This window comes from Balaenoptera acutorostrata, chromosome 7, assembly GCF_949987535.1.
Source record: "Balaenoptera acutorostrata chromosome 7, mBalAcu1.1, whole genome shotgun sequence".
NCBI classification, from domain to species: Eukaryota; Metazoa; Chordata; class Mammalia; order Artiodactyla; family Balaenopteridae; genus Balaenoptera; species Balaenoptera acutorostrata.
Genome location: NC_080070.1, coordinates 65579291 through 65723469, shown reverse-complemented (window position 1 = coordinate 65723469; position 144179 = coordinate 65579291).

The following is a 144179-nucleotide window of genomic DNA, read 5'->3' as shown; positions in this document are numbered from 1 at the left end:
ACACAGAAAAAAAAGAAATAGTGGCATTTCTATAACTCATATCTAAGATACCATGATCTAATAGAAAAACATGTCATAGAGTGTTGAAAGACTTAAGTTTTACTTTCATGTCTGTCACTGGGCTCCTTGTGTTCTCTTGGCTAAAATTTTGTACCTTGTTTTCTGTCTCTTTCTTCTTCATCTTCAACTGTCGCTTACAAACCGTCGCTGCTTCTTCTTTAACCGTCGCTTTCTGACTCAAATTACCAATTCTAAATAGACATCTACATTGATCACTAGACAGTTGCCCAATAGACAATTCCATGTGTGATTCACTTTATTAAAATATATAACTTCTATGGTAATACTAAGAATCAATCCCTTCTATCCCTAATTAGGATACTGTGAATAAATGAGATTAATGCATTAGCACATAAAGATGCAACCACAGATACAATCACAACCACAGATACAATCCAGTATATGGAGGATAAAGATTCTACTCTAGAATGATCAGGACACAATCCTGCTTGTATTGGGATTTCTGACCTGTGTGTGTATAGGTGGGTGTATTTATAGACATGTGTAATTTTTGATGGGAAACAATCATTTCCATCTATGATGGTAAAGGAATACAACACATTATAAAGAGAAGGTTCAGTCAGATATATGATACAGGAGATTTTGATAAAGTAGTTTATATAATTTCAGAGAAAATATGATAATGTTACTGTTATGGGCTGAATTGTGTCTCCCCAAAATTCATATGTTGAAGCCTTTATCTGTAATACCACAGAATGTGACTATTTGGAAATAGAGCCTTTAAAAGATGTAATTAAATTAAAATGGGGTCATTAGTTTGGGCCCTAATCCAATATGATTGATGTCTTTATAAGAAGAGAGAATTATGACACAAACACGGGGATGACCACGTGAGGGTACAGTGAGAAGGCTGCCATCTTGCAAGCCAAGGAGTGAGGCCACAGAAGAAACCAGTCATCCTGACACCTTGATCTGGGATATCTAGCCTCCAGAACTGTGAGAAAGTAAGTTTCTGTTGTTTAATCCACCAATCTGTGGTATTTTGTTATGGTAGCCCTAGATATTTAATACAGTTACCAAGATGAGAGATTCTTTAAGGGAATTCAGCTCAAAAAGAATGGAGACTCCAACAAGTACGACTGTCACAAATCTCAGGAAAGGAAACTCTAAATCTAACAAACAGATAGAAAAATAATGCAATTAAAAGAGGCATAATTATAAGAAATTGTGTTAGAATCTAAGAATGAACAGTAACTTACAAGAAAAAAATCAACTTGACACCCCTCTAAAAATCTTCCTCCACCCAAGCATTGTCCCTTACTTGGCTGCCAGCTTGGACTTCCTAGACTCTTGACATCTAGGGAGGATTATCTTGAAGGCTAATGCCACATTCTTAAACCTCTTCAAGATTTCTCTGAACTTCCCAGGGCCTTATCATCTCAACAGTCCTTCATTCCTGAATCTTCACTTGCTTTTGCCATGTTGCCCTATGTTAATGTGTATGTGAAAATCTGATGCCTCACCAGTTTCTGAAAATATTCATGCACATTAAATATCTCTTGAGTGTAGAAGTCTTATTAAATATTTGTGAGATTGGTGGAGAGTCTCTATCAGGCCCACATAATTTTTCACTACCTTTCTGACTTTATTCTCTCCTCCTCTCTTACATTCTCATCTCTCCCTGTTTTCCTTTTCTCTGCCTTTCTTTCTGTGGAGCATACAAACTCTCTTCAATACTCTAGCACATTGGTTTTGATCCTTCTGAGGAGTGTTTAGCAGCACACTCAAATTTTACCCATATATGTTTATGTTCTGAACAAAAACATAGCATCTAAGTTCTAGAAGTGTAAACTTAGCAGTTTTTTAAGAATGCAGTTTTTTTCTGTCTCATAATCAACAAATGCAGATAAACTTAGAAGAAAATTATGAATTGGTAAAAATGAAATGGGGCATTATGTAGGTCAGCACTTTATAAAAATCACAAATGGTAAGCTTGAAACTTTAGTGAGAGAATAAAAGTACTGATTACTTATATGATGTGTTGATTTCAGTTGAATCATAGTATTTGATTTTAACTGGAGCTGGATGGCAATGTAAACGTAAGTAAAAAATCATGGACTTTGTTTTCTGCTCCCTCAAAAATTCAACTTTATTCTGGGAAAAATATTCCTAAAGGAAAACATGTATAATTTTCTTTGTTTTCCCCTGGTCAGGAAATACAGTTTCTAATAGGGAGTCTTCATGTTTCAGTGTGAATTTTTTATTGGCTTTTTGTGGTTGAATGGATAGAGCTACAAATATCACTATAGTGATTTCTGGGGGTGTACTAAATGCTGCTAGAAAAAGAGAAAACATGAATGAGATACTAAATATTGAGACTAATGTTATATATTACCCTAGGCAAGGAAAAAGCAAAGGAGGAATTTGCTTTTTGTTTCTGGTACAGAACTTGAATTGAATTTAAATCATGTTGTGGTGAAGAATATATGATGAATACCTTAATGACAATGCCTGTAATGTTATTTTGTTTGTGTTTATTTGTTGAGTTGATAAGCCTGTGAGAGCACTTTATTGGTATTTAGAATTCATTAGAAATACATTTTGCAATTTCTGGGTTGTAAATTATTAAAAATAATTTGACATAGTAAATGGGATTTATGTAGAGAGATTTAGGAATCCAATCTAATACCTGTTGAATAAATAGTTCTGTGGTTTAAAAATTATTTTAGACTATTGCTACTTTTGGTTTCATACAATTAATTTGATAAACATTGAACCAAATTAGCTGTATAATTGAATTTCATTATATTTTTCTGAACTATGCCATGCTGTATAAATCACATAGAAAGTTAATAGATTGGATATGTTTCCTATTTCATGGTTCTTATTTCCATTTCTTGACAGTCAAAACTTCTATTGTAAAAGTAACTGAAATAATAGTAGCATTTTAATAAAGATGGTTATGATTTATAGCTATTACTTTCACTTGGAAATTTTTTAAGTAATGTTTACAAATATAAAATTGATTCCTGTGACAATGACTCTTTTTGTTATTTCCTGGTATGTCTGAGTTTTGTCGAGTTATTTCCTAGTATGTCTTGACTCTTTTTGTCAGGTTATTTCCTGGTATGTCTGAGTTTTCAAATCCTTAGTAAATATGGGCTACTTTCATCATTCAAGACTATTGGTTTGTTTAGGGTAAATATTAAGATTATATTCTTTAGGAAAGATTATTTCTCTCAACTCATTAGAGAGCAGTTTGGAAAGTGTTCCATAACTTCCTGTCTCCTATACCTACACTCCTAGTTCATTTTTTTTTTCTCTTGGATATAGATATCTCAGTCATGTGCTATCATCCCAGTGTATGAGAAATTAGCTTCTAATTCAATTTGTTGGTCTGTCTTCTTCAGAAGTTTCATATTGATGAACTATCAATTCTGAGCAATGAGAACAGGGCAAATTTACTCTGCATATCTTTAGCTTATGTTTGAGTTCATCTCCACATTCAAATTGTATAATTTAAGGAGATATTTTTCAAGTTTGGTGATGTTAATTTGCATCTTGGTTTTAGGCATTCAGATTGATTTTCCTCCTTCTTACTTTATCTTCTGAATGCTCCGTTGCCTGTTGTATTCAATCTTCTTGATTTTTTTCTCATTTACATTTTCCTGTAACAAGTAACTTGATTTCTTTCTACTGTTCTTCTAATTGCCAGAGTAGAAAAGGAAAAGGGCGTGGCATTGTATTGGAGGTACATTGAGGGCCTACTATTGATCATACTTGGCTTCTGAACTCCCAGATATAGGTTCCTTTTGTAGAATTGGTTGATTATACATATCTGATTATGCTTCTCAACTCACCTGTATTTTACTTTAACTTTTAAGTTACTTGAATTTCTGCAAATAACATTGGGATTAATGGTTTTCCAATAGGTAGTTTCCATGTCTGTTTCTTGCCTGTGAAAATGACCCTTTGAATGGGAAAAAAAAAAATTCACTTATTAAATATCAGAAACACCTCAACCAAAAATTTATAAACTAGACTTCACCACTTGAATTTATATTTTGTCCCAGACTTGCTATCTTTATGGTAAATGTAGTACCCTCTGTTTTGTGTTCTGTTTATATATGTGACATCCCCATACACCATGAAAATCTTTTCTAAAAATGTTGTATCAAAGCAAAAATTGTACCAAACAAACTTATACAGGCAAGAAAGACTTTATTCAGTGCTCTAGCTATTTGCAATCTCTCTGGGGAGAGATGCCAGGGTAAGTCTGAACTCCACTGCAACATAGGGAGTAGAGTTTTTTATGGGCTGGAATGAGCTAGTGGAAAAGTACTAGAGGACATTAGGGGTAAGTCATAGACTGTGTTTTCTAATTGGCTTTATCCAAGGGAAAAGTTAACTTCTCATATCTTTATGATAAGAGGTAATTTTGTAACTTGGAGCAAGGTGCCCTCTAAAGTTAGGCTTCTGCCTTTTTGCAGAAACTGGGAAAAAGGGGTGCTATCTCTTTTGATGATTACATTTAAAAGAGATGGTTCCCAGGTCTTTGAGAAAGACATTCCTGGGTTGTAAAGCTGTCAAGAGGCTTTTAAAAAGATTTACATCTCAAAGGGACAGAGAAAGAATTTACAATTACAAGTTTTCTAAAGGAAATGTTCTAAGAAAAGGGAGATCTGGAGCCTAGAGTCAGGAAGAAGCCAAAGCCTGTCTAAAGCTTAGTCAAACTGAGGGAAGCATTAGTGTGTCTTGGCATTATTAATTGAATGTATAACCTTCAAATTTCCTTATGAGTTTATAAACTTTTATAGAAAGAATTTATTTACTACAGGAATTCAGCCATTCTCCCAAACTTTAAGATTTGTATACACTTAAATATTAGGTATTATTTGGAAGATAATTCATTTAAATAACATCTAATGTTAAAAGTGGCAGAATAAGCCAGCATGGTAGAAGTCCAGGGTAACATCTTGCAGGGTTTGTTTGAAAAATGAATGATCGCTGTAAGTAGAGAAAGCTGCTGCCGCTATTTCCTGCTGAGTGCCTTTTAGGTCAACACATTAGCTTTTGAGTTTACAGAGCTCTTTTACTCCATTATTTTATTTTATCTTTTCAACAAAACTGCAAGCTAACTTCTATACTAAGTGTGTAACCTTGGGCAAGTCTCTCAGCATCTTTGTCTTCATTTTAGAATTAGATTTGCTGTTTTGAAGTAATATTTGATAAAACATTTATCTAACAAGGCTGTCTTGATGCTTAAGTGAGATAATTTATTTATTCAAGAAACATGTACTAAACACCAAAGATGTGGGAGCTACTGCACCAGACCTGAAAAGAAGGCATTGTTATAATTTGGGTGGATTGTACTCCAATATTTATTAAAATAAATGTATAGCTTCTGCTGGATGCTAATGAGTATGCACTAGAATAGAAACTATAGAAGCAGGAACTTTATCATCTGGTTCACATGTGAATTCTCAACAGTAAACTATAGATAATTATTTAAAATTTTGTGGAAAATTCTGTGCAGGGCAGTGCAGGACAGTGGGGAATACAGCTCTAGTCTGTGTGAAACTTTGACTTGATCCTTGTCTTAGTCCATTAGGGCTGCTATAACAAAAATATAATAAACTGGATGGCTAATAAACAACAGGAATTGTTTTTTTTCACTGTTCTGGAATCTGGAAGTCTGAGGTCAGGGTGCCAGCATGGTTGGGTAAGGATCCTCTTCAGGGTCTCAGACTTCATTTTATTCTCATATGACATTCAGGGCCTAGGGATCTCTCTGGAGCCTCTTTTATAAAGACACTAATTCCATTCTTGAGGGCTCCACCCATATAATCTAATCACCCCAAGGCCCTCACTTCTAAATACTATCACTATTGGGCTTTAGGATTTAACATAGGAATTTTGGGAGGACACAAATATTCAGACCACAGCAATCCTATGCTTAATAGAACCTTAACTAGTTCTATGCTCCATGATTCATGGTGCTCCATACCCCTGCTGCCCAGGTTTACTGCATTTGTAAATTGTTTATGTTTTTGTCTCTCATCAGAATGGAAATAACTTGAAGACTCCACATATCTTATCTACTTGTCTAGGGATAAAAGAATAAATATTTCCCTAATCATTAGTGTTTGAATATCTTCAAGTGTTTTAAATAATGTATAATATTTTCCAGGGATATCAAATATTTTGAAAGCATCATTTACATATAACAGATCGGTTAACCGTTAGATAGTTAACAACTATATTTTTTATAGTAGTATCCTTAAGTGCCTCTCACAATACCCAAAATATAGTAGCCACTGAACACATTTTTATTGGGCAAATGAATACAATTAATGTTGATTACATTTTTTTGTAGTAAGGTATCTACAAGGTAAGATTGAGTTGACCTAATTTCAGATATTGAACATGCAGAAAAGTAGTGAAACTCCATTTTAGTAACAATTCATAATTTAAACTTTTCACCCGTATCTTGGAATGGCCCCAGGCTTAGTCTAATCACTGATGAAAACTTACAGTTTTCAGTAGGATTTTTAACATAGCCTACATGGGGTTGATTGAATTGAGACTTGGTGATATTCAGACTTTTGAAACTGAATTGCATCAATATGGGCTTAGTGATTGGAATGGTAAACAGCGTTGTCATTTCTTTTTCTCCTCTTAGTACTAAGGACAGGATGCTTTAGGCTGGAGAATGCTGATGCAAAAAGGTTAAAACTTCTATTCAGCTTGACCATCACGGCTTGACCGTAAGGTCCCAAGGGTGTGTGAGAATAGAAGAAGCATATACGAGGGGCTGGGGAAAGCTGAAATCATTGAGGACACTGAAGAACGTGAATAGGCTTCAGTAGGAGCCCTGCCAACCATACTGGTCTTCGTTGTGTTAGCCCTTGCTGCTAGAACAAGTGTTTTTCATATTCTGCTGCTTGCTTCTGGAAGTCAGAGGTGGGGAACAATTTTAGATAAATCATTCTTCATTCAGGTCTATGCATCAGAGAGGACAGTCCCTCAACTTTTTACCTCTGGTATATCTTTGTTCTGCTTCAATATTATTTTTAAAAAATTAAACATTTCTTCCATACAAACATCTTTAACCTTCAGCATATCAGGTCAATAGAGGACTTTAGAACACATTTCCTTGACTTTTCCAGGCTATGGCATGTATAGTATTTAACTTTACATTACCACCAACTAATTCATGCTTAGAGCCAAAACTTTTTGCCCCAAAGTAATAGATAACTGCAGAGCATATTAATAGAACAAATAATAAGGCAAATCTGGATGATAACTATCGTAAAGGCAGTCCATTCATAATAAACTCACTGCTATTTAGATGAAAAGGGAGTTTTACTCTGCTTTAAAATCTAAAAATCAAATCAAGATCTCAACATAATTCTGCAGGGTGTATGATAACATCAGTACAATTTAGTTTTTCTGTAATATTACTGGTAGAATGGTAATAATATTGTTTGTGTCTTTCTGAAAGGAGGCCATTGCTTAATTACAAGAAAAGTAAAACAGAACTATGTTAAATTTATAAATAACTAAAACTGCTATTTCCTGTTAGAATGTGGTATGTGTAGGTATGTGTGTGTGTGTGTGTGTGTGTGTGTGTGTGTGTATGTGAGAGAGAGCAAGAGTGAGAGAGAGCGAGAGTGAGAGAGAGAGGAAGAGAGAGAAAGAGAGAGGGAGAAGGAAAGAAAGAAAGAGAAAATCTGAGGAAAAATTTGAGAAAGCAGGATAGTAGCTGAACTTACTTGTTTATTTAAATTTTTATTGTCTCTTTCCTCTGCTGGATGATTAGCTTGGATTGGCCCATGACTTTTTTTTTTGGCCACTGAATGTCCAGTAATTCCAACAGTGCTTAGTATAAAATATATGCTCAATAAATACTTGATACATTTGTGAATAAGCTTGCTTAATTCTTTCATCTTCCATATCCGGGATCTCAGGCTCAGAGAGAACCTTTCTCCTCATTTGGACCAATGTTTGAGAAAACCCATCTCTTTCTTTGGTAGGGTTGCCAGATAAAATCCAGGACACCTATGTAAATTTCCATTTCAGATACAATGAATGATTTTTTTCACAAGTATTTCTCAAATATTGCAAATACGTTCCATGCAAATGTGGGATCTATTTATTTTTTAAAAAATTATTATTTATCTGAAATTTAAAGTTAACTAGGAGTCTTGTATTTTTATTTGCCAAATCTGTCAACCATCCCCTTTGGGTAAGAGAGAGAAAGAAAACTGAGCTGATCCTTACCATGGAACTTCCTACTCAAGGCAGAGTTACAAGTCATCATAACTTGATGCATCCTAATCAACGTGGTATGGAAGGAAAAGAGCCAATGGGATAAGAGTAATTCAAGAATATTTAAGGATAGTCTAAGTGTAAGCCAACAGATCATTGGTTCTGAAAAGCGAGAGGCATTTAGGGGTTTGGAGTGGATGGAAACAAGGTCAGAGCCAAAGACAATGAGAAGGAGTTGAGTTGGCCATAGAATGAAACTTTTGTGCTTCCGTAGCTCAACTTTTTTTTTTGTCCAGTGGAAATACTAGATCTGACTTAAAGGTACAGAGATGAGGCAGGGGTTCTAGGATAATAGCCCCCTCCTCTACAAAAAAAAAAAAAAAAAAAAACTCCCAGTAAAAGGATTCGATGAAGTAATCCATATGTTTCATGTTTTCCTGGTTGATTCCTACCAAAAAAGGGAATCTATAGTAGTGGTTAAGATTTTATGTAATAGTAAGATTTTTAAGAGTACATGACTCTTAAATTACTACACTTGTCCTATATCCATTCATTCATTCTTTAACACGTGAGTTAGATACTTATTATTTGCCATACTCTATTCTGAGTTTCAGAAATAAAGCAAATGAACTTTTATATTTTAGTTAGAGCAAACAGACAGTAAACAAAATAATTTCAGATTGTGGTAAATATCTTGATATGAAAGAGTATAACTGAGCTGAGGGGTTGGGGAGGACTACTTTAGGTAGGGTGCTCATGGATAGCCTCTCTGAGGCGGTGCTGTTTGAAATGAGACTTAAAAGATGAGATGGAACTAGCCATGCAAAAGCCAAGGGGAGAACAAGTTCATGCGAAAAGAACAAAGGCATAAGCTCTTCACTTGGAAAAAGCTCAGGGTTTTCAAGGAAAGAAAGGAAGCATGAGTAGTTGAAGAGTAGAAGATGAAATTGGAGAGGCAGTCCAGGGCCAGAACATGCTTGGACCTTATGAATCTTGGTAAGGAGTTTGAATTCTTTTCACAATGCTTTGGGGAAGAGGGTTTTAAGTGAGGAAACAATGCGATTTGATTTGTCTTTTAAAAAGATCATGACGGCTGAGTGGAAAATAAATTGAGTGTGTGAGGAGCAGCAGTTGAAGGAGGGAGACTACTGCAGTTTGGAGGCCATTGTAGAAAAGAATTCCAGTAACAGGGTTGACTTGAACTAGGCGGATAGCAATGAGGATGAGGTAAAGTGACTAGATTTGAGTTCACTTTGGAGGTAGAACTGACAGTTTGTTTATGGATCTTACAGGGATTTATCAGGGAAAGGGAAGAGTGAAGATTAAATCCTGTAGTTTTTGGCTTGAGCAATTTGGTGGTATCATTTACTAAGAAAAGACAAGTTACGAAACCAAGTTGAGGGTATCACGAGGTTCCTTTGAACATGTTAAGTCATCCAATTAAAAGAAGTCATGGAACCCATTGGCTATATGAGTAAGGAGCTCAGAAAAATATCAGGGTCATCAATATGTGATGATAAATGTTTGCAAGTCATTAGTATGTGGATAATAATAAAAAGGAGATAAAAATTAGAAAGTCAGTATGTGGATAATATTTTAAGACTTGGAAATGAACTAGATTATTGAGACAAAGAATATTGATAGAGAAGAGGGCTGAGGACTGAATTCTGAAAAACAAATGTGAATAAAAAAGGAGGGAATATTTAGCTGTGTAAAAATCAGGTGAGAATTTTGAGTAAATACAAAAAGAGAAGCATCCATTGGATTTTCAACATGGAAGCCATTAAAGACCTGATCAAGAATGTCTTTGCAATGGTAAGGTAGGGAGTCAGAATGGAGCAGATGGAAGAATAAATGGGAGGTGACAAAGTGATGACAGGGACTAGAAATTGGAGGGAACAAGAGAGAGAAATAGCTGGAGTGGTATGTGGGGTAAAGGGAGGTTTTGGAGAAGTTTGAGACACAGGAACTTAATCCAATAGGGAGGAAGAAATTGGTAACAAAAAAGAGAAGAATGTTAATATAGAAGTGGAAGTCCTTGAGAAAATCTGAGGTGTTTCACAGCACAAAACACTTCCACTTTGTTCATTCAGAAAATATTTCTTTAACATCTACAATATGTCAGATACTGGGATAGACACTGAAAATACAAAGTCAAAACCTATAACTTAGAAATGGTTACAATCAAAGAAGAGACATACAATTAAATAAAAAATATGTGCAGAAATGAATTTTAGAAGTTACATGGAACTCTAGGAAGAAAACTCATGATAACTTTCTGAGTGATAAGAGAACCATCTTGACTTTCTTATAGATCTTTAGAATATGGCTGTTCACAACCTTACTTTTCCCAGTATTTTATTGAAGAATAACTAATCAATGACTGACTTGGCTTAGCACATTGAAATATTACATATTAAAATTTTAATTTCAAAATATGCTCATGAAAGCCACGAAACTGAAATCTCATCCATGGAAGATTTTTGAAGGGAGATAACATGTATCTTAGATTAGATTGTCTTTGTAGTTCTGCCAAAACAACTCCTTTCAACTTGAAAACTGCAAGATTCCTTCAGTAAAATGCCTTTGAAATGTCAGTTTATTGCCTTTCTTATGTTTCAATGTTATAAATGTCTGTTTATTGCAAATTGTTTTAGTAATTACCCAATTGTTTAACCACAGGGAACAGCTATCTATTATGATTATCCAAGAGGAAAGAGGATGAGCTGAAGGGGCACCTAAGCTCATTTTTCAGTCGTGAATGTCATTAGCATTAACCTTTTTAGACTGTCTGCCTTTGTTATCAGGAAAAGCTGGAAAAGAGTTTATCCAGGCAGAATGGCAGTTTTGCTCTTTTGCCCTTATCACCCTTGACTCCTGCCTATATTATGGTCGGAACATAGACTGACCATCTTTCAGACTGTCTTTCAGTCAGCAATTGCAGTTGCTCCTGTTTCTCTGTTCCCTGAGTTTAAAGATCAGAAAGTCATTGGACTAGTTGATGGGATGTGTTATTTCTTACTTGTTCTTATTTAGCCTCAAAGGAAAGACCATTCATATACACATTTTGAAATTTACCTTCATTCCCTAATTTAAAAAAATACAGTTCTAGAGGCCCTTCCTCAGGACTCTCCAAGAGACACTTTATGGCCACATCAGATATGTGGACTTTTACTCCATGCTGGAGTCTGTAAACTCACCGTGATTAACAGCTGATGGTCAACACATTAGAATACTCTGCCAAGAACAGGTTCCAGAACTGTGGTGGTCAAGGCCCTGGTGTTTCTCTGTCAATATATTCAGAGCACCGTCTCCAGTGATTTCTTTTATCTCTGCCCTGCCAGACAGTGACCCTGGATAATAAGAAAGCTGATAAACTATGTACCATTTTGAGAGAGTATGTTAGATTATAGTGGCCTTGGCTCTAAGATAGCCACACTTTTCAGTCGGGAGATGAGGAAGAGATGGTTTATAGTCCTGCTTTCCACAGAAGCCCTGAGAATTAGCACAAAGTGGGTGATTTGAACTGGAGGGGATTAATTACAGGTTAAGTGTAATATAAGGACTAGGAGACTCATTATGGATTATTTGCTTGCCCCAGAGTATTGAATGATTGGTTTTCTTTTCATCAGACTTTGAAAATCATGTGGACTAGTTTTGATACCATAGTATCAAAAGAACAAGGTGTGGTCTACAGTGCCTTATATTATTCCCATCCATGTAATAATTGTTAGCAATCTTCATTGCCTTACACAGGGCAATATCTAATGGGACAGATAGTTGAGGTCTTGTTAAATATAGAAAGGCTTAACCCTCCCAGCTGTAGCAGAGCTTCTTTCCAGATAATGTTGAGATTTGCACATAATATTGTAGATTTATTTATTTACATTATTGCTTTCTAGATCTTTTACCTTCTCCTTTTCTAATATCTATATCAATTTTCTAGATCTTTGCCATTTAAAATTAATCTAATTTTGATATTTAATTTTTAAGTACCTACAATTCTTTTCTAATGACCTTATTATTCTTTCTTAATATTTGTACATTTGAATAATCAGCTTGTTATTAATTTTAGATCTTTAATGAAGATATTAAAAAAGGACCCAATTTTAATCTCTGTAGACATCTTTCTAGTGTTCTACCATTTCTTTGATTATAATCCCATATTTCTATTGTTAATGAAATTTTCAGTGGATATAAAAGTGCTCATTTCCAAACTAATTTGAATTAATTTTTCAAAGTATATGGCATGATATTATAACCCTAAAATTTCACAGCAGTTCCAAGAGTCTTAAACATCACTGTTAGTGATTATATAAATAACCTTTACTTTTGCATATCTGTTCTCCTAGTTAAGCTGTTTTCTTAACTCGGAGAATCAAATGTTCATAAAACAAATGTCAATATGAAATTAATATGTTTAGAAATAAGCAGCATGATGGAGAAGTGCAGTCATCAGTAGCTAAATTCCACCCAGGAAACAGTTGTTGCATCATGAGTATTTAAAGGCAACTGTGAAATGCTGAGTTCCAATCTTGTTAACTTGTTAACCTTTACCAGTTCAATGGGTAGGATTCTGCCTCACTGGGCCCAGAACAACCCTTTATTTTCTCTAAATTATAAACACAATGAAATACAAGATGTTCAATCTAAAACATGACACATAGAAGCTTGATAAATTATAAGCTTATACTTCTTAGCTCAGTGTTTGATGTGCGGAGCTAGTGAGCTCAGGGAGGTCTATCACTTCTACTGGAGATGCCTAATAAACCCATATTCTTTTGTATGAAATTCCAAGAATAATACAGGAGTAACGTGATAATAATATTGCAGATTTTAACGCTCTTTCTTTGGCTTTTGACTCCATAGGTAGAAATTTGTTATATTTGACTGTTAATATAGATCTCAGACTGCATCTAAGCCAAAACAATGTCAGTAAGAATGGTGTCTTTATACTTCAGACAATAATTTCCAAAGTGATTGAGAAGGAGATGCATTTTAGTTCCCCTTCCTGTCTCTTTAGTCTTTTCCCGTATACTTTAATTCCATGTTCAGATGATCTAGAAGCATTTCCATCTTCAAGAGTAAAGAGTTATCTAGGCATCTCATCATAAAGATGGCATGATTTTAGCATCATGACTTAGGAGTGGCTTTAATAAAGAAGTGACTCTGCTATCTCATCCTGGAAGAGATAAAGCATCTAGATCAACTGCTTTAAAACCAAAGTCATTAACAGTGATAGGTGTTTTAACTAATTTATAAATAATAACTTCACATATAGCTGTCTAGAAGTATGTTTTGGAATAATTTTATATTAGTATTTAATAGGTAGCTTTTTTACTTGAAACTATGGGTGTTTTACTGAAAATAAAACAAGACAAAACAAAATTGGTGGTTGAGAAGTATACTTTGTTGTAGCTACTTAAATCTCTCTCTAGGTTAAAATTAGACTTGATTTAGGAAAAGAATTCTTTATATCTATCTACCTACATACCTACCTACCTACCTATCATCTATCATCCACTTCTTGGTCAGGGACTATCTATGATCATTTTTTAGAAAATGATGGATATGGGCATTTACTTGGCTTATCTCTTCTATTCAGACAAACATCTTTGTTAGGTTCCTTATTTGTCCTAAGAGGACATAAGTCCTCCCTTCACATTAACTAATTGTTAAAACTAAAATGAACATTAAAATCAACATTGGGAGTAGATGTACTGTAGATGCTTGTCATAATGTAATCTTGAACTATCTGTTGTTCATTACCTTTCAAAAAGTCAACTGAGAGAAATAATTATAGAAGGGAGTGCTTGGATGCTATAAACTTCACTAAATCAGTGATTATCAAGAAAGAATGATATTTTCCCTGACTAATGATATTATTAGAATAAGCTTGGCTATGTCACAGTAACAAAGGGACCCCTTTCTCAGTGCTTAAAGTCACAAATTTCTCACTCATGCAAGGAACATGTCTATTAGAGGGCATTTGTGAGTTTGCTTCACGTTTTCTTTGCCCCAAACCTGATATGACAGAGCAATGTCTATTTTGAACATTTCAAGTTTGGTGGTATAAGTAAATGAGACATGGAGAACCACAAACTGTTAAAGTTCATGTCTGCCCCAGAGAGAAACCCACGCACATATGGTCACCTTATTTTTGATAAAGGAGGCAAGAATATACAATGGAGAAAAGACAGCCTCTTCAATAAGTGGTGCTGGGAAAACTGGACAGCTACATGTAAAAGAATGAAATTAGAACACTCCCTAACACCATACACAAAAATAAACTCAAAATGGATTAAAGACCTAAATGTAAGGCCAGACACTATAAAACTCTTAGAGGAAAACATAGGGAGAACACTCTATGACATAAATCACAGCAAAATCCTTTTTGACCCACCTCCTAGAGAAATGGAAATAAAAACAAAAATAAACCAATGGGACCTAATGAAACTTAAAAGCTTTTGCACAGCAAAGGAAACCGTAAACAAGACGAAAAGACAACCCTCAGAATGGAAGAAAATATTTGCAAACGAAGCAACTGACAAACGATTAATCTCCAAAATTTACAAGCAGCTCATGCAGCTCAATATCAAAAAAACAAACAACCCAATCCAAAAATGGGCAGAAGACCCAAATAGACATTTTTCCAAAGAAAATATGCAGATTGCCAACAAACACATGAAAGGATGCTCAACATCACTAATCTTTAGAGAAATGCAAATTAAAACTACAATGAGGTATCACCTCACACCAGTCAGAATGGCCATCATCAAAAAATCTACAAACAGTAAATGCTGGAGAGGGTGTGGAGAAAAGGGAACCCTCTTGCACTGTTGATGGGAATGTAAATTGATAAAGCCACTATGGAGAACAGTATAGAGGTTCCTTAAAAAACTAAAAATAGAACTACCATGTGACCCAGCATTCCCACTACTGGGCATATACCCTGAGAAAACCATAATTCAAAAAGAGTCATGTAACATGGTGTTCATTGCAGCTCTATTTACAATAGCCAGGACATGGAAGCAACCTAAGTGTCCATCGACAGACGAATGGATAAAGAAGTTGTGGCACATATATACAATGGAATATTACTCAGCCATAAAAAGAAACGAAATGGAGTTATTTGTAGTAAGGTGGATGGATCTAGAGTCTGTCATACAGAGTGAAGTAAGTCAGAAACAGAGAGAAATATCGTATATTAACGCATATATGTGGAACGTAGAAAAATGATACAGATGAACCGGTTTGCAGGGCAGAAATAGAGAGACAGATATAGAGAACAAACGTATGGACAGCAAGGGGGGAAAGTGGTGGGGGGTTGTTGGTGGGGGTGTGATGAATTGGGAGATTGGGATTGACATGTATACACTGATGTGTATAAAATGGTTAACTAATAAGAACCTGCCGTATAAAAAGTAAATAAAATAAAATTCAAAAATTTAAAAAAAAAAACAACCTTGCAATAATTTGGAAGTGTCACACTTCCTTCTTCCTACTACCCAAAATTGATTTATAGAAAATTTAAATCTCCATTAAATTCTTTCTGATATCCCAGAAGATAATTTTTTTTTTATAAATTTATTTATTTATTTTTGACTGTGTTGGGTCTTCATTTCAGTGCGAGGGCTTTCTCTAGTTGCGGTGAGCGGGGTCCACTCTTCATCACGGTGCGTGGGCCTCTCACTGTTGCGGCCTCTGTTGTTGCGGAGCACAGGCTCCAGACGCGCAGGCTCAGTAGTTGTGGCTCACGGGCCCAGTTGCTCCGCAGCATGTGGGATCTTCCCAGACCAGGGCTCGAACCCGTGTCCCCTGCATTGGCAGGCAGATTCTCAACCACTGCGCCACCAGGGAAGCCCCAGAAGATAATTTTTTTAAAAAAGACTTTATCTTTTGGCTGCATTGGGTCTTAATTGCAGTACGTGGGATTTTTCGTTGCAGTGCACAGGCTTTTCTCTAGTTGTGGCACTGGGCTTAGTTGCCCTGTGGCATGTGGGATCTTAGTTCCCCAACCAGGGATTGAACTGGCATCCCCTGCATTGCAAGACCGATTCTTAACCACTGGACCACCAGGGAAGACCCCCTTGGAGATAAATTAATTCAGTAGAAAACTGTGAGTCTTTCTACAACTTAAAGTGGCAGAGATAAGTGGATGAAGAGATGAAGAATCTTTTGCATTGTGGATCTGTAAAAAAGATGGCAGTAGATAATATCGAAGGTAACTTTCAATGTCATGATTTCATAGAAAAAAATCTGTTTTTTTACAAAGTCCTCATGAATTTTGCAATGAATATAAAGTCATATCATATTAAGCAGAAGCCATTGTCTCTGATACCTTTGATGTGATGATAGCTGTTTCATTTAATCCTGTGGCTGTCAAATACAGAATACTCATCGCCCAGAATTGTCATCTTTGTCTTCTGATGCTATCATTTTTTTGCCACATTAGACGATGATTTAGTGATATCCACATTATTTTGTTATCTGAGGTATATCCTTGAGGAAGAGATAAGTTCTACTATAATTCTGAGTTCCATCCCTCTATTTCACAATGTCAGGCCTTATTGAACTTTAAAGAAACTCTACTTTCTGTTTCCCCACCAAACTATAGAAATATAGCACATCTACCTCTGAGGCAAGAAATATGAAACAAGGACATTTCCTGAATAAAGAGTGATGTCCTTGTGTGTACTACAGATTTAAATATAATATTCAAGGTAGCAGTTAGTGTTTGTAAGAAGATACTCAAGTGTTTTCTTTGGAAAACTGCCTGTGTTCTCTTAGCTTCATGATCAAGAGAGCAGATATGGCAGGAATATGATAAATATGGGAAACCTGACTTAATTCCATTGATAGTTTTTGCTTGGGTGAATCTTTTGGCATAATAAAGATTTCTTGACTCTGCCTGTGAAGCTAAAAAAATAAGAGAGCATCATTTTTCTTATACATCTCCAGCGGGCAGACTTAAGAAATTCTGTAACTTCTCAGTGATTTATAGGAACAGCGCAGCTTATTTAGACCAGGGGAGAGAGAGAAAGGATGAAGGAGAATAGATCTATGTCCTATATTTCTGAAAAGTTGGGACCATTTATTTGTTCACTTTTTAGTAGAGATTCACTTACTAGTTACTGAGATCTTCTCATGAGCTACCTCTTGAGATGTCAAGACAACTAGACAAAAATCGACCAAGAAATGAAAGGAGAAAACATACGGCTTTCCACCGCTACAAAGGAGATCAGAACTGCTGCATATAACCCAATCCACGAGGCCAAAGTCCAGATAGCAGGCCCTCCTTCTCCCCAAATCAAAGCCTAGGGCAGCAGCTACTGAAATCACTTATTCTGACTGTTAGTTTTTTACTTTGCAAAAGGTCCAGTGGAAAGATGAGCAGAACTGAGGAGGCTGAAAAGGAACTGTGCTGTCCATGACACCTTTAAATATAAAGAATCCCTGAAGGAGATAAAGTTTATAAAATTCTTAAAGTTTAGAAATTTTGGCCTGTAGGATTCTGCCTTTGATGTAAGACCTCTTTTGCACTCTTTTCTGCCTCTTTTCATTATAAATTCTTCCCCTTTCTCAGACTTTCATTTTCTTACTGAACTCCCCAGCTCTGAGGTCCCACTACTAACCCTCAAGACTCTAAATCTTAGAATTGATGTTTCTTCCTGAGAAAGTCCAAAATGAAATAATTTTCTTCAAGAGAGTTTGGAGAGCCAAGACAGAAGACGAATGGCACTTGTATTTCTCTGCTTTGCTTTGAGAGAATCCTCCAGATTTTATGTTTTCGGAACGGAATGTGTTTGTAACAATTGTCATTCCAGAAAGCAGAGTTCTGTTTTCAGCCCCATGGAAAATGTGTAGTGGATGCAGTACTCAGGCAATGTGGCATAGAGGAAAAAGGTATCCAATAACAGGGCTGTGAAGCATTACCCTTCAGGGAGCCCATTGTGCACTGTACACCTGAGATAATCCTGTCTAGACGTTTGTCAGGAGAGGAACAGCTGGCAACTCTCCTCCCCTTCTACACCTTTAAAGCCTAGTTCTAATCTCCACTCTCCCGGAAACTTTCCCTTTGTGATGCCGTTTCATTATGATAGGAAATTCATCTCACATTTCTGTTATGTGGTTTTGTTCTCTTTACAATGCGATCATTTGTATCCATTTATGCATTGGTTTGAAAACATTTCTAGTCATTTTCTTCCTGTCTATGTGCTATGGGTAACCAATTATTTTGTGTCTTTTTGCTGGTAAGAATCATGTCTTTTATTTGTTTTTTTCTTTCTCCTGGTGTCTAGCTGAGCATTGCAAAGTTGATGATTGAGTGGTAAGAAGAAACACTCAATATCTTATGAAAAATGACAAGGAATCCTTTGGTTTGCATGATCTCATCATAAGTTTATTTGTTGATTAGATTGTCTGAATGTTAGAGTCTGTTTCAAGAGATGTTGACTGCTGTTTCAACGTTAGATAAGACGTTTCAATGAGAAAGCAAGGGAGTAGGGAGAGTGTGGTGAGAGGGAGGAGGGAGGAAAAGAATCTAAGTGTTCCTAACCAATCTCTTTCCGTGTTTGCACCACCATTTACAATGCCATGGCACACAACTCTGAAACTTTTTTTCTTTTTCTTTTTATCCTGATATAAAAAGGTACATGAAGGATTGGCCTCTTTATTTTAATCCAGGCTCCATCACTAACTATAACATTGTACAAGTTACTTAAACTTTCAGTGCCTCAGTTTCCCCATTTCAAAACTTAGAATGAAAATAGCAGCTACTTCTTAGTGATATCATGAGGAGTAAAATAAGAATATACGTAAAACTCTTAGAGCAGTACTTGACATGTAGAAAGTGCTCAATCGTCATCAGTATCATTATTTGAGTTGGTTAAGAAGCAGGAAATAAGTGCTGATCAAAGTGGCAATCATAGGTTACTGATCAAAGTGGCAATCATAGGTTATCCCAACAGAAGGGGAAAATAGGAATCTTCCCCTTCTGTGGGACAAGAATAATATAATCACTCAACATATTCCTGACTTGTCAGTGAGATGGGAAGTTTAGTCTTAAAATTATGAGTATCTGGTCATCTTTTAACATAGTAATAACAACGATAATGAAAATTACTTCTCAACATAACATCTACCAAAGGAAGCTCTTGACAATTATTGTCCTGCCTTAGTGATCCATTTTCTCACCATCAACTAGTATTTACTAAAACAGGATTGCTATGAAATCTTATCTCTAGCTTATTATGTAACTGAAGGAGATAAAGTTTACACCTGGGAAGAATAAAAAAGAATTTAAGAAGGCACACCATTACTCACAGACATTACCAAAGGGACAAGATGTGTTGAGTTGTTTGCTTGAGGTGAAACACTGTCAGCATAGAGAGAAGGTGTACTGCTGTGGTAAAAAATGAATCTTTACTCTGGAATATACTGCAGATTAATAGAGGATATCGTAAAGCATATTGATTGTAGTATTTATTGATTTACTCATATTTCTTGAAGATAATATGTAAAAATATTAAGAGAATAACATCATTACATTTTTATCTTGTGTATGAATTGGCAAGGATTTACTAGGTAAGTTTTGGTGTCATGTATTAGAATATCATTGTAGTTTTTTTTTTTTTTAAAAAAGCCTTACAGATTCTGGGAAAAACCTGAAGCATCAGACAATAACTGTGCAATGAGAAGAAAAATGAGAAGGAAGTGGTAAAACATAAAAAATAATGTCACTTAAGTAAACACTCTCCAGGCAGCAGTATTCCATATGACCACAGAATTTTACAAGGGAGAACCTAACTGGGATTGAACTTTGTTTTTATTTATTTATTTGTTTATTTATTTATAACATCTTGGCTCTGTGGTTAATTTGGTCCAACTGGCCCAGTTAACCCTCTTTGGTAACATAAAACAAATATTTAATTCAGGACTTTATGATGCTAATAAAAGAATTAATTGAAGATGATTAACTCTGAATTGTGGAATAAGAATTGTATGGGTTGATTGAGCCTGAATACCTAAATGTTTGTGAGGTTTTGAGCTAAGTGTAGGATGTCTTTGGGTTTATTCTAAGGTTTCTTAGTTAATTTTTTTTTAAAATTTATTTATTTATTTATTTATGGCTGTGTTGGGTCTTCGTTTCTGTGCGAGGGTTTTCTCTAGTTGTGGCAAGCGGGGGCCACTCTTCATCGCGGTGCGCGAGCCTCTCACTATCGCGGTCTCTCCTGTTGCGGAGCACAGGCTCCAGACGCGCAAGCTCAGCAATTGTGGCTCACCGGCCCAGCTGCTCCGCAGCATGTGGGATCTTCCCAGACCAGGGCTCGAACCCGTGTCCCCTGCATTGGCAGGCAGATTCTCGACCACTGCGCCACCAGGGAAGCCCTCTTAGTTAATTCTTAAATTATACACTTAACTAATTTTTTTCAACCTTTTTATTTTTTCTTCTTTTCTATTACAAATACTTGAAGCTGTACATTTTTCTCTATCACTTTTGCTTTATCCCACAGTATTTCATATGTAGAACTTTAAATAATTCACGTTAGTAATTATTATTAAAATTTCTACCTTGATACTATTTCCTTTTCTTCATAACTTATTTAGTTTTAATTTTCTAAACATAAGGGCATTGTTAAATTTATCTTCCTGTTACCGACTGCAACCTTAATTGCATTGGGATCAGAGAATGTGGTCTGTATAAATTTTGCTCTTCAAAATTTAAGACTACTGTTTCAATTACCTACTGAATTTTGTGGGTCAGACTTTTAGACAGGGTTGTATGAGTGAATATTTTGTTCCATGTGGCATCACTGGATGGACTGGCCTAGAGAGTCCAAGATGGTTTCATTGCATGTCTGGGGTGTTGGCAAGGATGATTGGAAGATTGGGCTCAGCTGGGATGGTTGACTAGAGGGCTAACATGTGATCTCCCCAACTTGGTGGCCTCAGGGTAGCTGGACTTCTCATCTTGAGGCTCAGGACTCCAAGAGCAAATAAGGAGAAATTGGTGTGTCATTTTATAACTTAGCCTTTAAAGTCACATAGTATTATTTCCATCAAACTCCATTGGCCAAAGCAGTTAGTTATAACTACTTCCAGATCAAGAAAATATGACATAGAACTCATATGTCAGTGGGAAATGTGTCAAAACATTTGTAGGCATGTTTTGAAACCAGTATACATTCTTCATGGTGTATTACATGGTCATTTTTTACAAATGTGTTTACACCTGACACATATTTACATCCTTTAATTGCTGGGTGAGCAAATTAATAAATGTTCATTAAGTCATACTTAATTAGAATTAAAATATTTTTGTTTTTTCTTGGTCTTTTTTAACCTACTAGTCTTTGAGAATAGAACACATTTGACAACTGAGTTTTATCAATTTTTGCTTAATGTAGTTTGAGATCATTTTAGTAGGTACATACAAGTTAATTATTATGTCATCCTGGTGAATTGGACCTTTTATCACAATGATGTGATCTTCTTAATCTAAGTATTGCTTTAGTTTTAAAGTCTATAGTTTTTCTGATATTATTATAGATACTGAGCTTTGTTTTTATTAGAGTTTGTCAGGTAACTCTTATTCCATCTCTTTCAAAATTTCCATGGCTTTATATATAAGTTGTTCCCATTCCTTTATTTTATTTTTTTTAGCATTTTAAAAAATTGAGGTATAGTTGATTTACAATATTATGTTAGTTTCAGGTGTGCAGCAAAGTGATTCAGTTAGAACTGAAATATATGTATTTATTTATTTATTTTTTCTTTTTCACATTCTTTTCCATTATAGGTTATTACAAGATTTTGAATATAGTTCCCTGGGGAATATAGTAAATCCTTGTTGTTTATCTACCCATTCCTTTACTTAAAAAATTTTTTATTTATTTATCTATTTTAATTTTTATTTTATAGTGGAGTATAGCTGATTAACAATGTTGTGTTAGTTTCGGATGTACAGTGCAGTGATTCAGTTATACATATTCAAGTATCTCTTCTTTTTCAAATTCTTTTCTCATTTAGGTTATTACAGAATATTGAGCAGAGTTCCCTGTGCTATACAATAGGTCCTTGTTGGTTATATATTTTAAATATAGCAGTGTATACATGTCAATCATTTTTATGTCCTTATGGTTTGCTTGCCTCTTATAAGAAGTAGATTTGTAAGCTAGATATATTTATTGTGGTTATTGATATATTTTGATTTACTTTCATCTTCTTATTTTTGTCTTTTTTGTCTCATTTTTTCTATATTCCTTTTTCTCCTTTCTTGAATTGTAAAAACTTGATTGCATTTTTGTTTTTCTAAGTTTACTTTTCTTTAGTGTTTAAAAGTTTTAGCCTCTATTTCTGCTCTTTTAATCATTGACATTTTGAAATTTTACCATGCATAGCATACTAAAGAAAGTCTGAAGTTCATAAATATCTTAACCATTCTTCCTGAACAGTACAAGTTTATTAATTATCTTATCAGTTATGCCTATTTTGTATTTTACCATCCATTAAGTTTTTTTAATTTCAAAAATTAGATTTTTCATTCTAAATGTTCTATTTTGTTCTCTCTAACCTGAGCATTTAAAAATTCACCATTGCTTGCTCATTCTTATGATTCCACCTTTTATTTCTTTAAACCTTTCCTACATAATTAACTTAATACATTCTATACTGACAAGTGCAACATTTGAGAACCTTGGGTTTTCTAAATTTAAAGCTTGTTATTTCCGCAGATTACCTCTCATTCAGGTTTGTTATCTTGCATATTTGACAGAACTCTTTTGATTATGATCTCATTTGTGTTTGACCTTATTCTGCAAGAATCCTGAAGGTCTAAATAGGAAATTTCTTCCCAAGAGAGGATTTGCATTTACTTCTATCAGAAGCTAAAGGTAGTACTAACCTTTAACTACTTGAGCTTCCTTTAAGAGTTCAGAATTTAAGGCATAAGTCTTTGGTTTAGCAGCCCCTCTGGCTGCTGGGCCAACACTCAGTCTTCAGATAGCAGGCCTGGCATGAGTATTGCCTTCAGAGAATCTTTCTCTTTTGCTTAATATTCACCACTCCACATCAGAATTCACATTTCAGATTTTATTGTTAGCTTATTTTTACTGCTGGAGCTGTAGGAAAGGATTGGAGGTTTCCATTACCTTTCTTAAGCCCAGCAAAATATTAAAAAGTATTTCCTTTCCAAGCCACCCTAGGATCTAGTTGGTATGTAGGGAGGGCCTTTAAGTATTTGGTCCAAATTAAGAAGAATTGCCCAGTTTTTCAGAAACAATAACTCTATGTTATTAAACTTTGTCTTGGATAAACAGCTTGCGGCTCCACTCCTTTATACCACTTATTTCAGAGAAGTTATGTGTACTGCCTTCCGCTGTTTATGGCAGGGCTTGAAAACGGAGAGAGCCCATTGCTTGAGACCATTAGTTTGAGAGACTTTGGCTTCTCTAGGGAAGTACATTGGCCAGTCTTTCAAAGAGTATCTGAAAAAGTCGACCAGGAGTGTGCTAAACGAGCTGGGCATTTTTCCTGCCTGTAAGTCTCCAGTTTAGAGTTTAATTAAGGACAACAGAGTCTGAGAAAAGCCTGTTTCCAGGTGTGCAGATGGTGTGCCACCAAAGACAATCAAGAGAATTATGAGAATGATGAGCAGCCTCAGACAGGATCTGAGTTTGTGTGCTCTGATGGACACGGAGTTGTTAAAAGCACCTGCACAAGAAATAGTCTTCTTTGACAGTACAGGTAGGGGCTTCAGAAGATGGAGGTTAAGATTTCCAGTAGGTAGATAAAAATACCAATTCGTTAAGAACCAATAGGGTTTATATTTGTTAAATTTTTCTCTTTTGGCTCTAACAGAATTAGGCCTATACCTGCTTTATTTGCAGCCTGAATTTGAAAGTTTTTTTTTCTTTTGTTTTTTTTTTAATGGAATGATGATTATACGACCTGGACTTGATGCGAACACTATGTGCAGAAAATAATGCAGTTATCCCAGATATAAGCAAATGGTCAATTTCCAGGTGTGTTGAAAGATTAATGTGAATGATTATTCTACAGCACGTCACATTCCATTAAAACAAAAGCATTAACAATAAAAACCTGTATAATGAAATATATTAGAAAGTTCCAGCTGATATGAGACTTATTTCAAGAAATAATTTATATAATTAGGTTCTAATACAGAAAAGCCTTAGCTGTCCCTTGAAAACTTTATTCCTTTATTTGTCAAATATGTATTGAATGCTTATGTGCCGGGCACTGTTATAGGAATTGGGACTATAGCTTTGTGCATATCAGGCAAAATTTCCTCTTTCAGAGCTTACATTGTAATGGCAGGAGACAGACAATAAACATGTATGTATGTATGTATATATATATATATATATATTATATCCAGTACTAAGGAGAGCTATAGAGGAAAATAAAGCAGAATAACGAGAATGAGGACTGTTTGGAAGTGTGTGTTTGTGTGCGTGTGTGTGTACATGTATGTGTGTGAGCGTGTTCATGTTTACTTTTTAGGTAAGTTTGTCTGGCAAAGCCTCTCTTGATAAGGTGACCTTGGATCAGAGATCTAATTCTGAGGGAAGAGAGCCTTGTAGATATCTGGAGTAAGAATATTACAGGCTGGAGAATCAGCAAGTATGTATTACCTAAAGTAGGGGTATGCTGGATTCATTCAAAGAACAGCTGGAGTACAGACTAAGAGTGTGAGGTAGTCGGGGCCATTTTTTCCACGATATTAACGTGATTTTTCTAGAAATTCTAAGCAATAACCAAATTACCTCCATTTAGAATAGATATCCCTTCAGACCTCTATCTCTGGTGCTTCTGAATCCAAAGTTAAACAAATTCTTATAGTATTTCTTCTCTGTATATGCTACTGCAAGAGAAGAATAAAGATGACTACGAAGAGCTGCTTGAGGGCAGAGTATCTACACTGATTATATGGAATTCTTCCTAATAATATTTATCTTGTTTGTATGTATGTATGTATGTATTTATGTCAGTATTGACTTATAGATATTTATTTTATACTTTGAGTAATAATGTAATACTAATGAATTTATTTTGTTGATTAAATTGAGCACTTTCTTACTCTCTGGAACTATAAGATGCACAAAGTTCATCTTGTATATTTCCTGCTCCACTTCTAGAATCAACATTTTCTCCAAGGATCCTTGTTCCTTTATAGGAGAATGGTATTAGAAACCAGAATCTGGGTGCTAGGTGTGCCCATTGCTATTGGGGTGTTGTTTCTTTTAGGCCCTCTCAGATGATAGAGTAAAAAATGTATGTGTTTATATTAATACATGTATGTACACATATCTATAAATATTTCTGTATGTAAACACCTGTATCTATATTAAGCAAAATCCGAGTCCTACTGATGTCTTCAACTCTATTTTATGACCACATGGGTCATTCTCGCCTCTTAGTCTTGCTTGTTTATAAAATCACATTCCAACAGTGAGAAACCTTACTTAATTGTTCCATTCCAGTTTACATGTATAATAGTATCAGAATTGTTAACCCATAATCCCATCAGAAAGAACATTATGAACTGACTATGGTGTTTATATGTAGTTCCTTTTGTTTTAGTCTTACAGACTCTACTCCTTTCCAAAGTTATTTAGATCAGCACCCTTTCCCTATCCTCTTCAGTGAGATTGTTTTATACATTTTTAATACAGGTAGATTCGCTTATCACAGTGTACATTCCTTCCTGAGGTACCCTGATTTCCTAAATGATTGTTTAAAAATATTTGCATACATTAAGGTTCACTCTTTGTGCTGTAAAGTTCTACGGGATTTGATAAATGCATAATGTCTTGCATCCGTCATTGCAGTATCATACAGAATAATTCTACTGCCCTAAACCCCTCTGTGCTTTACCTATTCCTTTCAGGAACTGGTCATTATGTCCATAGTTACTTTATTTTTCCTGCCTTTACTCCCCATTCCCATGTACTTTTTAACGGCATGTATCTTTAAATCCTTTCTAGAGATTCCCCTCTTCTCCTCTGTACTCTCTGCCCTAAATTGCTCTATGGATAACTCATCTGCCTGGTGATGAGCAGGATGTAGAGATCTAACCCTGTTTCACTGTGGTTTCAAAATGGACTAGAAAAGGAGAACACATCATACTTGTCTAGCACTTTTTATTTAGCACCTCAGAACCCTTTACCAATTAAACAAACCTCCAAAGATGAGTCAATGAAATTTGTATAGATAGTTATGTTGAGAAAGAAAACCTTTCCCAAGGTCACAGCAAACTGTCCAAATCATAACCACAGGAAGAGTATTTCATTTCCTTGTGCCATCTACTCAGACAAGGTTACCTCCTCAATAATGAACGAAGAAAAAAAAATCATATTTCCCATCTTCCCCCTTCCTTACTCCTGGGAATCAGGTACATTTGGGAAGCAAGAATCTTGGATAGCAACTAGCTACATTTGGGAGTCTTTCAATGGCAAAGTTTTAATACAATCTTGCTTCTGGTATTTAGGAAACCAGACACATAATCCCTGTCTCTGTAGGGGATCCAAGCATTCACATGCTTTTCTCGCCAATGCTGTCTGCCTGTTTTTGCCCAAAGACATAATAACTATTTTAGGTAACTTCATACTGTGACAGGACTTGTGTTATGTAAATGAAATGAAGTTGTTTTAGGCTAAATTAACAGATGATTTTTATGGCAAGACAATTTAGGGGAGAATGTCTCAGCAATTTTGCAGAATTTAAAACTTCCTTTACAGTATTGACTTTAGCACCCACTTGAGAAGCTATTTTTTCCCTCTTTCTTAATCAGTCTAATACTTAGTTATTTACACAGTGCTAATTGTCTGAGCAAAGTGTGGTTCTGCTGATTTGAAACTTCCTTTCAAGGAGAATTAGTTTGGATAAATTATGACAAGTATTTGCTTTGACACATTTTTTATTTTTTATTTATTTATTTATTTTTTTAATAGCTACTTTATTTATTTATTTATTTATTTTTGGCTGTGTTGGGTCTTCGGTTCGTGCGAGGGCTTTCTCCGGCTACGGCAAGTGGGGGCCACTCTTCATCGCGGTGCGGGGACCGCTCTTCATCGCGGTGCAGGGACCGCTCTTCATCGCGGTGCGCGGGCCTTTCACTATCGCGGCCCCTCCCGTTGCGGGGCACAGGCTCCAGACGCGCAGGCTCAGTAGTTGTGGCTCACGGGCCCAGCTGCTCCGTGGCATGTGGGATCTTCCCAGACCAGGGCTCGAACCCGTGTCCCCTGCATTAGCAGGCAGACTCTCAACCACTGCGCCACCAGGGAAGCCCTGCTTTGACACATTTTAAAGGTACTTTCTAATACATAGAAGGTAAAACTATGAGATATATCCTGCATAATGGGAAATATAATGAATATTTTATTAACTTATAAAACATGTTTTAATAGCATTAGATTTCTCATAGAAAGTTAAAAATCATGAAACTTTTATATTCTGGAAACATAAAATTTCTTGGAAGTATTGTCCTTACACAGATCATGTACATATAGTGTTCTTTTTAAAAGAAGTGGAATGTGAAATTCACTATGTCAAAACAACTGCTTTAATCCACTTTTAAACATCTACCTCCAAATATTTTTCTGATTTCCTGACTGTTACTAACATCAGGATTCTCCCAGGGATCAGGCTTAAGAGCTCAGTATCAGCTTTGACTTATAATCTACCTCTTTCATCCTATCATATGCCATTTTCTGTAGATTTTACCTCATTGTTTCTTGAATCTCATTTTTATCATTACTGCCACTCCTGTAACTATTTCTCTCTATGATTTTTATTTAGGGTACTGTGGAACTATGAAACCTGCTCTTCTGATTCCTTTTTCTCCCGGTCCTCGTGTATCTTACATAATGCTGACAAATGGGTCCATGTCAAGCATTGTTTAATTATAATATCTGCTTCCTCTGTTGATTGTTTTCCCCATTGCTACTGAATTAAATATATATATATATATATATATATATATATATATATATATATATACACACATACATACATACATACACACACACACACATACTTTTTAACTCCAGGAAAACAGAGCTATTTGCAGTTCCATGACCTTGCCCCTCCCCGACTCTACTCCAACTTTTCTTACCTCTCTCCACTCCAATGTTAACTAGAATGTTTTTGGTGGCAGCAAGTCCAGTGAGATACTCTAAATTATGGGAGGGCATTGTCCCACATTACATAAGTTCAGGAAGGGTGCATACTCTGTGTCCTTCTTGGAAGACGACATATTCACAAATGAAAGGCTGCAGTGGCCTGCAATAAAGAAAATTGTTTAGTTTTGACTAGCTTTCCCAAACTTATTGGACCATAGAATGCTTTTCAGTGCAAACAGTTCCTTAAAAGGTCAAATGCTTTTATTCAGGCTGTTCCTTCTGTCTGACATGAATTCATCCTCACTGCTTCTATGTGCAACTGACAAAATCGGCTCACTTCTTCAAAGTTACAAACCAATACAAATGCCACCTCTTCCACAGATCTTTTCTTGAATCACTGTCAAACACAGGTCTCCTTATTGAAAATTTCGTAGCACTTATTTGGGTACCTTTCTTATGGCACATACCTTACTCTGACTTTTGTTCAGTTATTTGTATTATTGGTTTTAACAACCTGACCAAACTGTAAACTCCTGCAAATAATGATGATGTCTTATTTTTCTCAATATCATTTCCAGGGACTAATACTATTTCTTGTACATAATGAGTTCAATAAATAGTTATTGTATTGTGTTTTGTAATATTAGCAACATGCCTTTCTATAACTTTTGAAACACATTATCTGATTTGATTATCACTCTGCAAACTGGGCGGGGATTATCGCCCTCATATTTGGCGACTGAAACCAATACAATTTCTTGTCCTTGTGTTAAAAAATACTGGATACAGGCATACTTTTTTTTTGTTGTTGTTAGTTTCTGCTTTATAACAAAGTGAATCAGCTACACATATACACACGTTCCCATATCTCCTCCCTCCTGCATCTCCCTCCCTCCCACCCTCCCCATCCCACCTACCCAGGCGGTCACAAAGCACTGAGCTGATCTCCCTGTGCTATGCGGCTGCTTCCCACTAGCTATCTCTTTTACATTTGGTAGTGTATATATGTCCATGACACTCTCTCACTCTGGATACAGGCATACTTTACTTTCCCAATATTGAGAACAAGTGAAACATAACTTAGCTGTTTATTCCAGGGTATGCTTAATGTAAGAAGATAAAACTGTGAACCAACTAAAACAGTATATTTTTATCAAGACTATCAGTTTGCTCATCAAGAATCCCTTCAAGACTTTCACCTCAGTGGACCAACCAATCCAAAAGTATTCTGTCTTAAATTCTGCCCCATCTCAATTCTTGAAAGACTTGCTCTAAAACTGCCCAGACCTTAAAAACCCTATAAATGTTCTCTCTTCTCCGACTTCTCAGATCTGGGACATTTTGTTGTGGTCTCTTCTACTGCAGTTAAATCTAATAAAGTTAACTTTGCTTTACCAATAGGTTTTACTGCTGGTCTTCTGGAGGAATGAGTAGTTGACACTTATAAATGAAAAACTTGATGCATAGAGGATTAAGAATTTACCCAAGTTGCAGAGCTAGGAAATGGCAGAGCTAGGATGAATAGCCAAGCCTTTGAAATTTTTATCTGCAAACTTTCCTCCTATCTCTCCTCTGTATTATGTTATTTCTCTGGAACAGTTATAAACTTCAGGTAGCTGTAAAAAGTGGTGTGAAATTAATTTGTCCATAGCCTCTCCTTCAAATAAGTATGCTTCATTCATTCATACAAACAAACAAACAGTATTTTGAGTCCCTACAATATACCAGGCATTGGGAATATATCCACCACAAAACAAAACAAAGTTTTTGCTTTCAAAAAATGTCACATTCTAGTTGGGGTGAGGTGGGGAGCAAAGACAGTAAGTAAATAAATAAGTAATAGTTAAAGTAGAAAAAGTGATAGAGGGATTGCAATTTTATACAGGGTTGTCAGAGAAAGCCCACCTGAGAGGTGACATGAGATAATATCTCAAGGAAGTGAGTAAGGGAGCTAGTCAGATATCTGTGGGAAAACTCTTCTAGGTGCTTATTGGATAATGCCTAAACTTAAGAGACCATGACATTTATGTTTAAAGAAAACTACAGTGATTGAGCAATCATTTTGTTGAATAAAATATTTGTGGATTTGATCAATGCTTAAGTGGTTTAAGGCTATGTCAGTGGTATTTGCCACTTTATATTCTGGTGCTGATTTGATTATAAACAATGTCCCCTGTTTGCTCTTGCGTATCTAAGTCATCTTAATTCCTGATGGGTGATCGGTGACACTCTCCTCTGATTAATTTTCTTCAATAGTCCTATGTAAATTTCTTGTGTTATACAAAGTGCTTAAAAATCCTCTTTCCTTCTGAAAGACTGAGGAATCATAGTACTTATTCCCAAAGCCATCAAGGCCAACTGGAAGGAGAAAAACCAAATAGGATGTATTTAGCCATTCATTTGGTATATTTTGAAATGACTCCTTTTAGATGATTGACTACAGAGAAATTGCAGTCACTGTGGAAAGACTAAGTCCTGATAGTAAACTCTTTAAACTCTGTATAATCCAACCAAAACATATCCTTTGCTTTAAGAGTAATTTCTCCCAATGTTTCTGAAGGATTTTAATGAGACGACACATAGAAGTTCTTTGCCAAAAATATTTTTATTGCACAAAGATGAAAAATGCTGAAAGCCAAGGTAGTAGTCTTCACTTTTTAATCATTAAAAATACTGCTTCTTTGAAGCCTGGCCCTAATCCATTTAGCCCAAACTATGGTTTTTGTTTTTGTTTTTTGTTTTTTTATCTTAGAGCCTTCAGGGCTCCCACTCTACACTCTAGTCTCCCTAGCAAGTTGCACAAAACCTCCTGGTCCTGGCCCTCTCCAGCATTGCCTCTGTCACTCCGCCTAACAACAATTCCTTCCCAGCAAACTTGAAACAAGTGTTTAGAGTTGCCTGTTCACTCTGTGTGGCCCCTCACCTCTCTTCCTTTACTCCTCTCTCCCCTTGCTGTGGAATTCTCCCTTCTGGGCTCCACTTTTATGTTGTGATTCTTCAGGCTTCCACTAGATGCTCCTCTCTGTTCTCACTGTGTACTCTCTCCCTTAGGGATCTCATCTATCTTGTGTGATTTCAATGATCATCTCTCTGTAGATGACAGTCAGAGTTACGTCTACATCTCAGTTTATCTTCTTGGCTCTAGACATATGTATCTAGTGCTTATCTGGGTGTCCCAAAGGCACTTTAACATTCAAACTCAACTATCTAGCACCAAATCAATTATTTTTAATCCAAACATATTCTTTCTGGAGTCTTCCTGAGTTCCTTTAATGTCAATATTATTCAACTGGTTGTATAAGATATAAAATCATTGCTTGATTGTGGATCGATTCATTTATTCATTCAGTGATTATCATGTGCCAGACACAGTTTTTAGACATTTGAAATACAACATTATATACAACAAACTCTGTCTTCATGAAGTTGAAGTTTATTTGGAAGAGGTGAGAACTAATAAATAAATATGTAGTATGCTAAATAGTGGTAAGTGCTAAGGAGAAAAAATAAAACAGGGTAAAGGAAATACGGAGCCTCATGAATAAGAGGCTTTTTGGTCAGTACAAAGGCTCTTAGGTGGGACTGAAGAACGTCATGCAGACCAGTGTGGTCACAGTGGAGTAACTGATGGAGTAAGTAGTTAAGTACTGAGATGGAGCATGGGGCAGGATCATACGCAGCTTTTGAGGCCATTGTAAGGGCCTTGGCTTGTGCTCTGAGTGGAGTTCTCTGAAAATCAAACCATTGGAGGGTTTTGGACAGATAAGGTGATTTAACTTACAACTTAATGTAGTCATTCTGGCTGCTGTATTGAAAAGTAACTTTAAAGAGGGTGAGTAGAATCAGTGAGCCCAGTAGTTAGACTAATGAGATACATAGGATGAGCGAGAACCACCTTAGACTAAGACTTAGACTGAGACTAAGTTATTAATGGAAATGGTGAGAAGCTGTAAGATTCTAGATGTAATTTGAAGGTAGAACTGAAAATTTGCTGATAGAGTTGGCTGTAGGTATAAGGGAAAGAAATGAGTAAAACTTCCAGTTATTTTTCCTAAGCATCTGGAAGGATGGAATTGTTATTTGCTGAAATAGGAAAGACTATGGGAAGATAAGTTTGCTGGGGAAAAATCAGAATTTTAGACTTGAAAAAGTCAAGTGGATGCCTAATAATACTACATAGTATTTACTGAACGTTACAGTATGCTGGGCACTGTTTTAAGCACTTTACATATTTATTCACTCATTGAGTCTTCACAGTATCCCTGTGAGCTAAAAAAATTTAGCTTCATTTTACAGATGAAGAGATTGAGGCACAGAGTATTAACTTGCTCAATGCCACATTATTAGTAAGTGGCAGAGTGGGGTCTTGAATCCAAGAAACTTGCCTCTGGAGCATGTGATTTTTACCCACTACACTATAGCACATCTAAAATGACACAGATTTTAGTTGAAGTATAGTGATACCTGAAAGCATACATTATAGTGGTATTAAAACCATGAGCAAGATAAGGTCACTTGAACGGTGAGATTAGATATAGGAGAAGGTACCTATGAACTGGGCCCTAGAATCCTCCACTGTTTGAGCTTAGAAAGGTGAGGATGGCCCAGCAATGAAAACTGAGAGTCATAGCCATAAGGTAGGAGGAGATGCCTAAGAGAGAACGGTATCCTGGGAGCCGAGTAAAGAAAGTGATCAAGAAGGAAGGAAGTGATCAACTACCCCACATTTTGCTGATAGGTTAATTACGGAGAAGGTTCTGCTGACATCTTGATTTTAGCTAGTGTGACCCATTTTACATTGAATTGTGAAGATATTTTAAGATAATAAACATGTATTGTTTTAAACCACCATGTTTGTGGTAATCTGTTACAGCAGCAACAGGAAACTAATATTAGTAGAAGAAATGAGTTGGAAATGTTAGGAGGTGATGACCAGAGAGTGAGATGCTTAAAACTGAGATTATGAAGGGAGGGCAGTGGTAGTTGAGGTAGCGTAGATGAGAAGATCACTGGAGAAGAGAGTCAAGGAAATGAATGGCCAGGGTATTGGAAGTGTCATCTATGTGGATAGTGAAATCAAAGGGATAGTGTTAAAGACAGATGTTGAGCCAAGCACACCGTGCTTGCCCCTCTCCAAACCATTCTCCATGCCCTTTGAAATCCAAGTCCTATCACCTCTTTCTCTTACTTAAAATTCTTTAATATCTTGTCTTTGATCTTAGAATAAAACTCAAAATCTATAATATGGTCATTATAAGTATCTTCATCTTTATGTATCCTCTTCATTATAATATCTTATTTTTTTATTTTATGTAGGTTCAAATACTCTGACTTCAGTGAAGCCTTCCCTAACCTCTTAGACTAGATTAGATTTTTGCTATGTTTTTCAGAGCAACTTACTTTTTCTTTCAAAGGATTTCATACATTTTAAAATTCATGTATCTTTCACATTTTGTGCATATGTGTGTGTGCACGTACATGTGTATGATTGTTTGATTAACTTTCCCAGTAAATTATAAACTCATTAAGGGCAGGCACATTGTCAGTCTGTTTGATATTGAAGTCTTTCTCTTGAAGCTACAGTGAGAAACATTCTTTAGTTGAAGCTTCATCTATTCAAGAGTAATAAGAACAAGAGGTAAATTTTAAATTGTCTCTGTAGTAATTTTGCTATAAAGAAATCAAACATTTGATTGTGTAGCCCTCACATTTCATTTAAGTCTAAAATGGTGTTTTTATGACTAATAATTTATTTTCTGCTATATTTATGCCAGACCAGTTTGAGTTACAACTCTAGGGAAGTGTACTTGCTCAGGATACCTGAACTTTCCTCCCAGAGAGCTGTTTTTAGGTCTAGATAGGAGTAGCAGGAAACACTGGCAAGCCCATTGTCTTCACACCATGTCAGGGTCTTCAATATCAGCTTTATCAATAACAAAAGTGGAAAATAGCAAAGAAAAAAATTGAGGGAAAAGGAATCTAGTGATAAGAAGACTTAAATCTTCTTATCAGAATGGCCATCATCAAAAAATCTACAAACAATAAATGCTGGAGAGGGTGTGGAGAAAAGGGAACCCTCTTGCCTTGTTGGTGGGAATGTAAATTGATAAAGCCACTACGGAAAACAGTATGGAGGTTCCTTAAAAAAACTAAAAATAGAATTACCATATGACCCAGCAATCCCACTACTGGGCATATACCCTGAGAAAAGCATAATTCAAAAAGGGTCATGTACCACAATGTTTTTTGCAGCTCTATTTACAATAGCCAGGACATGGAAGCAACCTAAGTGTCCATCGACAGATGAATGGATAAAGAAGATGTGGCACATATATACAATGGAATATTACTCAGCCATAAAAAGAAACAAAATTGAGTTATTTGTAGTTAGGTGGATGGACCTAGAGACTGTCATGCAGAGTGAAGTAAGTCAGAAAGAGAAAAGCAAATACCGTATGCTAACACATATATATGGAATCTAGAAAAAAAAAAAAGGTTCTGAAGAAAAAACAAAAGAAGACTTAAATCACATATAACTGAATGTGATGTGAAGATCTTGTTTGGGTCCTGATTCAAATAAACTGTCTATAAAAATCATACATAAGACAATGAGAGAATTTGAACACTGATTGAATATTTAATGATATTATATTAGTTATCTATGGCCATGTAAAAAATTACCCCAGGATTTAGTGGCTTAAAATAACAAACATTTATTATCTCATGATTTCTGTGGGTCAGGAATCTGAACATGGCTTATCTAGGTGCCTCCACCTCAAGGTGTTCTCTGGGGCTTCAGTTGTTTCAAGGCTTGACTAGGAAGAATCTGCTTCCAAGTTCTCTCATGTTGCTGTTGGCAGGCCTTAGGTCCAATCTGGCTGATGGCCAGAGTCATCAGTTCCTTGCTACACAGTTCTGTCCACAGGACTACTCACAACAAGGGAACTTACTTTCTACAGATTAGGGCTGAGAAAGAGATAGACAAAGTGAGAGAGAGAGAGTTGAGAGATGGTAAGAGAGAGAGAAAAAAAATTTGCAAGATGAAATCTCCAGTGTCTTTGTATCTCAGAGTGAGGTTCCATCAGTTTTGCCATATTCTCTTCATCAGTACATTCAACTCACACCAACAAAGGCTTGCATACCAGGAGATGAGCACCACTGGGGTCATTTTAGAAGACTCCCTACCACAGATATTAAGGAATTATTATTAATTTTTCTTTATGTATGGTAAAGATACTATGGTTTGTTGTAAATATTTCTTATATTTTATTGATATATACTTAAATATTTATGGATGAAATGATATTAAGTCTGTGACTTGCTTCAAAATAATCCAGTCAGGGGTAGGAAAGTGGATGGAGGTATATAAATGAAACAAATGAGTCCAAGAATTGAAGAATGTTGAAGCTGGATGATCGGGTATGGAGGTTTATTATATTATTACCTTTAATTTTGTGCTTGTTTATAGTTTAGGAAATTTTTTTTAAATAAAAATATTTTGGTATGCATCTACCTGATTCCTGTGTTTATCACATAATAGGTCTTATATGGGTCAAAGAAAAATAAATTTATTTAATGTGTCCTTTAAACCCCAATAGTAATAAAGTAAACATGGCGTCCTTTTGTAATTGATATTCACGTGAAATTGCTTTGTAGCTCTTCAGTCAATGCTAAGTCCAGAAATTTCTGATATTCCAACCAATTCACATTGGAGTATAATCTGTTTTAATAAAATTTCTACAGCTAACTGTCATAGCAACTTGAGATGACTACCCTCTATTATAAAAGCCCCCTGAGGTTGAATACTCAGGGTGATGTCATCTGAGAAGAAAATGCACCAAATGGTGGTATAATTATTCCCCAGGCCCACTCCATAGTAATTATAAAGCTCTGGTCTATTAAATTTAAATACTAGCACTAAAATGTGTCTGTATCCTTTAGTCTAAAGAAGTTGAGTGATAACGTGTAAAGAATGCTTATTTTAAAAGCATTTATATGGTCAGGGTGGAAACAGAACCATATATTTTTATTCTTCAATTCACTTTAGTTAGTAGATAGTGAGGATGCAGTGTTTTTTTTTTTTTATTCCTTTGTTTTCCACCAGAATATATAAAGTGACCTTTTTCATAACCCAGAGGCACTAATACCAGAAATATTAGATTAATAAATGAAAATAAATATAAGGCATAAAAAATATGAAACATGGTATCTGCTCTCAAGATATATTAAAATTTGGCTAAGAATATAATATTCATAAAAAGAGAAAGGGCAAAATAAGTTCAAACAGAATTGCCAAATAGGAGGTAGAGATAGCAAATGACACCGATTTTGGGAGGAAGGAAGGAATTATGAGTTGGACTGTCAAGGGAAGGTTTCCTTGAGATTGCAGGACCTGTGACAGTAAGATTCAGAAATCTGAAGAGAGTTAGAAAAAAGTCTAAATGTCTCTTCTACTTTGTGTTCTGCCATTTCATTCTGGGGTACGTGTGCATGTGTGTAGAAAAAGGATTTTTCTTAAGATACTAAACATTCGCCATTTTAATGGAAAAGAGCAAGTGGTGATATACAAGACTGTCTTATTTTTTACTTAAACCCTCCACAAAGTACCTAAACCTTTCCTCTGAATAATTCTTTTACATGAAATTTCCACTTAACTAGACACATGAGCTCACTGCATACTTGCTTCTATCTCTTTGAACAGACATTGTTTGTCAAGGAGTACCTGTCATGTGACAGACATTGTTTGTCAAGGAATACCTGTCATGTTTTGCATCACAATTTTGGAGTTTACTTGCCTTTATGATATTCCTCAAATTCTCTGTGAAGATTTCCCTTATTTCTCAACCAATGGGAATAACTTTTCTACAGTCTTTCATTGAACTCCTTGCCTCTGTCAAACATTTATTTGGCAGCATATTCAATATTTTGAGTTTGTGTCCTTTTGCTATGAGTATTTTTGAAAGCTCCTTGGGTCAAGTGTAAGCTCATTGGAAGCCTGGGCCATGTCTCTTACCTTTTGTATCCCCAAAAGACCTTGCAAATAATTGATTCTTAGTACACACATGTTGAGGGAATCATGCAATAAAATGATTTGCAGAGGTTTGAGATTTATTGACTGAGTTTTATTCTGCTGCTGAGTGTGCTCACGTGTAACCTGCTCAGTGATGTGTATTGAACTTCTTGTATGGGCTCTGTTCAGTTTCTCAGGGAGGATGCATTCATCGTTAGCTCATTTACTTGAAGAGCTATTTCCTAAGAAGCCTCACAGGCTTTTAGGAACAACACACAATTGAAACATTTTTAGGCTTCTCTTTTCCCTCATTACTTTACAGGTACTTATTGCTGTGTCTCAGTCTAATCGTGGTGATGCTGTCTTTTGAGATGACATGAGAATGAATAATCTGAGGTGTATGAGTGAAAATGGTGCAATCCAGTGGGACAGAGGTGATGCTAGAAGCATGTTATCAAATTGACCTTTAAGTGTTCTTACAGAATCTTGTGAAGCGCAGTCAATTGAGATAATTTAGTAATAAGTTAAGTCCATATGAATAGTTTGTTAATTCTTTTTTAAAAGATTACTATTTGGAGAGCATATGCTGATACAGCATTTCTACATTGACTTTATAATATACTTGACATTATTTCTGATCATTTTTCTTATAAGAAGACATTAAAGCATGCTCAGTGGACAAGAAGAAAGTTGCCAGGCAGTTACTGAGATTCTGAATAGAAAAAAAAAAGCAAAACAACAACAACAAAAGACAAAACTAAACAAAACGATAACAACAATGAAGCAAAAACCAACCGGAATATAGAAAGATGTATAAAATGAAAATAATATAGATTATTAAGATTAATTGTAAAAAATTACTATATCCTAGAAGGAATTTTTGTTAACAAAGCTCAGAGAGACCACTGCAAGGTAATACAGGAAGAGGGTAGCTTTCTATCTATTCCTACTACAAACTGTTGCTTCTAAGATGCTGAATCAATTTATTAACTAGAAATAAAGCCATCCTCTGACTATAAACAAGTTACTTTCTTAGGAATGTAGAGCAATTTTATTGCTTTCTGGCTATTCGTTCATACCTCTCCTTGTAATGCAGTTTGTCCATAGGTGAGAGGTGATATAGTCCTACCATGTTGAAAAATCAGTTGTAAGAAAAAGTAGGAACTGGAAGTGCCAAAGCAAGCATACTGAGAGTTGTGGTTTTTATACTTATGCTGGCAAGATAGGTAACATTTATCCAGAATTTGTAATGAACCAGGCAATCTGCTAAACACTTCACATATACTGTTCTATTTAATTCTCATAACACTGTAAGAAAGATATTATCATATCTATCTTACAAATGATGGGAATGAGTTTCAGAGATTAAATCATATGCTCATGATTGCACAGCCTGAAAATGGTAGAATTTGTAGACCCCACTTCTGCCCAATTTCAATGTCGCTATTCCTAATTACTTTTAGAATAGTTCAAATGTTTAAGGCATAAATTCATCTCTATAGAGCCAGATAATTATGTACTAGAAGCAAGAGGTAAAAGACTGTTAAAGATACTGGAAATTTGTCCAGAGACTCTGAGATGAACTGTCCTAGAATATTCTAATAGCAATCAGGTTTGCGATGAGGGGCACCTAGGAAAATCTACCCACATATTTATGGTCAAAAGTCAATGTCTGAATACACAGCTATTTCTTCAGAAATAAGTAAAGAAAAAACAAAATAAAATAAATTAGAGGAAAACATTGAGCTTAAGCTGTTTGGAGAAATAGAGAAGCTTTACTCTTACCACTTGGCTCATGGTTATAAGAGTCTTGGAGAATGGCCAGAAGCTTCCATATGGTTGGAAGAACTTCGAGGAGAAGGCTTTTTAGGCTAAGGCACTGAAGCAACCCTGCTGAGAAGACCTGAACTGGTTGTCCATTGCCATTCTTGACAATGAGCCTCTCACTGAGTAATCACTCAAGGAAGCTGTGCAGCCTGGTCAGGTGGTCACCCATCTTCTTGAAAATGTCCACATCCTCACATATCTCGGAAGTGACTCTCCAGGAATTCACACAGACGAGTTTATACAAGCACAGCAAAACTTGATTCAGATTCTTCTCAAAGACCATGGCGGCTTCTGTGGCATCCACGTTATCCCTGTCACCATGGGATGGCATATGAATCTCTTGGAAGGTGACGCAGCATCCATGCATATTTTGGAGATCCAGGAAACACTGTAACTTCACTTTTTCCTGCTCACAAGTGTCCCCAGCACTCCAGGCATGAGGTTGAACTATAATAGAAGCTTAGGGAGAAAAAGATATAGGAGGCCCTCAGGCTTTCAGGCAAGCATGTTGCCTGAGAGTTTCACTCCCAGGTGAATCTAACAGTATTCTGAAGGCGTGCTCAGTCAATTTTTTGGTCTGGATTTAGAATCAGAGTCCTTCATGAAGTAAGGATGCACAGGCCTAAATGGAGCTACTAACCTAAAGTGCTATTTCAAATAGGGTACTGGGATAACAGGGATTCAGGATTCTTATATATTTATTGAAGCAAGGGAGTGTTGTTAAAATCTTTCTGGCTAATCACATATCTTGAACACATTTATTTTATCAATGAAAATTATTACTAACTTACCTTATGCTAATTAGTGGATGTTCTGAAGGTAGATTTTGATGAATTTGGAGCATTTGCATAGCTACCCCTGAGAGCAGATTCTGAGTGAGGATACTTCCAAAGATAAGTAACCCTCCTTTCCTTTCCCAGTGTAATTTATATACCATATTTAAACATTTTAAAATAAAGTAACAGGCTGACAATAATACATTGGGTATATGATACACAGAGGACATTCAGCCAAATAAAGTTTATTCTGAGCTAGGTCTTTGATCCTAAACTTCTCTCCAGTTGCCTGATCTGGATTAAATGTCTTTTTCCTCATTAACTTAAGTACTTAAGTACAGATGCTATCCAATTTGCAGTGGTTCAACTTATGATTTTCTGACTTTATGATGGTGTGAAAGCGATATTCATTCAGTAGAAATGTACCTTGAATTTTGATCTTTTCTTGGGCTAGTGATATGTGATACGGTACCCTCTTGTGATACTTGGGCAGCTGCAGTGAGCCTCAGCTTCCAATCAGCCATGCGATCATGAGGGCAAGCAACCAATACACTTAAAACCATTCTGTTTTTTACTTTCAGTATAGTATTCAAAACATTTACATGGGCTTTGTGTTAGATGATTTTGCCCTATAGGCTAATGTAAGTGTTCTGAATGTGTTTAAGGTAGGCTAGGTTAAGGTGTGATATCTGGTAGGCTAGGTGTATTAAATGCATTTCAACTTATGATATTTTCAACTTAATGATGGGTTTATCAGGAGATAACCTCATTGAACGTGGAGGAAGATCTGTAGTTACAGATCTAGAGACCTCTTTGACTCTTTTCCCTTAGGTTCATGCTCTGATTCCTATCAGCCCCCTGAAATTGGTCTTAACAAGGTTAAAAAAGATCACTGCATTGCTAAATCCGTCAACTAATTCTTGACTCTCATTTTACCTAACCTATTAGCACAGTGAGACATTTATTCAAATGACACTTTCTTTTTGAGGCTTTCCCTGACCACTCGACCTAGAATTTTAAGTCCTACCCTCATTACTCTCCTTCCCACTTCTTTGCTTCTTCTCCATAGCTGTTGTGTACATCTATATATTTTACTTATCTATCCTGTTTATTCTCTCTGTCCTCCCAACTAGATCATGAGCTCCATGAGGGCTGCAATTTCTGACTGCTTTGTTCATTGTTGTATCTCTAGTGCCTAGACAATGCCTGGCACAGAGTAAGTGATCAGTATGTGTTTGCTGAATGAATGAATGAAAAATATCATTTGTGGGAAACTAAATCAACATGATCGTGGTGGAAAGCAATTTGAGAATGTACATAAAGTTTGTTTTTACTGTTCATAAATTTTTGCCCCAATACATTCACTTCTAATAATCTCTCCTAAGTAAGTAATCAGTGACAAAAAGATGCATATCCTCGGTCTCTTAAGTAGTATCACCACAGGATACTGGAAAGTGTCTGTTAGCCACGTAAAAGTGTTTATTACCAACCTGAGATCTGACTACAAACTGATGTGTATTCATCATCTCTATAGATGCTACTCTGCACTGTTTTGTGTTGCGCAATGTGTGTGTGCAGGTGTGTGTGTGAGCATGTGATAGGACGTTTAATTCTGGTGGTGACATAAGATAGGGAGCTTCATTCATAGCTTGTGGCGTGTAAATTAACACCGTTTATGAAAGCCATTTTTCAATCTGTAACAAAAGCTTTAAAAATATTCAAAATGTTTAACCTGGAAATTGCACTTCTAGGAACCAATCATAAAACAATACTGAAAAACTAGTCAACAATTTACACATAAAGATGGTTATCATATAATTATTGATGGTGGTATAAATTTGAAAGAAACCTCAGTTTGTTCAAAAATTAAATGTTACATTACCCATGAAATAGTGGGTTTTTATGTAAAGATTTCATGTTTCCACAGAAAATCTGCATAAACTTCTTGATAAGTGAAAAAATAAACCTCAAAAAATGAGTCTAATTTTATATTAACAATATACATTTATTTATAAATGTGTGCAAAGAAATGGCTTGGAAATGAATAAATTAAAATGTTATCTGTGGAATTTGTCATGGGTAATTTTCCCCACTATTTTATATATTATTCCAAAAATTTCTTCAAGAGCATGTATAGCTTGTAAAATCAAAAACAAAACAATCTAAATAAACCAAAAACTCACAACGCTTTATTTGAGAAAAATAAAAACCTTGCTGGAAAGCTTAATAAATTTTTAAGACAATTCTTGCAAAAATTCTCATTTTCCTACATTATAGCGTGTTAAATTAAATTTAAAAAATTGGATAGAAAAGTAAAAATCAGCTACTTGATTGAAAATCTCCAGGTTTCCTTGCCTGCCCCTTATATTTACATAACATTTTGCATCCACCTTTTGTCAAATGATTCTCTCCTAATTGCCCTGTGAGGTTGGCAGGTCAAGTATTACTATCTCCAGATTTTACATATGATATAATTGAGGCCCAGAGAGGTTAAGTGACTTGTCCAAGGTAACCCAGTTAGAAAGAAATAAAACCAAGATAAAAACTCACATCTTCTCTTCTAGTCACACACTTCCCCCCCACCCACTGCTCTAAACTATTGTACTGAAAAATTAGAAAAGAGAAGACAGTGATTGTGTTCTTCTGAAAGCTATTTGAGTGCACTTCTATTAGTGCCAGACAGCTTTGAAGTCATTGATTGCCCCTGAGAGATGATGAGATTGTGTTACACAGAACTTGGCCATCGTTACCATATGATTTTCAATTAAGAAGAAAATCAAAAGTATCCCAGTGTCATGGTCATAACCTGAAGGGTTCCGACAAGCTACCAGCTGCATACAAATCACGGAACACTAATCACTTATCTGTGTATGCAGACTGCAGACTTTAGAAAGAAATAGTCTTTTACACTTGTAGCCTAGCTATTTTGTTTTTCATCCATGGATGCTGTCATTTGTGAATTAGGTCTTTAATTTGTTTTTGAATCTTGGGAAAACATTCCAGTATCTTCACTGAACAATCACTACAGTGACACAGAATGTGAAAGTGCATTGTGAAAACTGGACAACTCTGAGAAGTTCAATAGGAAGGCAACTGTGGAAAAAAAAAAAAGCTCCATCCTCAAAGATCTGGGATCAGTACAGCCAAGCTGATGGAGCAGCTCTCTAACCTTCAGCAAGTCATGACTCCTCAACTTCATAATTCATAAAACAGGGCTATTAATCGCTATCTCGCAGAGTAATGAAGATTAAAATGAAATGACACATGCCAAAGGGTCTAGCTCTGTCATAGGTATAGATTTGCTGAATACATTTTTGTTTTATTTTGTTTCAATAGAGTGATACAGAAAGAGTTTCCTAGGATAGCATTGGCTAGGTAGTCTAACAGACCCCCTAAGCACTTTACTGTGAGAAAAGGTGACTTAATGAAGGACACAAGAGTGGCACCAAGTCATATGCCCTTATGAACTGACCACTGAGAAGGACATGTAGGAGCCACCTGAAAAATGTTGTAAACATGCCTGCTAATGGCAGTTGCTTAGGTGTTGTAATTGATCTTAATGTAAAGCATAAGAAGTAGTCTTCCTCAAGTATGTTGAATAGAAGATGAGGACATATCCACATCATTCCATTTTTAGTATTTTAACCATAAAGCAAGCTGCAGCTTGCTTGTCAGGAAACAAAATTGTCTTGATGTTAATTTTATTGACAATAATAGGTTTATCTTGTTAGTGCAAATAACACAAAGTAATACATGAACTGTGTCCTTGAAGTCAAGCAAGATTTGGATTGATTTTATTAAGCATTTTCATCTTGCTTCTCTCTTGCTATACTTTTTGTTGACCTGTTTAAGAAAGAACTTATTTTTAGTATTACGCTTACTACAAGATATCGTTCTTATTCTCCAATTTTGTTTTAACCTCACAATCAATTGGATATAAATTCTGGTGCCCATATATGAAGGCCACAGTTTCACCTTTTAAAATTCTTCACCAGTTCAGTCATTATTTCACAAGCTCTGTATTTTTATTCTGTTAGTGATGTCTCCAGGTCCCAGGCACTCTGCCTTTTATTTTCAAGTGATGCACTTGACATAATTTAGTTTTAGTGGCTCTCCGGGTGTTGTGAATAAAATGATTTGATGACTATGATGTCATGCTCAGCAATTGTTCATGAATTGTTCCCTTAGGACATCTAGAAACTCTTAGCCAAAAATCAAAGGCAACAAGTGATTACCAATTTCCAGATGGATTAAGTTTTACTATTAATGCTAATGTTACAGTGTTTCAAGATGCTTCTTGTGGTTAAGGTGTGAAAATACAGAAATCTTTGCCAAGTTACCAAGCCAGTGATGTGCTATGACCAGTTGCTTATTTATCTTTATTCTAAGCACCATGCCTACTAGATACTTGGAAGCCTGTAACTCAGGTCTTCCTTTGCAGAGCATATGGCCTGTGTTCTAGTCGCACTCACTCATTCATTCAATAAATATCTCTTGGGTGCTTACTATGTCTTAGGCAGAGTTCTATGCTTTGGGGATGCATAAAATCTTATATTCTAGTGAGGGTGAGAGAAAATAAATGAGTAAAATAAAAAGCATGTTAGGAGAGGTGTCCAAGTTAATGTTGTCAAACCCAGGAAATGCGGCCACATAATGAAACACCTCAAAAAGTTATTTAATTGATGGTGATATATTTTAAAATCCTTAAGTAAAACACATAATTTCATGTCAAAGACATATTGAAACGTCTCTGTCCTAGTTAGTGTCCAGTTGGCATGGTTTAGAACTGGTCACTAAATTCAGTATCTCGAGTATTTGTGTTGATAACCTTGGTTTTGGTCACTATCACTTTATATGTGGTATATAATAAAACATTTTTTTTCCCCTCTGGATTCTAATTGACCCTGATTTCTCTAGAGTTGTTACAAAAATATGTAAACACTGGAAGCCTCATTAGAAGAGCATAGCATAATCTTGAAAGCTGACCACTTTCCAGGATAATTTGTATTTGGATTTGTTAAAAAACAACAAAATTAACAAAATTATCTTGTGACTTTATTATCATTGAATGAGCTTCATCACACATCAAGTTCATGACAGCAGCCCAGTCTAATAGATTGTAACCCTGGGGGAGTGGTGTGCCTGGACTCATCGTCAACAATATAAATGCCATCAGTATTCCAAAGGCTTGGGAAGATCAGGTTTAGGTGAGGCTGAGGAAGCATAGGCTGAATCATGAAAATACCTTGTTTATAACAAGGCCGATAGCAGGACCTGCCTTGACTTTCTTGGAAGGGATGAATTGGTGGATATCAGAACAGATTGCACTATTAGGATTTGATAAAAAGCCTCATTTGCTGCTTAAGTTTGGACAATGTCCAGATGACTAGAATAGGATGTGCACACATATTCAATTCTCTGTTTTTGCAGTATCTCCCACTGGATGTCATAATGGCTGGGTGAACATTACAGAAACAAATACCGGCAGTTAGAAATACTGTGTCCCATAAGTCATTTGGGCTGTTTGTGGGAGGTGTGAATACCTAAAAAAAAATTCAGGTTTAGGTAAGAAGGAGGAAGGGTTAACAGATGGAAGGTAAACAACAGAACCAGCTGCATGCTCCAAATTAAAATTTAAGCCATTGCACATTTTGTTTGCATATGTTACTAATAGTTGCTTTGAAATACAGTAGATTGTCCTGCAGGGTCAGCAACGATCTAGTTGGCACAATTTGGGCTTCATTCTATTCATTATATGTTTGCTGGGGTTGTGAATAGGGCTCTGCTATTATTGGATAAACACCAGTCGCTGAGTCTTTTCTTCGTAGCAGATACATACACCAACAAAAGAGCTCATGCAAGGATGTGTATGGCAAAATAATATAGCAGCTGCACTATTTAGGAAACATGAGAGGAAAGGTAATCACCTAACTCAGAACTCACAAAAAGCCTTCTTTTATTATACAATTTTATTTGTCCTTTATTATTTAGATTTTTAAAAAATGTTGAACCTTGGAAAAGTCTATGGGAATACTTGAAACAATGTATTCTGGCTTCAGCTTGTTAAAAACATGTTGTATTCCCTTGATTATACTCACCAATACCATTCTTGTTCTGTTGCTATTTGTTATGTAACAATGAAATATATATGGTTTAGCCACTGTATGTTTCTAATTTAAGAGACTGTACATTTGTATCATTTAAAATTAAAAAAAATTATTATGATACAAATGAACTTATTTACAAAACCGAAGTAGACTCATAGACATAGAAAACAGACTTATGGTTACCAAAGGGGAAAGGGTGGGAAGGGATAAATTGGGAATTTGGTATTAACAGATACACACCGCTATATATAAAATACATAAACAACAAGGATCTACTGTATAGCACAGGGAACTGTATTCAATATCTTGTAATAACCTATAATGGAAAAAAATCTGAAAAAGAATATATAGAGACTGCTCAAAGCCAAGTTATGGCGATTTGCTCTTTTGAGTGTTGAGAATTTTCTGCTGTTCTCTCTCCTCTTCCTCTCTTTCTCAGTCTTTCTGGGCACTAAATTGGTGAGAACATGTTACTGAGAACAGTCTTTAATTATTTGTTCTTATTATGTCTTTCACAACCAAGGCCATAATGAGTAGTTTGAGGTTATAGTTGTGTCTTTGTGAGAATGATATTTTCAGGGCCAAGACAAAGGCTTGAGAACTGTTAAATTCTGGCACAAAGAACCAGTACTAATAAAGATATCCCCTTGAAAAATTACTATTTTTTTTTTCCTAAATAGACTACAGTTGTTTTTCTTTTCTTCAACTGTTGCTCCTAATGATGATCCTTGCACATTTTTCTAAGGCTTAGAATGAACCTTTTACTCATTGCCAGGGAAAGCCAGGTGAGTCACTGGGTGCAAAGCAGAGTGTGTTGAATTGCTGACTGCTACACCTGTTGTAATTTCCTCTGGAAATGGTAGCTTCCTGGTTGCACAAACTGACATACTGCAAAACACAAAAATTATAATGTCTTCCCCCTCTGCCCGACTTCATGCTTGTCACCTCTATAACTGTTACAATCATATTTATGGAGGGTATTCAGTTTTACTTCTTTGTAATGTGTCTCAAATGTATAGAACTGTAAAACAAGGTCCCAGTGTATTCATTGGTAATTTTTATTTGCCATCTGTTGAAGCCATTTGAAGAAGCTGATGGTCTCTTACTAGCTCAGATTCAGAGCCCAGAAAATAATAGTTTAAAACATTCCCATGGTGCTTTCTATAGTCATTTCTTTCCCTGATACTTAATTTTTTTCCTTCTCTGGGTGAGAGTTCTTTGTTTTTGTTTTTTTTAAATTTACTTCAGCATAGAGCTGTAGGTATTTGCCTGTCTCTTTTTTGATTTAATGCCACATACTGCATTCTAATGCTACAGCATGTGTGGACAATAAATTTTCTTGTAAGCTGAGGGCTTCAAGTCTAGGAATCTGTCAAGCTTATATTTTCAAAGCTCTTGAAATATTTTCCACTTAGCAACCTCTTTGCATTACTTGCAAAGCTTTTACGGGGCATGCCAGTCAAAAGAATGACTCTAACCAAAGAAAGAACAATTCAGAAGCTGATTTTTAAAATTAGTATAAGCTTCGTAGGTGATTCAGTGGCTCTAACAGTTTGCATTTCAGATAGTATGAGAAGGGCAAATATTCTGCTTCCATTTACATAGTGTATATTAAGGGAGATAACTGCATATCAGATATCCAGATTTTGTCTATCTTGTATAATTAAAAGTTATAGTTTCCATTTTTAATTGTCCAATTTTGAGCTGAAGTTTATAGGAACAGAATATGAGACATGGATGAGTGATGACATTCAGGTGGATGAGCACAGGTGTATGTGTATATACCCAAATCTGGCACTGGGTAATTATGTTTCCTTATCTGACAAAAAGGTCAAGGTGAGAGCAGTGTTTTCAAAGATGAGCGTATCTTTGTGTCTGTGTCTCAGAATTGCTTGGGTTGCCTTCTGTGTTGACATTGGCCTGCCATCCACAGAATCAAGAACACATACCTCCGATTCTTTCAGTAGCACTAGGGGCAGCATTAACTTACAAAGACTTTCTAAGTGACCCTTGTGTACTCTCTGCCCAATGAAGAACCATACCTACCAGAAGATCAATAAGAAGTGTGATTAGGAAAAGAGAACCGAGGAATGTTGGTAGAGGGCCTCAAACACCAAACGTTGTTGAAAAAAGGTCAGGGCTAGATTTAGTGAAACAGGAAGGAACAGCAAGTCTAGTTCCTTTTTGTCTACCTCCAGCCTCTACTTTCTTCATCCTCAGACATCTCCCAATTATGGCCTCTGTTCTGCCCTAGTTCCTGCTCAAGTCCTGCCTGAGGCAGGTATTTCTCTCATCTTAGGAAGCCTAGAAGTTAAAATGGACATATCACTAGGCCTGTTGAAGGTGACCTAGCTGCTAAGGTGAAGCGCAGGCTCAGATGCAGGTCATGTTCAGCTCCATGCTGTGCACTGTACTCATGCCTCTCACTGAAGAAACAAATTGATGAATGCAGGCTCAAAATATACTAAATATACCTTCAGGAGAGAGACAGAGAGAGAGAAGGAGATAGAATGTGCAGCATTATTGACACCCTTAGCTAGGTTGACCAGGGTAATGGTGGTGCCACAAGGAGCACTGAGGCCTGACATTAAACCTGAGATGCGTGGCTGTGAATTAGAACTAGGACATTGTCCATTGTTGTTTGCTGAATATCTAAACCGCATCCTGGTTTTTCTCTTGGCCTCCATTCTGATGAAGAGGTTCCTACAACATAAGTTCCCAGTTATTTAATATAAGTAGCTTTCTGCTTCATCCTGATCCCTAACTACTATCCTGGAAACATGTCAATGAGGATAATAGCTAATATTTACTAAACATCTTTTGAGTGATAGGGATGGTTCTAGTTAATTTATATGTGCATTATTTCATTTAATTGTCTCGATAGTCTTGTGAGTTTCCCACAAGTTACGTTTCCAAAGATCTCAGAGCTAGGAAGAGGCAGAAAATAGAATTAAATTCAGGGCTCTGTTAACTTTTTATTTAACAGCCAAACACGCTAATCAATTGTGCCAAAGAGACTCTGATTATACAACAGTACATAATCTCTAGTTTTCTAGGATGTGAAGCCTATTTTAATTTTAACCAGTTTCTGTTATATCAGACTAAAGTCTTACTGCTGAGCCTCTACTGACTAGATGAATATTCTCTATCCATAGACAGAGTTGGACCAGTTATTCGCCTGGAATTTTGTGTATTAACCATTGCCTACCCATGTCTTGGGCTCCCAGCACCTTATCTGTGATCTCAAGTCTGTCTTAATAGGTGCCACTCCATGATTTGCCTTCCCTGATCATGATTATTGACCCCCAAAGTCATATTTCCATATCTCTGCTCACACGCAGGTGAGAGTCTACACATATGTCATTTGTATAATATGATTTATTTAGCATTCCAAATGAAAAACCCATGGATGTACCTTTGTTATTGTTTATATTCTAATTCAAAAGACATTTAGTGTAATCTTTTTTGTATGTAAGTTACTCCACAAGAAATTCTAAGACAGAATTTTAGATGAGACAGTGCATGCTCCACCTCCCTAATTCTGACTCCAAGTCTTCTATTTCTGTTTTAACTAATATAGATATTTGCTTTATCTGCAATTGCCTCCATGTTTTTTTCATTTGGACAAACAATTTAAATGTGATCAAGAAAAATAACATCTGACTATTCACATATATGCAACTTTCTTATTTGGGGGACACATTTTACTTTGGTGAGATGGTGCAGTACCAATTGTGGTCATTCCCTTGTCTGTCTTGTCGTACTGAGAATGGACTGCCATGATACTCTTGAAATATCTCACATTCCTTACATCCTTCTTTTGGGTGAGAGAGCAGAATTTCTCAAAGTATTTCATAGACCACTAGTACATTGAGAGGTGCCCCAGAAAAAATGGGTCATGGTCATATATGCAGTAATTCTTGTATAATATATCCACATATATTAAGATATGAATTTTTTAAAATCTGTAATGTATTAAAGGCTCTGAGGAGTCCTGGTGAGAGACAACATTTTACTGTTTACTGATTTGATCACAGAATCCTCTTTTCATATAATAAATATTAACACCCTGTGGAATTGAGGTTGCATGTAGTACACTTTAGTAAATGCTATTCTATTCTAGGGACTTGATATTAACTGAAAAGAGCTAGAAAACTTAACTAGGCTCTGGGCTGTTCTAATCGGTTGGTACATGAGTAGGGTAAAGGATTGTGGGGAAACCTATTGAGATATGTTAGACTGCTCACAGAGGAAAATATGTCAAATATGACATGTGGGATTAACAGATACAAACTAAGATATATAAAATAGGTAAGTAACAAGGATATACTATATAGCACAGGGAATTATACCCATTATCTTGTAGTAACTTATAATGGAGTATAATCTGCAAAACTACTGAATCACCATGATATATACCTAAAACTAACACAATATTGTAAATAAACTATACTTCAATTAAAAAAGACACAATCTCTGCCCTGCTGTCCTGAAACACATAGACCTCTAGGAAAACAAATGCATGTGTCAATAATCCCTATGCTAATGTGGTACCCATGTACAAGGTATGGGCAACCCAGAAGAGGTGTAATCAACTCTATTCGGAATTTGGAAAATTTAAAAACTTAATTTTAAAGGATGAGTAGGAATAATTCAGAGAAAGGGACACTTTATGTAGGCAAAACAACATATGCAGAGGCATTGCTGTATGGAAAAGCAAGGTGTTGTGTTAAGGGATCAGCAAGTACCATTGCCGAAGCCTCAGGAGTACCAATAGGAGTAGAAGTAGACGAAGCTGGAGCCTGACTATGGAAGGCCTTGCCTACTAAGTAAAGCAGTTTCCCCATTATTCTGTAGGTGATGGTGGAGCTTCTGACGGGTTTTTTAAATGTAAGGATTTGTCTTTTAGAAAGAACGCTGACAGTAGGGTGGGCTGGGTTGGAGCGTGGCACGGCTATCACAATCCCCAGAATACTCAACGTGAAGCCAGTCCTGATCTTTGATACTCAGTTAGCCTCACCAAAAATTGTAATTTAAAAGGCTACTTTCTTACTTATCTATACTCCTAATATAAAATGGTCTTCTATTTTATTCCCTGACCCCCAACCAATGGAATGTCTATAGCACAAGAGAGATGATTTTTCTACTCCTTTAATCAAACTTTCAAGTCTGTAATACCAACATTGCCTTCTTTCTGTTATGGTCTATCCACTTGCCCTTCTATTAAATTGAGTCGTTAGTGTAATCGAGATGGCTATTTGACACACAAGTGATAAACAAGAGGTGACAAAATACTTTCCACAGGATTTAGGGTCCTTTTCCCAAATGTCCTCAGTTTCACTTTCAGAATCTTATTAAACTTGGATGCTACACCATGCATGAAGGATAATATGCCTTGCTGTTAGTAAAATGAGTGCTGTTCCGTGGTAATCACCTTAGATGGGCTCAGAACAGCGTACCCACTTCTATGGCTGCATGGAGAGAACACTGTTGCTTAGTATGACAATGTCAATGGAATATGCCATTCTATTAATCTCCAGCCATGGGATACAGAATTTCCTACATAATGTGGTGATCAGCCATTTCTGTTATGATCTTATGGAAAAGGCCAACTGGCTAATGCTTTATTGAGGAGATATTTTCACAGTTATAGCACAGAATTCACTTATGATGATGTCTGCATATCTCAAGGACAGCTGGACTACCTTGGAGGGCACTGGAATGTTTGCCTGGGATTTTGGGAGATAACTTTTTTTTTTCCAGATTTAAATTCTTTTTGATTACAAAAATCTTTATTGAAGAAATGTAGAAAGCATAAAGTATTTATACAATTGTGCATAATCCCACTGCCCAGGGAAAACCATTGTTAAAATGTTTAGTGCTTTTTTATATCTATATTCATATTCACTCCTGTATCAATGTCCATATCTTTATGGACATATCTGATAAAATAATAACAATACAGCTAACTTTTATTGAGCCCACAGTATGTCTAAAGTATTGCTCTAAATACTTTAGAACAATTTTTCCTTGTACTGTCTCATAGATTCCTCACAAAACTCTCTTTGTTAGATATTATTATTATCTACATTTTATAGAAGAGGAACTCAGAAACCAAAAGATTGAATGACTTACCCACAGTCACGCAGCTTGTAAGTGGTGGAGCCCCACTGAAATGCAAGCCTCAAAGCTCAAGCCATTAAGGAACACACTATATTTCCATACACACACACACACACACACACACACACACATACATATATATTCATATACATATATACATATATGTAGAGCATTTAAAAGATATATTTAAATCTGATGGCAATCTTACTCTATTTAGTTTCATTCAGCTTTTCCATTTAATTCCTCATTTCTAATAGTGAAAAGTTGCATCTCCCTGGAAATTCTGTATAATGATTTGCAGTCATTGAAATCTGCTTGGCTTACACAACAGGGACAAAATTATATTGTGTAACATAATATTCTTAGTATTAAAATTTGTTCAAAATAAGTTTTCATTGCTGTATAACATTTTTATTACTATATAAACCTGAGAATTCTTGAGTTCTTTTAAAGGGAATTTAATTAAAATCCTTATGACAGACTGTAGTTACGTAATACATAGAACACTAATTATAAACTCTAGATATTAGTATCTGCATCAATTTTTATATGTAATAGTTTTCAGTTTTGATCTTTTTTTTCTTTTACTGAGCTTTGAAAAATGTGAACACCCATGTACCCACATGCCTATCAGACATAAGTTTCCACCATCCAAGAAGATTCCTTTGTGCCCTTTCCCAGACAGTCCCTTGAACAACCCTCAAAAGCAACGATTGTCTTGGTGTTATTTACTGTGGATTAGTTTTGTCTATTCTAACATGGAATCATATAGCAGGCACTCTTTTGAGTAGAGTATAGCTTGGTGTTATGTCAAGGGATCAGTTAGTACTATAGCAAGAGTCACAAACTATGGGTTGTTGGCCAAATGCAGACAGTTGCCTGTTTTTGTAAATAAAGTTTTATTGAAACACACATTATCTTTTACTTATTGTCAATGGCACCTTGTGCACTTTAGTGGCAGAGTTGAGTATTTGTGATAGAGATCATACAGCCTGAAATGTCTAAAATATTTACTATCTTTACAGAAGAGTTTACAAACTCCTGAAATATATATAGTATTGCTGAAACCTCAGGAGTGCTAAGAGAAGTGGAGATAGATAAAGCTGGAACCTGATAATGGAGGCCTTTGCCTGTTATGCAGAGCAGTTTTCACTTTATCCCATAGGTGACTGGAAGCTTCTGATGGATTTTAAGTTGAAAGATTTAACTTCTTTCACTAAGCATAATTTTTTTGAGATTCATTCATGTTGTTTCTTATATCAGTAGTTTATTCCTCTTTATAGATTAGTAGTGTTCTATAATATGAATATACTATTCATTGTTGATAGATATTTGGATTGCTTCTATCTTTTTACTATTATAAATAACCCTACATGAACATTCTTGTACAAGTTGTTTCGTGGACATATATTTTCATTTACCTTGGGAAATAATCAAGAACTGAATTGCTGGATCATAGGTTAAGTATATGTTTAACTTTGTAAGTAATTTCCAAATCATTTTCTAAAGTGCTTGTATCATTTTACACCCCTATCAACAATGCATGAAAGTTCTACATTTTCTCTAAAATGTGATGGTGCTGTTGGTCTATAATTTTATCCATTCTGGTGGGTGTGTAGTGGTACTTTATTAGAGGTTTTTTTTTTTAAAAACATTTCCTTGATCTCTAATGATGTTGAACATTTTTTTAATGAGTTCATTGGCCATTTGTACATACTCTTTTGTGAAGTGTCTGCTTATATCTTTTACTCATTTTATATTAAGTTGTTTTCCTTTTTATTATTGAGTTATAAAATTTCTTTATATATTCTGGATACAAATCCTTTGTCAGATGTATGTGTTACAAATTTTCTTCCTGTTGCTTACCAATTTTGTTTTTAATGGTGTCTTTTGGAGAGGAACTGTTGCATTTCTTAAAGTCTAATTTATCAATATTTTCCTTTATTGTTATTGCTTTCTTGCTTCTGAGAAGTCCTTGCTTACCTCCAGGTCATGAAAATATTCTTCTAAGTATTTTTAAAGGAGTTCTGTAGTTTTAGCTTTATATTGAGGACTGTAGTCCATACTGAACTAATTTTTGTACAGGGTATGAGTTATAGGCCTAGGTTTATCTTTCTTCAGTTTATATAGTTCTGTTGATATTTATTGAAAAGATTTTTCTTTCCCCATTAAGCTACTTTGGTGTATGTTGAAAAGACCATGTAGGCATGTGGTTACTTCTTTTCTACTAAAATCTTTGTCCTATGTCAGCATTATACTGTCTTGATTGATGTGGTCAATTGTTAAGTCTTTAAGTCAAGTATTGTAAATCTTCCAACTTTGTTATATTTCAAGATTATTTTTGCCACTGTGGGGCTTCTTCATTGCCATATAAATTTAAAATTCAACTTGTCAATATCTAAAAACAAGTCTACTGGGAATTTTATTGGACAGCATTGAGTCTACCTATTAGTTTGAGGATAATGGATATGTTAATATTGAGTCTTCTGTTTCATAAACAAGGGATATATCTCTTCATTTAATTAAGGTCTTCATCAGTTTCTCTCAGCAATGTTTTATCATTGTTAGGGCATTAGTTTTACACATTTTTACTAAATGTATCCCTAGTTATTTTATGTTTTTGATTCTATTGATTTTAGGTTTCATTTTAAATTGACTTTATGATATATAGAAATACAGCTTATTTTTATTTGTTGACCTTTTATAATTCAACCTTGTTAAATTTATTTATTAGTTCTAGCAGATTTTTAAGATTTCTTAGTATTCCGTGTATAAAATTGTGTCATCTCTGAATAACGTTTTCATTTTTCCTTTGAGTCTGGATAAATTTATTTATTTATTTATTTTTTGCATTATTACACTGGCTTGTGCTTCCAGTACAATGCTGGATAGAAATGATTAGACTGGATAATCTTGACTTGTTTCCAATTTTAGGGGGAAGAGGAAGTTCAGTTTCTTATCAATAAATATATATATTATATATATATATATATATATATATATATATATTTTTTTTTTTTTTTGAGTACCGCACTGGAGCTTAATTGTATAAGTTTCATACACCAGTATAGCAACATCCATAAGCAAAAGTCTTTTAATAGAATTACAGCAAATATCTTCATAAGGGCCATACATATAATGCATTTAAAGTATTAAAAGGTGCAATTGAACTCAACAGCAAAATATAAAAGCTATATCCTGTTAACATGCTTAATCTGAATTAACTTGAATCTTTCTATGATTTACCATTCAAGAAATTAGGATGGAGTAAACTCCTTGTCGAAAGCAGTTTGTTCATTTGTAAAACTGTAAGTTAATTAGGATCACTACCTGCTCAATCAGATACAGAGGGCCCTTCTTCTAAAATGTTTATGCTGCCCCAGATATTTATAATGTCACCTTAAAAAAAAAAAAAAGAACACCTTGTAAGGGCAAAGCTGAAAATTACCATTTTCTCTACTAAATAAATGAAATGTATGCAGAGCTTCTGGAAAGTACCATTTGTAGCTTATTTATTTATTATTTTTTATTGAAGTGTAGTTGATTTATAATATTATATTAGTTTCAGATTTATAACATAGGATTTAATATTTATATAGATTATACACCATTTAAAGTTATTACAAAAAAATGGCTATATTTTCCTAGGCTATACAATATATCTTTGCTGCTTTTCTATTTTATACATAGTAGTTTGTATCTCTTAATCCCATACCCTTATCTTGCTCTTCCCCCCTTCCCTCTCCCCACTGGTAGTCACTGGTGTGTTCTCTGTATCTGTAAGTTTGTTTCAAATTTGTCATATATATTCATTTGTTTTAACTTTAGATTCCATATATAAGTGATAACAAGTATTTGTCTTTCTCTGTCTGACTTGTTTCACTAAGCATAACACTCTCTAGGTCCACCCTCATTGTTGCAAATGGCAGGATTTCACTTTTTTGTATGGCTGAGTAATATTCCATTATATATATATATATATATATATATATATATATATATATATATATACACACCACATCTTCTTTATTGATTCATCTGTTGATGGACACTTAGGTTGCTTCCATATCTTAGTTATTGTAAATAATGCTACTGTGAACATTGGGGTGCATGTATCTTTTTAAGTTAGTGTTTTCATTTTCTTTGGATATATACAAAGGAGTGAAATTGATGTGTCATATGGTAGTTCTATTTTTAGTTTTTAGAGGAACCTTCATACTGTTTTCCATAGGGGCTGCACCAATTTTACATTCCAACCAACAATGTTAGGGTTCCTTTCTTCCACATCCTCACCAACATTTGTTATTTGTGGTCTTCTTTTATATATATATATATTTTTTTTTTTTCTTTTTTTTAAACATCTTTATTGGAGTATAATGGCTTTACAATGGTGTGTTAGTTTCTGCTTTATAACAAAGTGAATCAGTTATACATATATATATGTTCCCATTTCTCTTCCCTCTTGCATCTCCCTCCCTCCCACCCTCCCCATCCCACCCCTCTAGGTGGTCACAAAGCACCGAGCTGATCTCCCTGTGCTATGCGGCTGCTTCCCACTAGCTATCTATTTTACATTTGGTAGTGTATATACTTCCAAGCCACTCTCTCACCGTGTCACATCTTACCCTTCCCCCTCCCCATATCCTCAAGTCCATTCTCTAGTAGGTCTGTGTCTTTATTCCCGACTTGCCACTAGGTTCTTCATGACCTTTTTTTTTTTTCTTAGATTCCGTATATATGTTTTAGCATACTGTATTTATTTTTCTTTTTCTGACTTACTGCACTCTGTATGACAGACTCTAACTCCATCCACCTCACTACAAATACCTCCATTTCATTTCTTTTTATGGCTGAGTAATATTCCATTGTATATATGTGCCACAACTTCTTTATCCATTCATCTGTCATTGGACACTTAGGTTGCTTCCATGTCCTGGCTATTGTAAATAGAGCTGCAATGAACATTTTGGTACATGACTCTTTTTGAATTATGGTTTTCTCAGGGTATATGCCCAGTAGTGGGATTGCTGGGTCATATGGTAGTTCTATTTGTAGTTTTTTAAGGAACCTCCATACTGTTCTCCATAGTGGCTGTATCAATTTACATTCCCACCAACAGTGCAAGAGTGTTCCCTTATCTCCACACCCTCTCCAGCATTTATTGTTTCTAGATTTTTTGATGATGGCTATTCTGATCAGTGTGAGATGATATCTCATTGTAGTTTTGATTTGCATTTCTCTAATGATTAACGATGCTGAGCATTCTTTCATGTGTCTGTTGGCAATCTGTATATCTTCTTTGGAGAAATGTCTATTTAGGTCTTCTGCCCATTTTTGGATTGGGGTGTTTGTTTTTTAGTTATTGAGCTGCATGAGCTGCTTGTAAATCTTGGAGATTAATCCTTTGTCAGTTGCTTCATTTGCAAATATTTTCTCCCATCCTGAGGGTTGTCTTATGGTCTTGTTTATGGTTTCCTTTGCTGTGCAAAAACTTTTAAGTTTCATGAGGTCCCATTTGTTTATTTGTGTTTTTATTTCCATTTCTCTAAGGGCTGGGTCAAAAAGGATCTTGCTGTGATTTATGTCATAGAGTGTTCTGCCTATGTTTTCCTCTAAGAGTTTGATAGTGTATGGCCTTACATTTAGGTCTTGAATCCATTTTGAGTTTATTTTTGTGTATGGTGTTAGGGAGTGTTCTAATTTCATTCTTTATATGTAGCTGTCCAGTTTTCCCAGCACCACTTATTGAAGAGGCTGTATTTCTCCGCTGTATATGCTTGCCTCCTTTATCAAAGATAAGGTGACCATATGTGTGTGGGTTTATCTCTGGGCTTTCTATCCTGTTCCATTGATCTATGTTTCTGTTTTTGTGCCAGTACCAAACTGTCTTGATTACTGAAGCTTTGTAATATAGTCTGAAGTCAGGGAGCCTGATTCCTCCAGCTCCATTTTTCGTTCTCAATATTGCTTTGGCTATTCGGGGTCTTTTGTGTTTCCATACAAATTGTGAAATTTTTTGTTCTAGTTCTGTGAAAAATGCCAGTGGTAGTTTGATAGGGATTGCATTGAATCTGTAGATTGCTTTGGGTAGTAGAGTCATTTTCACAATGTTGATTCTTCCAATCCAAGAACATGGTATATCTCTCCATCTATTCGTATCATCTTTAATTTCTTTCATCAGTGTCTTATAATTTTCTGCATACAGGTCTTTGGTCTCCTTTGGTAGGTTTATTCCTAGATATTTTATTCTTTTTGTTGCAGTGGTAAACGGGAGTGTTTTCTTAATTTCACTTTCAGATTTTTCATCATTAGTGTGTAGGAATGCAAGAGATTTCTGTGCATTAATTTTGTATCCTGCTACTTTACCAAATTCATTGATTAGCTCTAGGAGTTTTCTGGTAGCATCTTTAGGATTCTCTATGTATAGTATCATGTCATTTGCAAACAGTGACAGCTTTACTTCTTCTTTTCCTATTTGGATTCCTTTTATTTCTTTTTCTTCTCTGATTGATGTGGCTAACACTTCCAAAACTATGTTGAATAATAGTGATGAGAGTGGGCAACCTTGTCTTGTTCCTGATCTTAGTGGAAATGGTTTCAGTTTTTCACCATTGAGGACAATGTTGGCTGTGGGTTTGTCATATATGGCCTTTATTATGTTGAGGAAAGTTCCCTCTATGCCTACTTTCTGCAGGGCTTTTATTATAAATGGGTGTTGAATTTTGTCGAAAGCTTTCTCTGCATCTATTGAGATGATCATATGGTTTTTCTCCTTCAATTTGTTATTATGGTGTATCATGTTTATTGATTTGCATATATTGAAGAATCCTTGCATTCCTGGAATGAACTCCACTTGATCATGGTGTATGATCCTTTTAATGTGCTGTTGGATTCTGTTTGCTAGTATTTTGTTGAGGATTTTTGCATCTATGTTCATCAGTGATATTGGCCTGTAGTTTTCTTTCTTTGTGACATCTTTGTCTGGTTTTGGTATCAGGGTGATGGTGGCCTCGTAGAATGAGTTGGGGAGTGTTCCTCCCTCTGCAATATTTTGGAAGATTTTGAGAAGGATAGGTGTTAACTCTTCTCTAAATGTTTGACAGAATTCGCCTGTGAAGCCATCTGGTCCTGGGCTTTTGTTTGTTGGAAGATTTTTAATCATAGTTTCAATTTCCGTGCTTGTGATTGGTCTGTTCATATTTTCTATTTCTTCCTGGTTCAGTCTCGGCAGGTTGTGCATTTCTAAGAATTTGTCCGTTTCTTCCAGGTTGTCCATTTTATTGGCATAGAGTTGCTTGTAGTAATCTCTCATGATCTTTTGTATTTCTGCAGTGTCAGTTGTTACTTCTCCTTTTTCATTTCTAATTCTATTGATTTGAGGCTTCTCCCTTTTTCTCTTGATGAGTCTGGCTAATGGTTTATCCATTTTGTTTATCTTCTCAAAGAACCAGCTTTTAGTTTTATTGATCTTTGCTATCATTTCCTTCATTTCTTTTTCATTTATTTCTGATCTGATCTTTATGGTTTATTTCTGTCTGCTAACTTTGGGGTTTTTTGTTCTTCTTTCTCTAATTGCTTTAGGTGCAAGGTTAGGTTGTTTATTCGAGATGTTTCCTGTTTCTTGATGTAGGCTTGTATTGCTATAAACTTCCCTCTTCGAAGTGCTTTTGCTGCATCCCATAGGTTTTGGGTCATCGTGTCTCCATTGTCATTTGTTTCTAGGTATTTTTTGATTTCCCCTTTGATTTTTTCGTGATCACTTCGTTATTAAGTAGTGTATTGTGTAGCCTCCATGTGTTTGTATTTTGTACAGATCTTTTCCTGTAATTGATATCTAGTCTCATAGCGTTGTGGTCGGAAAAGATACTTGATACTATTTCAATTTTCTTAAATTTACCAAGGCTTGATTTGTGACCCAAGATATGATCTATCCTGGAGAATGTTCCATGAGCACTTGAGAAAAATGTGTATTCTGTTTTTTTTGGGTGGAATGTCCTATAAATATCAATTAAGTCCATCTTGTTTAATGTATCATTTAAAGCTTGTGTTTCCTTATTTATTTTCATTTTGGATGATCTGTCCATTGGTGAGAGTGGGGTGTTAAAGTCCCCTACTATGATTGTGTTACTGTCGATTTCCCCTTTTATGGCTGTTAGTATTTGCCTTATGTATTGAGGTGCTCCTATGTTGGGTGCATAAATATTTACAATTGTTATACCTTCCTCTTGGATCGATCCCTTGATCATTATATAGTGTCCTTCTTTGTCTCTTGTAATAGTCTTTATTTTAAAGTCTATTTTGTCTGATATGAGAATTGCTACTCCAGCTTTCTTTTGATTTCCATTTGCATGGAATATCTTTTTCCATCCCCTCACTTTCAGTCTGTATGTGTCTCTAGGTCTGAAGTGGGTCTCTTGTAGACAGCATATATATGGGTCTTGTTTCTGTATCCATTCAGCCAGCCTGTGTCTTTTGGTGGGAGCATTTAATCCATTTACATTCAAGGTAATTATCGATATGTATGTTCCTATTCCCATTTTCTTAAATGTTTTGGGTTTGTTATTGTAGGTGTTTTCCTTCTCTTGTGTTTCTTGCCTAGAGAAGTTCCTTTAGTATTTGTTGTAAAGCTGGTTTGGTGGTGCTGAACTCTCTCAGCTTTTGCTTGTCTGTAAAGGTTTTAATTTCTCCATCGAATCTGAATGAGATCCTTGCTGGGTAGAGTAATCTTGGTTGTAGGTTTTTCTCCTTCATCACTTTAAGTATATCCTGCCACTCCTTTCTGGCTTGCAGAGTTTCTGCTGAGAGATCAGATGTTAACCTCATGGGGATTCCCTTGTGTGTTATTTGTTGTTTTTCCCTTGCTGCCTTTAATATGTTTTCCTTATATTTAATTTTTGACAGTTTGATTAATATGTGTCTTGGCGTGTTTCTCCTTGGGTTTATCCTGTATGGGACTCTCTGTGCTTCCAGGACTTGATTAACTATTTCCTTTCCCATATTAGGGAAGTTTTCAACTATAATCTCTTCAAATATTTTCTCAGTCCCTTTCTTTTTCTCTTCTTCTTCTGGGACCCCTATAATTCGAATGTTGGTGCATTTAATGTTGTCCCAGAGGTCCCTGAGACTGTCTTCAGTTCTTTTCATTCTTTTTTCTTTATCCTGCTCTGTAGTAGTTATTTCCACCATTTTATCTTCCAGGTCACTTATCCTTTCTTCTGCCTCAGTTATTCTACTATTGATCCCATCTAGAGTATTTTTAATTTCATTTATTGTGTTTTTCATCATTGCTTGGTTCCTCTTTAGTTCTTCTACATCCTTGTTAAATGTTTCTTGCATTTTGTCTATTCTATTTCCAAGATTTTAGATCATCCTTACTATCATTATTCTGAATTCTTTTTCAGGTAGACTACCTATTTCCTCTTCATTTGTTAAGTCTGGTGTGTTTTGACCCTGCTCCTTCATCTGCTGTGTGTTTTTCTGTCTTCTCATTTTGCTTATCTTACTGTGTTTGGGGTCTCCTTTTCACAGGCTGCAGGTTCGTAGTTCCCGTTGTTTTTGGTATCTGTCCCCAGTGGCTAAGGTTGGTTCAGTGGGTTGTGTGGGCTTCCTGGTGGAGGGGACTAGTGCCTGGGTTCTGGTGGATGAGGCTGGATCTTTTTTTTTTTTTTTTTTAAATAGAGGCCATTTTACTTCATTTTTTTTTTTTTTAATTTTATAGCTACTTTATTTATTTATTTATTTATTTTTGGCTGTGTTGGGTCTTCGGTTCGTGCGAGGGCTTTCTCTAGTTGCGGCAAGTGGGGGCCACTCTTCATCGCGGTGCAGGGACCGCTCTTCATCGCGGTGCGCGGGCCTTTCACTATCGCGGCCCCTCCCGTTGCGGGGCACAGGCTCCAGACGCGCAGGCTCAGTAGTTGTGGCTCACGGGCCCAGCTGCTCCGTGGCATGTGGGATCTTCCCAGACCAGGGCTCGAACCCGTGTCCCCTGCATTAGCAGGCAGATTCTCAACCACTGCGCCACCAGGGAAGCCCTGAGGCTGGATCTTGTCTTTCTGGTGGGCACGTCCACGTCTGGTGGTGTATTTTGGGGTGTCTGTGGCCTTATTATGATTTTAGGCAGCCTCTCTGCTAATGGATGGGGTTGTGTTCCTGTCTAGCTAGTTGTTTGGCATAGGGTGTCCAGCACTGTAGCTTGCTGGTCGTTGAGTGAAGCTGGTTCTTGATGTTGAGATGGAGATCTCTGAGAGATTTTCACCATTTGGTATTACGTGGAGCTGCGAGGTCTCTTGTGGACCAGTGTCCTGAAGTTGGCTCTCCCACCTCAGAGGCACAGCCCTGATGCCTGGCTGGAGCACCAAGAGCCTTTCATCCACACGGCTCAGAATAAAAGGGAGAAAAAACAGAAAGAAAGAAAGAAAGAGGATAAAATAAAATAAAGCTATTATAATAAAGAAGAAAAAAAATTATTAAGAAAAAATTTATTAAGAAAAAATTTTTTTAATATTTTAAAATAAATTTATTGATTTTTTATAATAAAAATAAGAAAAAAATTATTAAAAAAATTTATTAAGGAAAAATTTTTTAATTTTTTAAAATAAAAAAATTATTAATAAAAAATTTATTAAGAAATAAATTTTTTAAATTTTTTAAAATAAAAATTATTAAGAAAAAATTTTTTTTTAATTTTTTAAAATAAAAAATAAGGAAAAAATCATTAAGAAAATATTTATTAAGAAAAAAAATTTTTTAAGTAAAAAACAAAAACAAAAACGGACGGACCGAACCCTAGGACAAATGGTGAAAGCAAAGCTATACAGACAAAATCTCACCCAGAAGCATACACATATACACTCACACAAAAAGGAAAAGGGGAAAAATTAATATATCCTGCTCCCAAAGTCCACCTCCTGAATTTGGGATGATTCGTTGTCTATTCAGGTATTCAACTGATGCAGGTACATCAGGTTGTTTGTGGAGCTTTAATCCGCTGCTTCTGAGGCTGCTGGGAGAAATTTCCCTTCTCTTCTTTGTTCATACGGCTCCCGGGGTTAAGCTTTGGACTTGGACCTGCCTCTGCGTGTAGGTCACCTGAGGTCGTCTGTTCTTTGGTCAGACAGGACGGGGTTAAAGGAGCAGCTGCTTCAGGGGCTCTGGCTCACTCAGGCCGGGGGGAGGGAGGGGTACGGAGGAGGCGGGGCGAGCCTGCGGCGGCCGAGGCCGGCGTGACGTTGCAGCAGCCTGAGGCGTGCAGTGCGTTCTCCCGGGGATGTTGTCCCCGGATCCCGGGACCCTGGCAGTGGCGGGCTGCACAGGCTCCCGGGAGGGGCGGTGTGGAGAGTGACCTGTGCTCACACACAGGCTTCTTGGTGGCGGCAGCAGCAGCCCCAGCGTCTCACGCCCGTCTCTGGGGTCCGCGCTGATCGCCACGGCTCGCGCCCTTCTCTGGAGTTCGTTTAGGCGGCGCTCTGAATCCCCTCTCCTTGCGCGCAGCGAAACAAAGAGGCAAGAAAAAGTCTCTTGCCTCTTCGGCAGCTGCAGACCTTTTCCCGGTCTCCCTCCCAGGCAGCTGTGGTGCGCCAACCCCTTCAGGCTGTGTTCACGCCGCTAACCCCAGTCCTCTTCCTGCAATCTGACCGAAGCCGGAGCCTCAGCTCCCAGCCCCCGCCTGTCCTGGCGGGTGAGCAGACAAGCCTCTCGGCCTGGTGAGTGCTGCTCGGCGCTGAGCCTCTGTGCGGGAATCTCCGCTTTGCCCTCCGCACCCCTGTTGCTGCGCTCTCGTCCGAGGCTCTGAAGCTTCCCCCCTCCGCCACCCGCAGTCTCCACCCGCAAAGGGGCTTCCTAGTGTGTAGAAACCTTTCCTCCTTCACAGCTCCCTCCCACTGGTGCAGGTGCCGTCCCTATTCTTTTGTCTCTGTTATTTCTTTTTTCTTTTGCCCTACCCAAGTACATGGGGATTTTCTTGCCTTTTGGGAGGTCTGACATCTTCTGCCAGCGTTCAGTGGGTATTCTGTAGGAGCAGTTCCACGGGTAGATGTATTTCTACTGTATCTGTGGGAAGGAAGGTGATCTCCATGTCTTACTCTTCCGCCATCTTGCCCAGACCCCCCTATATATATATTTTAATTGAAGTATAGTTGATATACAATATTATATAAGTTAGAGGTATACAGTATAGTGATTCACAATTTTTAAAGGTTATATTACATTTATAGTTATTATAAAATATTTGCTATATTCTCTGTGTTGTACAATATATCTTTGTAGCTTATTTCATACCTAACAGTTTGTACTTCCTAGTCCTCTACCCGTATTTTGCCCCTTCCCCTTCCCTCTCCCCACTGGTAACCACTAGTTTCTTCTTTATATCTGTGATCTCTCTCTTATTTCTTGTATTAGTTCCTTGATCTACTGAAAAACTTAACATCAGCCTGATACATTCTTCCATTGTTTTTCTTTGTGATAGGTTCAGTACTATCACTTATACTACTTTTGCCAATCATGAAAGATTAAAATTTTTCACTAGAACACAAAATAACTAACAGAAAGAGTGCAAGTGGAGTGAACAATGCAGGTTTCAGAACACTCAAAACTCAAAGTAGAATGTCCATTTACTGAAAGAAATCAATATGATACTCTTTCAACTTGTTGCCTTGGTGAGTATGATGGCATTCAGAGTTTGGGGAAAATATACATTAACAATGTTCTGTAATTGCTGTTTTATATGCATACATACAAACAACATACATACATATGTACATATATACACAAAAGTTTGTGATTATTGACTTTTTAGGAAAATATTACATATGCTAAGTGAAGCCTTCTGTGCTTCCATCATAAGTTTTCCAAATCTGAAGCACGGATTATTTGGGAAAATGGTATAATTCAGAGAACAAAAAACAGACCTTACCTACAAAGTCTAAAGGTTTTTGAACTGTTACCTTGACATCCCATTTGAAATATCTTTTAAATTAAGTTGTGGAATTTATCACCAGGCTTTCTGGTAAATATTAAAAGCTGATTCCTCTCTGACTGAAGATGAGAGGTGGAATGTCAGTAGGAGTATTTTGGCCTTCAGTCTGTCGGGCTAGTTGGCTTCGTTGGGTATAGTATGATGCTAATGGGGGCAAGTTCAGGGGTAGAGTCCATGTGTGGCTTAATTAGCTTCACACTGAAGAAAACCTCTGCTCCAGAGCCTGAGATAGTTCTCTTAACTCTTGCCAGCTGTATCACCAATGCATGCAAGTTACAAGGGGTGCTCATCATTATCAGCAAAAATCCATCACAATTTATGAGTAACCTGCCAGTTATGACTGGATATTATTTGATCTTGAAATTGCTATTCTCCAGAACACAGGTCCATGAAGAATTTCTTCTGTAGTTAAGTAGACAAAGATATGTAGTACCTAAAAAACAAAACAAAACAAAACAAAACTTCACTTGAATTCTCTGTTAACTTCCAATGCCTTGGGAAGATTCCAATAAAAATACCCCTAATAGTCATCAGGGAATGTGTAGTCATCAAAACACATACTTAGATGTGTTCTGCTTGGTCTTAGGATTCTTTACCCATATGAACGCTATCTTTCTTTAACTTGAAAATGCTTAAGATCTCTCTGTTTTTATTTTTATAAGCATGAAAATTATCAAAAACTATGAGAGTTTTAACATTTTACCCACATCTTTACCAATTAGTCAGTAATTTAAATTTGCTAAACATTGGAGTTACTTTGGTGAACTACTGGAGATATGGTTTCTTCACTCCAGGAAGTTATATTTAGGGTGGGGAGAAAGGCTAAGCCATAAGCAATAAACAACTAAATGAAAGAAATATAGATGGTGACAGGTTGGTGATTTAAACAGCTGGATCTGGAAGTACAACATATGGGCTTGGGGAGGGTGGGATACAGAGAACCCATTTTAGATAGAGATGAAAGGGAAAGTCTTTCTGAGAAGAAGTTTCAGCTGAGTTATGACCAATGAGCAGAACGTGCCATGAAGAGAAAAGAGGGAAGGGCATTCCTGACAGAGAAAACCACATGTGCAAATGTTAGGAAGCCTAAGAGGAAATGTGCTTAACAGGAGTAAGGAAGAGGTCAACAAGATTGCAGATGTCTGTAATGACAGGGCCATGACAATTCTTTGTAAAAATTTTTTTTCCAAATGCAATTTAAAAAAAGAAAAACCTTTGAGGGTTTTTAGTCAGATGCATACAGGATTCAAGAAACATTTCAAAGAATCACTCCTGCTGCTATGTGGAAAGCAGACCGCAGAGGATCAAGAACAAAAGCCAGAAGTATATTTTGAAGCTATTTTTAAAATAATGGGAGCATAGATTAGGGTTTATGTCTGTTTTGGATAACTGATAACATGTGCTGGTGGACTGTGGGAAAGTGGAGGGAATCCAGGTGGTTCCTAGCTATGAACACATGGATGTTTTGTGGTTGCATTTAGGGAAGTGGGAAATACTGGAGACAAAGTAGATTAGAAGAAACAGGGCAGAAAAGCAGGGGTTTAGTTTTAAACCAATATTTTTCAAATTGGAATCTTTATTACAGTATGGAAGTTGAACTTTTTAAAAATAATTTGATATACCAAGGTTATTGTTTATTGAATAAAATGATTATTTTTAGGATTACTTAATAGATACGGTAATGTTTTAACATTTATATTGACTTTTATAATGACTTTTGAGTAACCTTAAGTTGTCTTATATTGAAAACTCTGCTTTTTAAAAAAAGCACCAACTCTATGCTGCTAGCAAAACTTTCCTTTGTAAATGTAGACTTTATTTTTTGCAGCCTAATGAGATGAAAAGTTTTTAAAGTAAATACCTTTGCGTAATGATTAACATGAGGACAGGAGAGTGGAAAGCTGCCAGATACTGCAACTAGATATTAAGATGAATTATTCAAATGAGGAAGCAAACTTTATTGAGTAGTTGAATTTTTTAGATTACCCTCTTGGGCTAAATTTCATATAAGCAAATTAAGAAATCAGTATTACCTTCAGGCACAGAGTATTTTAACTTATTTATTGCAGATAACACTTTAAAAAGAGAAGTTCTGTTTTCTCACATACTATTTACCACACCATATTTATCACACATAGCTCCAATATGGAGAAAAAAATCAATAGTAAGATATCAGTAATTTTGAGATACTAATCATTTTAACTGGCGATGAGTTAAACATGATATATTTGTTTTGTTTTTAATGAAATCACTTATAATAGTTTTTTTTTCTCTACATTTTTTTTTTTTTTTTAAATAATCCTTAGGAATCTTTTTTTTTTTTTTTTTTAAAGGATTTTCTTATGTATTTATTTATTTTTGGCTGTGTTGGGTCTTCGGTTCGTGCGAGGGCTTTCTCCAGTTGCGGCAAGCGGGGGCCACTCTTCATCGCGGTGCGGGGACCGCCCTTCATCGCGGTGCGCGGGCCTTTCTCTATCGCGGCCCCTCGCGTCGCGGGGCACAGGCTCCAGACGCGCAGGCTCAGCAATTGTGGCTCACGGGCCCAGCTGCTCCGTGGCATGTGGGATCTTCCCAGACCAGGACTCGAACCCGTGTCCCCTGCATTAGCAGGCAGATTCTCAACCACTGCGCCACCAGGGAAGCCCTTCTCTACATTTTTAAAACAACAATTTAACAGTAGTTCTTTTACTATAGCTTTAATTTCTGGCACTGACACGTGTCTCTCTTAAGTCTTTCCAAACTTAAACCCCATTCACTAAAAAGTAAAAGTAATTACTAATACAATTTTGTTTGATTACTTTGCTCACATTTTAATGTAATGCTAAATAGGTAAACAGCACGCCTTTAATAATTTTTCAAATCTAGACTTTTTTATATTTTGAAATCAATCTTTCTTTCTTAAGGTCGCTGATCGGATTTTGCTGTGCGTGTTGAGTTGTAACGGAGGAAGAACACGGGGACCAAGAGTTGGAGAAACTTCATTCTAGTTCTGACCTGTGGTTACAGAACTCTCTGACCTTGGGTAAGTCATGGAACTTCTTTCAGCTCTAGTCTCCTTATCTGAAAAAAGGGAGTGCCCCTAAGGATACATTAAACTTCAAAATTATACACATTCATTCTACTATATCCTATACCTTGTTACAATGGGCCAAACATATCAAATTAGAATACTAGATGTCTTTGCATATATGCAAAGGAATCTTAATAACTGGAAAGTGAGCCTTTATGTGAAACAAGATATTGGTTGAAGTGGTTTTTACCTTGATATCAAAGAATAATGATATTTTCAATGTAATGTTATGCATAAAGAATCAAAAAAATCTGTAACATAAAAGAGATCTGTGGTAATTTTCATTGAATTTCTGGTTTATTGATTTATATTGGGAATGCATTAAAATAGCTTCTAAGCAACAAAGTTTATATAGTACTTCTATCTTGTTAGGTAAGAAACTCATAAAATAATGAATGCCTTATTGCACCTTTAGTCTCTGTCGTTATTAGCAGGTGACATTTTAATGTTAAAGGTAAAGTAACCCTCAAATGCACGGCCAGTTATCCTCACTTGGATCTTTTGATAGTCTTAGTTGAATCAGGGAAGAAAATATGTTAATTTAGCTTCAAGGGTATAGGCTTGCTAAAAAGGGAGAAAAGGAAGTAAAATTATAGTCTGTCTTGAAAGGCTAGACTAAAAGAACAGTCAAAGTTATTTAATTTTCATAACTGTTTTAAGATGATTAGCTTGGCAGCATTGGCATGTATTTTCATCCAGGGGAAGAGTTTATTCACTCCATAAATAATTATTTACTAGACACACTCTAAGATATGACTCGACTAGGCTGTTAGAATAAAATGTATAAACCTGTGCTCATCCTTATTTAACACCGCAGATTTATTTTGGCACTCTCATAAGAAGTCAGGGCTTCTAGCATTCTATGAGAAACAAGGGGGCAGTGCTGGTCTGTGTAACTGGACTTGGCAGCACAGATCAGCTCTTGTCATAGCTCCAAGGAAAGAATATGCAATCACTGAGCACCGCTCCCCAGACTGGTTTTGCCTCCTGGCAAGAGAGTACAGGGCTCTTGTCAGTTACAGTGATAGCTTCAATATCAGACACTGAGAAAAGTAGGGCAGAATACCTCTCTGGCTTCTAACTAGCAGCTCCACACACATTTAATAATGGCTACAAGTCTTGTTTGATTTGGTGTGAAAAAAAGCTTGAGAGGGCGGCAACGATTTCAGAACTGTTTCATTTACCCTTTAATGTGCTGTAAGTTTGTAAAGAAAAAAAAAGTTTCTACTCTCCTTAGCTCTCTCGACTTACCTCTTCTGGTGGTTCACATGTGTGACACGGGGACTTACCCATTTACCTATGAAATATACAGGTGAGGTGCACCAGCATTTATTACATGCTGATTCTAGAATCTAGCCACATTAACATGCAATATAGATGAGGATTGCCACAGTGCTGTAATCTACTGGATGGTTTGTAGGCAACAATTGACTTTGAAAGTATCTGCTCTCTGTTTTAATCTAATATCTAGACCCAGGCCAAATCTCATTCTTGTTCATTATATTTCCGTGTTGAAAGTGGGGTCAAAAATAGTATTTAGAAAGTGCCTTAAAATATTTAATATTTTAAAAAGTCTTGCTCTGGAAACAGCATCCTTTTCATCATTTAAATGGAATTCTTTGGAGAGAGAACACAAGTGTGGTCCTTAGACTGACCTAAAGTCTGGACATGCTGAGAGTTACTTCTGAAAACTGAGCTCTATTCATCAAGTTTTGCAATAAAAATAGAGCAAAGTATGTTTGGGTTTGGGCTGTGTGAGTGTCGATTTGCACCTGTCATTAGGATCTGGTGAGCAGACAGGCCTGTAGCCATAGTTTCCAGAAGAGTTGGTGAAGAGTGTGGGAGGAACAGGACATGTAGCCTTCTCCCCATGAAAATGGTCAAGATGAGCTTCTCATGGCTGGTGGAATCCTCTTTCTGTGCAGGTGGCATCTAGAACAGCTGTGCTTCTTCCAGAGGACCTTTGGAGTCTTGGGAAGGGCCTTACTAGTCTGAGAGTACATTGTACTGTCTTCTACTTTGAATATTCACCTTCAAACTGATATAATTCCTTATTCTTGGCCAGGGTGGATCCAAGTTTTATGGGGCCCGAAGTTTATATAATATTGGGATCCCTTTTTTAAGAAAAATAATGTAAAATTATGGATACAAAAATATCTAATTAGATAAATTATGGTAAATATATTTTAAAAGCTGATAAATACTACAAACATCACAAATCTCAGAGAAATAGCACCTTTACCACCTTTTCCCCCTATGTCTTTGGCTATATGCTCTCTGATTACCTCTTTGTGTGGCAATGATTTTTTATTTTTTTTTTTTAATTTATGGCTGTGTTGGGTCTTCGTTTCTGTGTGAGGGCTTTCTCCAGTTGCGGCAAGTGGGGGCCATTCCTCATCGCGGTGCGCGGGCCTCTCACTATCGCGGCCTCTCCTGTTGCGGAGCACAGGCTCCAGACGCGCAGGCTCAGTAATTGTGGCTCACGGGTCCAGTCGCTCCGCGGCATGTGGGATCCTCCCAGACCAGGGCTCGAACCCGTGTCCCCTGCATTGGCAGGCAGATTCTCAACCACTGCGGTGTGGCAATGATTTTAAAGTAGTTTCTGTAGAGAGAATAGAAAGTTAATTTTTCCTGTAACATGGTTGATTGACTTTATTATTGATAATTTAAAAAAAGTTTATTTTGGCTTTATGACTTGTTATTGATGAAGCCATGTACAATTTTTAAGGATTTTTTTTTTTTTTCAAATTTGGGAAAACCTCTATCAAGTTCTTTCACATATACAGCATAAGATTTAGAAGACCTTCCTGCAAATATACTGTTCTGGCTATGTCATTTCAAACTTTGTTTCTTCTCCACTAGCTTCTGTCTGTGTATTCCTCAAACCTTGTTTCTCGCCTGCTTCTCACATATTCCAGCTCCAGGTACGAGCGCATCACTTTGTGATGTGACCCCCGGCCCTGCCCTTTGTGTCACCTCAATGAGTGAGTCAGTATAGGGAGCAGAGGGAGGGTTCCTAAACACAATTTCTGTACCAGAATTGTCAGTACCAATTAAACTATACCTGGAAGTGACTGCAAGCCATATAGATACATATTCCACTAAATAAAAAAGAAATTTTACCCCCACATCAACCATCTATTAGATTCCTGTGGCCATTCCAGTGTCCTCTTATTTGAGGGGAATTGTGATAGGGAGGAGGTCAGAGTTAGTGACCTCAGAGTTGCTCTTAGATCTGGGGCAAGGAGTCTGATGGACCATGAAAATGTGTGTCCTCCCCAAGCCTGTGCTGAGCCCCGCTCTTATCCCCTTTATCCCTTATAACCATGATCCAGATACCTGGAACCCTGGAACTCCCTGCTCCACAGAGCCTCAAGCCTGCTTCCAAGGCATGAATTTTCCCCAGGGGCATCTTCGTTTTCAGCATTCCAGTTATATGAGTCCCAAGGCCTTGGTGGGGGAGGTGATGTTTTCAGGATTGGAGGTAGGGAGAGTGTAGATGGAGCTCAAATGTGTGGGTTGGGGTGACGTGCAAGCTGAGGACCCTTGACCTATTAGATAGAGTCTGGAGTAGAACTGGGGTTTGGCTGCAGGATGGGACCTCCATTTGTATTCTTGCCCAGGCTGCACACATTTTAGGGCTTAGTCTTGTTGGAGAGGAAAGTAACAGTGATCTGTACAACTTGTGGTTAAAATAGCTTGTTTTTGCATTTTATACAAAAACATGACCATGTGAATGCAGTGCTTGCACCTCCCAGGGCCTTAGAAGGGGCCTGTGCAAGTATGGGGTCCTGAAGATTAAGCTTCATTAACTTCTCAGTAAAACTCCTTTGTTCCTTAAGATTAATGAAACTGTACATCAAAACATTGTACCTCTTGGCATCCTTCTGTCAATCACGTCAACATCCCATTGGAAAAAAAAAACACTCAAGGGCCTTATATATTATTCTTGAAAAATTATTAACACTAATTATTGTTATATTTCACTTATCCCAAGTGCTCTTATCTAGTAAAATTAACCACATTGTAAAAAATCAAGAAACCAAAATCAAAGGGAAAAAAAGTTTCTAGTTAAAGATAAACATGAATTCATTCAGGCTCTTATGTTTTAATTACTGTAGAGTCCTCCAGCCATTAACTTAGTGACTACATATGTCTTTTTTTCTCAAGATTTTAACACTATTATCCATTTATCTGTTTCATAGTATATTAGAAGTAACATATTGGAAAGGAATAGACTCAAAATATTGGTAGTAGCCACTCAGAAAGTGGAAACAAATGAGTTAAATACTCACTGGAAAGAAAATTATTCATTCAACAAATATTTGCTGAGTACTCTGCACTAGAAATTGTTCTTGGTACTAGGGATACAGCTGTGAACAAAACACACAAATCCTTGCCATCATAATGCTTATGTCTCAAGTAGGAAGTAATGGCTTACAGTGTCAACTTCTGTAGTAGATTAAGTGAGGTGAAACCTACTGGATTTAGCAACATGAAGTTTACTGATAACTTTGATATGAGTGCAGTTCAAAGGAGCAAAAGTCTGAGTATAGTGCATTTAAGAGAAAATGGGAATTATAAACAGTATTTATGGAGAACTCTTCAAAGAGTTTGGTATGGGGGATGGACAATATGGGGCAGGAGCTGGAGGGGGAAGTAGGGTCGCTTACTTTATTAATGGAAGAAATGTTATTACATTTTATGCTAATGGGAACATCCAGGGAAAAGAGAACATTTAATGATTAGACAGAGAGAGTGGAGAATTGCTTGAATGGTTTTTTTTTTTAATTTTAAAAGGTGATGGGATCTAACGGGTAAGTGCAGGCTTTGTCCTTAAGAGGAGCATCGATGTCTTATCAATGGGAGCTGGAAGGAAAGCATAGGAATGAGTCAGATGCAATTGGTTGGGCTAGTGTGATGGCAGGAACTTTTGAAAGCTTTTTTTCCCCCATGGAAGTATAGTTACAAAGCAAAGTCATCGGCTGAAGAGGGAGAATGAAAAGAAGATACTGGAAGTTTTAGAAAAGACGAGATGAAATGAAATAGTTATTTATTAAAATGGGGGAATGAATGAACGGGGAGATTTAGTAGGGTTGTTGGGCTGAATAGTATTCACAGCTTGCTTAGGGTTAGTGATTTTGAATTTAACGTAAGTCCAACCTTGGGGAGTGAGTGGGTGTGTGTGTGCATATGTATGTGTGTGTGTGTGTGTGTGTGTGTGTGTGTTTCCTGAAATTTTCAGCTGCCAGGACAAGTATGAAATGGGTAAAGAGCTGAATTTCACCATGGTTAGAGCAAGGACAAGAAAGAAAATAAAAGGAACAAGGGAGTTGAAGGTGTGTACAAGCTAATGCTAATACGTGACAGGATTCAACGTGTGCAAGGAAGACATGAAGGTCAGAAGAGCAACAAAAACGTATGGGATCAATTGTATATTAGTCTGTGGTCAAAAAATTGTAGGAGTTATACATACGCCAAGAAGGAGAGAGTTGGAATTATAGGAGGTTATTGTTATTGGTGTGCCTAAAATGAGAGTAGAATAAGGCTCTAGCTTTCGGTAATGACACGATCAAGGGCTCTGCTGAGAAACAGTGAAGAGGTTTTTCTTATGTATAAAGAAGGAGCTCAAGGAACTGAGAGTGCTGGGTGTGAAAAGCATCGCATATGTGATTACTGATATCTCCAAGAATTATGACAGCAGTTATATTGAAGAGAGTTGACAGTAAGACAGGAACTAAAACTTCAAGGAATGAGATGGACTGACATGGGGGGTTGGTAGATGAATTCCGGAGGCAGTTACTGAGTGCTGCAGACTGAAGACATGAGATTCAGACCTGGGGACAGGGGAAGGAAGACGATTTTAAAATGTTGGCACTGTCTAGCATAGCTTATTAAGTATTATTTGATTATCCCGAATGATTAAGAGACATTGTCATAACTTTTAGCATATATTATTTTAGAAGACAGAAATATCGAATATGTTTTAGAAAGATTTTATTCAGTAACTATTTGTATATGCATTTTTACTATTTGGTGCTTAAAAGTATAATCAATGTAAGCTAAAATATAATTATGCTGATACATTGAAAAAATAATCTGCATTTACCTTTAAAATTGCTTTACATTAGAAACTAGTCAATCAATGGATAGAAAAATTATTTAACAAAATTCAACAACTATTTATGATAAAACTCTTATTAAAGTAGAATTGAAGAAATCTACTTTGTAAAAGATGTCTAACAAAAACTCACAGGAGTTATACTTAATAATACAATTTTAGAAATAATTTCTTCAAAGTAAAGAAGCAATTTTAAGTGCCTGCTATTATTATTTTTGTTCAATATTGTATTTGAAGTTCCAGCCAGCACAGTAAGAAAAATAAAAGAAATAAAATGTATAAGAATTGGAAAGGAAGAAACAAAAGCTCTCTATATTTGAAGATAATAAAACCATCTACCATGAAAATTCAAAAGAATTTACATTAAAAAACTATTAGAACTAATAAGGGAGAGCAACAAATTCCTGTAAATCAACTTACTACACAAAAGTATTTGCATCCTGTATAACAATTGGGAAATAATATACAGAAAAGATAACTTCAAGGTAGGGAAAAATTTCGTGAGTCACCAAAACTATAAACCAGAAGGTGATAAATTTGGCTATATTAAAGCAACAACAACATTGAGAACAGCACTTCTGAATTACAGACACCAAAGGAAAGGAAAATGAGAAGTCAGAGGCTTAGAGATGTTATTTGAAATACATGTCATTTACAAATTATTAGAAACCTGAAAACACAAAGAGGTTTGGCAAATCTTATGAAAAAGAAAGCACTCAATGGAAAAAATTGGAAATTCACAGAGATGAAACCCAAGTAGTCAATAAACATGTAAAAATAGTCGATGTCAATGGTAGTCAAGGTAATACAAAATTAAACCCTGTGTTAAGCAAAATAAAGGCCCCCAAAGATGTCCCCAGAAACTGTGAATGTATTAGTTTACAATACAAAGAGGAATTAAGGTTGAAGATGCAATTAAGTTTGCTAATCAACTGACCTTGAGATGGGGAGATTATCCTGGTTTACTGGGATGGGCCCTAGGTAATCACAAGGATCCTTATAAGTGGAAGAGGATGGCAGAAGAGTCAGAGTCAGAAATCTGAACATGTCACATTTCTGGCTTTGAAGATGGAGGAAGTGACCACAAGCCAAGGAATGAGGCAGCCCGTAGAAGCTAGAAAAAGCAAAGAAACAGATTTTCCTGCAGAACCCCTTGAAGGAACGCAGCCCTGCTTACCCCTTGATTTGAGACCCATTTTGGACGTCTGACCTCCAGAACTGGAAGATAATAAACTTGTGTTGTTATTAAGCCACTACATTTATGATGATATGTTACAGCAGTAATAGAAAATGAATACAAGCCCTGGTGAAATGTATTACATTCCACCAAGATGGCAAACATTTAAAAGTCTGACAATATCATGTGTTATGAATGTGGAAAATGGGAAGTGTCATACAATGTTGGTGATAGGTGATAAATTAGTACATCTTCTTTGGGGAGCAATTTTACAATGTCTAATATATTTATACTCTTAGGATCAGCTATGTTATTTCTAGGTCTAGTTTAGAGAAGTTATGACACATATGGACAAAAAAAAAAAACAAAGACAAGAATTGCTTAAGAGAACTGCTGTCTTAAGAGAACTGCTGTCTTTGTTTTATTTTCAAAATCTCTCCAGTGAAAATTTAGAATCAACATATATTTCCATCAATCAGGTAATGGATAAATAATGTGTATTTAATTGATGGAATAGCATATAGCAGGTGAATGGACTAGAGTTATTTATATTAGCATGTCTAATTTGCAAAAATATATAAGCAAAAAAACAAGTTTCAGAAAGGGTATATGTATGTATTATAAGATCATTTATATAAATTTTAAAAACATGTAAAACAATTCTTTCTATTGTTTTTGATGCATAATTGTGTGGTACAGCTATTAAAAATATCAATAGAAATCTAAATGCCAAAGTCAAAAATTTAATGACATCTGAGTGTGGGAATTAGAGAATTTCAACTCTACAATGAGTGTATGAATGTTTCTCATCTTATTCGCCGTGCTTTTTAATATGCCTAAAATATTCCATAATTAAAAAACAAAAATATGCCTGATTATTTAAATTATTTTCTTGTGGTCAGTACTTTCTATCATATATATATGTGTGTGTGTATATATATACATATATATGTATAATTTTAGTTTATGGAAAACCAACAGGCTATACATGAGATGACAGCCTTAGCTACGATTAACAAAAATCATAATAATTACCTTTGTTGAATTCACAAATACTTCCTATTATAACTTGAGGGTTGGAAAAAGAGACAGTCCTTACTAAAGTAGCAATCATTTTCTTTCTATTGAACTTCAGATGAGGCAGACTGTAAATAAATAAATTCAAACTGTTATGAGATATTATTGGTGTAGTATAATATTTACCCTACCTTGTGGGTATATGAATTGCTATATTTGAATTTTTTTAAAAATCAAATGATGTCTGCCCAAGACCCACTCAGCAGGTTGGAAAGAAATTCAATTTCTGCCTTATTTTTTAACATCGATTCTTTCAAGAGTCACTCCAGAGCGCTTGAGATGGGCCCCCTGCTTTCCTCCCACATCAATTACGTCTAGGTGCTCATTGTCCAAGCCCAGTGGTCTGGCTTTACTGCTTCCATATCAAGTGTGGGCGTGAGGGGCTTGGCCCAGGCTAGGAGCTGAGGACCTGGTGTCTGGCTTCCTAGGTTTAACGTGCATGGTTTTCTTCCTTACATCCTATAAATTCCCAGGGGCATGTCAAGGGAACAAGGTAGTGCTTTTCACCGTTGGAAGGACCCATCAAAATATTTCCCTTTGGTCCTGGGGAATAATGCTTTTCTCTGGGTCTTTTGCTTTTACCTCAACCTACTCCCTTAATAGTTCCCCCCAGCCCCTCCACTGCAGTTCAGTAAATCTCTAAAAACAGTTATTGGACTTTCATTTTTGAGGCTATGGGATGCTGACATCAGTCAAGTTCATGTTTTTTTGTTTTTTTGTTTTTAAACCACATGGAGAAAAAAACAATGCATAATTTATTTGGCAGGACGTCTGGTCCAGTCCTTAAAGAAAAGTATGGTGAATTATACTTTTCAGAAGTTTAATCTTTCTGAATTTTGCCTACATCCATACAGATTTGTCTAAGCAATTTTAACATTGTACGTGCAACTAAATATGTCAAACCTAGTGACAGAGAGCTTTTCTGGTCCCATCGAGAGCACCCCTAACATGATTGAGGTATGAAAAATCAGCAGTCTTGCTTTGGATCCATCTCAAAGGGAAGGAGGACTGAGCTCACTAATCGTGCAGGGGTCCTTTCCACTGTCCAAAGACTCTTCTGGTGAATGCAGGCTCCCGAGAATTACAAGGATGGTCTAAATAATGTTGGACTAGTCAAACGACAGCTCACATTGTTGAATCTTATCTAGTTCCCTGGAATCTCTAGCATGCCTGTGTCTTTATGATTGGAGTGGAGTTGAGTAAACCAGTGTGCCTGCCTCAGTGGCAGCTTTACAAAATCTGCCGGGTGCTTGGGCTAAAATCTCAGGCTTCATCTTGAGTTGCTGAAACAATTGAGGAACATACATTTCCTTAAATGGTTACATATCCTCAGTATTTGCATCCTAATGACTCTATCACTTTGATAAGAAAAATGCACTAGGACACCAAGAGCAAATTAATAAATGCCTTAAAATTAGACAAGTGGCCATTTCATATAATAGTGACATTCATGTTATTTGAAGAAATTACACACACAGAACGGTAACAGATGTTTTCCACTCCCACTACTGACGGATCAGGATACAGAAGCCTTAAACTGCATTGGGAGGGATTTAGGTCAGTGTGAGCAAATCAGCGTGCATTTAAAAACTCTTTTTGTATGTTTAAAATACGTTGTAATGCTTTAAGAAACAGGCCTTCCTTTTGAAATTCTGCTGGAAAGCTCCCGTGGAGAGCTGCAGCTGTCTGGGTGCATTCAATGGAGATGGTTCAGCTGGGAGGAGTGCCATCCTAAGGGGAACAAAAGTTCAGAGCAGGGTGGGTATATGGTAAAGGAGAAATTTTTAGAACCAAGATTTATATTCTAGAACAGTAGTCTCGAAAATGGGGTGCCTTTCCCAAGGATTGGACAGGAGTTTCCACTGGTATTCAGGAATAAGAGATTAGAACTACCACCTACTGTTTCTTTCTTAATTTGTGTTTCACATTATACTATTATCACATTGATATTTTGGTATTATACTTTGTGTTTTACATTATACATAATAGATTAGTTCATTAGAACATGAATATAACTTACAAAAAAAGCCACTGTATATGTCTACAGTGCTGACAAATTTTTATTTATGATTTTACTGATAAGGGTGCAGCTTAGAAATAATTCAGAGACTCCTCTAAATCTGTTAAGCCAGATCTGACGCGGGAGCAGAAAGGCCAGTGCCACCTTGATGATGACAAATAGCTTCTAAGGCCAAGGCTGCAGCTGGCTTATGCAGGGCCCTGGTGAGAGTTTGAAAAAAAGCACCCTTCTAAGTGGACATAGCCTTGCGGGGTCCCTGGCCTGGCAATCCGTGTAGGGACTGAATGTCAGCCCATTCCCACACATCCTAACATGGTAACCTGTCTAAGGCAGACTGAGGACACCAGGGAGGGAGGAGGTGAGAGACCATTGTATTTTTTCTGCTTGCCTTCCCCAGATGAAAATCAGTACTTAAAACATACAAAGCTAAATCTTTAGGCGATGAGATGGTTAGCTTTGATACAAATTTGGGTACCAGGAGGAGAAAGAAGACTTGTTTCTTATTTTATTTCTTAAACCTGGCACTTTTTATTCCCTCCTTATATCCATTCTCTTCTTCTTCCTGAATATTTGCAGCAAAGTGTAGACATAGGATTTGATTTTGGCCAGTGAGCAGTAGTTTTAGGAGTAAATTCAAGGAAGTCTTTAAAGGGAGAGGCTGAACTTTTCTTTATTCCTTTCTCCTTTCATACTGCTTCCTGGAATATAGATGGGATGTCTAGAACTCTGGCAGCAATACTGAATCTCAAGGAAGGCTATGTCTAAGGTTGGCAAATTAGTAGTATGGGAGGAGTCCATGTCTCTGAGAACTTCATGCAGCATCTACACTAATGCTAGACTTTTTGCAGATTTTCTTTACTTGAGAGAAATAAATTTCTACTATTACTAGGAGGTTTTCTCCTATTTCAGCTGAACTTAATCTTACCTCAGTATATGAAATTCCTTCCTAATTCCATGATTCTAAGTATACTTGACTATACTCATTCCTGTGAACCTAAATGTGATAATGGAGCAAATAATCAATGAATATTCTGATAATTTCTAGCCATTTACATCATCATTGCAAACGATTTAGCTGAATTATATAATAGAGTTTTCAATGGCTTTGGGTCGTATAGACCCAGAATCAAATTTCAACTTTACCACCTAGTAGATGTACAGACTCATGTGTCAGAGATCTCTCATACATGTTCTTTCCTCTGTGTCCATAAAACCAGCTTATAGGATTGCTGTGTTTACTAAATGAGATGATATGTATAAAGTGCCTGCCACTCAAAAGTGCTCTATACATGTTAAGTACTCTCCGAAATTCATTTTCTAGTAACCTGTTTCTTTATTTTATATCATTACTGCTTAGCACATTGTCTTTCATGGAGTACACACCAAATAAATGATTCTTCAATAAAAATAAGGTAAAGATTCTCAAGGACCTTATAAGCCATATATCTTATTCTCTTCTTTTGAATTCACTTTAAATTTTGTGAAATGTTATTCTAATGTTCAGAAAGATTCATGGGCCACTTGAGTTTTCACTTTACAGCTAGGGAGTTTAGTTTGGAATTGGGTAGAACCTGGCTCTTTATTCCCTAGTATGTAAAAAATATATATATAGAATTACTCAACGCACAAAATTGTGTTGGAGATTAAAATGAGCATTCTACTGTTTTGAATGCATTAAGCATGATTTGCCTTAATGGCATATATAATTTGGAGTCAACATGTAATGAGCAAAATTATCTCTGTATAACATATTCAGTAACTTTAACTCAGAAACATACTGCACTGGCCACTTTTTTAGAAATTAGGCAATTTTTTTCTCTCCAAATACATACTACTATCTCTATGCGTTTGCATTTTTATCTCTCTCAGCAAGAAAATCATGGAGCTGGGAAGAGTTTATAGAGATCCTGCGGCACAGTGGCACACCCCTCTGTGTTGATGTAGGAGTTTGCCCAAACCAACCTGAAGACGTAGCAAAGGGAATTTTCCCTGTTTAATGACCTGCATGATGTATCATAATTCTTTCATGTACAAGTGGTTTTATTAATTGTGCTCTTTCTGTTCTCTTCTCAGTAGTGTCTAGCAAAACAATCTGGTCTCATCAAAAATGTTCTATGCTCTTTTCTTCATATCCTGTGGTTCAGAGATCATGTTTCAGATGTTAGAGAGGGAGGGTTAGAAAGAATAAAAGCGTGGCAAAAGAGGTTAAAGGGAAGTGAAAAACTATCTTCTTCACTTCCATAAACTCTCTCTGAGAAATACTAGACCTCTTCACCCAGTAGATAGATAGCATTTGAGTTATAACTGCTTTAATCCATCTTTAATCTAAAGGAAAAGTAAACTTACTGAAAGAGTGACATGATATTGGAGACTATGAGAATCCATTACCACCAAAATGACAAATCTCTCTGTGTGTGTCCTCTTGTATCCCACTAATATGTACTGCAAAGAAGGAAACTCCAAAGCACTGTGCTATATGATATATGTTGACATTATTAGGATATTTGCAGAGTCTTTAAGAAATTAAAAATTGAGAAAATCAGGGAGAAATAAGTGTTCTCAAGGCTTAGGAATGAATTAAGAAAAGGGTGCATTTTTCAACATTCAAGTGCCAACTTTTAAGTTGAGCATCTGATGTGAGTAGTATCTAGTGAAATGCTACTGAAAGAGTCCCACAAGCTTTTTGATAGCTTCTATGCTGACACACACATCCAAGTGTATTTGAGTGAAATCCAGGTATTGTTTCTATTTGAAGTGAAATTAGTTGAGCCTTCAACGGCTCTATGGTGTTTCAGACAGGCATTTGTCAGGACTTTATCAACAAATAGTGCCCTTAGGGGAGATTCAAAGAGCAGACTGTCATGGAAAGTGAGGACAAGAGACCTGGGCAGCAGACCCAGGTGAAACGTGCATGGGAAGATGCCTGTCTGAGGATGTGCACTCAGTCAGCACCTGCGCTGTTCTGCCAATCCCTGCATCTTTTTTAAAAAAAATTATTTATTTTTATTTATTTATTTTGGCCACATTGGGTTTTCATTGCTGCACGCTGGCTTTCTCTAGTTGCGGTGAGCGGGGGCTACTCTTCGTTGAGGTGCACGGGCTTCTCATTGCGGTGGCTTCTCTTGTTGCGGAGCACGGGCTCTAGGCGCACAGCCTTCAGTAGTTGTGGCACAAGGGCTCAGTAGTTGTGGTGCATGGGCTCTAGAGCACAGGCTCAGTAGTTGTGGTGCATGGGCTTAGTTGCTTCAGAGCCTGTGAGATCTTCCCAGACCAGGGCTCGAACCTGTGTCCCCTGCATTGGCAGGCAGATTCTTAACCACTGCGCCACCAGGGAAGTCCCAATCCCTGCATCTTCTCGCTGTCAGTGGTGAAGAAATCCCTGAGTATCAAAGGGCCTGAGTGAGAGTACAAAGGCTGCCCCTGAGAACAAGTTTTGTGGGCAATTTGTTCACACTGACAGATTTATTTACTTTGTCTACACTTGTGCTATAAGGTCCTGGGAGAAATTTCTTCCCAAATGTACTTTGACGTGTACTAGTGTCCATGGTATTAGGAAATGATGCTGTTTTTTTGGAGCGATTGGGACTGTAAGTGCAAACATGCACTCTATCTAAACTACCTCATGGGTGAAGCATTTCTCTTATAAAAACTTTGGATCTCCTAGTTCACTTTAAACTCAAAATTTAAATGTTGAAATACTGGAAGGCAGCTAAATAGTGGATGCATTTGTAAAGCTGTTTCTTTAAAACTCCCTATTGCTTCAATTTTTTCACCATGGGGGCAAGAAATAGCTTTAATTTCCATTTCTTTTTTCTCTAATTTTTAAAAAAATGTTTAAGTTAGGAACTTTGATGCCTCCTTTTTCTCTGGTGGGCTTTTGTGTTCAAGGAACTGTGCACTAGAGCAGGCAGTATGCAAAAATTAAAGTCAACTGAAGAGAAAGATGTCTTTTGCTTTTAACATTTAATATTTACATTTGTTTTTCTGTCAAATTCTTTTCATTAGAATTAAAGGAGCTTATTTTTGATAGTTCATAAAATCAGCAAAAATCTAATCAGTTTTGACATTTGTATTTTTCACATGCTCAAGGAATATATTTTTCTTCTCAAAGCATTTTAGATTTGTTTAGTTACGAAGACTTTCTCTCTCTTAGGTGGCTTAGCATGTAAGGAATGATTTTGACCCTACAAGGAAATCACCAAAAGTGTTTCTAGTAAGATTTAGTTAAATAATTTGCTTTAAAACCACTAATAGGATATACATATGTATTTTTAACTGACCTATCTGTGGTAAATAATAGCAATTTAATATGGATTTCTAAATGTAACATGATATAAAAGCCTAAAAGTTTATATTTTTCCATATTTTAATGTACTAGTACTAGAAGATTTTTGACGTGCAACTTTTGAAAGTTGTTGGAAAATTTAAAAGCTATTAGGGCTTCATAATTATTATCTGTGTGTGTGTGTGAGCGCGTGCTTGTCTGCATGCCTGAGTGTGTATGTGTGTATCTTTCCTCCACCAAATCATAAGTTTCTTGATGTAGGGACAATGTCTTTTATCCCTGTGTGCCCACTTCATTTTTATCCCTAGGTACTAGTTAGTACCTTCGCTGCCACATTGAAGGTGCTCAATAAACATTTGTTTAATGAATGAATGAATAAACAAACAAATAAATAAAGCAAAAATAAAAATATAACCCTAAGAGAGAAGAAACATTTATAAATATTATCATGAAAGGGTGATTGCTTCTTTTGCTGTATAATTTTTTAAACATCTCTGTAGAAATAAATAATTTTTAGCATCAGCATTGTATTGTAATAGATTGCATTATAGAGCCTATAAACTAAAGTATTGAGCATTTCAAAAGGCAAGGAAAAGACTTCCACTGGAACTCATGCCAGTGGTGTTCAGTGGTTAGAATAGCATTCTGAAGCCTTAAAGTTAATTATATCTTAAAGATCATTGTGGTTAAATATTTCTCCAAATATATGACACTAGTTTAACATAGGTGTAGTCTCAGTCATGCTAAGTTAAGTATCAGAACTATTTTTCATGTGTGTACTCCAGGCAAGTATCATTCATTCCTCAAATTATTCCCCATGTACTCTGTCAGGATGCATTTACTGGCTTTATCTCCAATATTTTGGATCTGATTACTATTTACCATCTCCATCTCAACACCTTTATTCTTAGTCACCAGCAGTTCTGTTGTCTAACTGGTTTCCTTGATCACCCTCTTTCCCCTTATTCTCCCCTTAGCAGCAACAGTGATCTTTTTAAGCTTAAATCACATCATACTGATTCCCTGGTTCAGATGCTCCAGTGGCTTCGTTGCGGTTAGGATACAGTTCACACTGTCTCACCCCTCTCCACCCTTTGTCCGTGCCTCTGCAGCATGTGGCCTTCCTCCTCCTGCGATCTCATCTCCTATGCGCTACCCTTTCCACTATGCCACAGCCACAGTGACTGTATTCTGAGCCTCTCCCATTGGAGAGTCTTTGCATCTGCTGTTTTCCCTGCTGCCGAGGCTCCTTCCTGACATTTTCCAAAGCCACCTCCTCAAAGTATGTCTTTGCCTAACTGTCATTGTCTCAGCGCTTCCATTTCTAATTACCCTAGCTAAGTTCGTCTTGCATCCATGCCACTCCAATCACATTTCCCTATTTTGTTTTCTTCATGGCATTTCCTACTATCCGGAGTTAAGTGACGGATTTGCCGTGTTTTCTTATTTGGCTACTGTTGGTTAGAATGTAAGCTTATTAGTGACCTGGACATCCTTGATTTTTTTTTTTTTTTCTTTTTTCTGCTGTAGTTCCGGGGCTTAAAACTGTGCCTAGAGAATCTCCTCTGTGAAGAAAATCTACATTTGAGACATTGACCTTTTGAAGTTTATGTCCTAAAGTCAGTCTCACATACCTTGTTGTTTAGTCATCAATGGGAAAAGACATGATTATTTAAAGACCTGAGCTCCTATCCATACTTGTTCATCACTTTTTCATGTAAGATGACCACACACGTCAGAGAAATAACTAGGGAACTGAGGCAAAACTGAGGATCAAAGAGTCAAGTAACTGGTTTGAGGTCTTAAGTCAAGGTAGTAGACCTGTTTTAGAAGCCTGGGGAAGCGGTATTCTAGGAGTTCCATTAGTCTCTCTCTGTCTCTACACTGTAACTGGTAGCAGAAGTAAAGTCCCACAGTCTCCCGGAGCACGTTGCAGCTCTGATTCCAACATGGTACATTATGGGGAATAGAACTGATCATGTAGATAAGAGAAGAGCAGTGTTTTTCCAAGGTTCTGGTTATGGACAGCTTGGGACACAGTGTTTACCTGGTGCTGGAATCCTTCAGGTCAACTTCCCGGGTGGCACAGGCATTACTGAGGGAAATGACTGTGTATGTCTATAAGCAGTGGTGCCCAGGCTTATGAAAGAGGGGGCAGGCATGGGATGAAAGGCAGGTTGTTTGAGAATAACCTGGAGGGGGAGAGACTTCTTCATCCCTGCACCTGAAACAATTATGCAAACAAATAGCAACAATGTTTAGAGAGGGCTATTAGGTATATGAAGTATATATGTACTGTTTCTGCCTCCCCTGTTTACTTCTGGATCCATGAGGGCAACTTATGGGAAATATTACCATATTCTGGTTGCTTGTACATATATTCCATTCTGCAGGATAGAACTCTATACTTAAAAGATGTTATCTTTCAGCTCATATGATAGCCAGCTCCTCCATAAACTATTTCACCATTTATAAAGCTGTCACTTCTGGGTGATGGACTACATGGTAAGACCAGTAATCTAGGATTCAATCTATTGCCTTACTTCCTTTGCACTGAAGTGAGTTCCTTGGTGAGAGGTAGTAGTGAGTATGAGAGGTTTATCTGTTATAAGCTGAATGTTTGTGTCCAGCCCCAAATTCATATGTTGCTCACTCCCGGTGTGATGGTATTTGGAGATGGAACCTTTGGGAGGTGTTAGGTTTAGATTAAGACAGGAGGGTAGGACCCTCACGATGGGATTCGTGCCCTTATATGAGGAAGAAGACACAGGGAGATGTCTCTCTTTCCATATGCACACAAAGAAGTTGTGTAACCACACAGTGAGATGGTGGTTGTCTGCAAGCAAGGAAGTAGGCCATCACCAAGAACCAAATCTGTTGGTACCTTTATCTTGGAAGTTCAGTGTCCAGAACTGTGAGAAATAAATGTTGTTTAAGCCACATTTTGTTATAGCAGACCGACACTAAGACACTGTCCATATTTCCTTTTCTCAAAATCGTCATCAGCAGTGCTCCAATATTGTTCCTTCAATGTCCTTGACTAGCTGGTTGGACAGTTAGCCCCTGATATCGATGCAAATCCTTACTTATGGCTGTATCTTCTTATAAGCACAGTAAGATATACTGCTTGATAGTCTGCCCTCTAGGAAGATTGTCTTGTTCACTTAGTGCCACGTCTGAGAGAGTCTGTGTTGGCCCCCATAATTCAGCTTTAAGTTACTGCCAGACTATCATGTGGAATCATTTGCTAACTGACTTTAAATTGTTTTATGTTCACTCAGCTCCTGATTGTAAACTATGAGTCCACAGGGGCTTGCTGAAGGAGCAGCAGTAGAGTGGCTGGGACAGGGACCCTGAGTGTACTCAAGGAACCCAGGAACTCCATTTTGATTCCCATGTTAGGACTTTCCAGGGGCAACATAAAGCACTCTGATCTGCCACTGACCCTCAGAGGCCCACTGGATCTGCTGAGTTGTGAGGGTTACATGTCCTATCCTTGGATCAATTGGAAAGGCTTTTCTTTCTTTGATATCCAGTTAAGACTTTTGGGTCAGAACAAGAGGCCCAAATGTAGTGTATGCATCAAACATAGTGCTTGTTAAAAAAAAGGGGATGCAAGATTTAGCATCTTGTAGTCACTCCTTTTACAATGAATATTCTTGAAGTCCACTAATTTTAACACTATATATCTTGATGTTAATCATTGTGTATCAACTTTTTCCTGGGTGGTTTTAATATGAAGATTTAAAACTTTTTCCAGGAACATATACTTCTATTATACACTTGAATATTTATTTGTTTCTCTTTTATTCTGGTTTCTTATTAATGGAATGCTAATGATAAAGTTGAAATCTTTAATATCTATCATCTTCTTCCCAATCATGTTTATTTCATTCCACAGTACATTTATTACCATATATTTTGTTTTGTGTGATATTTTTAAAAACTTCTCTTTTCTGTCCTTAACTGTTTTCATTTCTGTTTATTTTTTTCGTTGCTTCTAATAATATGATAGATTTTTCTACATCATTTATTTCTGTGCACACTCTTAGTCATCTTTTAAGACATTTGAAACTCATGTTGAGTGTTTCCTTCCTTTAACAAGCCTTCTCCCACCCCTTCCTCACTCACCATAAGACTGGGTTAGGTGGTTCTTATGTTTATTTCTGATGAATTCTCCTATCATTGCCCAGTATTATTATTTGTTTCTGTTTGACTTCTGCACTAGGTGCTACTTGAAGGCAAGAACCATCTCTTATGCATCTTTATTTCCACACTATGTGATTCTAAGCATTAGAGAATACTAGTTGGAAGGAAAAAAATACATCAGTATAAATGACTTGGAGCTATGCTTTCCAAAATGACAGAGCCACAGCAGATCTAATGAATCAGTAGCCCTACATAGACTACCTCCTGACAATGGCTAAATTTAGGGAGTTGTTAGATTTATTGAGAGTGTGACAAGGTTAATAATCATTGTACTTTTTAAATATGAAGGTATTACTGAGACTTGTTCTGAATAGTGGAATATTACAGTTGAAAAGGAACTTAAATATCGAGTCTAATCTTTCTTCCTGTAATGCTCTTGATGTTGAATGAAGGGAAAACAGTCCTCAAAAGCTAAGAGACTTGAAAAGATTACTCAGCTTATAAGTGGTTAAGTCATTTTTAAGAGCCAGGTCTATCATGATTATTTCACACCATTCACTACTTTGCCTCTCTGGACAATTCCATTCCTTTCTGTAGCCTTCAACTTTAGCGAGGCAACTCCAGTGTTTTCACAATTCTTCCAGTTGCTACTTATTTTATCGAAAAAGCCAAAGTGGTTTTATCAAAACCACCAGTAATTAAAATGGAGTGGCATATAGATAAGTAGTGAGCTTTTCATATTTTATGCCTTAAGAAAGAATCTGGTACCTAACAGAGCACCTACCTAGCACATACAGTATTTGCTTAAAAATAGTTATTGGATAAATAATTGTATAAGCTTAAATGTGGCATTTTGATAATGGTTGATATAATCTCACAGTTGAGCTTCCCTAAACTTCAGCAAATTTCTCCTGTTTTAGTTCAGAGGTAGAAACATATCCAAAGAGATGTTTGACCTTTAGTATCTTTGTGTTCTTCTTATAAGAGGTCCTATTCTGGCATCTTGTCAGTTTTGAAGTAACCCACTAAAATGTTTATTCTTTTATTTGCATATAAAGGGTCTTCTTCTGTAATAACGTAGGTCTACACCCTTGTTTAGTGATAAAGTTGTCTTTTTAATTTGTTTGTACCCTTATGTCTCTTTCCACAGCTATGTTGTTAGTGTAACAGCAATTTCCTACATTGAAACAGTAGTATTATCTTGTGCGGGTTAGCGAGATCAGCTTTGTAGAAACCATTATTGAATATCCAAGGCCTGTTATAGAGATACTCTGTGACGCACTATACTACTCTTTTTGAAACTAGCTAATCTCAAGCAAGGTTTGACTCTGTTTCAAAATCCTAATCGATTTTAGAGCAACTTCTTAGATGTTAAATCACATGACAACTGTGCAATAATACACACCATAAGTTAATAAAGTGTGATTAGACTGCAAGTGATAAAAATTATATTCATAAATACTGATAAATGCTAATGGCCATAGTAAAATTCCTAACGTATGTACAGAATCTCTAGCAGCTGGAGCCTTGATCTTATGTATTGTAACCTATGACCAACAGGTGGCAGCAGTTCCCAGAATGTTCTCACTGGAGAGCACGTAAAATCATACAACAGTTACAACTCTTTATGCTTTATTCTTCACTAGGGTTGTGTAAAATACAGTGTATTTAAACTGAATGATAGAGGCCTCTGTTTACTGCTTTAGAAGCAAAATTATTCAATTAAATTTAGAATTATATGTATAATGTATATTTATTATACTGTGTTGAAATGTGTACAGTACACCAATAACTGCTTTCCTTTTTGTTGAAGGAGGTTGGGAAGTAGGGATGCATTGAGTACATTAACTTTTCTAACTCTTCATCCCTGGGGATGTTTTAAAGAAATGACTCTACTGATTTCTTACAGATTTTCATTTGGCTGTAGCACAGGACTAGATTTTGTTATCTGGAAATAAGGCACATCACAACTACAGGCGTCTGTAAAATTTAGAATAAGATATACTGACAATACCATGTTTGATAGTTCTGCAGTATACTCTCCTTTATTAAAGAGAGTGTCTTGTTGTGTCCTTGAGAAAGTATGACCACATTTATTTTAAACATGGACTCTTTTTTCTCTCCTCCAGTTTTATTGAGATATAGTTGACATACAGCACTGTATAAGTTTAAGGTGTACAGCATATTGATTTGACTTACATACATCATGAAACGATGACCACAATAAGTTTAGTGAACATCTATCATCTCCTATAGAAACAACATTAAAGGAAAGGAAAAAATATTTTTTCCTCATGATGAGAACTTGGAATTTACTCTAACAACTTTCATATATAACATACAGCACTTTTAATTGTATTTATTGTGTTGTAAATTACATCCCTACTACTTATTTATCTTATAACTGGAGTATGACCATATATTAAGTGATGAGTTGCCTTGGTTGGAATGTATCTTTTATCACAAGGGCACATTGGCACAATTAAAACAAATCATTATATATATGACAGAAGTTATAAACCAAATCAGGGTTATTTGCAGATGTATTGGAACTACTTACTCTTCTAACAGTGTCACACCTCCGACTCCATCCAATGTTACACAGTTAATCAGTGTTAAGAACAGTCTTCCAATTCATGCTTCAATTCATGATTCAGTAGACATTTCTGGTAATATCTGGAGACATTTTTGGTTGTCATAATTGGCGGGGGTGCTGCTACTGGCATCTAATGGGTAGAGGACAGGTATGCTGATTAACAGCATACACTCACAGGGCAGTCCTCCACAAAAATAATGTCAAGAGTGCCAAAGTTGAAAAACTCTGTTCTTTACTAGATAGTCAGCTAGAAAAACAACTGTATCTACATCTTAGGAATACATACACAGAAAGGCCAACAAAATTAGAATCCAGGTGCATAAGCTAAAAGGTAAAAACTTTGAGGTGATGATAGCAGGTTTTCTAAGAAAAAAAATCTATCCATCTGTTGAATCAAAAGCTCATAGTGTTAAAAGCTCTTTCCTGAGAATTATAAATGTGAGTTGTTCTACTGAAGGAACCCCAAGGGACAAGTTTATGTTTTCAAGCTTGCACAAGAAATTCTTCAAAGAGCCTCATTAGCTACCCAGCAAAACTGAAAGACTCAGTACATCAAACTTTTATTTGCTAAACAAATTGAGTGCTGAATATACTATTGAAATATTGTCATGTATCTAGTTGCTTTCGAATTCTTAAATTTGTACTCCAAAGAATAGATGCAGAGCGACCACTCTTTCCCTATCCATCTTGCCCCCTAAACTTGCAAACACTGCTTCTCTACATTGGGAATTGAGGGAATATAGGAAAATTTCATGAGGTTGCTTTTGCTCTTTCGGTCTGATTTGCCCATAACAATGTGTGCATGAGTGCGTGTGTGCCTACATGTTCCATATGGAGACATTCCAAATACTGGACTCTTTCCATGTTCTAGAAAACTCTAGTAAAAAGTATTTTGTGAGGTTTATGACTACATAGACACTTAGAAGAGAATATTTATAATATTATCTATGTCTAGTACAAAAAAATTCTTTAGGTCCAATAAATACAAAATATCACAGCACATTTTTAATGATAACTGTTAGGCACCTAGGATAGTGTTCTTCTCATAAATATGTACTATACCAGGGCCTTAAAAATCTAACTTCTCATAAAATTTTATACTATTGCATCAAAATTTATATATTCGAATTTTGAACCATTGCTTTGATTCCTAAGAAGGTCAAATGTGACATCCAGTAAATACATTTCTGATTGATTTGCTCTTTGTAAAAGGAAAAGAAAAAAAACCCCAGAAAACAGGAAGTGGGGTGATTATGCTGATACAATAAACAAGTGTAGTGTAATGATCCAAAGCTCAGTATATCTGGGAGAATTGCTCTGTAATTGGGCTCCTTAGATGTCTAGCAACTACATAGGCAGAGACTCAACTTCTCTGTGATGTAAAGGCTTGACTTCCTCTGTTTTATAATGAAAAGAAATGTGGCTCTGACTTTGTAGATCAAGGTTTGTGCTTTGGTTAAACTGATAAGCATTTTTCAATTTTCTGTAGAGGGCTTATTTGCTTCATGAGGGCTATGTTATATAAAGAACAAAAATGAGATTGGAAATACAACTTTGGCCAAAAGACATTTTCACATATTTTAGGGTAATGTAAAAATGAAAGAAAAATCAGACAATATCTATGATGCTTTTATATTTAAATGCATTGCACCAAGAAGAGTGTGACATAAATTGTTAACAGCAACTATTTGCATGTTTTTGAGGAGTGCTTTGGGTAGAATAATATATAAAATGATTCTAAGAAGAAGGTATTTGTCCTCACAGGGTTTATTTTTTCTCCACATGAGATTTCTACAATTAAAAACAGTTCTTTATTCTGTTTCAAGTCGTTATAATGAAGCTTGCATAAAGAAAATATATAGGATATTTACAGGAGGTCATGATTATCCTCTCAGGTTGAATCAAACCTAATTTGTCTAATAATTTTGCCATTATTACTAATAAGGTGGTATAGCTTATGTTGGTCATGTCAGATTGCTTGTTCATTTATTTAATGACTGTTTATTGAGCATTTGCTTTACCTGAGGTACTCTTCTGGGAGCTGGGAGTGAAGGATTGAATGCGATGGTCATTGTCCCTGCCCTCATTTCTAATGAAACCATCAGAATAATGGAATCCATCCTGTGCTCTACTCTTTTCAGTTATATGGACCCTATATATAGAAAACTTGAATAAACACTTGTGCTAATTAGAAATATTAAAGTAAAATATGATACTTTAAGAATCTATTTTAAATCCTAATAATATTCTAACAACAGCAGTAACAGTATATTAATGTGCCTGTTTAAATATTACTGTATCCTCCTCATGATTGAATATGTTGATGGCTTTCAGAAAGTCACCTTAATTATTATTATGGTTCTCAAAGTATACATCTTCTCACTCTCTCTCTCCTGCCCACCCTCTCTCTTTTCATATATATATATATATATATATATATATATATATATATATATATATATATACATACATACATACATACATACATACATACATACATACACACACACACGCGCATACACTAATGAGAACTGTTATACTTGGTTATTGGACATAAAAATTTAGAAACACTGTAAAACTCTGACACCCAGAATTCCCAGGAACAGAGAAAATCCTGGGTAACTCAAAGTACTATTTCATAAATGAGGTTTCTCAAGTGCTTTCCAATTCATTTTGTGTTACATTGATTTGCAAATAATCTTAGACAAATGAAAGCTTAGGTACTTGAGGTGAGTTCCGTGTTTTACCATTCAGAGCATTAAGCAACTATCCATTTCAGAATTTAGTATAAACTCAAATAAGTTGAGCATGATCTGGATTGGAGGACGGGAGAGAATTCAAGGTATCAATAGAGTTCTTTTCAAACCCACTTTCTTAGTATATCTAAAAGCTGTGGTGTGGATAGTAATCTCTTGCTTAAACACAGTATGAAAGATCATTCTAGGTCACCCATTTGGGAGATAGAAATTAGGAAGCCTACTTTGCTTGAGCAGCCAGTGCCAAGGTGGGGAAAGAAGCAAAGTATAACTGCCATCTGTTGGAAAAACTAAACTAAATCTCACAATGCATGAAAAAAACAACACAAAATGGGAGAACAAACCATTAACAGGTTATCTCAGTAAAGCTTGTCTCTTCTTTTTTCTTACATATACACTTAATGTTCAATGTTGCTGCAGTAAAATATATCATTGCATTTGTTAAGATTAAACCTAAGGTCCCAAATCTGATTTCCTAGGTTTACCACCCTTGAGGGTCTACTGTTGAATATGACTGCCACCATTGGGATGACCTCCCACTAATGGCTAGGCCTAGTGGATTGATCCTGGTCATCACTTGTAAGGACTTGGCTGCCTTCCTTATTAAAAGAAAAGAAACATTTTCTAAGTTTTAAGAGAGAGGGTTTGGTCTTGTCAGAAGTAGGCAAGGGGAAAGGAGAAGTTCAGGACACAGGACTGCAAGTCACCTGCCTGTTGCCATGTGAACAATCTCCCTCCATCTCATCATCTAGAGTAGGTTCCCCTGCTTGAGTCATTTCTTTTCCTCTTGAGGCTTTGGGTAAACTTTTACCTATATGAAAGTCACAACTGGGAGATGAGTTGGTGGTAGGGGCAGAGGGTCCAAATCTTGATGTACAGTTGAACCTTGAACAACACAGGCGTTAGGGCCACTGACCTTTTGCATAGTGGAAAATCAGTGTATGACTTTACAGTTCCTCCGTATTTGAGGTTCCACACCTGCAGATTCAACCAACCACAGATCATGGGGTACTGTAGTACGTATTTAGTGAAGAAAATCCACCTATAAGTTGACCCAAGCACTTCAAACCTATGTTGTTCAAGGGTCAACTTTACAGACAGGATTTACCTCTTCTTTTTGATTAGGAAAGTAGGCCTGTGGTCAGAAGATATTTATAGAATATACAAAAGGGTATTCAATGTACTAGGTATGGTTGGTAGATACCATTGTGGCCATTTTATGTGACCTTATAACAGAAGTATATATAAAATCTTCCTAGAAGAGCACAAAAGGAAGATTTAACAAATACATTTATTTTCTTCTTGTCAATAAAATCTTTCTCATGCCCTTTGTCACTATGAATTATTTACATTTAGAAAGTAAATAGTTATGATTTATAATGAACACACTAAAATATATGCTGTTTAAATTCTAAAGTTTAATACCAAGATCCTCTCCCCCCATAGGAAGGGGCTTGTTTGTTTCCAAGTCACCTCTTGGGGTAATGCACTAGGATTTAGGAGGTGCAGTTACCTATACTGAAGAAAAATTTCCAGAGATTACATCTGCTAGAAGAGATTTCGTTTTATTTATACAGTAATTTTTTTCAAAAGAGATAAAGTATAATTATGAGAGAAAACCAACTGAAAAAACTGCTAAAATTCATATCTAATACCTCAAGATTTCTAAAATTAGATAAGTAAATTATAGCAAGATACCGTACTTCAGGTTTTGTAAATAATATTCAGTTGGAAATAAAATTACATAGCTGTTTACTTAAGAGAGAAAATATAAATGATGTAAGAGATGAAAATACATGAAAAAATCTAGCAAAAATTAAAAATCCTGTTTTTTAAAGTAACATGATTAATGAGCATGTCCTCAAAAGAAGTAGATTAGATGCAATGACATTTAAAAATTATTTTCTTTTCATGTAGATTATTTGGTATTTGTGCATATCAATTTAAAATTTATATGGGGGGAGCTTCAAGATGGTAGAAGAGTAAGATGTGGAGATCACCTTCCTCCCCACAAACACATCAGAAATACATCTATGTATGGAACAGCTCCTACAGAACACCTACTGAACGCTGGCAGAAGACCTCAGACCTCCCAAAAGGCAAGAAACTCCCCACGTACCTGGGTAGGGCAAAAGAAAAAAGAAACAACAGGACAAAAGAATAGGGACGGGACCTGCACCAGTGGGAGGGAGCTGTGAAGGAGGAAAGGTTTCCACACACTAGGAAGCCCCTTCGCAGGCGGAGACGGCGGGTGGCGGAGGGGGGAAGCTTCGGAGCCACGGAGAAGAGCACAGCAACACGGGTGCAAAGGGAAAAGCAGAGAGATTCCCGCATAGAGGATCAGCGCTGACCAGCACTCACCAGCCCGAGAGCCTTGTCTGCTCACCCGCCGGGGCGGGTTGGGCCTGGGAGCTGAGGCTCGGGCTTCGGTCGGATCCAGGAAGAAGACTGGGGTTGGCGGCGTGAACACAGCCTGAAGGGGCTAGTGCACCACAGCTAGCCGGGAGGGAGTCCGGGAAAAAGTCTGGAGCTGCCGAAGAGACAAGAGACTTTTTCTTGCCTCTTTGTTTCCTGGTGCTCGAGGAGACGGGATTAAGAGCACCGCTTAAAGGAACTCCAGATACGGGCACGAGCCGTGGCTATCACTGTGGACCCCAGAGATGGGCATGAGACGTTAAGGCTGCTGCTGCAGCTACTAAGAAGCCTGTGTGCAAGCACAGGTCACTATCCACGCCTCTCCTCCTGGGAGCCTGTGCAGCCCGCCACTGCCAGGGTCCCGTGATGCAGGGACAACTTCCTCGGGAGAACGCAAGGTGCACCTCAGGCTGGTGCAACGTCATGTTGGCCTCTGCCGCCGCAGGCTCGCCCCGCATCAGTACCCCTCCCTCCCGCCGGGCTGAGTGACCCAGAGCCCCCGAAGCAGCTGCTCCTTTAACCCCGTCCTGTCTGACCAAAGAACAGATGCCCTCAGGTGACCTACACGCAGAGGCGGGGCCAAATCCAAAGCTGAACCCCAGGAGCTGTGCGAACAGAGAAGAGAAGGGAAATTTCTCCCAGCAGCCTCAGAAGCAGCGGATTAAATCTCCACAATCAACTTGATGTACCCTGCCTCTGTGGAATACCTGAATAGACAATGAATCATCCCAAATTGAGGAGGTGGACATTGGTAGCAACGATATATAATTTTTTTCCCTTTTTCTCTTTTTGTGAGTGTGTATATTTATGCTTCTGTGTGTGATTTTGTCTGTATACCTTTGCTTTTACCATTTGTCCTAGGGTTCTGTCTGTCCTTTTTTTTTTTTTCTTTTTTTTTTAGTATACATTTTAGCTCTTGTTATCATTGGTGGATTTGATTTATGGTTTGGTTACTCTCTCTTTCTTTTTTTATTACTTTTTAATTTTTTTTAATAATTATTTTTTATTTTTATTTTAATAACTTTATTTTATTTTATCCCCTTTCTTTCTTTCTTTCTTTCTTTCTTTCTTTCTTTCTTTCTTTCTTTCTTTCTTTTTTTCTCCTTTTTATTCTGAGCCATGTGGATGACAGGCTTTTGGTGCTCCAGCCAGGGATCAGGGCTCTGCCTCTCAGGTGGGAGAGCCAAGTTCAGGACATTGGTCCACCAGAGACCTCCCAGCTCCACATAGTATCAAAGGGCTAAAATCTCCCAGAGATCTCCATCTCAACGCCAAGACCCAGCTCCACTCAATGACCAGCAAGCTCCAGTGTTGGACACCCTATGCCAAACAACTAGCAAGACAGGAAGAAAACCCCATCCATTAGCACAGAGGCTGTCTAAAATCATAATAAGGCCACAGACACCCCAAAACACACCACAAGATGTGGACCCACCCACCAGAAAGACAAGATCCAGCCTCATCCACCAGAGCTCAGGCACTAGTTCCCTCCACCAGGAAGCCTACACAACCCACTGAACCAACCTTAGCCACTGGGGGCAGACACCAAAAACAATGGGAACTACGAACCTGCAGCCTGTGAAAAGGAGACCCCAAACACAGTAAGATAGGCAAAATGAGACGACAGAGAAACACACAGCAGGTGAAGGAGGCAGGTAAAAACCCACCAGACCTAACAAACGAAGAGGAAATAGGCAGTCTACCTGAAAAAGAATGCAGAATAATAACAGTAAAGATGATCCAAAATCTTGGAAATAGAATGGAGAAAATACAAGAAATGTTTAACAAGGACCTAGAAGAACTAAAGAGCAAACAAACAATGATGAACAACACAATAAATGAAATTAAAACTTCTCTAGAATGGATCAATAGCAGAATAACTGAGGCAGAAGAACGGATAAGTGACCTGGAAGATAAAATAGTGGAAATAACTACTGCAAAGCAGAATAAAGAAAAAAGAATGAAAAGAATTGAGGACAGTCTCAGAGACGTATGGGACAACATTAAACACACCAACATTCGAATTATAGGGGTCCCAGAAGAAGAAGAGAAAAAGAAAGGGACTGAGAAAATATTTGAAGAGGTTATAGTTGAAAACTTCCCTAATATGGGTAAGGAAATAGTTAATCAAGTCCTGGAAGCACAGAGAGTCCCATACAGGATAAAGCCAAGGAGAAACATGCCAAGGCACATATTAATCAAACTATCAAAAATAAAATACAAAGAAAAAATATTAAAAGCAGCAAGGGAAAAGCAACAAGTAACATACAAGGGAATGCCCATTAGGTTAACAGCTGATCTTTCAGCGGAAACTCTGCAAGCCAGAAGGGAGTGGCAGGACATATTTATTTATTTATTTATTTTGTTTGTTTGTTTGTTTTTTTTTTTATCTGGGGGTATGTTTTATTTATTTTTAACATCTTTATTGGAGTATAATTGCTTTACAGTGCTGTGTTAGTTTCTGCTGTATAACAAAGTGAGTCAGCCATATGCATACATATATCCCCATATCTCCTCCCTCTTGCGTCTCCCTCCCACCCTCCCTATCCCACCCTGGGGGGTGTATTTTAATACGGCAACATTTGCAGTGCTTTTCACTTGATCACTGCAAGCAGTTTCCTGTATCACTAATTGTTCATCAGAAATGAAATCCTGACGGTCTGTGCACCACCACGTGGGTGTGGCAGGACATATTTAAAATGATGAAGGAGAAAAACCAACAACCAACATCACTCTACCCAGCAAGGATCTCATTCAGATTCAACGGAGAAATTAAAACTTTACAGACAAGCAAAAACTAAGAGAATTCAGTACCACCAAACCAGCTTTATAACAAATGCCAAAGGAACTTCTCTAGGCAGGAAACACAAGAGAAGGAAAAGACCTACAATAACAAACCCAAAACAATTAAGAAAATGGTAATAGGAACATACATACAGATAATTACCTTAAATGGAAATGGATTAAATGCTCCCACCAAAAGACACAGACTGGCTGAATGGATACAAAAACAAGACCCGTATATATGCTGTCTACAAGAGACCCACTTCAGACCTAGGGACACATACAGACTGAAAGTGAGGGGATGGAAAAAGATATTCCATGCAAATGGAAATCAAAAGAAAGCTGGAGTAGCAATTCTCATATCAGACAAAATAGACTTTAAAATAAAGACTATTACAAGAGACAAAGAAGGACACTATATAATGATCAAGGGATCGATCCAAGAGGAAGGTATAACAATTGTACATATTTATGCACCCAGCATAGGAGCACCTCAATACATAAGGCAAATACTAACAGCCATAAAATGGGAAATCAACAGTAACATGGTCACAGTATGGGACTTTAACACCCCACTTTCACCAATGGACAGATCATCCAAAATGAAAATAAATAAGGAAACACAAGCTTTAAATGATACATTAAACAAGATGGACTTAATTGATATTTATAGGACATTCCACCCAAAAACAACAGAATACACTTTCGTCTCAAGTGCTCATGGAACATTCTCCAGGATAGATCATATCTTGGCTCACAAATCAAGCCTTGGTAAATTTAAGAAAATTGAAATCATATCAAGTATCTTTTCTGACTACAACGCTATGAGACTAGATACCAATTACAGGAAAAAATCTGTAAAAAATACGAACACATGGAGGCTAAACAATACACTACTTAACAACCAAGAGATCACTGAAGAAATCAAAGAGGAAATGGAAAAAAACCTAGAAACAAATGACAATGGAGACACGACGACCCAAAACCTATGGGATGCAGCAAAAGCAGTTCTGAGAGGGAAGTTTATAGCAATACAACCCTACCTTAAGAAACAAGAAACATCTCAAATAAACAACCTAACCTTACACCTAAAGCAATTACAGAAAGAACAAAAAAAAACCCCGAAGTTAGCAGAAGGAAAGAAATCATAAAGATCAGATCAGAAATAAATGAAAAAGAAATGAAGGAAACGATAGCAAAGGTCAATAAAACTAAAAGCTGGTTCTTTGAGAAGACAAACAAAATTGATAAACCATTAGCCAGACTCATCAAGAAAAAAGGGAGAAGCCTCAAATCAATAGAATTAGAAATGAAAAAGAAGTAACAACTGACACTGCAGAAATACAAAGGATCATAAGAGATTACTACAAGCAAGGATATGCCAATAAAATGGACAACCTGGAAGAAATGGACAAATTCTTAGAAATGCACAACCTTCAGAGACTGAACCAGGAAGAAATAGAACATATGAACAGACCAATCACAAGCACTGAAATTGAAACTGTGATTAAAAATCTTCCAACAAACAAAAGCCCAGGACCAGGTGGCTTCACAGGCGAATTCTGTCAAACATTTAGAGAAGAGCTAACACCTATCCTTCTCAAATGCTTCCAAAATATAACAGAGGGAGGAATACTCCCAAACTCATTCTAGGAGGCCACCATCACCCTGATACCAAAACCAGACAAAGATGTCACAAAGAAAGAAAACTACAGGCCAATATCACTGATGAACATAGATGCAAAAATCCTCAACAAAATACTAGCAAACAGAATCCAACAGCACGTTAAAAGGATCATACACCATGATCAAGTAGGGTTTCTCCCAGGAATGCAAGGATTCTTCAATATACACACATCAATCAATGTGATCAACCATATTAACAAACTGAAGGAGAAAAACCATATGATCTTCTCAATCGATGCAGAGAAAGCTTTCGACAGAATTCAACACCCATTTATGATAAAAACCCTGCAGAAAGTAGGCATAGAGGGAACTTACCTCAACATAATAAAGGCCATATATGACTAACCCACAGCCAATATTGTCCTCAATGGTGAAAAACTGAAACTATTTCCACTAAGATCAGGAACAAGACAAGGTTGCCCACTCTCATCACTATTATTCAACATAGTTTTGGAAGTTTTAGCCACAGCAATCAGAGAATAAAAAGAAATAAAAGGAATCCAAATAGGAAATGAAGAAGTAAAGCCATTGCTGTTTGCAGATGACATGATACTCTACATAGAGAATCCTAAAGATGCTACCACAAAACTACTAGAGCTAATCAATGAATTTGGTAAAGTAGCAGGATACAAAATTAATGCACAGAAGTCTCTTGCATTCGTATTCACTACTGATGAAAAATCTGAAAGTGAAATTAAAAAAACACTCCCATTTACCACTGCAACAAAAAGAATAAAATACCTAGGAATAAACCTACCTAAGGAGACAAAAGATCTGTGTGCAGAAAATTGTGACACTGATGAAAGAAATTAAAGGATACAAATAGATGGAGAGATATACCATGTTCTTGGATTGGAAGAATCAACCTTGTGAAAATGACTATACTACCCAAAGCAATCTGCAAATTCAGTGCAATCCCTATCAAACTACCAATGGCATTTTTCACAGAACTAGAACAAAAAATTTCACAATTTGTATGGAAACACAAAAGACCCTAATAGCCAAAGCAATCTTGAGAAAGAAAAACGGAGCTGGAAGAATCAGGCTCCCTGACTTCAGACTATACTACAAAGCTACAGTATTGAAGACAGTGTGGTAGTGGCACCAACACAGAAATATAGATCAGTGGAACAGGATAGAAAGCCCAGAGATAAACCCATGCACATATGGTCACCTTATCTGTGATAAAGGAGGCAAGAATATACAGTGGAGAAAAGACAGACTCTTCAATAAGTGGTGCTGGGAAACCTGGACAGCTACATGTAAAAGAATGAAATTAGAACACTCCCTAACACCATACACAAAAATAAACTCAAAATGGATTAAAGACCTAAATGTAAGGCCAGACACTATCAAACCCTTAGAGGAAAACATAGGCAGAACACTCTATGACATAAATCACAGCAAGATCCTTTTTGACCCACCTCCTAGAGAAATGGGAATAAAAACAAAAATAAACAAATGGGACCTAATGAAACTTAAAAGCTTTTGCACAGCGTAGGAAACCATAAACCAGACGAAAAGGCAACTCTCAGAATGGGAGAAAATTTTTGCAAATGAAGCAACCGGCAAAGGATTAATCTCCAGAATTTTCAAGCAGCTCATGCAGCTCAATATCAAAAAAACAAACAACCCAATCCAAAAATGGGCAGAAGACCTAAATAGATATTTTTCCAAGGAAGATATACAGATAGCCAACAAACACATGAAAGAATGCTCCACATTATTAATCATTAGAGAAATGCAAATCAAAACTACAATGAGATATCATCTCACACCGGTCAGAATGGCCATCATCAAAAAATCTACAAACAATAAATGCTGGAGAGGGTGTGGAGAAAAGGGAACCCTCTTGCATTGTTGGAACGTAAATTGATACAGCCACTATAGAGAACAGTATGGAGGTTCCTTAAAAAACTACAAATAGAACTACCATATGACCCAGCAATCCCACTACTGGGCATATACCCTGAGAAAACCATAGGTCAAAAAGAGTCATGTACCAAAATGTTCATTGCAGCTCTGTTTACAATAGCCAGGACATGGAAGCAACCTAAGTGTCTATCAACAGATGAATGGATAAAGAAGATGTGGCACATATATACAATGGACTATTATTCAGCCATAAAAAGAAATGAAATTGATTTATTTGTAGTGAGGTGATGGGCCTAGAGTTTGTCATAAAGAGTGAAGGAAGTCTGAAAGAGTAAAACAAATACCCTATGCTAACACATATATATGGAATCTAAAAAAAGAAACAAAGAATAAACAATGGTCATGAAGAAACTAGGGGTAAGACGGGAATAAAGGCAGAGACCTACTAGAGAACGGACTTGAGGACACGGGGAGGGGGAAGGGTAAGCTGGGACAAAGTGAGAGAGTGGTATGGACATATATACACTACCAAATGTAAAATAGATAGCTAGTGGGAAGCAGCCACATAGCACAGGGAGATCAGCTCGGTGCTTTGTGACCTCCTAGAGAGGTGGGATAGGGAGGGTGGGAGGGAGGGAGGTGCAAGAGGGAAGTGATATGGGGATATATTTATATGTATAACTGATTCAGTTTGTTATAAAGCAGAAACTAACACACCATTGTAAAGCAATTATACTCCAATAAAGATGTTAAAAAAAAATTATGACACATACACACAGAAACACATGATCATACATGTGCACACATGCATGTACACACACATGTGCACACATATTCCAAATCCATATTTCCAACAGTTTACTGGATGGTGGTTAGCCAGTTGTTTACATTAAAATAATGTTAAGCTGTTTATTTATGTTTCATGCATTTTTCTGTATGTATGCTATATTTCACACATGAAAAGTTTTTTTAAAGTTCTGTTGTTTCCAGTTGACAAAGTGAAGTATGTATTTGTGGAGATTGTTTGAAGTATTAAAATGTAGTAAGTGATTATAATACAGTGGCTCTGAAATATATAAGAATAAAAAATATAAAATTTCTATGTATCAATTTATCAAAAGCAAGGTTAAGAGCATGGTATTATGCTTAAAGAAACTATAATCAGGAAATTGGATCACAAAACACATTGTTTTCTTGTGTGATTGTCCCTTTCAACAAAAACACAAGTATCAAATTTTGCAGGTACTGAAATTCCCAGCATTATTCTGACATAAACACCAAACTTTCTTATGAGATAGTAAATAAAAAGAGGAACAAAAGAGGCATCAGCGATGTAATAACGTACACAGGGTTAAACAGTTCTTTTTCAAAGAAATGTAGAACTAAGATATTCCTAAAGGTCACATGCCATCTCTTCAGCCCATTTAAGGCTCCTGAAATGCTGCTCTGAAGGTAAAATAACTACTTCTCCAGAAGAGTCATTCCATTAGAGAGCCAACTAACATCAGTACACAGATAAATGGGAGAACAGAAAATTGATTTTACACTTGTGCTGTAAGTGTGGTCAACTGTTATAGGCCAGCACATCAAATAGGATTCCAAAGAATTGCTGTGCTTGAAAAATAACAACATAAGAGGATGTGGTTAAATACACCTTAATAATAGGTCTGATGTGCTCAGTGTGTAGTAAAATATTTATTTATTCTTTTATTTGTAGTATGACACATTCATATATCACTTTTCTTTTTGTTAATAAATTAATTTTTTCAGTGTTCCTGTAACTATTACCTGTTATCCCAACTCATGCTATGACATGTACCCAGAGGTATGCAGGCATGTAGCAGTAATGATTTATATTTTGTTTCATTAAAACATATAGAATCGTGCCTAATAAAGATGTTTTAATTAAATTTTATTTTATTTGATGCAAGTCCATATGCAAATGCTATCCTGATTAAAATTTTAAAAATACTATTTATCAAAACTATTGAAGTTCATTAGGTTAACTGGAAGCACAAAATGAATGTTCATCTTTCATCTTTCTGTGTGTTTCCTTGCCTTCTCCATGACACTTACGTTGCTCTGATGCTCAGCTGGGACCCGCCATTTCTTTTCAGGTGTTTTCGACTTCACTGTGGTTGAATAGAGTCAGGTATGATGAATGTGATGCAGCGTATTCCTTCCTCACTGCACTGAAGAGTCTCGGGGGATAGGTAGAAAGCCGGGCAATGACATTTTTTAAAGCCCTGGTGTGCACTTGGCAGCGTAACAAGAAAGTGATAGCTAATATTTTTTTCCTCTTATAGACATTTAGGGCTGACTATTCAAGACCAAGATAGCCTCTCCCACATATTGCTGAGCAAGTGATCAATTCCAGTGTAGACTGAAGGGTGAGTGAATTTCCGACAAAGTAAGGAAAGGTGATTTGAGCATTTTAGTTCTTTCTTAAAGATGGTGCTATAGAGCAGCCCTTGAAATCTACTCCAGCTCTTCCTTATCCTTTCCTTCACTCCTTGTCCTCCCTGTTTCTACAGAGTTTATAATCTCACATCAGTCCTTATTACAACAGTTTATTTCCTTTAATTCTTCCTTGGAAGGGATGAGAGATTTTGAGCCATACATTATCCTCAGATATGGGCTGCTTCATGCGATTCAACTCTATTCTCGAAGGAAAAAAGTCACTTTGTCCCAACTCCAAATGTAATCTTGAGAGGCACAATGATAGAGTTGTATTCTGAACACTCTCTTACTGGAAATCCCACTTTAAATGCAATACTTTCCACCTTGCTTCTGGAAATCAAGATTGAGTCTAAGAATTTAAAACACAGCTTTATTTTTTTGGTTAAGGAAATATGATGATGTAAAGGGTTAACACATAAATAGAATGTCTTTGCATGCAGATACAATTGATAGTAATGGTAGGATTATGGAACTTGGTAAATATTTAAAGTCTTACCTTTTAATACTTGGGCTCCATGGTTAGATGAAGCACCTGAGGAATCAAGGGCTATCAAGTTATGTAAAGATGACTGACTCCCCAGTAAATCTTGTCAGTTTCTGTTACCGTTCTCCTGTGTTACTCACTTTTTTCCCCTTTGCAGCTTTAACCTTGGCATATAGTTTTGAAAGGTCAATATAATTTTTGATATCCATTTCCTTTGAGGAATACAGTGTTGTTTCCCATTGTAAAAATATTTAGATAAAAAACTATTTTTCACATGTACCTATGTTTTGGAGCTTCTAGGCTATCTTCAAATCTACAAATATGAACAGAGATTATTTGCTTCAATTTTATTTACTTGTACACATGACTCAGACCTTATTAATTAGGGAACACAATGAAAATTCTTTTTGCCTTTTCTTTTTCTTTCTTTTTTTAAAAAAATCTATGCTTCTTTCTTTCTGTTCAGCTTTGTTCATTTCAATATAGTTACAATTGAGTCAGTAAAAGAACTTTTGAACTGAATCATCAAATCTAATCTTAGATACAAGGAAGTCAAGCTCAGAGTGGGGAGTGGGCCGACCAAGGTCACACAACTGGCGGGTGACAGGTTTGGCATAGTAAGGGTGCTTTTCTGAGTCCCAGCTGAGGGCTCTTTTCACTGCACACCTTTGCTTTTCAGAAATCACAGACAGTGCATTCGTTTTCAGGTGTATTCTTCCCAAGGATGAAATATGATATGTTTTCACTGCTGTCCTACCTATATGCTACATCTAAGGGAACACCAACCACTAGTCATTCATTGCTCTTCCCCTAGCATGTAATAATTGATGCAGTGGTTTTGTTTTTAGTGCAAGAAAGCACAATCATAAGATAGAAAGCAGCTAAGCAGTGTGATCCCTTTTTAAAGATATAGAGTGCAATAATACAGTTATTTTTTTTGTAGTGAAAGCAACAAATCATGTATTTATTAATCATCTATTATTTTCAAGGCACTTAATTCTGTTTTGTAGGCAAAACCATGAGAAGTGGTCTCTACCTCTGTGTTAATCAGGGTTCTCCAGGGAAACAGAGCCAATAGGATATATTGATCTACCAATTTATGGATCAATCAGTCGATAAATTGAAAGATTTATTATGAGGAATTGTCTCACACAATTATTCTGGCTGAGAAGTTCCACAATCTTCTGTCTGCAAGTTAGAGGCTAGGGAAGCTAGTGGTGTAGACCCAGTCCCAACTTTAAGGCCTGAGAGCCAATGGAGCTTATGGTATAAGTCCCAATATGTGGCCAAAGGCCTGAGAAGCAGGAGTTCTAGTCCAAGGGTAGGAGAAGATGGATGTCACAGCTCAAGCCGGAGAGCAAATTCAACCTATCTCTGCCTTTTTAATTGTATTTAGACCCTCGAAAGGTTGGATGCTGCCCACCCACATTGGTGAGGGCCGTCTTCTGTACTCAGTCTATCTGTTCAAATGCTAATCTCTTCTGCAAGCAACCTTACAGACACATTCAGAAATAATGTTTTACCAACTATCTGGGCATCCCTTAGCCCAGTGAAATCAACACATAAAATTAACCATCACAGCATCCCAGGAATGTATATAACTTTTGGAGGTGGGGTGGGATGAGGATGTAGTTATATTAATAATACAGCCTTACATTTGTATAGCTCTTGATTATTTAAAATAAATTTGTATATACATTCTTTTACTTGTGCTTTACAAAACTTCTGAAAGATAACTGAATCAGCTGTTGTTATCCACCTTAAAATCAAAAAAATTGAGGTACAGATAGGTACTTGAAAAGTTAACTACTTGCCTGATTAGCATAGGGTAAGTATCCTTTCCAGTCTAGTTATTTTTTTTTTAATATTGAGAAAAACTTTTATTAAGGAAATTCCATGATGTTTATGCATTCAATATATATCCATATTTTAATAATATTTGGATCTAAATCTGCTTAAGAATCTACTAAATCTGCAAAAGGGAGTCTCACATGTCTTCTTTTTTTTTTTTTTAAACAACTTTATTGAAGTATAATTGCTTTACAATGGTGTGTTAGTTTCTGCTTTATAACAAAGTGAATCAGTTATACATATACATATGTTCCCATATCTCTTCCCTCTTGCATCTCCCTCCCTCCCACCCTCCCCATCCCACCCCTCTAGGTGGTCACAAAGCACCAAGCTGATCTCCCTGTGCTATGCGGCTGCTTCCCACTAGCTATCTATTTTACATTTGGTAGTATATATATGTCCATGACACTCTCTCACCCTGTCACATCTCACCCCTCCCCCTCCCCATATCCTCATGTCCATTCTCTAGTAGGTCTGTGTCTTTATTCCTGTCTTGCCACTAGGTTCTTCATGGCCTTTTTTTTTTCTTAGATTCCATATATATGTGTCAGCATACTGTATTTGTTTTTCTCTTTCTGACATACTTCACTCTGTATAACAGACTCTAACTCCATCCACCTCATTACAAATACCTCCATTTCGTTTCTTTTTATGGCTGAGTAATATTCCATTGTATATATGTGCCACATCTTCTTTATCCATTCATCCGATGATGGACAGTTAGGTTGCTTCGATGTCCTGGCTATTGTAAATAGAGCTGCAATGAACATTTTGGTACATGATTCTTTTTTTTTTTTTTTTTAATTAATTTTATTTAATGAATTTATTAATTTATTTATTTATGGCTGCGTTGGGTCTTCGTTTCTGTGTGAGGGCTTTCTCCAATTGCGTCAAGTGGGGGCCACTCTTCATCGCCGTGCGCGGGCCTCTCACCATCGCGGCCTCTCCCGTTGCGGAGCACAGGCTCCAGACGCGCAGGCTCAGCAATTGTGGCTCACGGGCCTAGTTGCTCCGCGGCATGTGGGATCTTCCCAGACCAGGGCTCGAACCCGTGTCCCCCGCATTGGCAGGCGGATTCTCAACCACTGCGCCACCAGGGAAGCCCTGATTCTTTTTGAACTATGGTTTTCTCAGGGTATATTCCCAGTAGTGGGATTGCTGGATCGTATGGTAGTTCTATTTGTAGTTTTTTAAGGAACCTCCATACTGTTCTCCATAGTGGCTGTATCAATTTACATTCCCACCAACAGTGCAAGAGGGTTCCCTTTCCTCCACACCCTCTCCAGCATTTATTGTTTCTAGATTTTTTGATGATGGCCATTCTGACCGGTGTGAGATGATATCTCATTGTAGTTTTGATTTGCATTTCTCTAATGATTAATGATGTTGAGCATTCTTTCATGTGTCTGTTGGCCATCTGTATATCTTCTTTGGAGAAATGTCTATTTAGGTCTTCTGCCCATTTTTGGATTGGGTTGTTTGTTTTTTTGATATTGAGCTGCATGAGCTGCTTGTAAATTTTGGAGATTAATCCTTTGTCAGTTGCTTCATTTGCAAATATTTTCTCCCATTCTGAGGGTTGTCTTTTGGTCTTGTTTATGGTTTCCTTTGCTGTGCAAAAGCTTTTAAGTTTCATTAGGTCCCATTTGTTTATTTGTGTTCTTATTTCCATTTCTCTAGGAGCTGGGTCAAAAAGAATCTTGCTGTGATGTATGTCATAGAGTGTTCTGCCTATGTTTTCCTCTAAGAGTTTGATAGTGTCTGCCCTTACACTTAGGTCTTTAATCCATTTTGAGTTTATTTTTGTGCATGGTGTCAGGGAGTGTTCTAATTTCATACTTTTACATGTAGCTGTCCAATTTTCCCAGCACCACTTATTGAAGAGGCTTTCTTTTCTCCACTGTATATGCTTGCCTCCTTTATCAAAGATAAGGTGACCATATGTGCGTGGGTTTATCTCTGGGCTTTCTATCCTGTTCCATTGATCTATATTTCTGTTTTTGTGCCAGTACCAAACTGTCTTGATTACTGTAGCTTTGTAATATAGTCTGAAGTCAGGGAGCCTGATTCCCCCAGCTCCATTTTTCGTTCTCAAGATTGCTTTGGCTATTCAGGGTCTTTTGTGTTTCCATACAAATTGTGAAATTTTTTGTTCTAGTTCTGTGAAAAATGCCATTGGTAGTTTGATAGGGATTGCACTGAATCTGTAGATTGCTTTGGGTAGTAGAGTCATTTTCACAATGTTGATTCTTCCAATCCAGGAACATGGTATATCTCTCCATCTATTCGTATCATCTTTAATTTCTTTCATCAGTGTCTTATAATTTTCTGCATACAGGTCTTTTGTCTCCTTAGGTAAGTTTATACCTAGATGTTTTATTCTTTTTGTTGCAGTGGTAAATGGGAGTGGTTTCTTATTTCACTTTCAGATTTTTCATCATTAGTGTATAGAAATGCAAGAGATTTCTGTGCATTCATTTTGTATCCTGCTACTTTACCAAATTCATTGATTAGCTCTAGTAGTTTTGTGGTAGCATCTTTAGGATTCTCTATGTATAGTATCATGTCATCTGCAAACAGTGACAAGTTTTACTTCTTCTTTTCTGATTTGGATTCCTTTTATTTCTTTTTCTTTTCTGATTGCTGTGGGTAACACTTCCAAAACTATGTTGAATAATAGTGGTGAGAGTGGGCAACCTTGTCTTGTTCCTGATCTTAGTGGAAATGGTTTCAGTTTTTCACCTTTGAGGACAATGCTGGCTGTGGGTTTGTCATATATGACCTTTATTATGTTGAGGAAAGTTCCCTCTATGTCTGCTTTCTGCAGGGCTTTTATCATAAATGGGTGTTGAATTTTGTCAAAAGCTTTCTCTGCATCTATTGAGATGATCATATGGTTTTTCTCCTTCAATTTGTTAATATGGTGTATCACGTTGATTGATTTGCATATATTGAAGAATCCTTGCATTCCTGGGAGAAACCCCACTTGACCATGGTGTATGATCCTTTTAATGTGCTGTTGGATTCTGTTTGCTAGTATTTTGTTGAGGATATTTGCATCTATGTTCATCAGTGATATTGGCCTGTAGTTTTCTTTCTTTGTGACATCTTTGTGTGGTTTTGGGATCAGGGTGATGGTGGCCTTGTAGAATGAGTTTGGGAGTGTTCCTCCCTCTGCAATATGTTGGAAGAGTTTGAGAAGGATAGGTGTTAGCTCTTCTCTAAATGTTTGATAGAATTGGCCCGTGAAGCCATCTGGTCCTGGGCTTTTGTTTGTTGGAAGGTTTTTAATCACAGTTTCAATTTCAGTGCTTGTGATTGGTCTGTTCATATTTTCTATTTCTTCCTGGTTCAGTCTCGGCAGGTTGTGCATTTCTAAGAATTTGTCCATGTCTTCCAGGTTGTCCATTTTATTGGCATAGAGTTGCTTGTAGTAATCTCTCATGATCTTTTGTATTTCTGCAGTGTCAGTGGTTACTTCTCCTTTTTCATTTCTAATTCTATTGATTTGAGTCTTCTCCCTTTTTCTCTTGATGAGTCTGGCTAATGGTTTATCCATTTTGTTTATCTTCTCAAAGAACCAGCTTTTACTTTTATTGATCTTTGCTATCATTTCCTTCATTTCTTTTTCATTTATTTCTGATCTGATCTTTATGATTTCTTTCCTTCTGCTAACTTTGGGGTTTTTTTGTTCTTCTTTCTCTAATTGCTTTAGGTACAAGGTTAGGTTGTTTATTCGAGATGTTTCCTGTTTCTTGAGGTAGGCTTGTATTGCTATAAACTTCCCTCTTAGAACTGCTTTTGCTGCGTCCCATAGGTTTTGGGTCGTCGTGTCTCCATTGTCATTTGTTTCTAGGTATTTTTTGATTTCCCCTTTGATTTCTTCAGTGATCACTTCATTATTAAGTAGTGTATTGTGTAGCCTCCATGTGTTTGTATTTTGTACAGATCTTTTCCTGTAATTGATATCTAGTCTCATAGCGTTGTGGTCGGAAAAGATACTTGATACGATTTCAATTTTCTTAAATTTACCAAGGCTTGATTTGTGAGCCACGATATGATCTATCCTGGAGAATGTTCCATGAGCACTTGAGAAAAATGTGTATTCTGTTGTTTTTGGGTGGAATGTCCTATAAATATCAATTAAGTCCATCTTGTTTAATGTATCATTTAAAGCTTGTGTTTCCTTATTTATTTTCATTTTGGATGATCTGTCCATTGGTGAAAGTGGGGTGTTATTAAAGTCCCCTACTGTGACCGTGTTGCTGTCAATTTCCCCTTTCATGGCTGTTAGTATTTGCCTTATGTATTGAGGTGCTCCTATGTTGGGTGCATAAATATGTACAATTGTTATACCTTCCTCTTGGATCGATCCCTTGATCATTATATAGTGTCCTTCTTTGTCTCTTGTAATAGTCTTTATTTTAAAGTCTATTTTGTCTGATATGAGAATTGCTACTCCAGCTTTCTTTTGATTTCCATTTGCATGGAATATCTTTTTCCATCCCCTCACTTTCAGTCTGTATGTGTCCCTAGGTCTGAAGTGGGTCTCTTGTAGACAGCATATATACGGGTCTTGTTTTTGTATCCATTCAGCCAGTCTGTGTCTTTTGGTGGGAGCATTTAATCCATTTGCATTTAAGGTAATTATCAATATGTATGTTCCTATTCCCATTTTCTTAAATATTTTGGGTTTGTTATTGTAGGTGTTTTCCTTCTCTTGTGTTTCTTGCCTAGAGAAGTTCCTTTAGCATTTGTTATAAAGCTGGTTTGGTGGTGCTGAATTCTCTCAGCTTTTGCTTGTCTGTAAAGGTTTTAATTTCTCCATCAAATCTGAATGAGATCCTTGCTGGGTAGAGTAATCTTGGTTGTAGGTTTTTCTCCTTTATCACTTTAAGTATATCCTGCCACTCCCTTCTGGCTTGCAGAGTTTCTGCTGAAAGATCAGCTGTTAACCTTATGGGGATTCCCTTGTGTGTTATTTGTTGTTTTTCCCTTGCTGCTTTTAATATATTTTCTTTATATTTAATTTTTGACAGTTTGATTACTATGTGTCTTGGCGTGTTTCTCCTTGGATTTATACTGTATGGGACTCTCTGTGCTTCCAGGACTTGATTAACTATTTCCTTTCCCATATTAGGGAAGTTTTCAACTATAATCTCTTCAAATATTTTCTCAGTCCCTTTCTTTTTCTCTTCTTCTTCTGGGACCCCTACAATTCGAATGTTGGTGCATTTAATGTTGTACCAGAGGTCTCTGATACTGTCCTCTATTCTTTTCATTCTTTTTTCTTTATTCTGCTCTGCAGTAGTTATTTCCACCATTTTATCTTCCAGGTCACTTATCCGTTCTTCTGCCTCAGTTATTCTGCTATTGATCCAATCTAGAGTATTTTTAATTTCATTTATTGTGTTTTTCATTGTTGCTTGGTTCCTCTTTATTTCTTCTAGGTCCTTGTTAAATGTTTCTTGCATTTTGTCTATTCTATTTCCAAGATTTTGGATCATCCTTACTATCATTATTCTGAATTCTTTTTCAGGTAGAATTCCTATTTCCTCTTCATTTGTTAGGTCTGGTGTGTTTTGACCCTGCTCCTTCATGTGCTGTGTGTTTTTCTGTCGTCTCATTTTGCTTATCTTACTGTGTTTGGGGTCTCCTTTTCACTGGCTGCGGGTTCGTAGTTCCCGTTGTTTTTGGTATCTGTCCCCAGTGGCTAAGGTTGGTTCAGTGGGTTGTGTAGGCTTCCTGGTGGAGGGAACTAGTGCCTGAGCTCTGGTGGATGAGGCTGGATCTTGTCTTTCTGGTGGGCACGTCCACGTCTGGTGGTGTATTTTGGGGTGTCTGTGGCCTTATTATGATTTTAGGCAGCCTCTCTGCTAATGGATGGGGCTGTGTTCCTGTCTTGCTAGTTGTTTGGTATAGGGTGTCCAGCACTGTAGCTTGCTGGTCGTTGAGTGAAGCTGGGTCTTGATGTTGAGATGGAGATCTCTGGGAGATTTTTGCCGTTTGGTATTACGTGGAGGTGGGAGCTCTCTTGTGGACCAGTGTTCTGAAGTTGGCTCTCCCACCTCAGAGGCATGGCCCTGATGCCTGGCTGGAGCACCAAGAGCCTTTCGTCCACACGGCTCAGAGTAAAAGGGACAAAAAATAGAAAGAAAGAAAGAAAGAGGATATAATATAGTGAAGTAAAATAAAGCTATTATAAAGCAAAGCTATACAGACAAAATCTCACCCAGAAGCATATACATATACACTCACAAAAAAAGGAAAAGGGGAAAAATTAATATATCCTGCTCCCAAAGTCCACCTCCTGAATTTGGGATGATTCGTTGTCTATTCAGGTATTCAGCAGATGCAGGCACATCAAGTTGTTTGTGGAGCTTTAATCCGCTGCTCCTGAGGCTGCTGGGAGAGATTTCCCTTTCTCTTCTTTGTTCGCACAGCTCCCAGGGTTCAGCTTTGGATTTGGACCCACCTCTGCGTGTAGGTCGCCTGAGGGCGTCTGTTCCCCGCCCAGACAGAACGGGGTTAAAGGAGCAGCTGATTCGGGGGCTCTGGCTCCCTCAGGCTGGGGGAGGGAGGGGTATGGAGTCGGGGCGAGCCTGTGGCGGCCGAGGCCAGCGTGACGTTGCAGCAGCCTGAGGCGCGCCATGCGTTCTCCCGGCGAAGTTGTTCCTGGATCACGGGACCCTGGCAGTGGCGGGCTGCACAGGCTCCCGGGAGGGGCGGTGTGGAGAGTGACCTGTGCTCACACACAGGCTTTTTGGTGGCGGCAGTAACAGCCTTAGCGTCTCATGCCCGTCTCTGGGGCCTGCGCTGATTGCTGCGGCTCGTGCCAGTCTCTGGAGTTCGTTTAGGCGGTGCTCTGAAACCCCTCTCCTTGCATGCTGCGAAACAAAGAGGCAAGAAAGAGTCTCTTGCCTTTTCGGCAGCGACAGACTTTTTCCCAGTCTCCCTCCCAGCCAGTTGTGGTGCGCTAACCCCTTCAGTCTGTGTTCACGCCGCCAACCCCAGTCCTCTCCCTGCGATCAGACTGAAGCCTGAGCCTCAGCTCCCAGCCCCGCCCACCCCGGCGGGTGAGCAGACAAGCCTCTCGGGCTGCTGAGTGCTGCTGGGCGCCGATCCTCTGTGCGGGAATCTCTCCGCTTTGCCCTCCGCACCCCTGTGGCTGCGCTCTCCTCCGTGGCTCCGAAGCTTCCCCCCTCTGCCACCCGCAGTCTCCGCCTGCGATGGGGCTTCCTAGTGCGTGGAAACCTTTCCTCCTTCACGGCTCCCTCCCACTGGTGCAGGTCCCGTCCCTATTCTTTTGTCTCCATTATTTCTTTTTTCTTTTGCCCTACCCAAGTACGTGGGGAGTTTCTTGCCTTTTGGGAGGTCTGACGTTTTCTGCCAGCATTCAGTGGGTGTTCTGTAGGAGCAGTTCCACGTGTAGATGTATTTCTACTGTATCTGTGGGAAGTTAGGTGATCTCCGCATCTTACTCTTCCACCATCTTCTCTCTGCTATAGTCTAGTTATTTTAAATCACCACATTTGTAACTGCAACATGTTCCATATCCTGAATAAATGGGGAACCACAACATACATTCATACTGTCAGGCCTTGGTTATAAAACAAGACCATTTACGTTACTTGAATGGAAAACTAGTGGTCCATAAGCAAACTGTGACCGAGTCACATTTTTTTTTGGCTCGTACAACATTGACTCTTGAAACGTGTCTTAAATTAGTCTCGATACACAAAATCTGAAGGTCACACAAAAATCTTTATATACAGGTTCTTTTGCATAATTAGAATGTCTGACAACACTGGACCTGCTTCCTGATTAGCAACAAGGACTTGGAGTTAAAACGGCAGCCACAGTCCCTTTGCCACGGTTTCTCTTTACTGGCAGCTTCTCTCATTTACATGTACTGGCTGACCCCTTAAGGGAGTTCAAGTTCACAGCTTCTGAAAAAGGCACTTGAAAAGTTAACAAATCATTTCAGCTTTTAGTCCACCTGGTGGCTAACACCACTTTAAATAATATGCCTATACTCCACTTTTAAATTTATCAAATTTAAATAATATTGAGCCCTGATTGTGAAAGAGCAACTTACATTACTTATACCACTTCCGTTTACCCTCATCTCATTTTTAAAAATGTATAAGGCACATTATATTTAGCTCTTTTCCCTGCAATTCTTTCCAACAACACCAGGTATCTCTTGATAATCACCTGTGTGCGCAGACTCCCAAGCACTTCTCTTCCCCACCACAAGTCCCAACTATACTATTGCCCTCTGTACTACTACTCTTACAGTGTCAGAATTGATAACATCTGTAGTCTATTTTGTAATAATTTTCTTTTATACATTGCTTATAGGTTTATTCTGGAGATTTAAAAAAATTAGCGTTAAGTGTATGGAAATATTATTCACTACAGAACCAACAGCATAACTGAACCTATAGAGGAAGAAATGTAATCAGTCTTATTGCAGGAAATATCTGCCATTCTACAGATACTGCTTCAATTTGTACAAACAGATTCTCATTTCTTTCGTCCTATCAATGGCTCAAAGTGAAGCTATATTTTAGGAGGTTGAATATGGGGACTATGGTTTGCTTTTGTGCATTTTTATTGTTCCTAGAGTTTCTAACTTCCTTGTAAAATATACGAGAAGATCACCCCCACTTCATCCTCACCACTCCTTATCAAATGGTAAGTTTTTATTCCTCAGGATGTTCTGCTAACTGCTATTAGTCATTGAAATCAGCTGCTTTGTAGACTCTTACTCAGTTGTCTTTTGGGAACCTGTTTTCCTTGAAATCCTGGTTCAGTATCACCATTTTTTAGTATAATTGTATTCTTTCTTTTGTTGCTCTTTTGTTTTTTCTGGGCTAGATAGATCTTTAAGTTTGTTTGGTTTCTTTTTTTTTTCCAAAAAGAAGTATGAGGGAAATAAACTTCACTGAGTCTTTGTTTCCTGAAACTAACTTTATTTTCCATCTATTTACTCACAGTTAGCTGTCAAAATATGTTTTCAAAATCACTTTACCTCACAGCTTTGGAGATATTGCTCCATGTTGCCCTCGTATTCCATGTAGCTGATGAGTATGATGTCAATCTGATTCATACTACTCGTTGGGTAACTTGTTTCTGAACCCTGGATTTTTTTGAGACATTATTTTTATTTTAGTTATTCTCAATTTTTTTGAGGAGATGTCTATGTATGGGTTTTCTGTCATTCATTGTGTTGGTTACCTGTGAACCCCTTTACATGAAAACTTTTATCTGTCTTTATCTCTGAGAACTATCTCTTGAATATACTTTTAGGATGAAGATGTATCCTGAACAATATCTTCTTTATTATATCTCTTCTTGATTTTTCCCCCTATACCCTCTTTCTGAAATGCCTATTAGAAAGATGGGATAGAGAGAATTAAACCTGAACATCTTCTATGTTTTCATTAGTCCAGATTCACTACACATTTATAACAGGATCTTTTGGCAACCTAGGAATAGAAAGGAAATTATTCAATCTAACATCTATGAAAAACTTACAGCCTGCATCACTGATACTTAATGAAAGTCTGAATGCTTTCTCTTTAGTATCTGGAACAAGCAAAGATATCCTCTCTTACCACTTCTATTAAATATCGTACTGAATTTCCTGTCATGTGCAGTAAGGCAAGAAAAAGAAATAAATGACATCCAGATTAATAAGGAAGAATTAAACTGTCTTTATTCACAGATGTCATGATTGTCTATTTAGAAAGTCCTAAGAAATCTACAAAAAAGCTTCTAGAGCTAATAAGAGAGTTTTGTAAGGTTGTAGGATACGAGACCAATATGCAAAAATCTATTGTTCTTATACACTAGCAATGAACAATTGCAAATTGAAATTTTAAAAATACCATTTCTATAGCAAAAAATATTATGAAATATTTTGGAAGAATTCACCAAGAATTCTCTACTTTGAAAACCAAGAACATTGCAGTGCAACATTGAGGAAAATTTTAATGAATTGAGAAATATCAAATGTTCATCAATCAGAGGACTTAATATTATTAAGGTGTAAATTCTCTTTAAATTTATCTATGGATTCAAAATAATCCCAGTCCAATTCCAGAAAGCTATTTGTTTTTAATAGAAGCTGAAAAGCTGCTTCTAAAATTTAATGGAAATGCAAAAGACTTGAAATAGGCAACACCGTTTTACAAGAGCGGAACAAGGTTGGAGGAATTATTCTATCTGACTTCAAGACTTATAAAACAGTAATCAAGGCAGTGTGCTTTTGGCGTAAAGACTATATACAGGCAATGAAATATAACATTCAGAAAAATTTATGGCCATTGATTTTGACAAAAATTCTAAGGCCATTAAAATTGGAATACATAATCTGTTCAACCAGTGGTGCTGTAGCAGTTATTATCTATACCTACACGCAGACACACCCCAACACTAAGCAGTTCTTGCTTCAGCCATGTGCAAAAATTAACTTGGATCATTCAAATAAGAGCAAGAAAACCTGAAAAACTTCTAGAAGCAAACATAAGAGAAAAATCTTTGTGACCTTGAGTTAGGCAAAAATTTCTTTAACAGAACACTCACATAAAAACAAAATCTATATAAAAATAATAAATTGAAATTCTTGAAAATTAAAACCTCTTCCTTTTCAAAAGACAGTTAAGAAAATGAAATGTCAAACCATAGAATGGGTGAAAAGATTTGCAAATCTTATATCCAGACTATACAAAGAACACTTACAATTCAATAATAAAATAACCAGCAAAATTGGGCTGAATATTTGAACAGACACTCTATTAGAGTTAATTTACTACTGCCAAATAAACGCATTTGTCATTAGGGAAATGTATATGAAACCCACAATGTGATACCAAAACACACCACTGGAATGGCTAAAATGAAGATAATGTGACCATAACAATTGTTAACAAGGATGTGCAGCAACTGGAACTCTCATGAATTGCTGTTGAGAATGCAAAATGCTACAGCCACTTTGGAAACAGATGTACAATTTCTTATGAAGTTACACATACACTTACCATACTACCCAGCAATTCCGCTACTGGGTATTTACCCAAGATAAATGAAGACGTACATGTGAATTTTCCTAGCAACTATATTCATAATAGTCAGAATTTGGAAAAAACCCAAATGTCCATCAATTAATGAATAGATAAACAAATGGTGGTACATGCATGCAATGGAATCCTACGTTGATACATGCAGCATGACTGAATCTTAAAAGCATTGTGTTAAATGCAAGAAACCATACAAAAAAGATTACATACTGTATCATTCCATTCACACGAAATTCTGGAAAGGCACAACTTTAGTGAGCAGATTCACAGTTGCTAGAGGGTAGAGGATGGAAAGATGTTATTAATTGCAAAGGGTAGGAGGGAAATTTTGGTATGATAGGATGTTCTATATCCTCATTTTTTAAAGCTCATTAAATTGTACACCTAAAATTAATATATTTTATTGTGTATACATTATACCTCAAAAGTTGGCATAACCCCAAAGAATATGATCTTTGCTTTGGACCAGTTGAGTTTGAAGTATCTGTCAGACATCCACGTATTGTTGTTTAGTATGAAACCCGAGAGAGGAGAAGCATCCAAACTCAAGTTCCTGATCTGTGAGTCATCAGTGTATAGATGGTGAAGGTGTCTTGAGTTGCATGAGAGAGAATATTTAAAATGAAAACATAAAAATGGTCAAGGATGGGCCTTGTGTAATGTTCACATTCTGGGGATGTTTTATCACTTAATTTGACTGAACCAAATGGTTAGACCTGATTATTACCAAGTCAATTTAGTCAAATTAGCAATTATAGAGAAGTTAATGATTTTTTCACTAAGTTAAAATGCGAAATTGGTGGAATGTGCATTGACCAATGACTGTAAATGGCTTTCATAAGTTTATACTAAAAGACATAGATAACTACCTTGAAACTATATCAGTTATTCCCAGGAATGAGAATAAACATTCCAGAGAAGATAAAATAATTAAGGATAAATATCAAACAAATAACGGCGAGCTTTTACCTTCTAGTGCTGATTGTATGTTAAGGTTTGGCTGTTCCTTATTTACTACTTTTCATATTCTTTTGCCAAAAAGATTCCCGGCAATTACCAAAGATAAAACATGCTATATGTTGGCTAACTCTTTTCCAAATTTCATTTGTTTTACTTATGTATTTATGCTTCTTCAGTTTTAAAACACATAAAAATCCAGTATCATACATGTAAATTCAGCTAAAATTAAGGTTTTCTATTTTATGTCTTTAAATATCAATATTAAATAAGGCTACTTCAAATCATCATTCTTTTTGGACTCCAATTTCTGACTCCATTCAAGTTGACAAACTGCAACTATATAATGTTTTATTTATGTTCTTTAGTAGAATTTTCAGTTCATTTACATTGCTCATTCAACTTAATTTTACAAGTAAATTTCCTGAAGATCTGAACTAAGTCTCTTATATGGAAGCTAACAACTCAGGATTTGTTGTATTCATTTTCTATGTTAACTCTCTAATCTATTAAAAGCAAAAAATTTAAAAGTCTGCTTTTTTTGTTTTTTTTGTTTTTTAAGTTTTATTTATTTATTTATGGCTGTGTTGGGTCTTCATTTCTGTGCGAGGGCTTTCTCTAGTTGTGGCAAGCGGGGACCACTCTTCATCGCGGTGCGCGGGTCTCTCACTATTGCGGCCTCTCTTGTTGCGGAGCACAGGCTCCAGACGCGCAGGCTCAGTAATTGTGGCTCACGGGCTTAGTTGCTCCGCGGCATGTGGGAACTTCCCAGACCAGGGCTCGAACCCGTGTCCCCTGCATTGGCAGGCAGATTCTCAACCACTGCGCCACCAGGGAAGACCCTGCTTTTTTGTTTTTATCAGAACATAATTTACATATGTTACATATAATTTTTTTCTCCTCTACTGTCCTAAAAAAATATATATATATGCTTTACCTGATTATAGTAACAGCAGACTTACTAGAAAATCATATTGAGGACCTCTTTCCTTACTTCTGAAACATGTTACTCTTTAAACATGCTACTCTTTCTCAGAGGTCAGTGGTGTATTTTATTGCATCACTGAATTTCTGGGTATCTCCTATTTCTGAGTATATTCAGGAGGCTGAAAGATGAGCTCATAAAACCCCAAGAGATGACACACACACAGCTACTCTTTTTTTATATATAAATTTATTTATTTATTCATTTATTTAATTTTTGGCTGCATTGGGTCTTCGCTGCTGCACGCGGGTTTTTCTTTAGTTGCTGAGAGCGGGGGCTACTCTTTGTTGCGGTGCACAGGCTTCTCATTGCGGTGGCTTCTGTTGTTGTGGAGCACAGGCTCTAGGCACGCGGGCTTCAGTAGTTGTGGCACACAGGCTCAGTAGTTGTGACGCATGGGCTCTAGAGTGCAGGCTCAGTAGTTGTGGTGCACGGGCTTAGTTGCTCCTCAGCATGTGGGTTCTTCCCGGACCAGGGCTCGAACCCGTGTCCCCTGCACTGGCAGGCGGATTGTTAACCACTGCGCCACCAGGGAAGCCCCTTACAGCTACTCCTTATGAGAGTGGCCCTGCCACTGTCTCTCCTTAAAGTACTGTAAATCATGAAGCAGGTGAGAGGAATGCTACAACTCTACAGCTAATTGAAAAGGGAGCTGAAGCACATGTGGGGAGGAGTTACCATACATAGGCTATGTGTGAAGGATACGTCGAACCTCAGCAGGCATTGGCATCAAATCTACCAGTAGAGGGTGCTCCATACCAGACAGCAGGCTATTGGTCCATAGCCAGTTATTTACCAGTGAGGGCAAGAAATCAGGTCACCTGTGCTCAAGTCATTGCTTCACCCAAGGAGTTACTTTTCCAATTCTCTATGAAGCCAATTGCATATCCTCGTGTTGGATGAGCTAGGAGCTAGTGTTACTTATGAGGTAAGTTCCTGTGTGCATTTAGCATATCCTCCCAAGAAATCTTCATTACCCACAGTAAATTGTGGAAGTCTCCTCCTTAAAGCCCCAAGGAAGCTGACTCGTGGAGAGAATGATTAAAAACAAGATGCAACTAAACAAGTAACAAAAACTGAAATATCAAAATGGTATTACTTGTAACTAGGTCTCTTGACATAACAAAATTCTCAAGAAGATATTTAAATATTGACATTTTTAGGTTATATCTTCACATGTTTAGACCTGCTATTTTTCTTAAATTGTAATTCATCAAGTACATAACAAAAAATAACAATTTTGGATAAACCTCATGAGGCAAAGACGTCTGATTCAATCCAGTTCAACGTCAGAGAATGTAATTGAAAATTTATATAGATTTATCAAAGATACATTTAACATTCCTAATTTTGTATAGTCTTCAATAGGAATTTTATATAGTAAGTTATTCCTGGAAAATAATGACTCTAAAAAGCTCCAATAAAATTACATCAATTTCATGTCTTTTATTTTTTTATGTCCAAGAGACAGTGTTTCTCTAAGAAGTTAAGCTAATTGTGCAAAGTATTTTTTTCTTATGGCTATACCCTTTTAACAAAGCCAAGATTATTTGAGAGTTCTGAATGCTAGACTGTGTCAAAATCAAAAATTATAAAAAGGGGTAGAATAATACAATCAGAAAATTAGGAAAGTTATGATAGTATGAGGTAATAGATAAGTTACAGCATTTATTGAGATGTAAAATTCAAAAATTTTATAATTAGGCTTATACTGTAAAGATTGGCAGGTACACATTTTATATGAAACTCATTACACCCTAAATATTTAGCCCTATGCTTGTTATGGGCTGAATTATGTCCCCACAAAAGTTCACATATTGAAGTCCTAACCTCCAGTCCCTCAGAATGTAGCTCTATTTGTAGAGTTTTTTGAGAGGTAATTAAATTAAAATGAAGTCATTGTGTTGGGACCTAATGCAATATGACTGGTATCCTCCTAAGAAGAGAAAATTTGGATACGAAGACAGAGGGAAGACAATGTAAAGACAGAAGAAGATAGCCATCCACAAGCCAAGTAAAGAGGGTGGGAACATACCTTCCTCTCATGGCCCTCAAAAGGAACCAACACTGCCAACCCCTTGATCTTGTACTTCTATCCTCCAGAACTGAGAAAAAATAAATTTCTGTTGTTTAAGCCACAGTCTTATGGCAGCCCTAGCTGAGACAATGCTTTTGTTAAAATCACCTATAATATAAAAAACAAGAACTATGTGGGAAACTTTATACTGAAAAAGATAAGTATCCAACTTGAATTGACTTTTTAGAGAAAACTGTGTTGTCACCCATAATATTTGGAAGCTATATGCAAAAAGGATTAACATTTAACCACAGGAAAATAATTGTCATGTGAAGAACATTCTTAGTACAGTTAAGTTTATAACAATTAAAAAAATCTACACACAGCACTTGTGAGTTTACCCTTGAATTATAAGAGATTTGTTAGATACTCAAAGTCTTCTCTTCAGTGTTCCTAATTCACAAGTGAATAAAAGAAAACTGTCTTAAATGAGTAAAGTATTGGCACTTAGTTTTAGATGGCATTTTAATACATGTGAGATTCATTTATTGAATTTTGAAGGACTTTTGTAGTATATGCAGTAGATAAAGAAAATTAAATTTATCTGTGAGAAAAAGTGAAAAGACAATTCTTGTAGTAAGTAGATTTAAAACAAATTTTTTGTTATTAATGAAGTATAATGGAGCAGTTTGTCTAAGTTTTTATGTAAAGGATCAGATAGTAAATATTTTAGGCTTTGAGGATCATAGGGTCTCTACTGAAACTATTTAACTCTGAAGGAACTATTGATGTTATGTAAATAGTGGTATTGCTGTGCACCAGTAAAACTTTATTTACAAAAATCAGTGGTGGCCGGATTCAACTTGTAGGATGTAGTTTGTCAACCCTGTAATAGAAGACAAGAGGTATACAAAAAAGAGGACTTAAGAAAAACAGCTTTTTTAATGCTGGATTTGATATGGGGAAAGTTTCTTTTTTCCAAGTTGGGATTTTCTTTTCCTAATATTTAACAATCAGAATTTCTTCCATCTAGCCCAATTTTAAAATAGAAACAATAAAGCAGACTTCATTGAAATCCATCTTTTGTGAGGTACATTTATAACACTATTTGTCTAAGATTTGGGAAAGTAGGAAACATTTTATACTTTTTAAAGAATTAGTATGCAGCCTCTTAGGGTATTTTTTAAATATGATTTTCCCTAACTATGTTTTGTACTCAGAAGAGAAGTTATTTAATAAGACCAACAGCATGAGGTGTTTGGGTAACATTTACTATGCTTAGTTACTGGTCAGTCAGGACTCCATGTAGCTTTGTGTAATATGCCCATAGTATATTTCTAACAGTTAAAAAGCAAAAGTGCTGTTTTTTCCTTAAATGCAAGTTTTCATGTACAGAATTTGAAGAGCTGTACTATCATAAGACTACTGGCAAATTACATTAGTTTTTATTAGATGTCTCTTTTCTTTACTGATGATGAAAACAGAAAAATACCAAATCATAAATTTTTACAATCCTCTTGCCCTTCTAGAAGGCAGGAAGATGAAAAGTGGAGAAAAGCCTTTACTTGCAGTGTGGACAAAAGTGTAGTAGAGGAGAAAGGTTTAGTTCATGTAACTGGTAGGGAGAGAGGATTAGAAAAGAGAGATGAGGCAGCTGCACCAGAGAATGGCAGTTGGGGAAAAAGATGTTTAAAGAGGATTTGTATATAGGGAGCTATACTCAGTATTTTGTAATAACCTATAAGGGAAAAGAATCTGAAAAAGAAGAGCTATATATATATGTATAACTGAATCACTGTGCTGTACACCAGAAACTAACATGACATAAATCAACTACAATAAAAAAAAAAAGATTTCTAGGATGTTATCCTATATAATATGATGTAACCCCTTTTCTGTGTCTCCAAGAAAAAAAAGCTTGAAAACCCTACATTACTTGTATGCTTATGGAGGAATCCTAATTCTCTTTTCACGTTGCAAAGGATGACATTTTGAATTTGGCATTATCTTTAGAACAGTGCAGCTCAGTTCTCTTATCTTTGGATTTTTTTAGTGGTGATGATTTCGTGAATGAAAGTTTCTCTAAGTTCTGAATCTCAAGATTCTTAGAGACTTATTTGTTCAAACCACTTCTATAATGGGCAAAACTACCAGTGGTCAAAGGGTACTCTAAAAGGGATTACATTCCTTGTTTTTCCCCCTCAAAGAAGGAGGTGCACTTCACATAAGATGAGGCAGGAAAGCACCTGGGAACAAGATCTGCCCTTTTTTTATGATGCAGAAGTATAATAGAAAAGTCTTTGTCCTAAGGGAAACAAACGTAAGGGGACTTTTTCATTACTGAACAAGACCAGCTCCTTCTAATGTTTTTAAGAGCTGTAATTTGCAAATAAAGCTGGAGGGCTCCTGGGAGTGAAAGACATGATGATCCCTGAGCCAGTCCTCCCAGTATTTACTGTTGGGGATACCAGAAGACCTTTGCCAGGCCCAGGGACAGGAAAGGGCAATATGATCTTTGACATAAAATTAGCGGTGGATTAGCATTTGATCAAAAGGGGCAAAGGGGACAGATACTGTAACCTCCTCTCACCTGTCTCATGTAGAAAGTGGCAATGATTTTGAGTGGAAAAACTTGGTTACCGGGAGCTGTGATGTTTGAAACTCAGATTTACTGTGGCAAGCTCATCTGTCCTCAACCTTCAGTGATAGCTTTAGTTGAAGTCAGTGAACAAATTCATAGTTGAAATACAGAGTTGTCAGAAATGCAAATGCCTTATAAGAAAAAAACAAAAAAGAGAGTACATCATTTTTTGTTTTCTACATGTACCATTAATGGCTATTTTTACAAAGATGGGAGTAAAGAATTTTCTTAGAGTTTAGTATAACTTGAAAGTAAATTTCAAGAGAAGTGCATGGTGGTCCTTTAGCCGCATTCTTTCAGAATTATTTTTACAGAAGAGAGGTACTTAACATGAGTTTAATAAATATATTTCTCTGTGAATTTGTTCTATCAGATAGGACTAGACTGCTATTGCTGTCAGTCAGCCAACCAAATGATTGTTTTAATTGTCTATAAAGGTAAAAACTTCTTTTAAACCTATTTTCCTTAAAACAGCTTAATGGTTTTTAATATCATGTAAAATATTTTAAAATTGAGTCATCCTGTTTGTGCTTGTGTTGGTTCAAAGGACGTGTAACTTTTAACAATTTGGGAAACAGTTTGGTACAGGAGACAATATTACAAAACCATATCTCATGGGACAAGAACTTGTAGTTTCATGGTGCATAGCTGCCTGATGATTCCCAGGTTTCAATGTCCCAGGTAGATAAAGGGAATCTCAGGAAGGTCAGAAGAGAGAAGAACAGATTTATCCTCACGTAGGAAAGATAACCATGTCTCAAGTGTACAGAAGAGGAAGAACTGAAGTATTTCTGGTGACCTGACTTTTCTTAAAAGGAGATTTCAGTAAAAAGAAAACATTAACCATTTAGGAGAAGTTTTGGGGGCATTGATACATGTCAGAAATATAGGTTCAAAAGTCAGCTCTTACCCAGAAATGCTAAAGGGAACCTAATAAGAATGGTTGACTCTGGGCTTCCCTGGTGGCACAGTGGTTGAGAATCCACCTGCCAATGCAGGGAACACGGGTTCAAGCCCTGGTCTGAGAAGATCCCACATGCCGTGGAGCAACTAAGTCCGAGCACCACAGCTACTGAAGCCCACGTGCCTAGAGCCTGTGCTCCAGAACTATGAGAAGCTTGCACACTGCAAGGAAGAGTAGCCCCCGCTTGCCACAACTATGAAAGCCCACGTGCAGCAACGGAGACCCAACGCCACCAAAAATAAATAAATAAAATAAATAAATTTATATAAAAAAAAGAATGGTTGACTCTACAAAACACAGGAAGAACATCAAGAATTTATTACATTAGAAATATAAATGGCATATGTGCTATGAGGTAAAATTTCTCTAGCCAAAGGTTGAAAGTTCCTTTAATTCTCTCTGGTTGTTTGACAACGCTAAATGAATTCTTGTACCTAGAAACACATTCTGTAAATAAGTTATGAAATCCTCTTGTAGTCATTTTGCTATGGTATTAGCATGACATTTGTCACTAATATGATGCAAATATATTGTTTATACACTTAGAACGCCAGTAAATTTGATATGACATTAAAATATGTAGCTGAATGCCTCTGGTGTCAGTTATGGCTCATTTAGACACTGTCTTTGAATAAATAAATAGCTGAATTGATGGCACCTTTTAATTTCTTTTCTTCGACTTGATTTTAATAGATTATTGCCTCTCTCCATGCTATTTGAAATGTTTTTCTTCATTCATTTACAAAATAAATTAACATGTCATTTTTTTTCATGAATTTTTGAGAGCAGATAGGATAGTGACAGTAATTGAACAATGCATATCTGTATACACATTTCAAGGCTTTAAATAAGTCATTTGAAGAATAGGCCTGTAAGAGCATCTGTCACTGCTATGCGATTATAGCTAACATTGCAATGTCACCATTAGAAAGTGAAACAATGCCAGAGTCGTAGTAAAATAAAAGTCAATCTCTGAAATTGCAACTTCTGGCTGTTATTTACTTTGTGTATTCTGAGGTTATCATTTGACCTTGACAGGAAATGTTTCTGTGAGTATTGATCAATATGATTCCCAATAAATTTTCACATTTATAAAATACATTGATTTCTTTTGTTTATGACACTTGAATAAAATAGAGATAATAAAATAAAAAGTAAATATAGCCTTTCAGCTGTTGGAGAGTAATATAATCTTTTATTTGTACACAATATGATGATTATGCTCCATATGTTAGTGTATCATATCTTGACATTCTTTACAATATTTTGAAAATAATTCATCTTATTTTTCTCTTAATATTTATGAATTCTATTATTATATATTTTTACTGATTACTGTTTTATTTGACTAAATGACAGCTTCATTGTTATGTCCATTTTCTTCAATGATCTGTTTATTATGAAGCAGTCCAGTTTTCCCCAGGGCTCACATAATAATTAATCTAGAATCAACCAATATTTTCTATGTTTTAACTTGTGTTCGTTGTGCTCAAGATATTTTGGTAACCACTATACCTAGACAACTGTACCTAATGATCATTTCTCCAGAAATTGATTTCATTGCCAGTTTTAGATGACAAGACGTACCCAACCCAACCAATGAACTTAATTTAACTAAATCTGCAGACATTTCTCAGAGCTGCTCTTCTCTCTAGAATATTGTCATGCAGGCCTTCTCTGACTAGGTAACACCCCGATTCTTTCAAGCAGGTTTAAAAATATATGTATCTTTCTAGTTGTTCTCTGTGATATAATTATTCTGAAACAAATTAGTCTGCCATTTGGAAGCCAAATTCTACCTTTAATCAGAAAAAGATTTTTATATTGTTTTTTACTAGTGCTTCTATTTCGATTGTTTTCATTTATTCCTTAGGAATATGTCCAATCCTTACATTGGAGCTTTGTTGTTTATTCCCATATCTTTTATCTTCTCTTGCATCATTTTAAGGTCTTTGAGTTTTTCTCTGAAATCTGAGAAAATTTCTATTTTTTTTCTCTACGTCACTAAGCTGATTTCTTGGAAGTCAATTCTGTTTTAACTGACGGTAGTTGAGAATGTTATTTTTTTAATTTTAATTGTCTTTAGTCATTTTAACCTTATTTATCTCATTGTCTTTACATTTATCCTGATGTTTAAAAATTTTACCTGTTCTCCCCTTTAGGATGTCTGTCTCCTGCTACTTCAAATAGCCATGTCTTGTCAATTTTTGTGATTACAAATAGTTTTCTAAATATTTATGTTTTTGTAGCTTATATCTAGAGAGAAGTTATTTCCTTGAATGTTCACTAAAGAGGTCCAATTTTTAAAATTTCCAATCTTATTTCATAAACTTTGTGTTTAGCTTTCTCATTTCTCCTTCTTACACATAAACTCTTGACCAATGAAAGTTAATGGCTATAAAACCATTGTTTTTACACTTTGTTCAACTGGATACTTGTCAAATATATTCTCTGTTGCATAGATTGAGGTTAGTGTGGTACCCACAACACTCACTCCAATTCCTAGTGTCGGACAAGAATTCATCTAAGGTCCAGCAGCTATTCATTTGGGCTCTGCTCCACTCTTGGGCGTAGCATCACCTACCTACATGGCCTGGTTCTCTCTCATTTTTGTCCGGGTGTTTTATAAAAAACTCTAATCCTATAATTCACTGCCTCCAGGATTTATTTTTACCTTTCCAATACTATATTTTATTTTAGGGTGCTATATTTTCTAAAGAAAATGTTTATTTGAGAGTCCTGAATTTCCCAATAAATCACTACCATTTATTCCCTTGTATATTCAATTTTGGGAATTTCATTCTCTGAATGCAAGTTATAGGTCTCTGTGTTTCTTCCCCCAGCATCGCTTCCCATCTCTTTGTTCTTATTATCTCAGATTCTCACTCATATTTTTCTGTTACCAAAACCACAATTTATCTTGCATTTTTTAAAATTGTAACTTGGTTGACCATATGTCTGTCTTAGGTCTCAGTTTTCTTAGAATTGACTCATTTGTACCTGGGGTCCCAGACAAATAATTATGCTGCCCCTTTCCCTTGGTAGTGGTTAGATATAGATGATAAATTTTTGATCACTCTAGTTTTTGTCTAACCAATAAATTTTACTTTTAAGAAATGGCCTTATATACACATTGTGGTATGGCTCTAACCTAACATTTTATTGCTTTACATTTTTATGTAACAACAAAAAAAGTGAATGAGAATCACAATATTTAAAGGTTTTTTAGAGTTCTCCTTTTATTCTTATGAATATTTGTATGCCTCAGGACAGAAACCTTATTTTAGTATAGCCTGAAATGAACAAATTACAGAGAAAGCAAAAGAGCTGAGTTTGTGAAATGTTCAGTCACATTTGCTTGAAGAATTGGTTTAGAGAAACTTCAGATTAACCTTCAAACCCTATAAGGCTTATCTGCACAAAGAAACTAGACATTTAAGTGGTGTCCATCACTAATAACAGTGCTTTATAGTAAAATACACATAGAAATAGCTTCTAGCTATCATTATTAGATTTTTATTTTTAATCCTTAGAAAATGTTAATAAGCATGCCAGAAATGCCATTCTTTTCATGTGCCACTCTATCTGTTAAAGTGAATTTAAAGCAATCATAGGAATAGATTTATCTCTCTACAAAGAAATCCAAAGTCATAGATATGTTCTTTTTTGTTGGATTAAGTAATGAATCAGTGTTTAACTATTTCTTTTTAAAATAGTGAACGATGCAACAGATACTGCCAAATCCATATAATAAGTATTATTCTCTTATGATGTTTTTAAAGGCTTTGGATACATATTTCAAATGAATAGATGTAAAATTAAAACTTACTGATAGAGCATATACCAGTTCCAGCAGTAGCATTAAAAAAATATGATTGATGAAATAGTAGTATGTCTTATAAGAAAACTGCCAGCCTTTTTGGCATCTAAAGTGTACATTTTAAAATATGACTATATTTGAGCAATAGGTATCCAGGTTCTGAAAACTAAATGTTCTTGAATCTGGAGCCAGTATTTAAACCACTTTCATCATTTGAAATGGAAGTCATTTCATACACTGTGTACAAATGTGGGATCTGTTTTAAATGATGCATGCCATTCTACCTATAGATTTGATTAAGAAGTAAGAAATTAGTTACTCTCAAATTTCTAATGGGAAAGTTCTTAAAATATTTGTTTCTAGTCAAAGGAATAAAAAGAGGAAGATTCTAAGGAATTATTTCAGTGGTTCTCAGTGGTTCACAATGATAAGCTTCCAGGAGAAATTCTCAGTGACTTTCATTTTCCAGCCTTTATCCAGGGTGATATCTCAAGGGCCTGTATCATAGATCTTTCAGGAAAAAAACAGAAGTCTTATGTGGGGGAACAATTCAGTCATTCAGATACTATTTATCTGATAACCTTGAAAAAAAAAAGAACACAGACAAGTAATAAGCAGACAATTATCTTACAATGTCAAAAATAAACTCAACATATCATTTATCATTGGGCCAGAGCCACTTGTCCATCTAACACAAATTACTTAACGTTTATGAACAATTATACCTGGCTTGAATATACAATACACCCACTCCTGTGTGTCTTTAATAAAATTTTAGAAAGTGCAAGAGGATATTCTTAGAGGCAGGCAAATTAGCAATAACAAAAAGGAAAGTGAAGCAAGACAAACATGTTAAAAAACAGAGAGAAGACTGTGCCATACTGTAAAAGAAAAATTACCCTTTCTTCCTGACACTATAGGCTATTTTAGCCTGGATCTTTTATATCTTTACTGATATATCACCTAACTATCCTCATACTATCTTAACTATCCTCATACTATCTTAACCATAGAGATTTGTTTTACTGAGGTCAAAATTATCTAGATTGTTGCTAGATTCAATGATATTTTTTCAATTCTATTATCTTCAGTCTCTCAGATGCATTTCACACAGAAAGTCACTCCTGTGCTCACTTGGCTTCTGTAGTATCTCAGAATCCTGGTGTTGGACCCATCTCACTTTTCTCTTTCTTTGATTTCAATAATCCCTCCCTTTTTTTTCTCCCACAGCCCTCCTCCACTATTCTGTAACTATTGCTTACAACATGGGTCAATCAATCTCTTCCCTACTTTTTTCCCTCTTTGCCTACTCCTTCAGGAAATTCACTCATTCCTCTGGCTTCAACTATTGCCATACTAATGATAGCCCCTAAATAGGAAGCGTAGTGATTGAAGGAGAATGAATGGACACAAATCTAAAGGTTTTCACTGAAAGAAATCAAGCAACCAGTATCTGATTTGTTCTGCTGTTGAGGTTGGTATAGGATGAAGATCAAGTTTATATGTTTGTTTGCTTTTTTGTTATTGCTTTTAATTTTTTTTTAAAGAAAATCTTTTTGCCTTTTTAAGTAGTTTGCCATAAAAAATAGCAAACAGATTAATATCAGAATATTGAAGCAAGTGGTATGAAAAAAGTGTAAGTTGAAAATGCATTAGTATTTTCCATTTGTAACTCAAAACTTGGTTTTTTATTCATACTTTATAGGTCTTATAATAATATCCTAAATATTATTTAAAATATCACTCACAAAGGGGTTTCTGAAGGGACTTTTCACTTAAAGTCAAAGTATTCAGTTTAGGTTATTTTAATCAACTTCTTTGAGCTAAAGTTTGCTTATTATATGTGGTTCTTGGCCTAGGAGTCACTTTCCATTTCTTTTTAGGGATGGCAAATTGTTAATATGTCTGAAAGCTTTGAGCAAAGCTGAATTTTTCTAATGTTCTCCACATTGTAGTTGGTACTATGCCCGAAGAATATCAGTCATGAAATTTTCATTGAGCAAAATGATATAGCAGGTATGAGGAAGAAATATGATATTCTTCATTCCTTTTATAATTGATTACATAGTTATAAGACAGATTCTCATTAGAACAGAACAAATAGATGAGACCCTTTCTTCTTTTGTTGTAACATTTCAGAGGAAAGTGATGTTTTTATTTTTCTCTCCTGAGGATAATAAGTATAGTGAGCTCCTTTTTAAGATTTGCTGTGGTCTCCCGTATTTGAATTAATGCTTTTGCTGACAATCTCTGTGACATCAAAGACGCAACCCAAGAAATGAGTACATAATTTTCTGTGGTACTCCAAAATAGAGCAACATACTATTGAAAACATTTTACAAGCAATTTCTAGAAACTATAGACTGTCCTTTGGCATTATACCTTTTCTGGTCGTAAGATAGTAGCTAGGACACCAGGCATCGGTCAGGAAAAAAGAAAGGGCAAGGGTAAAATGTGCCAGCCATTCAGCACGTTTTAAAAAAATGCATTCTCAGAAACCCCAATGCTTATGTATCACTGATCAGAATATAATCAAATGGTCGCCCTTATTTGCAATGGAGGGGGTGGTCTTTAACTATATACATATCCCCATATAAGGGGGGAATGGCTATTGGGTAGGTAACTAGCAGCCTGCTCAACAACGCTAAACACTTATCTCACAGCCAAATTTGCGTGCATTTTCCTATTCATGTCTTACAAGGTAGATATTGTTAACATTCTCATCTTACAGATGAGGACATGGAGGTTTAGACAGGCTAAATAACTCACCTGCAGTCACACAGGTAACAGGGTAGAACCAGGAATTGAACTTATTGCTACTTGAAACAGCTGCCGAGCTCTTAACCACTCTACCTCATTGCTTCTGAGCTGGTGCTCCTGGTCTCTTGTTGGCTTTCTTTCAGGAAAGCAGCACTGGATTCCAACGATGAATTAATTCCTCTGAGGACATACAGGGGACCTGGGCTCATGTACAAATACAGTAACCTTTTAAAAAATTCATAGGCCCAAGATATCTGCAAAGACTTATGAATCTGCTTGCTTTGCTATTTCTTGATTTATTAAGGAGACAGGGCACCATGACTTGGCTTAATACTGGGAAAGGTATTTAAAGATAGAAAGAACCTCTTTCCATGAAATGAAATTTTAAATATGATGCTTCTGATAGTTGAGGGATTTTACAAATCTGCTTAGCTTCTTTGTTTAAAAAATATTCTGGATCAATTGGTAGATAATTGGAGTAGCAGATATTATTGGTAAATTAACCCCAAACTTGTTCCCAATCTCCTTCTCCCTTCCTTGCCTCTACCATAATGGACTGGGAAAGCTGCATGCTTGCTTTCACAGTCTCTCTTTACATGATGAATGGCCAAGTGATACAGTTCTGGTTAATCATATGTAAAAATAAGTCTCTTGGGGATATTTCTGGGAAATCTTCCACTTTCTTGTTAATGAGGACAGATACAGTAGACACCTTCCTTCCTTCTTTCTGCTTGGATTTAGACCCAATGACTGGAGCTTCAGCAGTCATTTTGAAATCATAGATATTCATAGAGATACTGACTTTGATATCACTGAGTTGCCAAATCATGCCTACTTTCAGATTTATTTTCTTTATCTACTCTTAGTTATGTTATCTTTTACTTCACCCAAAGTAATTTCTAACTAATATAATTGGTCATTTCCTTTCAACAATGGATATAACAATTAGTGAATTTTTTTATTTCAAAAATAAATAAAAATTTGGGGTGGATTGGCTCAGGAGACCCAATTCCTATAAGCCCTTTTAGACCTGGAAAGTAAATAAATTACATGTTAAATTTAGATAGCCACAAAGGAATTGCAAATATGGCTCACTGCCAAATGATTGTTTTGTTCAACAGGATTTTCCTACAGAGATAAAACAAGAATGAGATGTTAACAAAAAGTGGATTGCCTTCATAGCACATAACTAGCCAATTATGGCTGTCCAAAATTGAATAAATCTGTTCTCTTAATTCAGGCTGCTGTAACAAAATACCATAGACTGGATAGCTTAACAACAGAGGTTTATTTCTTATGTTTCTGGAGACTTGGAAGTACAAGATTAAGGTGTTGCCCAATTCAGTTCCTGGTGAGAGCTCTCTTCTTGGCTCGTGGATGGCCTTGTTCTTGCTGTATCCTCACATGGCAGAAAGAGAGAGAGTTCTGGTGTCTCTTTCCCTTTTCATCAATATAAGGGTAGTAAATGCCATCATGAGAGTTCCACCTTCATGACATCAGTGAACTTAATTACTTCCCAAAGCCCTCACATCAAATACCATTACTTTGGAAATGAGGATTTCAGTATATGAACTTCGGGAGGACACAAGCATTCAGTCTGTAGCACTTGTTTTTTCATACATGAAGCATTAAGAGAGGTTCTCAGCTCAGCCCATCTTGGAAAGAAGTCTAATCTACTCTTTCTTCATGGGAGGCCTAAGATTAATGATGATCCATCATTCTACTTTTTCTCTTTTCAATCTGGCTACATGGGTAATAGTATTTTCCATATAACATTCTCTTACTCAAAATTTCCTTTGTCAAGACCAAAAAAAAAAGTAAGCAGAAAGCAAAGAATATACTTTAATCTTTATTTATTGGTTTTTCTCTCCAGAACAGTCTTTTAGTTCTTTCTCCATTTCAGTGTTATTTGAGAACCTTAGGTCATGTCTCAATGTCTTCTCAGCTGTAAAATTATGATATACATAAATAAGAGGGTGTGTCCTTTTATTTTACAAATGTAATTGTTGTTCATTTATACTGTGTTTGTTTTCATTTTCTATCTTATGTAGTTCATGAGAATTGTGGCTGAGAACTTAGCATTTAGAAATTAAATTTAGAATTTAGACTGTACATTGATCTAAGTGAGAGAATCATGAAATTTGAATAAAGACACATGGGATGGTTCAGATGGCGAACGTGATGATACTTAAGAGGCAGCATTGACAGGGCTTGGAACCTGTTTTCTGTGGTGATGATGGTGGAGAAAATGTGGGAGTAATTTTGGATGGTTTTCAGATTTTGGTTTTGCCTGATTATGAACGGCCTTGACACTACTTCACCTAGATTTGAGTTGGTTTCTGTCAATGAGTCAGTTTGTAGACATACTGAGTTTGAAGTATATGTGAGGTTATTAGATAAAGATGTCCAGTAAGAAATTCATATGGATTTAAACTGGTAGCTTAGAAAGAAAAGCTAAGCTACAGATCTCAATTTGAGAATCAGAGCAAAAGGTAATTGATAAAGCCATAGGTGTGGATGAGTCTCTTCAGAGGTAGTATATAGATTCAGAAGTAGACAAGAAGTATGCTTGTTAAGGATCCTGAGTAATTTGATCATTTAAAAGACAGGTGCAGAAAGGACCCCCCCCCCCCAATTCCACACACAATTAAACTGAGTAAGTCGAGGGCAAGGAGAGTCATATAATGAAAGACAAATGGTTAGAGTTTTTTTTAACAGTAAAATATTATTGTCTATATTAATTATTCTGTGCATTTGATCTCTATGGCTTGTTTACTACTTGTTATGAGTTTGTACCCTTAAACACCATCATTCTTTCCTTCTCCCCCACCTCTGATAACTACCATTTTGCTCTCTGTTTTTTACAGGTTTATGAATGATATCATGTAGTACTTGTCTTTCTCTGTCTGGTTTACCTCACTTAGCATAGTGTCCATGCATGTTGTCAGAAATGGGAACATATCTTCCTTTCTCATGACTAATATTCCATTGTGTATATGTACCACATTTTTTTTATCCACTCATCTATTGATAGACATTTGGGTTGTTTCCATATCTGGGCTATTGTGAATAATCCTGTGATAAACATGGGAGTGCACATATTTTGTCAAAATCCTGTTTTCATTTCCTTTGGGTATATACCCAGAAGTAGAATTCCTGGATCGTATGGTAGGTCTATTTTCAATTTTTTCAATTTCCATATTGTTTTCCGTAATGTTTGGACCAATTTACATTCCTACCAAAAATGTATGAAGCTTCCCTTTGTGCTGGATTTTTTAAGGAGATAGGGACCAACAATATCAAATCCTGCTGAGTATTCATAAAAGTTCAGTACTAAATAATGCCAACCTAATTTGTTCATTAGAAGAACATTATTTAACATAACTGGTGGCAGAGCAGATAGAAGCCTAAATGAAGAGGAACTACTAGCTAAAGAGGGACATAGAGATGAAGGAAATACCTACATTTTTAATTTAAAACATTATGATAAGCATGTATCTATCTATGTTCATGAGAAGAGCTAATAAAAAAGGCATGGAAAATACAAAAAGGCATGGGAATAATACATGGAGCGTTCCTGAAGAGGCAAAGGAGGTTATGTGTGCTCTGTACGTGTGGGTAGGATAGGGAAGGGGCTGCAGTAAGAATTTTGAGTGCACTGGTATGCCATGGTTAAGCTGAGTTATTATATCCTGCATGCAATAGGGAAAAAATGAGTATTTTTTTTTTTTTAGATTTTTTTTTTTTTTTGATGTGGACCATTTTTAAAGTCTTTTTATTGAATTTGTTACAATATTGCTTGTGTTTTATGTTTTGGTTTTTTTAGCTGCGAGGCATGTGGGATCTTAGCTCCCTGACCAGGGATCGAACCCGCACCCCACTGAGTTGGAAGGCAAAGTCTTAACCACTGGACCGCCAGGGAAGTCCCCGAGTATTTTTAATTAAAAGATCAAAGAACTTTTCTGTATATTTTTTCAAGATCATTTTAGCTAATGATGGGAAGAATGAATTAGAGAAAGTAAGACTTGGGGCAAGAACAATTGAGGAAAGTAAGGCAGAGGGAGATGGACAGAGGGAATAATTGTAGAAACATTAACTTGGGAAGATCAGTAGTGTTTAGTACTCACTGGGGGTGGGGGAATTAAAGGCAAAGTAGATGGAAGATTTGAGAAGGATTCAAAGTTCCTATTTAGGCACCTGGTAAAAGCATGATAAAATTAACTAGGAGTAGTTAGATGTGTGAGTCACATTTTAGACATTCTTTATTTTGACTGCCTTTGGAATATCCAGGTAGATAAATATCATTTAGATGGTTGAAAAGTAGAAAAGGTAGGTAATAGGAAGGTATATGGGCAGCAAATGCTGGAACAAGACAATCTGGGGCATTTGTGACATGGATGAGAGCTGAAAGCACAGGAGTAGAGGAGTTTGCCTGCTGAGAATAGGTACAGAGAGAGATGTCCTTGCATGGAAACTTGAGGCGCACTAACATTTAGAGGCAAACAGCAAAAGGGAAATCAGTCAAAATGGTGAAAATAATACCCAGAGGGGTAAAAGTTGAACCAGAAGAGAAAAGAATCACCGAAATTACATCCAATCAAATTATATTAAAATATGAGAGCACGATCAAGTTATATAATTTAAAAGTACCTATTGAATTTGCCACTGGAAGGCCATTGTGATTTGAAGTGAGGAAATTTTTAGTTAATGATGAAGGAAAACATCAGATTACAAAAGGCTAAGGCACTAACAGCAGTTGAGGAAGCAAACCACTCTTTCAAGACGTTGGTCAATGAAGGGAATGAAGGAGACATAGGAACAGAAGAGGAGTTACTTTCTTCTTGCCTGAGGTCATTTTTTAGAGGAGTGTTTGATGACTGTAAAAGCCTGTGTTTACTGTTTCCCATTGAAGTAGCGCATGCATCAATATTAGTGTCAATGATACTGCATATTTGTGCTTTCCTCTTAGCATCCATCTTTCAAGAATTTGATGATATGGAATAACAGATGTTAATGCACTGGTGAGCATCTGGTCAAATGAGGAAACAAGCCCAAATCCTTTAAATGTTATGTCTTAAGACACATTCTAGTTTGTTAGTGATAGATATTTGTAACTTTCTTCAGGGCTTTGTTTGTAGTCCTATAGATAACTTAATTTGTGCACTCTAAACAAGATTGAGTATTTTAATAAAGACTTGACTAGTGCTAACTACATTGTGATGATAACATTTAAGAAATATCAATTTTATCATGGAAAATGATGAGTGTCCTATAATTACGTGTTTTCATCAGTACCTATTGTTTCTTGTTATTGCTTACTTTCATCTGCATCTTATTATTTCTACCTATATTAGTGACTGTTTTAGTTTAATTTTTCTTTTACTGGGTTTCAAGTTAAGTTTTAAAGTTTTATTCCCACCCAAGAATAAAAACTAGAAAATCTTTTCTTCAAACAGATACCTTTAAATACGCTAGCTGAAGATTTCATTCTTGGTCACGAACCTAACTCTTCCCTACTAAATTGTATCTTGAGATATTTGATACCCATATTAGAGTCCCTTTATATTCCAGAAGTTAATCATAGTCAAAATATTATGCTGTTCCCTTTTATTGAAGTATTACTTGCATATTTATTTTATATTACTACTTGAAAACTGGTGATGTCTTTAAATGAGGTTGAAAGCAGCTAAAAAATATTTCCCTGGGTTCTTTACCTATTAAAAAAATTTTTAGGTGTGTGTGTATATATATATATATACACACACACGTATATATACACATGTACATACACTACTACTTAAATATAACATATGCTATCAATTATATATGAAATATATACTGTATCTGAAAATGAAGATATTTCTATGTGGTAAAAAGTATGTAGCTGCATATCAAGAGTATAAAAAAATCTCTTATATCCACTTAATTAAAATGTAAATAAGAAAGCAGAAGACCACAGGATCAGTTTATTCCATCTTGTCTTCTTTTTTATTTTTTAACATCTTTATTGGAGTATAATTGCTTTACAATGGTGTGTTAGTTTCTGCTTTATAACAAAGTGAATCAGTTATACATATACATATGTTTCCATATCTCTTCCTTCATAGGTCTCTCTACCTCCCACCCTCCCTATCTCACCCCTCTAGGTGGTCACAGAGCAGCGAGCTGATCTCCCTGTGCTATGTGGCTGCTTCCCACTAGCTATCTATTTTACGTTTGGTAGAGTATATATGTCCATGCCACTCTCCCACTTTGTCACAGCTTACCCTTCCCCCTCCCCATATCCTCAGGTCTATTCTCTAGTAGGTCTGTGTCTTTATTCCCATCTTGCCCCTAGGTTCTTCATGACCTTTTTTTTTTTTTTTGGATTCCATATGTATGTGTTAGCATATGGTATTTGTTTTTCTCTTTCTGATTTACTTCACTCTGTATGACAGATTCTAGGTCCATCCATCTCACTACAAATAACTCAATTTTGTTTATTTTTATGGCTGAGTAATATTCCATTGTATATATGTGCCATGTCTTCTTTATCCATTCATCTGTTGTTGGACACTTAGGTTGCTTCCATGTCCTGGCTATTGTAAATATAGCCGCAATGAATATTTTGGTACATGATTCTTTGAATTATGGTTTTCTCAGGGTATATGCCCAGTAGTGGGATTGCTGGGTCATATGGTAGTTCTATTTGTAGTTTTTTAAGGAACCTCCATAGTGTTCGCCATAGTGGCTGCATCAATTTACATTCCCACCAGCAGTGCAAGAAGGTTCCCTTTTCTCCACACCCTCTCCAGCATTTACTGTTTGTAGATTTTTTGATGATGGCCATTCGGACCAGTGTGAGATGATATCTCATTGTAGTTTTGATATGCATTTCTCTAATGATTAATGATGTTGAGCATTCATTCATGTGCTTGTTGGCAATCTGTATATCTTCTTTGGAGAAATGTCTATTTAGGTCTTCTGCCCATTTTTGGATTGGGTTGTTTGTTTTTTTTGATACTGAGCTGCATGAGCTGTTTGTAAATTTTGGAGATTAATCCTTTGTCATTTGCTTCATTTGCAAATATTTCCTCCCATTCTGAGGGTTGTCTTTTCGACTTGTTTATGGTTTCCTTTACTGTGCAAAAGCTTTAAAGTTTGATTAGGTGCCATTTGTTTATTTTTGTTTTTATTTCCATTTCTCTGGGAGGTGGGTCAAAAAGGATCTTGTTGTGATTTATGTCATAGAGTGTTCTGCCTATATTTTCCTCTTAACAGTTTGATAGTGTCTGGCTTTACATCTAGGTCTTTAATCCATTTTTAGTTTATTTTTGTATATGCTGTTAGGGAGTGTTCTAATTTCATTCTTTTCATGTAGCTGTCCAGTTTTCCCAGAATCACTTATTGAAGAGGTTGTCTTTTCTCCACTGTATATTCTTTCCTCCTTCATCAAAGATAAGGTGACCATATGTGTGTGGGTTTATCTCTGGGCTTTCTATCCTGTTCCATTGATTTATATTTCTGTTTTTGTGCCAGTACCATACTGTCTTGGTTACTGTAGCTTTGTAGTATAGTCTGAAGTCACAGAGCCTGATTCCTCAAGATCCGTTTTGTTTTCTGAAGATTGCTTTGGCTATTCGGGGTCTTTTGTGTTTCCATACAAATTGTGAAATTTTTTGTTCTAGTTCTGTGAAAAGTGCCAGTGGTAGTTTGATAGGGATTACATTGAATCTGTACATTGCTTTGGGTAGTTGAGTCATTTACACAATGTTGATTCTTCCAATCCAAGAACATGGTATATCTCTCCATCTATTTGTATCATCTTTAATATCTTTTATCAGTGTCTTATAATTTTCTGCATACAGGTCTTTTGTCTCCTTAGGTAAGTTTATTCCTAGGTATTTTATTCTTTTGGTTGCAGTGGTAAATGGGAGTGTTTTCTTAATTTCACTTTCAGATTTTCCATCATTAGTGTATAGGAATGCAAGAGATTTCTGTGCATTAATTTTGTATCCTGCTACTTTACCAAATTCATTGATTAGCTCTAGTAGTTTTCTGGTAGCATCTTTAGGATTCTGTATGTATAGTATCATGTCATCTGCAAACAGTGACAACTTTACTTCTTCTTTTCCAATTTGGATTCCTTTTATTTCTTTTTCTTCTCTGATTGCTGTGGCTAAAACTTCCAAAACTATGTTGAATAATAGTGGTGAGAGTGGGCAACCTTGTCTTGTTCCTGATCTTAGTGGAAGTGGTTTCAGTTTTTCACCATTGAGGACGATGTTGGCTCTGGGTTTGTCATATATGGCCTTTATTACGTTGAAGAAAGTTCCCTCTATTTCTACTTTCTGCAGGGTGTTTATCATAAATGGGTGTTGAATTTTATTGAAAGCTTTCTCTGCATCTATTGAGATGATCATATGGTTTTTCTCCTTCAATTTGTTAATATGGTGTATCATAGTGATTGATTTGCATATATTGAAGAATCCTTGCATTCCTGGGATAAATCCCACTTGATCATGGTGTATGATCCTTTTAATGTGCTGTTGGATTCCGTTTGCTAGTATTTTGTTGAGGATTTTTGCATCATGTTCATCAGTGATATTGGCCTGTAGTTTTCTTTCTTTGTGACATCTTTGTCTGGTTCTGGTATCAGGGTGATGGTGGACTCGTACAATGAGTTTGGGAGTGTTCCTCCCTCTGCTATATTTTTGAAGAGTTTGAGAAGGATAGGTGTTAGCTCTTCTCTAAATGTTTGATAGAATTCACCTGTGAAGCCATCTGGTCCTGGGCTTCTGTTTGTTGGAAGATTTTTAATCACAGTTTCAATTTCAATGCTTGTGATTGGTCTGTTCATATTTTCTATTTCTTCCTGGTTCAGTCTCGGAAGGTTGTGCATTTCTAAGAATTTGTCCATTTCTTCCAGATTGTCCATTTTATTGGCATATACTTGCTTATAGTAATCTCTCATGATCCTTTGTATTTCAGCAGTGTCAGTTGTTACTTCTCCTTTTTCATTTCTAATTTTATTGATTTGAGGCTTCTCCCTTTTTTTCTTGATGAGTCTGGCTAAGGGTTTATCAATTTTGTTTATCTTCTCAAAGAACAAGCTTTTAGTTTTATTGATCTTTGCTATCGTTTCCTTCATTTCTTTTTCATGTATTTCTGATCTGTTCTTTATGATATCTTTCCTTCTGCTAACTTTGGGGTTTTTTTGTTCTTCTTTCTGTAATTGCTTTAGGTGTAAGGTTAGGTTGTTTAGTTGACATGTTTCTTGTTTCTTAATGTAGGATTGTATTGCTATAAACTTCCCTCTTAGAACTGCTTTTGCTGCATCCCATAGGTTTTGGGTCGTCGTGTTTTCATTGTCATTTGTTTCTAGGTATTTTTTGATTTCCTCTTTGATTTCTTCAGTGATCACTTGGTTATTAAGTAGTGTAATGTTTAGCCTCCATGTGCTTGTATTTTTTACAGATATTTTCCTGTAATCGATATCTAGTCTCATAGCGTTGTGGTCAGAAAAGATACTTGATACGATTTCAATTTTCTTAAATTTACCAAGGCTTGATTTGTGACCCAATATATGATCTGTCCTGGAGAATGTTCCATGAGCACTTGAGAAGAATGTGTATTCTGTTGTTTTTGGATGGAATGTCCTATAAATACCAATTAAGTCCATCTTGTTTTATGTATCAGTTAAAGCTTGTGTTTCCTTATTTATTTTCATTTTGGATGATCTGCCCATTGGTGAAAGTGGGGTGTTAAAGTCCCCTACTATGATTGTGTTACTGTTGATTTACCCTTTTCTGGCTGTTAGTATTTGCCTTATGTATTGAGGTGCTCCTATGTTGGGTGCATAAATATTTACAATCGTTATACCTTCTTCTAGGATCGATCCCTTGATCATTATATAGTGTCCTTCTTTGTCTCTTGTAATAGTCTTTATTTTAAAGTCTATTTTGTCTGATATGAGAATTGCTACTCCAGCTTTCTTTTGATTTCCATTTGCATGGAATATCTTTTTCCATCCCCTCACTTTCAGTCTCTGTGTGTCCCTAGGTCTGAAGTGGGTCTCTTGTAGACAGCTTATATACGGGTCTTGTTTCTGTATCCATTCAGCCAGTGTATGTCTTTTGGTATGAACATTTAATCCATTTACATTTATGGTAATTATCAATATGTATGTTCCTATTCCCATTTTCTTAATTATTTTGGGTTTGTTATTGTAGGTCTTTTCCTTCTCTTGTGTTTCCTGCCTAGAGAAGTTCCTTTAGTATTTGTTGTAAAGCTGGTTTGGTGGTGCTGAATTCTCTTAGCTTTTGCTTGTCTGTAAAGGTTTTAATTTCTCCGTCGAATCTGAATGAGATCCTTGCTGGGTAGAGTAACCTTGGTTGTAGGTTTTTCTCCTTCATCACTTTAAATATGTCCTGCCACTCCCTTCTGGCTTGCAGGGTTTCTGCTGAAAGATCAGCTGTTAACCTTATGGGGATTCCCTTGTGTGTTATTTGTTGTTTTTCCCTTGCTGCTTTTAATATTTTTTCTTTGCACTTAATTTTTGATAGTTTGCTTAATATGTGTGTTGGTGTGTTTCTCCTTGGATTTATCCTGTATGGGACTCTCTGCGCTTCCTGGACTTGATTAACTATTTCCTTTCCCATGTTAGGGAAGTTTTCAACTATAATCTCTTCAAGTATTTTCTCAGTCCCTTTCTTTTTCTCTTCTTCTTCTGGGACCCCTATAATTCGAATGTTGGTGCGTTTAATTTTGTCCCATAGGCCTCTGAGACTGTCCTCAATTCTTTTCATTCTTTTTTCTTTATTTTGCTCTGCAGTAGTTATTTCCACTATTTTATCTTCCAGGTCATTTATCCATTCTTCTGCCTCAGTTATTCTGCTATTGATCCCTTGTGGAGAATTTTAAATTTCATTTATTGTGTTGTTCATCACTGTTTGTTTGCCCTTTAGTGTTTCTAGGTTCTTGTTAAACATTTCTTGTATTTTCTCCATTCTATTTCCAAGATTTTAGATCATCTTTACTGTTATTATTCTGAATTCTTTTTCAGGTAGACTGCCTATTTCCTCTTCATTTGTTAGGTCTGATGGGTTTTTACCTTGCTCCTTCATCTGCTGTGTGTTTTTCTGTCTTTTCATTTTGCTTAACTTACTGTGTTTGGGGTCTCCTTTTCGCAGGCTGCAGCTTCGTAGTTCCCTTTGTTTTTGCTGTCTGTCCCCGGTGGCTAAGGTTGGTTCAGCGGGTTGTGTAGGCTTCCTGGTGAAGGGGACTGGTGCCTGTGTTCTGGTGGATGAGGCTGCATCTTGTCTTTCTGGTGGGCAGGTCCACGTCTGGTGGTGTGTTTTTGGGTGTCTGTGGCCTTACTGTGATTTTAGGCAGGTTCTCTGCTAATGGATGGGTTTGTGTTCCTGTCTTGCTGGTTGTTTGGCATAGGGTGTCCAACACTGTAACTTGCTGGTCGTTGAGTGAAGCTGGGTCTTGGCATTGAGATGGAGATCTCTGAGAGCTTTTCGCCGTTTGGTATTACGTGGAGCTGGGAGATCTCTTGTGGACCAGTGTCCTGAAGTTGGCTGTCCCACCTCAGAGGCACAGCCCTGACGCCTGGCTGGAGCATGAAGAGCCTTTCATCCACATGGCTCAGAATAAAAGGGAGAAAAAATAGAAAGAAAGAAAGAAGATAAAATAAAATAAAGTAAAATAAAATAAAATAAAGTTATTAAAATAAAAATAATTATGAAGAAAAAAAATTTTTAAAGTAAAAAAAAAAAAAACAAAATTAAAACGGACGGACTGAACCCTAGAACAAATGGTAAAAGCAAAGCTATACGGACAAAGTCACATACAGAAGCATACACATACACACTCACAAAAAGAGAAAAAGGGGGAAAAAATATATATCTTTGTTCCCAAAGTCCACTGTCTCAATTTGGGATGATTCGTTGTCTATTCAGGTATTCCACAGATGCAGGTACATCAAGTTGATTGTGGAGATTTAATCCGCTACTCCTGAGGCTGCTGGGAGAGATTTCCCTTTCTCTTCTTTGTTCACACAGCTCCTGGGGTTCAGATTTGGATTTGGACCCGCCTCTGCCTGTAGGTCGCCTGAGGGCATCTGTTCTTCGCTCAGAGTGAATGGGGTTAAAGGAGCAGCTGATTCGGGGGCTCTGGCTCATTCAGGCCGGGGGGAGGGAGGGGTACAGATGCAGGGCGAGCCTGCGGCGGCAGAGGCCAGCGTGACGTTGCACCAGACTGAGGCACTCCGTGTGTTCTCCCGGGGGAGTTGTCCCTGGATCACGGGACCCTGGCAGTGGCGGGCTGTGCAGGCTCGGGGAGGGGAGGTGTGGAGAGTGACCTGTGCTTGCACACAGGCTTCTTGGTGGTGGCAGCAGCAGCCTTAGCGTCTCATGCCCGTCTCTGTTGCTGCGCTCTCCTCCGTGGCTTTGAAGCTCCCCACCTCTGCCACCCACAGTCTCCGCCCACGAAGGGGCTTCCTAGTGTGTGGAAACCTTTCCTCCTTCACAGCTCCCTCCCAGAGGTTCAGGTCCCCTCCCTATTCTTTTGTCTCTGTTGTTTCTTTTTTCTTTTGCCCTACCCAGGTACGTGGGGAGTTTCTTGCCTTTTGGGAAGTCTGAGGTCTTCTGCCAGCGTTCAGTAGGTGTTCTATAGGAGCTGTTCCACATGTAGTTGTATTTCTGATGTATTTGTGGAGAAGAAGTTTATCTCCGTGTCTTACTCTTCCACCATCTTGAACTATCTTGTCTTCTTGAATAATATTAAAATAAGCCATAAAACAATGCCATTTCAATGCTAAAAATCCTTTGATCTTAGCTTAGTGTTAACATCAAAGAAGAAAAATCTTGACAGGGATAAAACATGGTTAATTTAAAAGATAT